Below are 125,232 nucleotides of genomic sequence, written 5' to 3' on the forward strand. Positions count from 1 at the left end.
TTAAATTAAAAATTGTATAAAAAAATTCAAATATAAATCCTAAATTAAGCATTTAATCTATGTAAAAAGTAATAAAATTTTTTATTATTTTATTTAAAAATAATAAATACACCTTCAATTAAATTTATGGTAATTTAAGTCTACTATTATCTTAAGTCAATGAATTGTTGTAATCGAAACTTTTGTGATCTTTCATTGACACTTATAAACGTTGACAAATATGACTTTTCATATAATGTTTTCACCATTCACAGGGCTATAGGTGTTCTCTTTCTACATCTCTCTAGAAACTTATCTTAAGTCTAGTATATCACCTTTATCCCTTCATTACTTTGGTCTTTTTCTAGATTTATCTTAAGAATGTGTTTGATATACAAGATTATAATAAGATATGATAAAATGATGATTAGATTAAATAATGTTATTCTATCTTTATTTGATTTGTACAAAAATTAGAATAAAATAATTTATTTATTGGTCAAAATTATCTTTCATTAAAGTTTATATAATTTAAATTATTAATGTAATTTTTAATAGTATAATAAAACATGTAAATTCAATTTAATGGATTAAAAATAATCATCTCCACTTTATCGCTATGTTTGGATAAATATTAATAAAGGAAAGGAAAGGAAAAGAAAGTTTTTTAAAAGAAAAGAAAGGATATATGTAACATTTGTTTGGATAATTAAAATTAATAAAGAAAAAGAAAGGAAAGGAATTCTAACAACCATTGTTTGGATAAATAGTGAAAAAGAAAAGAAATGATTCATTATAATAATTTTTTTCAATTATAACCTTTCATTGCTTGTGATTTTAAAGTACTTCTGAACCATAATATATTTGCTATCTTTTCTAGCCTTACAATAGTTGCTATATCAGTAGTTTTTAATCAAGTGAAACAAAATGTTTTACAAACATGCATTGATGGATTTGTTGGTCATTATCAAAATTTCAGCACATTATCACTTTGACGATATATTCATATAAAAGCTATTAAATATAAAAAATGCAATCACATAAAAACATTACATATGAGTGAATTATATGTCCTTTTTGCACCAAACAAGAAGTAATAACATATCATCATATAGTTGTTCAACATAAATTTATTTTACTAAAATAAAAAATAAATATTTCCATCCTAAGAAAAATAAAACTAATATTTACCAATTAAGTTTGTGTGAAAAGCATACTGATATGTTTATAATCATAGCCAAGTTAATTGTGTTTCAATGAAACATCTCCTAGAATTGCCGACATCTCAAACTATAATATATTACATATAAAAATAAAAAATTTTGAGTTAGTTTGACATCTCATAAACCTAAAAATTATGTCTATTCATTTTCAATTATTCATTAAAATCAAATCACAAAAAATTATAAAATATTTTTATATTAGAAGAGACATGTGAAACTTAATTGAAAAAAAAGATTACTTAAAAAAATTACTGGAAATTTGTGATGTGGTTAAGTTTTTTTTTTACTAGGCTTTTGATATTAATAAAAAGTTGGATATAATAGTCTTTTTACAAAAATAAAAATATTTTTAGCTTTCCTTTCCTTAGGTTTTCTCTCAAATTAGGGTATTAAAAAAGTGAAGATTATAGGGAAAACCAAGGGTTATTGAGTTTCTACCTCTTTCCTTTCCTTTAAATTGAAAGTTTATTCAAACAAAGGAAACGTTTTTTTGTTTCCATTACTTTCTTTTATTTTCCTTTCCTTTCGTTCCCTTCCCCTCAATCCAAACATACTGTAAGAGAATTGAATTATACTATACCAAGAGAATGATAATCCTCTTTATAATCATATCTCTTTTTTTAGATACAAATAAAACGTAATATAAAAATATTATCATTCTATCTAATCCATCATTTTATACATCAAATATGACGTAAGTCTACTATATCGCCTTATCCCTTTATTGCTTTAATTATATTGATGTTTCTGTCACCTAATATCTCAAACTCGCTTGAGCATCGTAAAGCACTTCTATTTAGAGCTCATCTAAACTCTCGTTCATCTATAGTTAGAGATATCTACATTGAAGAAGATCACTTCCATCACTATTTGAGACCCTATCTCACACGCTCCAAATGCATGTATTTGATTTACAATCTCCGCTCAAGGACCCTCCATATTAGTGAACATCCCAAGTTCACCTCCATAGCAAGAACCATCTAAAAGATCAAAGTGGAAAATAAAATACTTGAAAATAGTATAACTTAATAACCAGTCAGAGCAACAAAAAGCTATCAAGGTTTTAGAGAGAATGAAAATATGTCTTCGGGTTTGATAAATTGACGTTGGTTTTTTTATTTTTTTTATTTTTTTGTAATTTGGTACGCTTACAAGAGTAGTATAGATCAAAGCACAAATTTTGCAAGGGCATTAAAGTAACAAACCAAAAGTAACATTCCAACGGGAATATAACACAATACAAGAGAGGTGGGTTTAGAATGACCTCTATTCCCAAATTTCAAGTGTGCGCTACATCTTACTTTTCCAATTTTTAGGACAATTGCGAACATAATATTTTAAAGGTGTATTTAACATATAAAATTATGATAAAATAAAATAATATTATATTATGAATAAAATTATATTAACTCATTTTATTTTATTTTTGTTTGATATATGCAATAATTAAGATAGATAATTTTATTTATTGATCAAAATTATTTTTTTCAAGTTTATACAAAAAAAAAATTTATTAATATAACTTTTAAGGATATAATAAAGTATTTAAGTTCAACCTCATAAAATTTAAAAAAAAAAATCCTTTCCTTTGTGAGAGAATTAAATTATTTTTTGCTAATAAAATGATTAATTTTTTTTACAAATCTATCTCTTTTTTTGAATATAAACCAAATATGATATATAAGATAATTCACATTCTATTTTATCTATCATTTTATACATCAAAGAAATAATAAATGCCATGCAGCCATGTGAGATGTGACAAACCAAACATCATACAGTGTAAGATTCTATGAATGAAACGCCTTTAAATTTAGTCTGGACCTTTTTTTTTTTTTTTTTTTTTTTGAAAAGATACACAAACCCAAAGGTCAATGCGTTTTAGACAAAAAACGAAAACATTTTGTTGGATTAAAAACATGGGGTGAATACTAAACTCTACGTTACCCTACCTAGGGCTGTAAACGAGCCGAGCCGAGCCGAGTAGTGAGAGGCTCGAGCTCGAGCTCGACTCACAACTCGGGGCTCGATACTCGGCTCGAGCTCGATCGAGTTTTATTTTTCAAGCTCGAGCTCGATTCGTGATCGAATTCGAGCTACTCGAGCTCGCTCGATTAAGCTCGATTAATATGTAAAAATAAGCTCGATTCGTATACTCGACAAAAATTCGATTATTCATGCTCGAACTCGAACTCGAACTCGGACTCGAAATATTTTATTAATTAAAATAATAAAAATATATTTAAATATAAAAGCTCGATTAGGCTCGCGAGCTACTCGAGTCAGATATAATAATACTCGAATTCGGCTCGATCGATAAATCGAGCTACTCGAGCTCGAGCTCGACTCGACAATAATCGAACCGAATTCGAGTTTTTTTCGAATCGAACCCGAGTAGCTTGCGAGTACTAATGTATCATTTACACCCCTAACCCTACCTATATAACAAGTCATATAGTTGGAAAATTTTACTTTGACTGCTCACTGCTAATGACATACATCTAATTCTTGAAGTTCTTGAAAAGATAGGCATTCATCCCACCTAGATCTGTGGTAACTAGTATCTCGATTACAAAATAAATTACACAGTTGTAGGAAAGATCCATGAGAACAAAGGAAGAACAAGTCCATGGTAGCCTAGAATCTATTTCACGGCCACTTGGACGTCATAAATTTTAGCTCAAAAAGTCAAAGGATTATTCAAGGAAAGAGGAGCAGACTAAGCAAAAAGTAAAGGATATATTCAAACAACTAAGCAATGCTTGGTAAAATTAAAGGGCATGTTCAAACAAATCAAAGGGCACATCTTGAAGAAAGATAAATTTTTTTTCATTACATTACAGCAGAGTACATGTCCATGTGGACAGCACAGAAAACCAAACATATGGTTACATTATATTATTAACCAAAATTGCTAAACAAACAATAAGTTACTCATGCTTAATAACATTTATTAAACAATAAAATGGATCTCTTCAAAGCAGTAGTTCATGCTAAAATTAATCTAAGCATTATTCATGGAAAGAGAAGAAGACTATTGCAATGCCTCCAATATAATCTAATATAACAATTTCCCAAGGTAACCTAATGGCAGCTCTTTAGAGGGGCGGAACTGCTTCAGTGGCTAATACATAGAATACTTCTCACTTACACCAGGCCTGATGGTTTTATAAATTGCCATGACAATAGGAAGAATACCAGTGAGTGCCATCTGAAGCTGATCTGAGCTGCTTGTTCGAACCGTAATCTGTCCACTCATCTTATTGTTTATTCCTGCACGAACTGCTATTTTTGAACTCCGTCCAACAGAAAATTGAGACTGAAAATTGGCACCCAATGCCAAGTCCCCTCTCCATTTGACTAGAGACAAACCCAGAGAGGATTGATCCTGGCCGATTGGAAAATCTGCATCTTTGAGACGCACTTCTAGATTGGCTCCATATGCTGAATCACCTTGAGATCTAACAGTCCCAGTGCTACCAACCAACATCAGCCGCTTTCCAACAACAACATGATCCTCAAGTTTGAACCCGGTTGCAATATTCTCACCTAAAAATGTGACAGAAAATCCCACAGCTGCTTTGTTCTTTTTGAGATTTTTGAATTTGGTCTCCCCTCTAAAAATATAGGCTAATTGCTTTCCAACATTTTGGATGTCAAAGCCAGCCATGCTTGATCCATTTTCTCCATGCTTGGCAGAAACTGAAGAATCCAAATGAATGTTAAACTCCTTCTTATCCTTCGTGAGTTGCACAGCAACTGCAGTAGGAAACTGGCTGGCAATTGCTAGACTATGTTCAACATTAACGCCATCATACCCACAATCATGGTCCCAACCATGAGTGTCCAAAACAGGCCTCGCCAAGAACTGAGAAGTTGGTTCCAAGAACCGGTACCTGTAAGCTGGATTATCAGCATCAAATGAAGGTGGAAGGACCATATCAGGTAATGGAACTGGTAGAGCAGCAGGACCACCAGTTTCCTTATCAACATCTTCCCCGATGTAACCATAATCATCAACAGCAGGCTTTCCTTTCTTCTTCATCTCTCTCATTCTTCTCAACTCCTCCTTCCATTGCTTTTTCTGGAGGAGCTTCACCCGATAATCATACTCCTCAAAATATGCCTTCCTTTGCTCCTTGCTAAGCTTAGCAAGCTGTGCCTTCCTTAGAGGTTTGAAAGGTGGGAGCTGCTCATACTCATCCTCTTCTTCTTGATCAGAATCGGATAAATCAGCCATATCAATATCTGAGTCACCATTCTCACCACCACACTGATCAGCAGAGAGTTTAGGATGGCTACGAGACTGCAACAGCCAAGATAACAAGTATGGAAGAGGAGGAGAACGGACACGAAAACCAAAGAGCTTCCCATGGTCAAATGGATCAAGAGGTTTGGAGAGAGAACTTGCTTCAGATAAGACTTTCATAGAGTAGCATAACAGCAATAGCTGCGGTCTCCAAGCTTGACCATTAGGAAGCACCTTGAGACCATCCCTATTCTTTCTACATGAAGGATGATTTTCAACAAGAGTAACAGGATTCATCAAACTTGGATTCATCAGGCGCAGACCACCAACAGCCTGGCCAATTGACTGCTGAACAACATGGGAACGTTGGGCAACAAACGCCTCATAACTCAAAGGTGAGCCAGATGGTCCATCTGGAGGCGCAGAAGCCGCATGAGTCAAAGTAACTATGGCATTTTTCCAGATAGAGGAGCCAAGAGAATTAGTGATTGATCTTAACAATGGCAGATCATTAAGATCCCGAGTCTGTGTGTCCAGCCGGTCAACATAGAGTACAATATCAGGGGGACAGTTCTTTATTAATTTTTTTATAGAAGCTAGGACCTTGCAGTTGGCACCTTGCTCCATGGCTGAAGATTTCAAACCTGGGGTATCAATGACCTTGAGTTTAACACCATCTACTATTCCAGTAATCTCTTCCACAACTGCAGTGGCAGGTTCAAATGCATGAATTGAAGCCTTCTCCTCACCAAAGATTGAATTTATTGTAGCACTCTTGCCCACCCCAATCTTCCCAAGAACAAGTATGTTCATGGAGAAGCTTAAATCATCTTTACCCTCCGTTTCAAGTTCCAAAGCTTTCCTCTTTGCAGAATCAAGGCTAAACAGATGACCGGTTTGCCTCCCTGCTACAAACGCCAGCCTATATAAAACCTGTGCGGCTATAGAATCTTCTGGAGAATGTCCTAGCCTCTGAACAAGCCTCAAGAATTTGACTCTTATCAGCTGTAACTTTTCCAATTTTTTTTTATCTTCTTCACTCAAGTTATTGTTAGAGTCTTCCCCACTCATTACAACAGAAGGACTGAATAGGTTAGGCCGGTTCGATCGAGGTGCAGATTTTGCATTGTAGAGTGAAGATCCTAAACCTGCAGGTCGCTCAACAGAGAAAAGCCTGGACCCATCTTGAGAGGTTATAGGGGTATTACCTCCATCAGAGCCAGCACCAGTTGCTGCTTTCAAGAGGGCTGCCAAAGCAGCAGAATCAAATAACTCTTTCCCCTCCCCTTCTTTATCGGTGTCCCCTTCTTCATCTGAATCAATGACAATCTGACCATCAATTCTCTGAGAAAGATCATGAGAAGTATCAGCACCTGAGTGAGAACCAATGGCAGATCCTCGTTCTAGCTCCTCCAAGAACTGTTTAGCAGCTTCAGCTTTCTCAAAGATAATACCTTCAGTGTCTCCATCAGTATCTGAGCCTTCAATTTCACCACCATCGTCCTGATGGTGCTTCTCTTCTTCTTCATCTTCATCTTCAAAACTAATTTCTGCTTCAGAAACCGTAGTTTGTTCCACAGACTTCAGAGAATGAGATTCTTCTATTGCCATGGTTACCGATCTTCCGCTTTGGGAATCACTATCTAAACCCTTTGCTTCATGAGCTGCCATCATTTCTGTAGGTTGAGCAGAACGATCCGTTGTCTGAATTCCATTTCTAACCCCTCCATCTATTTTCTCAGCAGACACTTGTCCCAACAAATCTATACTAGCCTCCTCTCTGAGGTCATTTAGCTTGGTTCCCAAATCGTCTTTACCAAGCAGACCCCGACTAGAAGAATCAACTTTCCTCTGAGCATCAATTTCAGAAGTCTTTTCACAAGCCAAGACCTCAGCAGTTTCAATTGAATTGGTGGCAACAGGATCAATATGTTGTCCATCATCATGAAAAATCCGATTAAAGCCATTATTCAAGCTTCCATTCCCAGCAACTGGAACCACCTCCGTCCCCTTAATCTCAGATTTCTCACTGTCTGAAGGATCAGGTGTTGCATCAGCCGCCAATTTCTCTCCACCAGAAAATTTCAAATCCACCTTATAATCTATTGCTTCTGCAATCATAGAATCACCATGCGTAACTTCACCACCTAAAACCGAATTATTCTCAAACATCCCAATCCTACCTTCCTCTCTGCTTTCCATTGTTAAAACAGATTGGTCAGCACCACCTGTCGAGCCCATTTCCAGCTTGTCCTCCTTTTCTCCATAACCAACACCTTGAATATCAAGGTTTTTGATCCATCCTTCACCTCTAAATCCCTCTAAACCATTATCACCATCCCCAAGCAAGTCGTCTTTCAAAATCAGAGTTGAAGCATGAGAATGGACAAAAGGGGCATCGTTACCTTTTGCCGGAGAGGGAATTTCATCATCTGGGTCAGCCACAAGTGGCCTCTCGGGCACTGTTTCAAACTTCTCATCCTCACCACTCTCATTATCACTAGTTTTACCATTTTCATTAGCTTTCAAAGCATGTTGTTTTACGGAACTAGTTCCAAACTTAGAATCATAAGAAGAAGAAGAAGAAGAAGAAGAAGAACCTGGGTAGGTAGAGAGCGGCTGAGAGGAGATTTCCTGGGCAGAAAGCTCGGCGTCCATGGGAGGTAGGTTGTAAGAGATGGGAGAGAGAGAACTAGGGTTTTAGGAGAGGATAGGAATTTTGGGGTTTGGATTAATGGAATTCGTAATACCAACCAAGCAAGCTGTTAGTTACATTAGGAAGGGGAAAACGATAAGGTGGAAGCTGAGTTTTTGCAGCCGCACGCCGTGGTAAGGTGCCCTTGGACTTTTCCATGCTTTTTTTTTTTTTTGTCCATTTATTATTTTAAAAAAATCATTTCGCACATTTTCGATATAAATTTTATATTTAAAAAACGGAAGTAGATGATTGTCACAATTTTTTAAAATATATTAAAAAATTAATATAATTAAAAACACATATGAAAGTTTTTAAATATAATTTATAAAATTTAAAAACTTCATAAAAGTGATTTTTTATTTTTTTTAAATATTACTCTTTCATTTTCTTTTCATATCTTATTCTATTATTAAAATAAAATACAACTAAGGAATTCTGAAAACAAACTTTGTAAGTGATTTACTGTAAATTTTTTCATTGATACAATACAATTAAAATAGGAGAATATATTCAAACTTTAAAATTAATCCTCGATTAATGAAAAATAAATAATAATGACTTTAAAATAAACTTGGATTGGTAATGTTTTCTTTTTATTCGTACAAGTAAATCTATAATCAAACTTAAGTTTAGAATTTTTTTTTTCTCTCTTTTCGCTTTTCCCTCTCTATTTATTTTTGTTTTTAATATTTCTCATTTTTCCAAATATTTTTTCGAGTTTGAAGCCGATAATGCTTTCTTTGGTTCCGCTATTTTCTTTTTTTTTTTTCTTTTGGTTAGTTTAACTTTGAAAGATAACGTTGGGGATTGGATTTCTGAAAAACTTTGTTTGGTTCCGCTTTTCTTTTCTTTTTTCTTTTTTTTTTCTTTTTCTCTTGGTTTGGCTTTCAAATTACGTGTTCTGTTTTCCCTCTGTTATTCCTCATTCCCCATCTCAAATGTCTGGCCAAAAATTGTTTCTGCTCATCAGCTGAAGTTTAACCGGCTTAAGAAATCCAATCCTGAGATTACTGCAACACATTGTGACGTTTTTTTTTTTTATTTAGCCATGAAGAATTTGTGTATTTTGTTTGATACATTTTTATTTTGTCAGTCCAACTTGTTTTATCTAGATCTAATACAATGAATTCATGATAAGTTATTTTTTTTTATAATTTTTCAACAAATTCAAATTCAAATAATAATAAAAAAAAATCTTTTTTTAACATTTGAACCAATTATCTATTAATCACTGGGACAATTTTCATTACTATCAAAACTCTCTTGATAATAAGTTACAGTAAAATCTAACTTGACTCAAATTACTGTACTTAATTGGTTCAAAATCAAATTAAATTATAATACATAAAAGACTATTATTTGGATTTATATATTATCGGTCTATTTTCTAAATTGTATAAAATGAACTAAAATATCGTCATGTAATTTTTTATTTATAATATTATTTTGTTAATTATATAATAAATATGTGACAATCTTCTAATTTCATTAGTAAAATTTTAAAATTCTAATGACTGTGTATGAAATCAATTTTTGATAATAAAGTAGTTTATCACGAATTTGGATTACTTTAAAATAATTTAATTTTTAAATAAAAATTTAAATATCACACTGAATAATTTAATTTAATACAAAAAATCACATTAAGAATTTACATAAACTATAAAAGGCCAAGCGTGACATTATTATTTCCTTTTAATTGGTTCATAAATTATCTAAATTTAACTAAATAAATTTTTAAAAATTAATGGTAAAAAACTATTCCATAACAAAACTTAAAAACTATTTCCCAAAATATTTTAAATTTGGGTATAAATTTGTCATCATACTTATTTAAGTGGTACAATTATTTATTATTATTAGATTTATGTCCTCGTTTATCGAAGGAAATTTTTTAATATTGATAATTTTTTATTAAATTAATTTTAAAATAAAATTTTAAATTATATTATATTAAATAATTATTTATTTAACTAATTTTTTTATATATTTTAATATATGTATTAATATTAATATAATTACATTTTATTAATTATGAAAATTAATTATTTACAAATTATATAAACAAACATATTTGAAAAATAACTTTGTGGTATCATAAATTAATCTTAATTAAATGGTCTTTTATTCTAAACCAAATTTAATTAGTCAAATATTAAAAAATTTTGTATGAATTTTTCATCATTTTGGTAAAATTCCTAAAAAGTTTTTCTTACTTCAAGAATATTCAAGGAAACTATTCATTTTCTTGAAAATGCTCAATCATTGAATTGATGAAAATTTTTATGACATCATTTAAAAATTTTTCTTATACAATTTAATTAATTCTTTTTCATTTTTATAAAAACATGTAAATTTTTCATTGTTTTGGCAAAATTTAAAAATATCTTATTCTCTAAAATTTTATCTCAAGAATCACTCATTCATAATTTTCAAATTTTCATGGTCTGAAAAATTGGTTTTAATTTTAAATTTTATAAATTATTCATTATTCTATAATAGTTTAAAAATAATTTTTTTTAAAAAATTATACATTTGTAATTCGTCTAGACTTTATCATTGATTTTATCCCTAAAAGGATCCTAAAATTATTGGACATTTAATTATTTGATTATCTAATTTTTATTATTTTTATTTTATTTCAAAATAAATATTATTAAAAATTTTCTTTTAAATTCACCATCATTCTGATAAAATTTAAAAATTTTATTTTTCAATCCTACATTCATAATATTTTGAAATTTTATTGTTTGAAATATTTTTATCATATCATTTTATTTATTATTTTCATTAATCTTGTTTTTCCTTAAAATTTGTTAATTTTTATAATAAAATTGTTATTATGCAAAAGAGTTTAGTTTAACATTTAATTTAACAATTCTATTATTATTTTTCATTATTATCATTTAAATAAATATCACATACTCAAATAACTTTGAAATTTAACATGTATATATTAAATATAAAACGTAAATATAAATAAAGCAAAACAAAAAACATAAATAAATAAATAATTACCCAAAAAGACAAGTCAAATCGATCAATGGTTCAACAAGTCAGCTCAAACGGTTTGGACGATTTTCTAGTAGTCCAACCCGGTTCAATGGTGGTTTTCTAATGGTTTAACAGCTCAAGAATCTATTCAACAATTTAGAAGTCGGTCTAGCCAGATCTATTAATAGCTTATGATAAGGATTGGAGCCAAGTCAAATTCGGACCCACACATGAATCTTCTACCAAAACGACATTATATTTACCCCTTTTTTTTTAAAAAAAAATATAAAATCATAGTTTTTTTTCTAAAACATTTTACCCATTTTAACAAAAAAAAAATCATTATATCAAAAAACTCTTCCATTCCTTAGTTCTTGTCATCGGCTGTCATATTCCTTAAACTCATCTCAACCTCTTAAATACTGATCTGACTTTCATTTTTTCTAAAAATTTTTAGATTTTTCTAGATCTGAAGTTAAAGTCTCGGCTTCAAAATTAAAAATACCCTTATTTTCGCCGTTTCAATGGCCATTAGCTCTCATTATGTTCATCCCCTAGTCCAAAGCTCCCTACACATCGAGCCTCAAATCCTAATATAACACCCTAATATCGAAAACCCATCCCAAAACCTCACCTCACCTCTACTTTTATTTTTATTTTTTTTTGGCTTGGCTGGGTTCTCACTTCAGTAAAGACCATGTTTTTTTTTTTTTTTTTTTTTTTTTATAAAAAATTTTCTTTTTGGATTTTTGGTTGGTTTTAGGACTGTGAATTGGGTTTGCTGTTTGTGTAAAAAAAAAAAACGCTTTTTTATCTTTTATTAATTTGATTATTGATTTTGATGCATGCAAAGTTTGGATCTTGAGATATTTTATTTTATTATTTTTTGACAAGGAGAGAAAGAAATAAAAATATGATTATTGATTTTTTATTTATAAGATTCTCTGCAGGCAATAGGGGTGGTGGTGGTGGGAGTAATGATGATGATGGTGGTGGTTGTGGGAGTGGTGATGACGATAATGATGGTGATGGCAGTAGATGTAATGGTTGGTGGCCGGCAACGGCAACATTCGGGTGGTGTTTTGAATTGTGAATTGTCAATTGCGAAGAACACCCTAAACTTCTAAAAGATTTTCAACTTTTGTTCTAAAAAAAACATGTGTCACACAACTTAGCATAATTAAATATAATAATATTTAATAAAGCTGATGTGGTAATGAAGTATGCTGATTTGGCATTTGAAATAAAACAGTAAAAATGCTAATTTGGCAAGAAATTGAAGTAAATTGAGTATAGGGATAACATTTATATATAGATATAGATTAATCTTTCAATTAATGTCATTTTACAATCATATTTTTAATTTTTGAGTAAAATTGCAATAATACTTGTAATTTTGAAAATAATTAGAGAATATTTAATAAAATATTTCGTTAAAAACTATTTTACAATCCAAAAACAAATTTGAAAATGACATGACAGAAAAAAAAAGCAAAATTTCAAATTTCATTTTATATTTTATTTCTTTTTTATTGTATTTTCTTTTAAATATAATGCTAATCCAAAAATTTTAATATTTTATTTATTTATTTTCTTATCTTCACAATTTCAATCAGTTTAATTTCTACATTAGATTTACTTTTTTTGTAGTCACTTTAATTTGTAAGATAGGTTTTATATTTAATAATACTACTAGAAATGATGATTGACAAATTTACTTGTCAACGAGTTTACATGCACCAATCCCATACAAAAAATGATTGGTAAGTAGATGTTTTTATTACTATGTTTTAATACTTACTTGCATTTTTCTTTTTCGAAATATATAGAACTCTTAGATTCCAAATATGGGTGCGAATAGAGAATAAATGTATATGTAAAGTGCTTTGCATGAGACCTTTTATCAACAAACATCTAAATTAACTTTAACTACATTCTTTGAAAACAAAAACATTAGTGATTTGATTTTAGAAATGAATAATTATACATATTATTGTTTGTTTTCTAATATTTATTAGTTTTTGTTATGTGTGATAATTCTCAAAAAACTTTGCTTTTCTCAATATAGAGGAATTTGGCCTTAATTATTAAAATTTTCAAATATACTTGGCTTGATTTTCTCATTTATGTTGGTGAACTTGTATCACAGCTCTTACTTGCAAAATAGATGAAACACTATATTTACTGCATGCTATGAAATAAGATAAGCTTTAAGTACATTATTTAAACATTTAAAATCATTTTAAATAAATAAAATTTAGCTTAAAATTATATAAATTTTTAGGTACTTGAAAAATGATTGCACAAGATGAAAATAATGTAAATCGAAGAAAGTTAATTTAAAGTGATGAAACTTTTAGCTTTTATTTTAATATTTTATTGGTGTACTCAATATTATTATTTATAATATCTTTTGGATATTTTATTTTTTTCAGATATTATTTTTTATTTTTTGAAATTTCTAAATTTTTTAATAAAAAATTTTAATTTTATGATGTTTTGATATCTTAATTATATTATATGTATTTTACATATATCTTGAGCATATAAATGATGAAATAGATTTAATTTTTGTGTCTACACATATTTAAATAATTAAAGATAATTTGTGTATTACACAGGTAATAAACTAGTAACTTTGAAAAGAATATATATATATATATATATTTTTTTTGTTTTAACATTTGAACCAACTTTCCATTGATCATTAGAACGCTTTTTATTACAATCAAAACTCTCTTGATAATAAGTTATGGTAAAATTTAACTTGACTCAAATTACTCTGCTCAATTTATTTGAAATTAAATTAAATTATAATAAATAAAAAATTTTATTTGAATTTATGTATTATCATTGTATTTTTTAAATTGTATAAACTAAATTAAAATATTATCATGTAATCTTTTATTTATTATATTGTTTTATTAATTATCTAATAAATATGTGACAATCTTCTAATTTCATTAGTAAAATTTCAAAATTCTAATGACTCTGTATAAAATAATTTTTTTGTAGTAAAATAGTTTATCATGAATTTGAATTATTTAAAATAATTTAATCTTTAAATAAAAATTTAAATAACACTAAACAATTTTAGTACAAAAAATCACATTAAGAATTTACATAAACTATAAAAGGCCAATCGTGACATTATTATTACCTTTTAATTTGGTTCATAAATTATTAAAATTTAGTACTAAATAAATTATTAAAATTAATGGTAAAAAACTATTCCGTAAGAAAACTTAAAAACTATTTCCCAGAATATTTTAAACTTTGGTACAAATTTATCATTATACTTATTTTAGTGGTACAATTATTTATTACTATTAATCTTTCAATTAGTGTCATTTTACAATCATATATTTAATTTTTGAGTAAATTTGCAACCATATTTTTAATTTTGAAATAATTTGAGAATATTCAATAAAATATTTCGTTAAAAAACTATTTTACAATCCAAAAACAAATTAGAAAATGACATAACAGAAAAAAAAAAAAAGGCAAAAATTGAATTTGAATTTTATATTTTATTTTCTTTTCTTTTAAATATAATGCTAATCCATATTTTTTATGTTTTATTTATTTTCTTTTCTAGCCATCACATTTTCTCCTAAACGTAATGCCACATCATTTTTGCAATTGGTCTTAGCCTTTTTTTTTCTCCGTCATATCATTTTTAGAATTTTTTGTACTGATGAAAAATTTTCTAATGAAATATTCTCCAAAATGTTTACTAAATCTTGATTAAGTTTGTTCTAAGATTACAAGTACGATGATAAATTTACTCCAAAATTAAAAATATAACAATAAAAGTATACTAATGTATTAATTGTATGATTAATAAAAAGTTTAAATCACTCTTGTAAATAAATTAATAAATTTGTATATTATCCCCAAATTAACGAATGCAATCAATAAAATTTCACCCTATAAAAAGTGTTAAAGAGTAATTATAAATTTTTTTTTTTATATTTGAAGTTATCAAAATCTGATCTTTGATTATTAAAATTAAAAGTCTAACACTCTACCAATTTGATTGTTGGTAGAACAATTATAAATTTGATTCTTCATCTTTATATGTTATAAGAGTAAATTTGAACTTTATTTCTAAATATTTTTTTGTTAAAGAATACATTTTAAAGTTAAGTAGCGTATAGAGTAGAGCAAACCAGGAAAAATGGAATTCTCATAAAACAAGCTCTGGTATTATTAACAAAAGCAGCAGGTATTACACATGTTTGATTACGTTGTTAACAGTCAGGTAATGCTACATACCAACAACAGCAATCGCTAATTATCCATGTTCAAGACCATATAACTATTTTGTACATCTAAAGACGGAAAAAAATTAATATTGAAATAAAAAAAAAAAAAGACAAGCAATGCTGCTGAAAGTTCCAAATTTGGTTTTTCAAATCAACATTTGAAACCTCTACACACAATAAGCCACACTATGATGATCAACACAATAACAGCTCCTCCTACCATCAGTTTCATTTGGAGATTCTGCAGCCACATCTTCCGTCGCAGTTGCCGGCCTTGCCTCTGGAAGCTATCAGCCTATATACAAAACAAGCATCCGTGCCTTTTATATTATGAACTTACAGTTGTTCAATCAATTAGCAAATAGCACTAACCTGGAACTGTAAGTTTTCTGTTTTGTCCACCAGAAGTTCAATCTTCTCCCCACGATCCAAAACCTGCACAAAAAGAGAGAATTAATCATTTTAATTTGTTGACAATCAACTACAACATTTATTTTTAGTTTTCCCTTTTGATAATATGAGAAACAATATCAAACATTTTATGAAGGAACAAACAATACTAAAACCAAGTTAGCATCTTCTACAAAAATTCATAGCATAAAATCTTAGTAAAATCAGGCCCCCGTTCATTGCCTTGGGAAATGGACTTTTCAGTCAGAAGTTATCAGTTAAGTCCTTAAAAAAAAAAAAAAAGGGTCCAGAGTCCTCCAGCCACATAAAACACTTTTCTCTTCAAGAAGAATAAATGAGGATTAATGTCCCAAAAAGAAAGATGATTAGCACAGAGAGAGAGAGACGGAGAAAGCAAGTTCCAGCATCTTATCTATTCTAAGTATATGCAAGCCATATCCTATCTGGTTGTCCAGAAAACCAAGAAGCAAATTCAATAGACCATACCTTTAGCAATAGCAACCACATTTTCCATGCGTTAGTTTCGGGGAAATTAGTGAACCCTAATACCAAACATACATACATACATGAATATATGTATATAAATAAACATATATATATATATATATATATATATATATATGGAGACTCACTAGAACTTGGGCTACACATAAAGTGGTAGCCCATCGCCCTATGACATTCCACAAACCTCAATGCCCCCATCCCCATGATTCAAACCTCCAAGTTTAGGGTCTCAAGTTCTAACCATTAGTCACCATTAGAGACCAACTGGGCGTATGCTGAACCAAAACCAATATAGCTTAGGCCTATCTTTTTTCATTTTATAAGGGCTGACGACAAGATAATGTCACGCACCTAAATATGTGGCATCGCAGCATGATGGAAACTAAATCCAAAAATTTAGTTAAAAAACAAAACCCCAAAATTTTGGTTAAAGAAAGCCAAATGGTGGGTCTACTATGACATGTCTAGAATTCCATTCTTCTCTCTTAACCTTTTACCCTTACCTCCCTTCACTGTACCTTTTCACGCCTCACTTTTTTTGCCCTTTTTTTCCTCATATTTTCGCTCTTCTTTCTTCCTTGTTTCCCGTCTCTTTTATCTCCTCCTATTTTTCCTCTCCTTCTCTCTTTTGTATTGGCATCTGGGTGTATTTCATGTTTGACTTATGAATTTTGTCGTAGAAGTGGTTGTAATAGCAATTTTTCTATTTGATCTGTCTTCCAAGCAAGTATCCAGCATTTTCTATTTGAATCTTCTCTGGAGGAGACACCCAAATTTTCAGCACTGAAAAAGACAAGTATTCTGTAGCAACACCAATGCTGACAATTCATGTATAGTGCCCTAAATTGGCAATTAATCTGACAACAGTTATAAGCTAAATGCATAGAATGACAAACAGAATTAAAAAAAAAAAAAAATCTATTTGACTTCTAATCAATGCAAATGTCAATTGCTAGTGATAGATAATGGATATACGTAAATGAAGAGGTTTCACCTGTATCCCTAGATCATAGTCAAGTAAAAGTAATCTTGAAATTATATAACATTTCTAGAAATATAATTATATAAAATAAGAGTTCATTACACAATCAAGCAACTCAGAAACCTTAAATTCCTGCTGCATAAGTGTAGATTTTATCACGCTCTACAATGCAGATGTACAAACATCTAAAGGCAGCCAAACCCATCTTAAAACACTTGATCAGCAGATCAGCTATCTTGTCTAGAACTAGGGCTTCTGCCCTCATCTTCCAAAGTTTAACTAATCAAAGAAAGTAAAGGGGTATACAATAGCCTAAGAAAGATAAGAGTCCCAACATAAATTCCACTTCCAATAGTGTCAACCATCAAGGAAGTCAAAGATCTCATGTTGAGAAAAAATCTGAGCACCACTACAAAAAATAACACTCAATATGGTACACATACCAATTGTGGCTGTGGAACAAAAAACCCAGGTTCTATCTACTCTCTGTGTGACAACAATATGGTTTAAACACAATAAAATATAAAAAGAAATGGAGACTTCATTTATATATGTAAAATAAATTGAAAATCTAAAGCATGCCTCAAGCCCTTGTTTTTGTCATCTATTCACTATTGCAAACAAATATATTGGAACATGCCAAGTGAAGCAAAGATTAAGAAGTACTACTTCATTTGCACCAGCTATGTCGTGCTTGTCCTCCAATCCCTCCAACATAAGACCCTTAATTTTTTATACAAATTTATTCTTTAGAAGAAAAGAGGGGGCGGGGGGGCTTTCTCCTTTCATTTTTCTCCCTATAGTTAGTGCCCTTTAAATTCTCGAGATAATCCACATAAATATAGAACTTCATTGTCAATTATCAACTCAAAATATAACTAACACTGCTCCTAAGACTAAAAAAATTAAAATAGGTATCAACAAGATGATTCTATCAAGATAAACTAGGTGCACTTTATAATAGTTAATACTACCTATCACTTTCAAAGTATAAAAAGCCACAGCATTGATAATTAGTTAGAAACCAGAAGATGCTGAAGTAAGAATTCTAACAAATCAAATTTGCAGTTGAAAAGTCCACTGTTAGCTGGATAGAGGCATATAATACTTTGGTTCCACTTTTGCATCATCGAAAAGGCCATACATATGACTAGATATCAACATATGAAACATAAATGTCCAGAGAATATAAGATAAAATTTGAACACTCATAACATGACAACAGATAAAATGACTGCTGAGAAAACAAAATCAATTCCTAATATGTTCTTTCTCCTAAACTTGATAGTCAGCATGATCCAATATAGTTTTTCTTAGAGCCCCCTTTACTCTTTTTCTTGTAAAAATGTTTAAAAAGAAATCATATGCATACTAACACAATATTTCATGTTGAAGATTTATAACCAAGTACAATGATAACCATAGAAATCTATACAATAGCCATTGGAAAAAGAAGATTGTTATAAACCACTTGATCAATTTTTCCCACACTTATACCACTCTTCAAGGAAAGAAATACATACCTTCTCAATGTTATCCATCATAATCCCCTTGACCTCAGTTATTTGAGCTTTTAATTTCGAAAGCTTACTGATTTCTTCTGGATGGTTCATACAATATTGCATGTGCTCCTTAAGCCTTGGTCTGTCATACATAGCATGGAATTACATGCAAGTATTCATTCTACTAGAGGATACTAAAAGTTTACACTATCATGTATATAAAACATCAGAAGGTAATCAGACAAAATAACAATTTAACCTTGCCAAGCATATACGCACCCAAATTCTCTGTCAAGATTATATGCAACGCTAAATCGGTCTTCAAATAAGTCATCATCATCGTCATCATCAGCTAAAGGATGGGGACCCTCATTCCTTATTCTTGCACCATATCGCTGTTTAAAATCATCTTGCACTCGTTCGAGAAAAACAAAGGGCACACTCCTGCCAACGGTTTCATCTGCAACAACCAGAAATACTGCAAATGAAAACAAACATCGTCAACCACATATTTGGACATCAGAAATTTGATTGACATTAAGAAATCATGAGAAATAGTACCAAATCCATTGTCAACGAGGAAGTTAAATGTGTGCCCGTCACATGAATATGTGAACTTGCTGCTATTTGATGGCAGCTTCTGTAAACATTGAACAGCAATGGTACTAAAGTTCCCAGAATATGATGTGTGCTCTGCTAAAACAACAGTTCCTTTTGCAACAAAACTATAAATCAACCCTTTTTGACTCATTTCTCAGCTGGATATTCCGATTATCAAGATCCACAAAAGAAGCTAACAAGATCTGCAGAGCGACATTAACTTAGCAAAGCATTTACAAACATTACTACAAAATTTTGATTCTTTTCTTAAAAGGAAAGCAATTCCAAAAAAAAGAAAAGACAGTTTCTGTGAAGCTTAAGATGACTTTATAAAGATAAATGCAACTGAAGCTTAATGAATTCGCTGAGATTCCCAGCTACCATGAAAATCCATGACTGAACAAAAAGACATGTTAACTTTCCCTAAATTTTGATACTACCAATTCGTGCCAAAACATGGTAAGTGAAACAAAGAGCATATAACTATACAAGCCAAATTCAATTCCCAAAAAGGGAAAATAAAAAACCCTTTTCTCCAGCAGATCTTATCTTACTAAACTTAGAAGCGAATTTGAAGCCTTCAATAACTAAACTCTAATGATTAACTAAACTCCCAATAGAATCTAAAAGGGAAAAACAAAGAACCAAAGCTATGGATTTTTTTTTTTTTTACTGCAAATCTGTCTACTTTTACCCTAAATTGTACCCAAACAAATTAAGGACTCAAAATTAGAAATATTTGGTGGATCTACTGAAAGATTTTGATATTTTGGAAGAGAATATAAGATCGAAATTTAGCAAGAAATTAAAAAAATAATAATAAAGAATCTTAACCAAAAAATAAAAATCAAGCAAAAAGTGTATAGAAGAAAAAACCTGAACAAGTTCGGATGTAAATTGCTTCTTAGCTAGAAGGAGTTGGCGTGACGGGTTAAGCGACATGGACGAAGCTTCTCCTAATAAGATAATGAAAATGGAATGGTGGTTAGATTTATTTTTCACACGTGCAAAACCCGTCGGTTTTTACAACATCTGATTTTTTTTCCTTAAAAAATTAAAGTAACTTTTCGGTATTTAGTTTTCACGGGAAGCAGTGCGGTATAATATTAGGGATGTTAATAGTTGGGGTATGAGTAAGATGGAGTGTTATTTTTTTTATTTTTAGATTTTTAGATTATGTTTATTTTTATATTTATATTTAATTGATATTTTAAATTTATTTTTATTTTTATAAATATTTAATAGGTATAAATAATCCGCATATCTTTAACTTTTTTAAAAAATAAAAATTAATTTTTTTAATTTTTTTATTTTATCTTATATATTTAGGTAATTTATATATATATATTAATATATATTTTTTAATAAAATATATAATTCTAAGTAATCTAAAATAATAGTTTATATTATTTAATAAAAAATCTATTTATTAAATATATAAATATATATAAAATATGGATACATGACATGTGTTACATTATATTTCCTATTCTCATACCTAATAAAAATTAAATATTATATTAATCTCCATCTGCATACTTGTATTATCTATTATATATGAATAAGATCGATATCTTTATATATTGTGGAAAAAAAACCATAGCATTTTTGTTAGGGGTATTTTTAGGTTTAAAAGGTAAAATAATCTTTTTCTCTATTAAAGACTATCAATAGACAATCAAGAGTATTTTTTATTTTTGAATCGACTTGATATGTCTAACCAACATGAATCTACAATGCTATGTCAACTCTGTCATATCATTAGTTTACTCAATAGGCTCTCTCTAAATATTGAGTTGTCATCTTCATAATGGATGGTATGTTCATGTCATTCTAAAGCTTATGGCCTCACTCTCTATATATAAATAGGACCATATAGGTATTATTTCACGATCTTACTTTCCCTAAATTCTCCTTCGTCTTATACTCCTTTACTGATTTCTAATTAAGTGTCGAAGCACAAACATTGGAACCACTCTCAACTTTTGTTCTTAATCGTTTTTTTTTTTCTCCCTCCCTTTGATTTCAAGGTTTTACCCATCTAGCTCAACTTGGCACAAACAATTATATAAACTAATTATGAGCACATTGTTTTTTAATTAATTATGATAAATGGAAAATAATGATAATGGTGATGATAAAATTAATTATTATAATAGTAAGATTTGATATTATAGTAATAAGATTAAAATCAGTAATTAAATGTGTTTGGATACAAATATAAAGTGGTGATAATGTGAAATACAATGAGAAGAAAAATAGTTATTAAAAATATTAAATTAAAACTTATATATAATAAAATTTATAATAGATATTTGATATTTGTGAAATTAATAAATAATTAAAATTACTAAAATTATTTTCTATCAAATAATATTTTTGTTGTAAATTACAATTACTAAAATTTATTTGAAAACTTTTAAATGTAAAAATTAAAATGAAACAAAAACAAAAAAGGAAAAAAAGTAAAGTAATGTAATGTCAAGTAATTTATTTTAAGTTACTTATTTATTAAATATATTATTATATGTAATTATTTATTATATTAAATAATAAATAGTAAATAATTACAAAATTTTTAAATTTAAAAAATTGAAAAGTAAAATAACAAAATAATATAAAAAAAGAATGAAAGAGTTAACAAGAATAAAGAATTGAAAATATTTACTTAAAAAAAGAAAAATAACTTAACAAATAAACAATAAAAAATTTAAATTTATTTAGGCTAAATGTTTAATTTAGAATCTAATGATTGGATATTTTCTTAATTAAAGATATTATCTTTAAATTGATTTAATGTAGGATGAAACGTTTTCAGATTAATTTAAAACATGACATCGTTATTGCAATGTGACATACGCTCATTAAACTAGAGTGATGCTTTTTTTTTCTACTATAAAAGCTAAAAGAAAATTGTTTGTTTCATTTGTTTCTCTCTCTAATAGAGAGAGAAAGAGCATCATTCACTAAAAGTGGAACCAATGGAAACCAAGCTACCCAAATTTTGATCGTCACCACGGCGTTGGCCACCAATGGTTAGTCACCTTTCGACTTTAAAATTTTATCAGATATTATTCTTGATCTCTTCGCCTCAAATCCTTGCTTGGTTTTGCCCGAAACAGCTTCAAACTGCCCAAATTAGACCTAAAGTCATAACCAAAAACTTTAAAATATTCCAAATTTATGTTAAATTCCACCCACTCATTCCTTTCAAAATTTTCTTTAATGTTCTCATGTTAGATTTTCTTAGAAATCAACCAAACTCTCTAGATCTAGCCTTGAACTCATGGCTTTAACCTCCAAAAATAGCCTCTACTGCTACTCCAAACACCACCAACTTTTACCATGACCTTCTTTTTGGTTCGACCTCCATTCATTTTAAATTTTAGGCTTTGAAGCGCCCGTAGATCCTTTTAAAATTGAAAACCCCATTTTTTTTATGATTTTGGCATTATGTTCCCTTCTCCAAGGGATGTGATTTATTTATTTATTTTTTGGGTGCCATGGGTTTTGGTTTTAGTTTTAGTGAGAGAAAATGAAGAATTTAACAGTAAAATGGACTTAATGATGCATGTAAGTCACTACCATTAACTACCATTAAGTAATCCTGATTTGAACACATTAAAAAACATGTAGAAATCAAACTATTACATTAAGACAATCTTCTGCCTAATATTTGTTCTTTGCATTATGTAGTATATATTTTGTTAATGCGTGTAATGTCATATTCCCTGATCTCCAAATATGAGATGTTCGTGCAATTTGAAAATTCATCATCCTACTCTGAGTTTTTTCAATAATTGTCCCAATATATGAGAAATCTTTTATCAGTCGACTTTATCTTTTTTAGAATGCTCATATCTTTCTAGAATGATTCTCATACACCCCATATCTTGTGCATAAGCCAATGCACATACTTTGCTTCTGCTTTCACCATAAAGGAATTAAGAATATCATACAATCTTACTGAAGTAGCCCCTAAAATTGTACCATCAGAATCCCTTACTATCACCTTTGCACTCACCACTATTGTTGTTTATATCAAAAGCCCCATCAAAGTTCACTTTCACCAATTTAGTGATTGGACAAATCTGTAAGTATACAAGCTAGATAAGTAGTAAAAGTGACCTTTTAGTCAAATTGTTGATCCCACAGAGATTAGGTAAAATTTCCTAAGCTTAGTACTGGTTATCACTCTATTCTTGCTAAAGTTGGCTCAATCAAAGAATAAGCGTGGAGCTAGATTAACTAAAAAATTAAAATCAAACAAAATAACACACATGATGTTAGTAAAATATAAGTGTAAACAAAGTAAGTGAAAGAAAAACATTGAAAATTTCTCAAAACAATAAATGCATGAAAATTGCAACATCATTAAAATGAAAATACAACCAGTAAATTGCAAAAGAATTATCAAACAAATCTGTAACTAATCATGCAACGTTGGAATTAAATTCTAACTACTGTGATACATTAAAAGTGACATGAGCAATTTAAAGCTAGTAGTAACCTTAAACATCTCTCAAAGAAACCAATGAAAATTGAATCTGAATGGCCAAAAAAAATGTAAATGAATGATACAACTAGATGACAAATAACCAAATCGTAATTGCCTATGGAGTTGAATTGAAAACGGCCAACTATATCTAAGCTACATGTCTGCAAAAACAATTGATAATATTCTGGAATTTATTCAAATAGTGAGAGAACTACATGAAGTTGTGAATCATTGAACAAAATTTATCAAAGCCTAGAAACTAAGGTAAAACCAAAAAGAGCAGAAACTCTTGAAATTAAAATGTGGCTTACAATTTGCATCCTAAATGGAACAAGTTGACTTTAACTTAAACTAAATGAAGACCTAAGTGAAGAACTAATTGAAGAACTAAATGAAAATGTAATTTGTAGAAACAAACTTGAAGAAAAGAAAAAAAATGATTCAACTAATAAATCGAACCTACAATAGCAACATATTCTACTGGAACTGTATGAACTTACAAAAGGAAAAACTAATCTAATACCTTCTATTGAAAAAGAACTTGATATAAACTAAAACTATATAGATCTATGAATTAAATACCTAAATCAACAAGAAATTGCATGATTCAACAAAAATTCAGCTTAATGAACTTAACTTTAATACAAGTGCAGAATTTGGAAAAATAAGATATTATTAAAGAAAATTATCCAAATAGTAATTAAAAATATGAAATAAATTGCACAAAATGAATACAATCAAGGTAACTAATAAAACTAAAGATCTAAAGTGAAAAGAAACCAAATAGAACCCCAAAGATTAGAGAAGATCCATGCCAAAATCAATTTTTCATGTCTAGCTTGTAATGTCACCTACATCTAGCTGTGATTTCCAATTTTGATCTGGATTGATGTACTATGAATTTGAAGCTGTATTTCAATTATGTTTTAGCTCTATGGGTTAGGAAATTATGATAAAAACTTGAATAAAAAAAATATAGAGTTGATAAAGTTTTGATCCAAAAGTCATAGCAATGTGAGAGAAGATAGATTCAAAAAATGTTTGCATATCACTAAGAAAACAGGTAAAATAAACTTGAAAACAATTGCAAATATAAATTTTATTGCAAGATTCTTAAAGATCACTGAAAAACGCTTAAGAAACTGTAAATTTGCAACAAAATTCAAAGGAAAATACTAGAAAAAGAATGTTTGGAAACTAAGAAAATGTATAAAACTGAAAATGTAAATGCATAAAATAGAAAAGAAAAAAATCTAAACTTAAACTAACTCTCCTTAAATGGTTGGCCCTCTCCCCCTATTTATAGGTAGAGGGGAGGAGCACAAGGTCCTAAAAATTTCTAGAAAAATCTTTAGTTGGCTGTGTGCTTTTAGAGCCTTTTTCTTTTTGCTGCATTTAAGGCTTGCATAATGGTGCTTAGTTGTTTCTTCTTAGCAATCTTGCAAGTTGTTCTTTCACTTGGAATTGATGATTCAAGAAGTTAAAATAAGGACTAATCAAAGCTTTTTAAAATGCCATATCAGCCACTCTTGTTGGTGCTTTTGATCCTAGTTGACGCCTTGTAATTTTTGTGTTCACCCATACATGTCCATGCATCCATGTTCCTTGTGTCTTTCATTTTTTTTTTTTTTTGCAAAGATTTCAAACATCTTATGAATATATTTATTATACTTTTTACTAAAAAAAAAATTATGAAAATAACACTAAAAATTATGCAAGAAAAATCAAGAAAAAATCCCTCTATGTCAATGTTGCCAATTGACCCTAGTTTAGGCCATTTACACAAATTGTACCAAAAATTCCTCCAAATTGTGTAAAAATATCTAATATTCCTCACTTCCATTTTATACCTACACATGAGATTAATGTGTATTTAGAGCAACTTTACTAAAAATGCCAAAGAATAAGCCAAAATATGAAAAAAATTGCACTAAAAATAAGTATAAAAAAGTTAAAATTCAAGTACAATCAAATCCCCAAACTTAAGCTTTTGCATGTCCTCAAGCAAAACAAGATTGAGCAAAAATCATAGTATACTCTCAATGCTTCATTCAATATTAATGCCTCATGGATTGATCAATGATATAACTAAAGCAAATCATGAACAAGTGCTAATAAACAAGAATCTACCTAAGCTATGTTCATTCCTAACCATGGTTCCACAAGCAAGTAACACCTATCACATATCTTTGCATGAAATCTAGTAATGTTATGCAAAACATGAAACTTTAATAACAAGGATCAATAAAGTATGCTCATGTTCTATAAGTTTACTTATCACATCTCTTTCCACGAATGTAGATAAATACATGATTAATGGTCAATTAAGACTTTAATAAGCTTGTAATGTAAAGTTAGGGTCAATGTATGATAAAAGTCATTTAGGCTCAAGTACCCTAACAATGCATCACAAGTCTAAGATCATCCATCATAGAGCTTCCAAGGTAAGAAAGATAAGCTTAACTAAAGAATTACCCTTCAAACTTTGATTTTGCCCATTTTTCTTTCTTTTCTTATTTTCTTTGTTTTTTCACCATTTTATTGCTTTTGCTTTTTGTTTTTTTTTTTTTTGTATGCTAGGTTGATTTTTTCTTTTTTTTTCCATTATTTTACAAGTTACACCTTTCCTCGCTAATAACGCATAGCTTACAAATGGTGCATGAATGTCTTAAATGCATGTAGGATAAACGAACAAAAAGATAGGAAGTATCTAAACAAAGGCTTGGGCTTGTAATGTGGTTTCAAAATCAAGAAAAAGCATCATAAGACTCAAATGGGGTAACTATGAAAGAATTGTATCAAGGTTGGCTCGAAAGGCTCAAATGATCCAAAGATGGCCCATACCATTTCCCTAACCATGTGTCTTCTAGGATTTCACAGCGAGAGATACTCAAAACAAATTTTAAAATCCTAAAACACAACTTTAAAGATCAATGCAAAAATAATCTCATTCTCACATAATCAATACTAGAGAAAAAATGTAATTTAATGTTCAAAAGCTTCAACTAACAAATGAAAACTATATTCAAGAATTCATTAAACCTAAGCATCATCTCATATTTTACACAATATTTAATCTTTTCCTAAAATTATATTCATTCTCAATTATCTATCATTGGCTTTATGAAAAACTAATAAAAAAAAACATAATAATGACTCAAGCTACCCTATGTTAAGATATTTCAAAGCAAAACTTAAGGAAAATTCAAATTTTTTTTTAAATTTTGAGCAATTTTTTCATACATTAAAACTTAAACAACACATTGTCTTTAATATGTAAGTATCAAGAAATAAAGTACAAAAGTGAGGAACAAGAAAACTCCCTATCATCATAGAGGTATGGTGGCTGAATGCCTTATCCAAGCTTTGTTTAAAACTAGTGCTTCATCTTTTAAGCTCTTATTTCACCTACAAAACAAAAAAAAAAAAAAAAACACCTACAATAAGAAGAAACATCAATATGTACAAAGAAAATCATAATTGAATGAACAAAAGAACAAATATGTACAAATGATAAAAATTGAATGTGCAAAACAAAAAAAAAAATGCAAACACATATGTACACAATCATGCACAAAAAGAAATAACATGAAGAATAAAACTTAGGTTATCTCCCAAGAAGCACTTTTATTTAAAGTGAAAAGCTAGATTATCAAAAAAAACTTAACCTTATAGGTTTATAGTGATCACTTCATAATTGATTCTCAAATCTAACTGTTCTAAGACTTTTTTCTTAACCATCTCAAACAAACTAAAGTCTAATGATGGATCATGGAGGCAAGCAAGAGTAGCCATGAATTTCTTAAAAAAACCTTTAACCTCACACCTAAATAGACTAAGGTAAGTGGGTTTTGATTTTAAAATTCAGTCAATTAGTCTATCATCAATAGTAACCATATCATATCTTTCTTGTAACATATCCACACCTTCCATTCTAGAAGGACTATGATAGGTATGACTAAATTGAAACTACTTAAAAACCAATAAATCAACTAATAATGATATCCCATTAATAACATCTGGACCATCACCTTCCATCCTAATATGACTCTAATAAGCATAATCAAAATATAATGTCTTATAGTCCACTGAGTTTAGATCTGAAAGTCTAACCACTCTAGAGAGAGTATCATAATCATCTAAAGGCTTGCTACTAGAAGGTGATACAAATCAAAAAGTAGATACTATCAATATCTTACCATCATCCTCACTTAAATTTATATCTTTTACTTCATTGACTACAAAGGATTCCTTAAGGTGTGAAACTAGGTGCTCTAGGTGAAAAACATCGTGAATCACTTTACTAACTACCTCTATCCTCGAGCACTCATCAAAATCATCAAGAAATGGTAAAACTTTGAAAACATGAAAAGTGACCTTTCGATTTTAAACTCACATGATCAATTTTCCTTTTTGCACATCAATAAAAATCCTAGCAGTGGCTAAAAAAGATCTCCTTAGAATAATCAAAATTTCACGATCTTTTTTCATATCGAGTACTACAAAATCAGTAGGTAAAATGAATTTTTTTATCCTAATCAGGACATCTTCTATAATCCCTTTAGGGTATTTCATTGACTTATCGGCCAACTATAAAGTCATTGAGATAGGTTTAGCCTTTCCTATGGCTAATTTTTGCAAAATAGACCAAGGCATCAAGTTAATACTAGCACTTTGGTTACACAAGGCTCTATCAAAAGACATACTACCTATATCATATAGAATGGTAAAGCTATTAGGATCTTTAAGTTTCGTAAACAGTCTTCTTTGAATCACAGATGTGCATTCACTAGTAAGTGCAATTGTCTTATAATCTTTCAATCTTCTCTTTCCAAAGATATGTCGTTATGAATTTTGCATAGGTAGGTATATGCTCAAATGCATCTGTAAATAGGATATTAATGTGTAGCTTTTTAAATACCTTAAGAAATTTAGAAAATTATTTTCTTTCTTTCTGCTTTTCAAACCTTTAAGAGAAATGAATATAAAGCTTAGGCGGCTTAACTCCAAGAGAAGTAGGCCTAAATGAATTGGGTCAAGCACTATACGTAGGAGTCTGGGGTAATTGGGAATGTATAGGTACTATACCCTCATCTTTTTTCTTACCTTTCTCATCTTCTTGAATTAGGTCACTTATCATCATTAGAACCCTCATTTACCACATTCTGAGAACTTATATGGATCGATCACTACCTAATTACCTCTCACTCCTAAGTGTGATTACCTTGTAGTGCTTCTTCCCCTTCTTCCTAATAGTAACCTCTATGTTATTAGGTAAGGTAACTTGAGGTAGGGTACTCAAAAGGTTAGCTAATTGACCAATTTGGGTCTCTAAGTTTTTTATGAATGCAGACTAATTTTGAAACATAGTGTTCTTGATCTACGTGAATGAGGTCTGAGCCTTAATAAAAGAACCTAAAAGATCTTCAATGAGGTCTTGTTCTCATAGGATGGTATAGATAGATATGGAGGTATGTAATGCTGTGAAGGCTACTGTTATTGATAAGGTAACTATTGAAAGCCAGGTAGGTGAGGTGGTATAGTGTATTGAGGCTATTATGGTGCCTACATAGATTGGATAGATTGAATTAGGTTATTCCTCAAACTTGGGCTATATTTGGAAGCATAAGGATTATTAAGTTGCCTAGGGGGCAGTCCTAAATAATGGATACTCTTTGGGTGGGTGCTAAGACATAATTCCCTTGGGTGACCTATCTTGCATACCTCACACATAGTTAAGGAACTATAGGTATGAGTAAACCTAGAATGACTAGGACTTGGCTCTGAGGGTATAACCTTTCAATGTAAAGACTCTACAGATTTGGCTAGAGAATCTACCTTAGCACTAAGCGTTGTAAACTCATAAATCTTATACACCCTTAAAGTTTTCTTAAAATGCTGTATCTCATTAGACCACTGACAATTATTAGTTACCATATTCTTAATAAGCTCATAAGCTATGTTAAAAGTCTTACTCATCAAAGCACCTCCTGATGCAGCATCTAAGATAGTCTTAGTGTTAGGCACTAACCCATTATAAAAAATTTGGATCTTTAGCCATTTCATTTGTTCATAGTGTGGACACCACTTTAGGAGCTCCTTCTGTCTCTCTCATATCTCATACAAGGTCTTCGAGTCATGCTGGGAAAATGTAGTAATCTCATTCCTAAGCTTGGCCGTCTTGGCCAAAGGAAAAAAATTTAGTCATAAACTTTTACACTAAATCATCCCAAGTGGTGATGAAATCTGGTGGCATTGAGGCTAACCAGCTCTTGGTTCTATCTTTGAGGGAAAATGAAAATAATTTAAGCTTAATGGCATCCTCAGTAACACTATTTTGCTTAAATGTATCACAAATCTCCAAGAAATCCCAAAAGATGAGCATTAGGATCCTCATTCGAATAATTACTAAATTGCACCGACTGTTATATCATCTGGATGAGTGCAAGTTTAATTTCAAAATTGTTAGCTTGAATAGCTGGCTTCTTAATGCTAGGCTAAAAACTATAAAGATTAGGTACAGCATAATCCCTAAGAGCTTTAGTGTCTTACTTGGCCATGGTGATAATAAGATCCATTTGTCTTTTCTTTCTAATCCTTTTACGAGTAGCCTTAAGTTCAAGATCTAAAGTGATCAACTCATGATTTCTAACTGAGTGCATACATAGGCCACAAGAGCACTAAACCAAAAAAACACACTATAACTAAAAACCTAAGTATGTATGTTTAAGAAAAAAAATGATCAATAAAGGAACCTAGGATATGTACACCTAAAACCGAAGCTCTAGCATAAAGTATGTACACTAAAGAGAGCTAATCTATAGAAGAGTATGGTGAAGAATGATATTAACCTAAGACTCTTAAATCCTAATCTCTGATAATGGTGCCAAAAACTTGATTGGAAAAACTACAAGTATACAAGTCGAATAAGTAGTAAAAGTGACACTTTGATTGGAATTTTAATCCCATAGAGATTAGGTAAAAATTCCAGAGCTAAATATTGGTTATCATTCTACTCTTGCTAAAGTTGGCTCAATTAAAGAATAAGCATAGAATTAGACTAACTAAAAAAATTAAAATCAACTAAAACAACACACATGATTTTAGTAAAATATAAGCATGCAATATGGAAACAAAGTAAGTTAAAGAAAAATATTGAAATTTTCACAAAACAATAAATGCATGAAAATTGAAACATCATTAAAATGGAAATACAACCAGTAAATTGCAAAAAAATTATCTAAAAAATCTATAAGTAATATGCAAGGTTGGAAATTAAATTCTAATTATTATGATACATTAAAAGTGACATGAGCAATTTAAAGCCAGTTGTAACCTAAAAAATCTCTAAAAAAAACTAATGAAAACTCAATTTGAATGGCAAAAAAAAAGTGTAAATGAATGACATAACTAGATGACAAATAACCAAACCGTAACTACCTATGGAGTTGTATTGAAAATGGCATCACTATATTTAAGCTACTTGCTACAAAAACAATTACTAATGTTATAGAATTTATTCAAATAGTGAGAGAACTACATGAAGTTGTGAATCATTAAACAAAATTTATCAAAGACTAGAAACTAAGATAAAATCGAAAAGAGCAAAAAATATGAAAATTAAAATGTGGCTTATGGTTTGGATCCTAAATAAAACAAGTTGAGTTTCACTTAGACCAAATGAAGACCTAAATGAAGAACTAATTGAAGAACTAAATGAAAATGTAATTTACAAAAAAAAAAAAAAAACTTGAAGAAAAAATAGTAAATCAAACCTATAACAGCAATATATTTTATTGGAACTGTATGAACTTTTAAAAGAAAAATCTAATCTAATACCTTTTATCAAAAAAGAACTTCATCTAAACTAAAACTATATAGATCTATGAATTAATTATCTAAATCAACAAGAAAATTGCATGATTCAACCAAAAATTCAATTCAATGAATTGAACTTTAAAACAAGTGTAGAATCTAGAAAAACAGAATATTATCAAAGACAATTATCCAAATAGCAATTAAAAATATGAAATAAGTTGCATAAAATGACTATAAGCAAAGTAACTAATAGAACTAAAGATCTAAAGTGAAAAAAAACCAAACAAAGTGCCAAAGATGAGAGAAGATCCACGCCAAAGTCAATTCTTCACGTCTGGCCTACACTGTCACCTACATCCATTCATGACTTCCAATTTTGATCTAAATTGATGTGTGTGAATTTGAAGCTGGCTTTTAACTATGTTGTAGCTTTTTGGATTAGGAAACTTTAAAAAAGCCCTTGAACAAAAACAATGCAGATTTGATAAAGTTTTGGTCTAAAAACTACAACTATGTCAGAAAAGATAGGTTCAAAACTTGTTTGCATATCATTGAGAAAACAAGTTAAAGAGCTTAAAAACAATTGCAAATGTTTTTAAGCTAAAATTCTTAAAAATCATTGGAAAAAACTTACAAATGGTAAATTAGCAGTGAAATTCAATGAAAAATACTAGAAAAAGAGTGTTTGGAAACTAAGAAAAAGTAAAGAACTAGAAATGTAAATGCAGAAAATAGAAAAGAAAAAATCTAAACTTAAACTAATTCTGCTTAAATGGCTAGCCCTTCCCCCCCATTTATTGGCAGAGGGGAGGAGCCTAAGACTTTAAAAATTTCTAGAAAAATCTTCTGTTGGCTAGGCATTTCTAGAGCTTTTTTCTCTCTACTGCGTTTAAGGCTTGCGTATTGTTGCTTGGTTGTTTCTTTTTAATAGACTTGCAAATTGTTCTTTCATTTGGAATTGATGATTTAAGAAATCAAAATAAGGACCAATAAAAGCCTTTTAAAATGCCACATCAACCATTTTTTTTTTTGGTGTTTTTGATCCCAGTTGACACCTTGCAATTTTTGTGCTCACTTATACACATCCATTCATCCACATTCCTTGCACTTTCGTATTTTTTTTTTGCAAAGATTTCAAACATTTTATGAATATATTTATCATAGCTTTTACTAAAAAAAAAAAAAAACTATGAAAATAATACTAAAAATTATGCAAAAAAAAAAAAAACTCCTTCTTTGTCAATGTTGCCTATTGACACTAGTTTAGGCCATTTGCATAAATTGCACTAAAAATTCATCCAAATTGTATTTAAAATATCCAAAATTCTTCCATTCCATTATTTATACATATACATGAGATTTATTTGTATTTAGGAGCAATTTTGCCAAAAATACCAACAAATAAGCCAAAATATAAGTAAAATTGCAGTAAAAATGAGTATGAAAAAGTTAAAATTCAAGTGCAATCATCTAGCACTAGGCTTTCCCAAATTTATGGAACCAATATTTTAGTGCTATAATTAATCTAGGTTGATTGAAACTCATGCAAGTACTTTTTAGCAAAACTTTTTGTCTTATGTAGATTTCTTGCCTTCTTTTCATAGAGTACATGTTTCTTTCTCCCCATATAGCCCACTTAGTAGTCATGAACAAGGATAGTTTCTCTTTGCTAAAAGAGACAAATGCACTTCTTAACTAGTTAGTCATATCTACATTAGGTTGATTTGTCACTAGCTTAGGTATGACTGATCTCCACATGTTGCTTACATACACACAACCTTTGATTACATGGTAAATCATTTCTTTACCACATTTGCACTTGAAGCAAGTTTTGTCTACATCCACCTCTTTTCAATACAAATTTTTCATTATTGGGAGAATTCCATGAAGAGCTTGCCAAGTCATAATTTTCACCTTATTAGGAACCTTTGCCTTCTATATTCTTCACCGTATGAACTTGTTACAATCATTTGATATCTCCATAAGCTCAACATCTTCTTCTTTTCAAACAATAGCATGTATCCACTTTTCATTGAGTAAATTCTTTTATTATCATAATGCCATACCACTACATCAAAGGTGTCTAGCTTACTAATCAGTAAAGCATAAACAATCGATGCCTTTCTTTATGTAAAGTTGTCATAAATAAACTCCTTGCATCATTGTTTTGTGACAGGGTCTATAAGGTCACTAACTTTGCTATCCTTATCCAAGGTTAATTTGTTTGATTGGACGATAAAGGACTCAAAGTTGGGATCCATCTATCCTTTTAAATATTTATGTTTTGGCCATTTCCCACCTCTATTGCACCCTTTTCTCTAATATCGATTGAGCTCATCATATGCTTTACCAGATTTGTGATGGATTGTGTTTGATGCGAGCTTCCATAAAAGAATAATGTGAAAAATACTTTGCCTTAAGAATCTGATGGGCTAACGTATCACTCTTTGAGATTAGTTTTCATCATTACTTGCTTAGTAAAGCTTTGTTAAATTTTTCTATTTCTTTAAATCTGAGCCCTCATTTTGCTTTTGGTAAGCACATTGTCTGCCATTTAAACTAGTGCATCTTTCTTTCTTCTTTGCCTTGTTTCCACCAGTATTTGCCAATAATACTATTGGTGTCATTACATATTAGTAGCATAAACTGGTTCACTACATATGATGGAATTATTTAAAGAACTACTTTAATAACACCTCATTTTCTCCTTGTGACAGACATTTATTACTTAACCATGCAACATGGCTTTTATTCTCTCTTTGATGTCCTTGAAAGCCTTAGCTCGCTCTCATCCCACCATCGTATGCAGCCCAAGTTATTTTTGGATTTGCAATAGCTTGGACCCCTGACATTTTCTTCAACTCCTCTCTTTGCTGGCTGTTTGTGTTATTACTGAAATACAAAATTGATTTGTCAAAATTTATTTTCTGTCCTTAACCTTTTTTATATCGTTGTAGCATATGTCTCATCTTCTAGCCTTTCCTCTTGTTTGCCTTGGAAAAAAATAGGCTGTCATCTGTGAAAAATAAGTGAGTGACTAGGACTATTCCAACTATCTTGTGCTCCTTTAATTTGTTTGTCTCTTTTAGCTTTATCTAGCTACGTTCATAGACCTTTGCTGTATAACAAAAACAAATATGGGGACAACAGATCTCATTGTCTCAAACCTCTTTTAGGATAAAATTTATTAATAGTACAACCATTGGTATTAATAAAGTAAGAGATAGATTTTTTGCATCACATGATAAGTGAAATCCATTTTAGGCTAAAGCCTAATCGTTCTATAATTGAACTAAAAAAAAGGCCACTCAACTCTATCATAAACTTTACTCATATCCAATTTTAAAGCAAACAAACCATCCACCCCAATATTCTATTTCTTAAAGAGTTTAGTAGTTCGCAACAATTATGTTATTTGTTATAAGCCTACTGGTACAAATGCACTTTGGATTTCAATGATGCAGAAATGAAGAAATAATTTAAGCTTGTTTGCTAAGACTTTAGCAATTAACTTGTCGAGGACATTACATAGGTGATGGGTCTAAATTAAGTAATGCTTTTTGAGTCTTTAATCATAGGTGTGAAAACAATATTAGTATGATTAACCTCATCTAGTTCCTTTTCCCCATTCAGAAAAAATAAACAAAATTTAATCACATCACTGCCTACTATATGCCAGAATTTTTGATAGATCAACACAAGCATACAATTAAAACCTAGAGATTTAATAGGATGCATTTGTTTGAAGGCTATCAAAACCTCATTAACTTTGAGTTCTGTAAATAGGTGTTCGTTCATGTTATATGATACTCATCTTTCAATAGCCTCTAAAATTTCTTCAGTGTGATTGATCCTTGAGTTTGGAAAAGTTGTCTAAAGTAACAAATATCAATGCTTCGAATCTTATCTTCATTGTTATACCAAATCCCATTATCCCCCTCGAAACCTCTAATAGTATTAGTCCTTTCACTCTGGTTTACCTTAGTATGGAAAAATGATGTGTTCCTATACCCTTCTTGAAACCAATCAACACGAGACCTTTAGGCTCAAAATTTTCTTCTTGTTCTAATACTAAGTTTAGCTCTCCTCTTATTATTATGCATTTTCCCAAATTCTTGGCTCGACAGGAGCCTTTTAACATGATCGAGCTATTTTTTCAGTTCCTCAATCTTACTTCGTGTGCTCCTAAATGCCATTGTAATAACGTTTCATTCGTGCTTCCTAGCTTATTTACAAGCTGATCACTTGTATTTTCATTCCATGCTGTTCTCTTTTGGTTTATTTTCCTTCTTCTTACATTTTGTTTACCTTCAGTATTGAGTAAAATCAAGCTGTGATCTGAAATCAGCGTTGTAAAGAGACAAACCGAGTCTAACGAAAATAGTTCCCACTAGCTTTGGTTTGCTACTCCTCTGTCAAGTCTTTCCCTAATATTCTCACTGCTCTTATTTCCCTTTCCTAGGTGTACCATGCTTTGTTGAAACCAAGGTCTTAAAAGCCAGCATCAACCAAATCTCCCTGAAAAGCTTCCATCTAACTCTTCCGTTTAAAGCAATGCCTGAACTTTTCTTAAGTCCATAATATCTCCTTGAAGTCACCAATGTAAAGCCAATGTCTTGAGGCCTGTGTCGCCATATTTCATAGCAGATCCCACTATTCCTTTTCTTGCGCATTTTTGACTTCCCATAAACCCCTTTTAGCCTCCATGCTCTCATCGTTGTTCTTTCATCAACAACCATATTAATATGGTTCTTCGAAAAATTGAGTAACTAGAGCTTTATCTTTTCTTTCCATAACATCACTAGCCCACCACTTGCACCTTCTGAACTAACTCTAAACCATGAATCCATCCTACACTTTTTCTTTATCCTGTCTAACTTAATTACATGTAGTTTCGTTTCGCTAAGAAAAACTACATGGGGCTCTTTATTCATCACCAGTTGCTGTAGCGCCCGCACTGCTCGTGGGTTCCCAAGCCCACTGCAGTTCCAAGCTAAGCACTTCATTGGTCCCGACGGTGCTAGCTTTCAGCTCTCGTCGTTTGAGTAGTTACATCATTCCTACAACTTCTCACTTGAAACTCGATGGTTACTATCTTTGAACATGGTGCAACATCCCCTTTAGCATTCTTTCTCTTTCCCAGGTTGGTGGTTACATTACTAAGTTCCTTTTTTCTGCTTGAACTTGTTTTGTCCACCTACATCTAGCTTCTGTCCCTTGAGCTTTAGGTTCTAGAGAATTTTCCTTCGATGGTGATGTCTTTGGGACTCCACTTGTGTGCTGAAGTCCTACCTGTTTTTACACACCACTCATCTTTTTTTTTTCCACAGCAGCAGATTTGTCGGCCGTACTCACCATCCGCACGTAGTCAATATGGCTTGTACTGCTCACCATATTAAGAGTTATTTTTGTATCTTTTTTAGCCATTCCCATCTTTTTTAATCTCGTCTTTAATCCCGTAGAAGATATTTCGTCTATAACAGTATGATTTCTTTCCCCCTTATCTTTATCCAAATTATCGAAAGTTTCGCTTATCCCTTTTGTTATTGAAATGTTCGCCAGAGAACTCATTATGTGCTGCCTTTCTTCGCGCTCCTGAACTCTTCGCACTGCTCCGCCATTATCTGTGCTTCCGGCCACCATCACCTTGCTTACTTCTCAATCCGTACTGACTTGTGTTTGACTATTACCTTTACTCCAAGTTTCACGCATGCTTTGCTTCCTAAATTTTGAAGGGTTTTCACTGTAGTATCGAACCCCCTTTTTTTACAAGTGACTCCGGCAACCAATCTACGTATTATTTATCGTTTACAGATTCTATACATTCCTCATCCCCCTTGTTACAACCTGAATTTGTGTGTCCTATCAAACCGCAATCATGGTAAAAGGCTGGCAATCTCGTATTTTAGACTCCCTCTTAACTTTGTAGTTCTGCCCTTCGCTCTCAAAGATATAAATCTCCCCAGTGGTTTGTTTATGTCAATCTCCAGCCTGATCTACTGTAGAAAGCTACCCCATCTTGAATAGTCTTTGCTTGAATCAATCTCTATCAGTCTCCCAATCTTCTTTCTTATGCACTTTGCTATCTCCATATTAATCCATTTCAATGGAAGCCCATGAAACCTGATCCAGAAAATTACCTTATTGAAGATGTAGTCCAAAGCCCTCAGGTTGCCATCATTCTCCCTAAGCAGTAAGAGGTGATTATCAAAGGACCATGATGCTCTGTTCATCACTCTCATTTTATCTTTCTTTGTGCCAAACTTGATAAGAAATAGGTTTGCATCTAACACATTAATATGCACCTCTTTAACCACCCTCCATATCACCTTCAAAGTACCTATTATCGCCTCCCTATTGAACAGCCATTCAGTGAGAAGTCTGCCTAATAACCAATTGTCTTCCTCTTTAGCTTTTGGTTATTGTCCCAATCCAATATCCACACTTTCCTATTCCTCTTCTGTAAGGGTAAGACTACCCCAGATTTTCTCCAAATCTTGTACCATCTTAACTAAAAATCCAAGAGTGCCATTGGTTATTCGAGATCAACCTATTCCCTAAGGACCAGTTAAAGAAGAGATCCTGGAGGATGAAACTTACGTAGACAACTAGAACTTAACTCCTCCCACAGAGCTTGGACTCTGGGGAGATTCTCAAAAATTCTAGACAGGTGTTAGTTCATGGAAAACTTTAGTGATGAGCAGTTTTAGAACCATGAGTTTTTTAGTTTCAAATGCATGCATTTAATTTGATTTTTTACATTAATTTGTTAATTATTTATTTTTTTAATTAATGTATATATTTAATATATGCAAAACTGAAAAATTATCTATGGTATCATCAATTATAAAAAATTGTTAAAAAATTTTCAATTAGTATCTAACTATAGATAAAAGTAAGCTTTGAAATCGGCTCTATTTATTGAGGACTCCACTTTTGCACCACATTTTGTGTAACAATTGTGCAACAATTGGCTCTTCACTTATTTTTTAACCAAAAGAAGTGAGAAACTTTAAAAAAAAATTGGAGAGATAGAACAAAGAGGTTTTTGTGATCTATGACAAAGCGGCAACTATGAAAGCCTTAACCTTAAGCCAGAAAAAAAAAAAAGTCACCTATATCCTAAAATTACAAAATTAAAACAAAATTAACAACTATCATATGGGTGGTTTTAGAGAAAAGGAGAGCAATTGGTAAGGTGAGAAATTGAAAATTGAGAGAAAATAAGGATGTGTTTGGATTATGAAAATATAGTGTTTTTTCAATTTCATTTTCACATAAAATAGAAAATATGTTAGAAATTGTGATTGATTTAAAAGTAAAAAATATTTTTTAGAAAATAAAAATAAGTCAAAATTAGAGAAAAAAAAAGATGTTTCATTATTTCCAATGAAAACAATTTAGAAGAAGTGGAGAAATGAAAAACACGAGATTTAAAAAAAAAATTTAATCTATCTTACAAAAACTCATTACTAATATGTTGTAAAAATTTTGAGAATTAATATGTTGTAATTACTGTACCGCAAGCTTTTTGGGAAAAAAAAGCTTAATTCCATGAACTACCTATTTTGAGCAAGCACTTTATTTTGTGATATGGATTTTATACTGGAATTTTCTCCTTTATGTTTTCTTCTTTTGTAGACTTTCTGCCATGCGTGTAATTAATGTTATTCATTGGGAACCTACAAAGTCATGTTTAGCATGTTTGTTTTGCTCTGATTTATTCAGTTGATATGGTTGTATGTGACTAAATAGGCTCAGGTTAATTATTTTTCTGCTGCTTAATTTTGTTACTCAAATAGATATTGATTTACGCACTTGTTTTGCATAATTTCATAGATTTATTAATGTTTAACTTGTACTATAAATAGTAATTTAGATAGGAGGGAATGGTAAAAATGTCAATGACACAAATGATTGGCCAAAAGCAAAACGTAACATTTAAATGTAAGAAAAGTTATACCACCCTTACAATGCTTACAGACTTATATCAGTTGATCTTAAATTATATTTTTAACCTTAATTAACATGTCTTAATTTATTCTTATTATTTATTATTTTTGTTAATTTTAATATTTTAATATTAAAAATATTTATAAGTTTTCTCCAACACTTTGGTCGACTCCTTAAAAATATTTCTCACTGTAAGAGTATTTAAGTAACATGCCCATTTCCTAAAAGAGGCTCTGTTATCAGATTTATTAAATAGTTTATGAAAAAAAGATGCATATGAATAAAATGCATAATAATATACATAGTCAAATTAATAATAATAAAATACAAAAATCAAATACAAAATTTAAAGGAAGCATTTTAGCCTAAAAATTGTTTTTGTTTTCACTTTTACCTTTCCCATTTCTCTCGCTTCCCTCATTCTCTTTGATCTCTTTTTAAAACCTAGAAATTGGCATAAGAGTCTTCAAACCATGTCAAAAAATTCAATAAAAAATTCAACTTTGTTGGAAAATTGATCAAATACTTCAAATAAACCCAACAAATTCCAAAAATTTCAAAACAAATCATAGAAAAACCCATATTGTGATTTCTTCTTCCCCTTTTTTGTTTCCTAAATCTAAATCCTTTCAATTACAATTGATCCTAATATTTACTCCTTTTTTTTTTTTGCCAATGGTTAATTTCTTGTGCTTGATTGTTGATTGCATTTGTTTAAATAAGGAATTAATCCTAAGTCCACTAAAACAAGAACTCCAACAAATTTCTCCTACCACAATTTGGTTTTAAAAGTTTTACTTCAACCCTTATTCAAATTTTTCTCCAAAATAAACCAAAAAATATTTTTTAATTCTACTGAAAATTTGATTGGAACACAAGGTTTTCTTAATCCCTAAGACAATTCCAACTTCAATTTCATTCAAACCCAACCTTTTCCTTTTTGTAGTTTCAATCAAACTCTTTTTTTTTTTTTTTTTTAAAATGAATAAGAATCAAATTGCCCAAAAAATAAAATAGAAAATAAAATAATCTAACCTACAAAAATTTAATCTTAAAACACAAATTAACTTTAGACTAAATGAGGTGTCTACATTGCCCCTCTCTATGCACTTTCTATGAAATATTAATTGTGCAAAGACATAGGCAATCTTAATTTTTCAATCCTAATCTACAAATTCTTTTGAAAGGTCAACTTGTTTGAAAATTTAAAATGTTCCTCTAACCATAGTCTTAATAGCTTTAAAAGATTTAGAAGGCCTCTCTTAGTAGATGCTCAACAACTTTGAAAAATTTAAAAGGTTGCTCTAATTAGAGTGTTAATAACTTTGAAAATTTTAAAAGGTTTCTCTAATCAGATGCTCAACAACTTTAAAAAATTTAAAAAGCTCATCTCATTAGAGGTTCAACAACTTAGGAAATTTTAAGAATTTCCTTTCATCAAAGGCTTAATAACTTTAAAAAAGTTAAAAAGCTTGGCTTAACAACTTTGAAAATTTTAAAAAGCTCATTTCATTAGAGGCTTAACAACTTTTAAAAAATGTAAAAGGCTCCTTAACCAAGATTTACCATCTTTTCTTGAAATCATTTCCTTCATTCGAAGGTTAAAATCATATCTCTTTAAACTTTTCCTTAATTGAAGATCGAAATTCATCCTCATAAGATTTTCCTCTTACGAGGATCAAAATCTCATCAAAATGTCTTATCTTTGCAAAAATTTTTCCTCAATCGAGATTCAATTCCTTATTCATTCTTTCAGAAATTTTCTCCATCAGGAATCAAAACCTTATCTCTGAAATGTATTCTCCACCAATGATTTTTAATATCTTTTTTTGAAAAACTTATCATCAAGTAAAAACATTTCAAATTTTCATTAATCTTCACTCAAGATCCAAGATCATAACTCCTTATCAAATAAATGCCATAAATGTAATGCTTATGAATGTAACTCTAATTGTGGTAAAAAGGTTCTCTAGATCTTTTCTATGCCTTTTAACTTCTAATTCTTTCTTTTTCACCTTTTAGGCAATCATAACTGCCCTATGATCTCTAGTTAATCTAATCATCTAATCTCATCATTTATATTATTATTTTTCCAAAAGCCAAAATAGTGTTAAGTGTCAATGTCTTATTAGGCCTTTACTTTATTTCAATTTTCCTCTACCTTTGTCTCTATCATCATTTCAAAGTAATGCAGAGATCTTCCAAGTTATCATTCATTTATTCATTATCATGTTAATTTAATGACCAACGTAATGCCATTATCCATTTCTTCTAATCAATAAAGGATAAGAAAAGAAAAGTATGTGGAAATTAAATAAAAAAAATGCTTCTTATTGAAAGAAATGATAACAAATCTGGCAATGGATAGAAACAAGGCAATCAAGTTACAAAGGTAAATGTTTGAACATAGTTCCTTAAAAAAATCAATACCCATAAACAAATAAATCTAGGATTCTCTTTCAAAAGCCTATCCAATTAATGTTCTTAATCATTTGGAGCCATTAAACCACCATTGCCCTTGTATTTTGAGATTCCCAAATGATGCGACAATTTTTCCCATATCTAAAGTGTCCTTTCAAGTTTTCAACTTAGACATCTTTTTTTTAACTAAAATTGCCTTTTTCAAGTTTTTAATTTGAATCCACCTTTTCATTTTTTTTTTAATTTTTTTTCTTTTACTTGTAAAATACTTCTTCATAGTATCGAAATTTATCAAGTGAGGCATATTATCACAATCCATTTCTACTAAGATCAATGTCCCTTATAAAAAGGCTTTTTTCACCATATATGGACTTTCCCAATTCAATGTCCACTTTTTTCTATTATCATGCTAACTTGGAAGAATCCTCTTCAAAACTAACTCTCTTTCTTAGAAACTGTAGACACCCAATTTGGTCCAGGCCCGGATCAATTGGGCCTGGTCCAAATGGGTAAGCCCAATTTTGTTTTATATTTTTGTTATTTTTATTTTATATTTTATGTATATATTTTTCTTTATATCCTGTGTATTTATTATTTGTTTATTATTACTATTTATTAATATATATATTTTATTTTATTTTTCCTTTTTTATTTTATTTTATATGTATTTTTATTTATCTAATTATATATTTATTTATCTGTTATTATTATTTTTTATTTATCTTATAATATTATAATTAATTTATCTTATTATTATTTTTCTAATTATCTATTAAATTTTTTTTATCTGATTTTTGTTTTGGAAGGCTGTGATTGAATCCTGTTGTAGAATCCTACCGAAAATGAGGATTCAATCAGAATTCTCATTGGATTCAAAGATTGAATCCCCGTCCAAAAAGGAATAGGGATTGATCAGAAACTCTTCTGATCAATCCCTATAAAAGGGACTCTCTGGAACAGAAGCAGGGGGACAAAAAAAACAGTGAGTAAAAGCTACTGATTTAAGAGAAAAGGGGAGTGTAAAAAATTTTTGAAGGCTAAGAAAAGGTTTAGAAGTGTTCTGGGAATTAACAGAAATTTTTTAGCGATTTTTGGAGATTTTTTTCTGGGAATTTCTGGAAAAATTTCAGATTCCGGTTGAATTTTTCGATGAAAGTTACATTTTTCGACGACGATTTTGGCCAACTTTGAAGTTTTCGGTGAGCTGCCCAGTTTTTGACGAAAGATCCCAGAAATCAACCAACTTTTCAGTGAACTTCAGGCGAAAAACTCAGATTCTGACGAAAAAATCTAGAATCCGGTGAGCATTCAACCGGAGTTCTTCGACCTTTTAGAGAGAAGAGAGAGAGAGGGAAGAAGGTTTTTGTCGAAAAACAGAGAAAAGAGCCTTATATACCCTTCGAAAACGATGTCGTTTTTGCCTTAACTGACCTAGAGGATGCGTTCGTTTTATCAAGATCCGACCCGAGCATCGACCCACTTCCTGACCCGCGCCTGTCTCTCCTTTTCGAGCCGAGGTCCCAAGCTACTTCTCCGAGCCGTTTTCTCTTCCTTGAGCCAAGCCGTACTCCGAGTCGTTCCAGGTTTTTTTTTTTTTGAATTTATTTATTTATTTGTTTATTTGTTTTATTTATTTATTTATTTTATTTATTAGATTAAGTTTATTTAATATTCTTTTTATCTTTATTTTATTTTTATTTTTGTTTTACTTTTTTTTATTTTATTTTATTTTATTTTTATTTATTTTCACTTTTATTTTGTTTTATTATTCTATTTTCTTTAAATAAAAATAAAAAATATATATTTTTGGGGAAAAGTTGAAAGTATCAATTTTTCTTAAAAATAAATTTTCAAAAAAAAAAGTTTTTGAGGAAAAGTTGAAAGTATTAATTTTTCTTGAAAATCAAAGTTTCCAAAGAATATTTTTTGGTAAAAGTTAAAAGTATCAATTTTTCTTAAAAATAAATTTTCAAAAAAAGGGTTTTTGAGGAAAAGTTGAAAGTATCAATTTTCCTTAAAAATAAATTTTCAAAAAATCAACTTTTGAGGAAAAGTTGAAAGTATCAATTTTCCCTGCACAAAAAAAAAAACAATCATTCTTTTATTCCTTTTTATTTTTTTTATGTTAAATAATCCGACGACGAAGCCTCTGCAAGTGAAACAATAGTTTTTCTTGCATAATCTAGAGGTGAGGAAATTTTCTCAATTTTTTGCTAAAAGTATTAGAGTCAATTGAGAATAATTTCCAATAATTAATTACTCGGTAAAATTTTAAGGCTCATTGGATAACACAAATTTAAGCTGGTACCATCTTTTGATGGGTGTTGTGAAGATGCTATAACCTTCCTCACATGTAACCGAACTCCCGAACCCTGTTTTGGTTAGAAGACCTGAACCTATTCTTTTAGGGACCCTTGAACTTAGGTGTTCTCTAAAAGGACAGATTCTTTAGGTGACCAATCGCACCTAGATAAAAAAAATTGATGGCGACTCCCTAAAAGTCAATGTCTAACGATAGATCCCCGGATCTAGATATTATGACAGCTTGACGACTCCACTGGAGAATTTGAGAGTCAGGCCAGCAAATAATTTGTGTTATCCAAAAGCCTAATAAAATTGAACCTTATTGCATATATGTGTTATTATTCATTCATGTTTATTTACCTTGTTAATTATGTCATTCATATACATGTGCATAACATGAGCTTTACACCCGAGCTTCGTCCTTTTAGGAGGGAGTAAAGTACCTATTGCTTTCGTGAGGTCTAATGCCTCCGCAGTGACTAGCGAAATACTCCCACTTAAATTGAACATTTTCCACTTGTAGCCTGTAATGGGTGAGGATTAGGGTACCTTACTAGTCTGTGATGGACAAGGATGTAAGGAACAATTTGAGGACTTTTAGACTTTGACCTTAAAACCACATATAGTGAACCTTAAGAGTGTCTAAACCTAGGATAGAGCCCTTTCTACCTAATGATAGATATACCCTGAAATTAAGACACAAAAAGGGTGTTTATCTAATCATTTTAATTGTTTAACTTTGTGTATCATTTTCATTATCATATGTAACATTATGCATCAGCATCACTTTCATTTCATCCATGAAACTAACTATGTTGTTTGTCTGATTGTATGCATCTGCATTATTTCATGATCATGTTTTAACAAAATCATTTGCATTCATTTCATACTAGATTTCATTCAGAAAAATGTACATTTCATTCGTGCATCAAAGTATCATGCATAAAGCATAGCATAACATTTCTAATCATAAGTATGGTACTCAAGGTTCAAGGATAGTTCCATCTAGCGAGAACCATGCCCATCGATACAACATAAGATCCAGAGCAAGACAAATAGAGCAGAAAAATTCTCATAGATTTGAAAAGATAGAAAAAGCACAGGAAAAGATTGAAAGTGAGCTGAGCAAGATTCTGGAGGCTCTTAATAAGTTGAATAAGGGAAAAAAGGTTGAAGAAGATACAAGCCAACAAGTTCCCCCGCTACAAGAAGTGGTTAACCTTTTATATCTTCCAGGCTTTGGCCCACCTCAAGCCTGGTCTGCTCAAGAGGTCCCGTCACAACACTTCACATATCCAACATATCCTGGAATGCCATCAGCTTCCAACCCAGGACAGTATAATAGCTATGTAAATTTTATCTTCACTGAAAAGACAACAAAACCAATTCCTGATCTAGATGATTTAAAAAAGAAAGAGAAAGAAAAGATAAGAGTGAAAGTTCAGGAAAGCTCTAAGATTAGTATGCTAGAGCAAAGGTTACGGGCTGTGGAAGGATTTAGCTTTTATGGGTCAGTTGATGCTGCTGGGCTCTGCCTAGTCTCTGATGTGGTTATTCCTCATAAGTTTAAAGTACCAAAATTTGAAAAATATGATGGTACAAAGTACCCCAAAACTCACATCACAATGTATTACCAGAAGATGGCAGCTCATACTCATGATGAAAAACTCTTGATGCATGTCTTTCAGGATAACCTTACAGCCTCAGCGGCCAGGTGGTATGTTCAGCTGGACAGAACCCGCATTCGTTCTTGGAGCGATATGACACATGACTTTATCGATCGGTATCGACATATTATTGATTTGGCCCCTGATCGTTTGTCTTTACAAAATCTGGAGAAAAAGGCAAACGAGTCTTTTAAAGAGTATGCCCAGAGGTGAAGGGATATTGCTTCTCAAGTACAACCTCCTTTGACTGAGAAAAAAACTACAGTGTTATTTGTCAGCACTTTGAAGTCTCCCTATTATGAAAAGATGATAGGGAATGCAACAAAGAATTTCGCTGACATGGTAATCTCTGGAGAAATTATTGAAAGTGCCATAAAAAATGGCAAGTTGAAAGGAGGAGAAACCAAGAAGGCATCAGAAAAGAAAGAAGCTGAAGCTTAAGCTGTGAGCTTTGATAAACAACAATTCAGGGGTTATCAATCCTATCCATCCCAAGGTTACTCTCCATACTATCCTGTTGTGAATAATACCTCATCCTACCCATACTAGCTAGCTCCAAAACCACCTTATTCATCCACATACCGATCAATTTTTAGCCCTCAAGATCTTACATATGGCCTTAACATTCAAGCTCCTGTAAGAACTCAAATTTGCCCTATTAACCCAGCAAGTGGTTCACGAGAACAACAGACTACTCGAGAAAAACCTGTATTTGATCCAATCCTTATGACTTATACAGAGTTATATCAAGAATTCTATAATAGCCATTTGATTACCCCTAGCCATGTGGAGCCGCTTAAACCACCCTATCCAAAGTGGTATGATCCTACAGCCTACTGCGACTACCACTATGAAATTACTGGTCATTCTACTAAAAATTGTACTGCTTTAAAGCATAAGGTGCAACGGTTGATCAATGATGAAATGGTAAGTTTTGATCAAGGGAAAGCAACAACACCTAATGTTAGCGTTCTGAGTGAAAGTCAAGAACAGAAAGGGTCCAGAGAGTCACAATGAATTGAGGGACAAGATGTCAATAGAGATTCTTCACCTGATCGCATAGGGGGATAATTTTTAAGAATGGAGATAAGGTTGGTTGAAGGTTTTTTTTGTCATTTTAAGATTTTTTTTTGAGTAATGTTAGATTTCTTTTTTGCAATATGACTTCACTTGTTATCATCTTAATAAAGGCAAGTTAATGCATTTCATTACATTTTTTTCTTTCATTTGACCATTACTCCCTGTTCTGTTACCTTTCATAACTTTATACTCTCATTCTTAAATTTCAGATGATGAATATTTAGACAATGATAACAATAATTCTGAGATTTAATTTTGAGAACTCATCCACATTATTATGAGGAGATGATTTGAGCAAAAAAAAAAAAAGGTAAGCCATTACCAGAGGTGAAAGAGATATATCTTGAAGATATGTAATCTTTTATACAGGATCATGAGCTTTATTCAATAGATGATGTTCAAGACAAGTATTCACAATTGAGATGAAAAATGGTCATCTTTCTTTTACCATTCGAAAAATCATTTATTGTTACCCCTTTGAGCCTATTATGATTTATTTTTCGGAGGAACCCCAACCAAGGATCACCTTCTACACTGGGGGATAATTTTTGAAAAAATCACAAAAGGTCTCAAAAATAAAAAAAAAAAGAAAAAGAAAAAAATGCCACACATGACTTGGGGTAAAGTAATGAGAATCCTTTATGTGAGGAAAGAAAAAGTAGTGAAACGATGTGGGGAAAAATGTCAAGTTGTATCAAATGATCCTTTGGTTTTGAACCTTTTTAATACATGTTTCGAGCCTATTATATCCATTTTTTTATGACCCTTCACCTTGGCCTACATTACAACCTTGAAAAGTCCATTTGGATCAAGTGTGAATACTCAACTTGAATGATCACATGTTAAGCAAAGGTATGCTCATGATGAAGCAATGGAATCATGCTACATTGCTCTAAAGTTTGATGTATGAAAGATATCAACAATGGATGAAAAATGAGAAAAAAAAAATGATGAAAAAAAAGAGAAAAAAAGGAAAAAAAAAAAAAGAAAGAAGGAAAAAAATGAGAAAATGAAAAAAGAGATTCAAATTGAAAACCTGAAAGGGTGATTTTGGTAGAAAAAAAAGATCCAGGTCAAATGGCTCGCATGAATGAAAGATCAAAGACATCTGAAGATCTCTCAAAGATTGGGGTAAAGTTTGCCAAGTCAAGATGATTTCAACAGTAAATGGAATGAGTTTTTGAAAAAGAATCCTAGATTAATGTTGAGAATTGTCTGAATATTTATTATTTGGATATACCATTCATCCCTATGACATGTATCCAATTTATTTCCTTTCCCATTTGTTTTGTACTAAAATAGTTCTTCATTGATTATCTTTACCATAATTCACCTTGTGTTATCTTATTGTTACACCCCTAGAATGAATTGAGAAAATGCTTGATTGCATTATATTTGTCAAGATTTAAAATGATAATGAATGAATGAATATGTGCTTAAAAGAGTCTTGCATTCATTTGAAAAGAAATCTAAGATGATGGTGGTAACAAAATGAAAAAATGGTAGAAACCTAAAAGAGATGATTTGGAAGGATATATGATGTGACCAAATGGAGAATATGATGGGGCAAATCTTGAAAAACGGTATAACCAAGTGATGAGTACAAGGATGAATTGGTCGATATGACTTGCAAGTTGTGATTGAATGATGAAAACAATCAGTGGACAAAGTTTGTTTTGGAATGGTTAAACACCTATGAGTAATGACCCAGTAATGGTGGATGAAACTTGTTTTGATATTTATTAATGCTGAGAAGTCCATTGAATGATGGTCAAGTGATGATCGATTGATGAAACTTATTCCAAAGTATTGAGAAATTGAACAAGGGAGAATGTGAGATGGTAGGGTCTTGAGGATTATATTCCACAATTATTTAGGATTTCATGACATTATTGACATTCGCATTACATGCATCATGGTGGCATTGTCGCTTGAATAGTACATGCACATAATTTGATGAATTAAATGATTAGGACATTGAATTTGGGAAGAGATTTCTTACAGGAAGAATGTGAGTGAAAAAGACAATTGAGAGCTACACTGGTTCGATCTTAAGAGAGCAGTGTAATTGAATCTTTGAAGAATCAAAAGGCTTGACGCCCAAGAAAAAAAAAGCTTGAGAAACTTGAGTACCATACATTGAATAGGAATTAATTGGCCAACATTTGCATAGCATTCATTGAAATTCATATGCATTGCATAGCATACACTACTTTCAGGAAAGTATAGTGTATAAATTCAAGAAGCAGGGGTGTTCCAAGATCTCACATAGAGAAGATAGATGTGAAGACATTTTCAAAATTGAAAAAAAAAGGCTTGTCAGGTAAGTTCTTAATCCTTGAAATAGGATGTCTTTTGGACATGATTGTCAAGGAGCAATTTACTTTCAAAAGTCGTGGTGCCTCTGTTTAGAGGAGTAATTTACTTTTCAAAGTCGTGGTGCCTCTGTTTAAATGAGTAATTTACTTTTCCAAAGTCGTGGTGCCTCTGTTTAGAGGAGCAATTTACTTTTCCAAAGTCGTGGTGCCTCTGTTTAGAGGAGCAATTTACTTTCTAAAGTCATGGTGCCTCTGTTTAGAGGAGCAATTTACTTTTCAAAGTTGTGGTGCCTTTGTTTAGAGGAGCAATTTATTTTCCAAAGTCATTGAGCCTCTGATTAGAGGAGCCATTTATGTTTCTCAAAGTCGTTGAGCCTCTGCTTAGACGAGCTTTGGTAAAAAAAACAAAAAAACAAAAAAAAAACAAAAAAAACAAAAAAAAATAAAAAAAATGAAAATTTTGAGTTGAGTCTTGATTGGGTGTCTACGTCTTTGTGCAATTTCTGTTTCACAGAAAATGTGCAAAGAGGGGCAGCTGTAGACACCCAATTTGGTCCAGGCCCGGATCAATTGGGCCTGGTCTAAATGGGTAAGCCCAATTTTGTTTTATATTTTTGGTATTTTTATTTTATATTTTATGTATATATTTTCCTTTATATCCTGTGTAGTTATTATTTGTTTATTATTACTATTTATTAATATATATTTTTTTCTTTTTCATTTTATTTTATATGTATTTTTATTTATCTAATTATATATTTATTTATCTGTTATTATTATTTTTTTATTTATCTTATAATATTATTGTTGATTTATCTTATTATTATTTTTTTAATTATCTATTAAATTTTTTTATCTGATTTTTATTTTGTAAGGCTGTGATTGAATCCTGTTGTAGAATCCTACCGAAAATGAGGATTCAATTAGGATTCAAAGATTGAATCCTCGTCCAAAAAGCAATAGAGATTGATAAGAAACTCTTCTGATCAATCCCTATAAAAGGGACTCTCTGGAACAGAAGCGGGGGGGACAGAAAAATAGTGAGCAAAAGCTACTGATTTGAGAGAAAAAGAGGCGTGTAGAAAATTTTTGGAGGCTAAGAAAAGGTTTAGAAGTGTTCTGGGAATTAGCAAAAATTTTTTGGAGATTTTTTTCTGGGAATTTCTGGAAAAATTTCAGATTCTGGTTGAATTTTTCGACGAAAGTTGCATTTTTCGGTGACAATTCCGGCCAACTTTGAAGTTTCTGGCGAACTACCCAGTTTTCGACGAAGGATCCCAGAAATCGACCAACTTTTCGATGAACTTCCGACGAAAAACCCAGATTCCTACGAAAAAATCCAGAATCCAATGAACATTCAACCGGAGTTCTTCGATCTTTTAGAGAGAAGCGAGAGGAAAAAAGAAAAAGAGAGAGAGAGGGGAGAAGGTTTCTACCGAAAAACAGAGGGAAGAGCCTTATATACCCTCCCAAAACGATGTTGTTTTTGCCTTAGGTGACCTAGAGGATCCGCGCGTTTTACCGAGATCTGACTCGACCCGAGCGTCGACCTGCTTCCTGACCCACTCGTGTCCCCCCCTCAGAGCCGATAGCCGAGCCGAGGTCTCAAGCCGCTTCTCCAAGCTGAGGTCTCAAGCCGCTTCTCCGAGCCGTTTTCTCTTCCTTGAGTCGAGCCGAGCCGAGCCTACTCCGAGCTGCTCCAGGTTTTTTTTTTTGAATTTATTTATTTATTTGTTTATTTGTTTTTATTTGTTTTATTTATTAGATTAGGTTTATTTAATATTCTTTTTATCTTTATTTTATTTTTAATTTTTTTTTACTTTTCTTTATTTTATTTTATTTTTTATTTTTATTTATTTTCACTTTTATTTTGTTTTATTATTTTATTTTCTTTAAATAAAAATAAAAAAAATATTTTTGGGGAAAAGTTGAAAGTATCAATTTTCCTAAAAAAAAAAATTTTCAAAAAAAGGGTTTTTGAGGAAAAGTTGAAAGTATGAATTTTCCTTAAAAATCAAAGTTTCCAAAGAATATTTTTGAAAAAAGTTGAAAGTATCAATTTTCTTTGAAAATAAAAGTTTCAAAAGAATATTTTTTGGGGAAAAGTTGAAAGTATCAATTTTCCTGAAAAACAAATTTTCAAAAAAATATTTTTGGGGAAAAGTTGAAAGTATCAATTTTCCTTAAAAATAAATTTTTGAGGAAAAGTTGAAAGTATCAATTTTCCCTGCACAAAAAAAAAATCATTATTTTATTCCTTTTTATTTTTTTTTATGTTAAATAATCCAACGACGGAGCCTCTGTAAGTGAAACAATAGTTTTTCTTGCATACTCTTGAGGTGAGAGAATTTTCTCAATTTTTTGCTAAAAGTATTAGAGTCAATTGAAAATAATTTCCAATAATTAATTACTCGGTAAAATTTTAAGGCTCATTGGATAACACAAATTTAAGTTGGTACCATCTTTTGATGGGCGTTGTGAGGGTGCCATAACCTTCCTCACACGTAATCGAACTCCCGAACCCTGTTCTAGTTAGAAGACCTGAACCTATTCTTTTAGGGACCCTTAAACTTCGGTGTTCTCTGAAAGGACAGATTCTTTAGGTGGCCAATCGCACCTAGATAAAAAAGATTGGTGGTGACTCCCTAAAAGTCAATATCTAGCGATAGATCCCCGGATCTAGACGTTATGACAGAAACGACAAAGATAAGCCTTTTTATTATAAGCTTTCATTTGATACAGTTGATCATGGCAAAATGCTATAAGCCTCTTCTCCTTAATGAAGTTTAGTTGTTTATAGCGATCTCAAACCCATTTTGCTTATTTTAATCTAATTTCCCTTAGAATTCTTAAAGAAAGAATCTCAACTTTAATAGGTAAAACAGCTTCTATCCCATAAACCAATGAGAATGGGGTAGCCTTACTAATGAACTGAGGTTTTATAAGCATACAAAGAAAAAGGTAAATTGTTATGCCAGACTTTATAAGTAACAGTCATTTTTTCCAAAATCCATTTCATATTTTTATTTGTAGCCTTCACTGCCCCCATTCATCTTTGGGTGATATGGTGTCGAATTGTGATACTTAATTTTAAACTAAGCTCAAATTTCTTACATCATCTTACTATTTAGATTCTTAGCATTATAAAAAATGATCTTTTATGGGAGTCTATATCTACAAATGATTTTTTTTATAAACTTGTAGACTACTAATTGTATCACACTAGCGTATGATGCAACCTCCACCTATTTTGTGAAATAGTCAATCACTACAAAAATGAACCTATACCTATTTGAAGTTTTCAAAGTAATAAGTCCAATGACATCCATGCCCTATATAGAAAATGGTTATAGAGGTGCCAAAATATGCAAAGGATTTGGCGGTGTGTGAATTTTATTAGCTTAGATTTGACATTTATGACATTTTCTTACATAGTCAATGTAATAATTTTCTATGGTCAACCATGATAGCTTGCCCTCATAATCTATCTACCTATCATATGACCGTTAGCATGAGCTCCACAAATCCCATTATGACCTCTTCAAAGATTTTCTTCACTTTAACAACATTCATACATCTCAAAAGTAGTTGGTCTAAGCTTCTTTTGTAAAGAATTTTTCCATCAAGGAAGAATCCCATAACCATCCTTCTAATAATCCATTTATCATTCCCAAATGCATGCTTAGGGTAACTTTTATTCTTAATATATTGCAAGATATCACGATACCATGATCTCTCATCAATTTTTTAATATGCTGGTGAATCTTTCACATCTAGTTTGATGGGTTGAATTTTAGTATTGACATTTAACTTGATCATAGCAGCCAAAGTAGCTAAAGCATCGGTAATCTAATTTTCTTCTTTAGGCAAACGTTAAAATTGAATTTCTTTAAACTGCTTGATCAAATTAGAAATGTACTTACGATGCTATACCAACTTTGAATCCCTTGTTTCCTATTCCCCTTACAACTGATAGATAACTAAGGCAGATATCTAAAAACTTCTAAAACCTTAATTTTTCTCTCAATTATTGCTTGCAAACCCATAACAGAAGCTTCATCCTTAGCAATATTATTTGTGTAATTGAAATTCAATCTTGCAGTGATTGGGTAATAATGCCCTTATAGAGATATTATAACTACCCCAATTTGATACGTTAAAGCATTTGAAGTTCATGAAAGTACATTTTTCATGACTTTTCAATAGGCTTTTTCTCATCAACTTGAAAAATATTAAATAGATCATCATTAGGAAAATCAAGCTTTATTGGTAGATAATCAATAGTAGCACTTTTTGCCAAGAACTCAGCTATTGCATTATTAATTGTTTCTTGAGTTACATATATTATATCATACTAAAAAAACATCACTTGCCATCTTGTAATCCTTTTGGATAATGACAGCTTCTTGTAGATGTACTTGAGAGGATCTAGTTTTGCTATGAGTCAAGTAGTATGGTATAAAATGTACTGCCTAATTCTACAAGTTGTTCAAGCTAGTGCACAACACATCTTTTCTAGTCATAAATACTTGGACTCATAGTCATTAAACTTCTTACTCAAACAATAGATAGCTTGTCCTTTTTTGTTGGTTTCGTTTTATTGCCCCAACATGCATTCCATTGAATTATCGTATATTGTAAAATATAAAATGAATGGCCTTCTTGTAACAAGTGGAATTGGCATGAATAGATTTGACAAGTATTCTTTTACTTTGTTAAAAGCTTTTTGGCATTCATCATTCTACTCATTATGATTATTCACACAAAAAAGCTAGAAAATATGATCACATTTGTGAGTGAATTGAGAGATAAAATGGGAAATGTAATTCAATCTCACAAAAAATCCTCGTACTTCTTTCTATGTGTGAGAAGGGGACAAATTCTAGATGGTAAGTATTTTGTCAGGATCAACTTCAATTTCTCTTTCCCTAACCAAAATGCCTAGCAACTTTTTTGATTTGTCACCAAAAGTGTACTTAGCTAGATTCAACTTAAGTTGAAACTTTCACAGTTTTTTGAATAGGTTTTTTGAGATTGACAACATAGTCCTTTACTTCATGAGATTTCACAATCATATCATCCACACATACTTCTATTTCTTTATATATCATTTTATGAAAAGAGTTACCATTGCTTTTTGATATGTTACTCCTGCATTTTCAACCCAAATGGCATAACCTTGTAGTAGAATATGCCCCAAATTGTTATAAATGTGATTTTTTTTCTCATGCCAACCTTGGCCTTCTTCATTTGATTGTATCCAAAAAAATTATCTATGAACAAGAACATGGAATGTCTTGTAGTATTATTAATAAGAGTATCAATATAAGGTAATGGAAAGTTATCTTTTGGGCTTACCTTATTCAGATCTTGATAGCCAACACACATTCAAACTTTTCTATCCTTTTCAAAAATTGAAATAATATTAGCCACCCATTCAGGATATTTGGTCATTTTTAAAAAACTTGCATCAGATTGCTTTTTCACCATGTCCTTAATTTTGAACAACATTTTTGGCTTCATACAACTCAACTTTTGTTGTAGTGGTTTACATTCTAGCTTCAAAGGTAATATGTGCTTTACAATTTCAGTATTAAGCCTTGGCATATCTTGATTTAGCCATGCAAATGCATCTATATTTTCACAAGGTAATCCCTCTAATTTTTGCCTATCAGTTGAAGGAAGTGAAATGCCAATTTTAATTTCTTTTATGTTTTTAAAATCTCCCAATATTAGCAATCCCTCTAATCTTTCTTGTTCTATTAATCTTAATAAATTAGGAGGTAAGGTATAGTCAACCAAGTCATCTTTATTATCAAGTTCATCAATTTGAACTGGATTTTCAAAATCAAATCTTGGATTATTACCATCATTATCTTCATTACTTGGAAACTTGAAAATGAGTAAAATTAGTGGTATATTGACAAAGTGTATTAGTATGGAAGAAGTTGAAATGAAATTGAAAGAAGAAATTGAATGAAAATGCATCATTTCTGATCTTTTATTAACATGATAAATAATAAATAGCCCATAAATAAAAGATTTCCCTAATGCCATATGGTGTAGATAATTAAGGGTTTAATTCGCTACATTACTTTTTAGAAGATTCAAGGATAACTGGTAGCACTATCATTTTCTAGTTCTTTAATTCCCATACTAGAGAACATGGATACACTAATTGATCTTCATTCTGATCCCTAGTTACGTCTTTATCTATCATCTAAATAGAAAGGTCAGTGAAAATGTTTTTCATACTCATTATAAACTTATCAACATCAACTTTTGGCATGTTAGGATGGATAAATCTTCCTAATAAGAAAGTATCATAAAAGTAAGGGATATCCAACTTTTTTTACTTTTGTTCACATCCGTCAAGGCTAACCATTATTTGCTCTCTTTTAGCTTCCATCACCTTTTTCTTATTCAACCTTGTTAGCTTGTATCCTAATCCAAAATTTTCTTTGTTATTAGTTATCGTTGATGGTTTCTTAATCCTTTAAAGATCTTTTCTAAGCTTACCCCAAGACACTAGCTTTTTTTGATAATTTGTATAACAACCATTCTAGTAGTTGCAAACAATTAAGGAGAATACAATTTAGATCCTTCACCCACATAAGCAACATTAACTAGCTCAAAGGCTCTATATGAGCATTCACTAACCTTATCTGTAGTCTCTACATATGGGCTAGTAATTAGCTTAGTGACAAGTAAATCATCTTCACCATATACACACATAAAATAATTATTTACAATAAACTCGACCTTTTGGTATAGTAAGGATGGCACAACACCTACCATGTGAATCTATGGTCTTCTCAACAGACCACTATATGATGAGGAGATAGCCATCACTTGGAATTTGATATCAAAGGTACAAGAAATAATTTGCAATGGGATCTCAATTTCTCTTACCACTATTTTTCAAGCTTTATTGAAAGTTGTACTACCATTTGGTTGGTTTTTATGTAAGAGATGTCAACTGGCAATCTAACTAATATTGACATAGGCATAACATGATTGAAGAGCCATTATCAATGAAAACTTTTTTCATAGTGTGACTATTACACTTAGTGGTGATGTGAAGTGCCTTAGTACTTCTTCTACCTTCTGGAGGAATCTCATCATCGTTAAAGTCTATATAATTTGCAACCACCAAATTTCCAACCAAGTGATCGACATCTTCAATAAATAAATTATAAGATACATAAGTTTGATTTAAAACCTTGAGTAAGGCATTACGATTGGGCTTTGAACTCCATAATAGTGATAACATTGATGTTCTGGCTAGCATTTTATTAAGTTGCTCAACTACATTATATTCACTATGCTTAATTAGCTTGAAAAATTCACAAGCCTCATTCTTTGAGACAGGCTTTTGATACATTACCATAGGAACTGGTACAAGATTATTCTTTCCTCTTTTGCTTTTTCTTTTCTAACTTCTTTTAACATTTAAAAGTATAACATCTTTTACTTCATATCATGCCCTTCACAGCAATTATGTTTGCAATGTTTAACTTGACTTTTTCATTTTGTTTACCTCAAACTACAACATCACAGTCATACTTTTATCGAAACCCTTATCATTCATGTAAGGGAGAGGAAGAGGCACATGTGATTGCTTATTTTTGCAATGTCTACCATTAGACATATTTAATCAAGTAATAAAGTGAAAAGTATCAGAGTATCATTCCATAAGGATTATAGAATTGATTGTTGGGTGGATTTAAATACCAAAGGTGACAATCTAAGCTCTTATATCTAAATGAATAAAAACTTAGAGTGATTTGCAAAACAGAGAATGAAAGCAATAAAGCAAGATTATAGGCCTAAATCTTACTTAACCAACAATCACCTAGTAAGTAATAAGATTATGGCCAAAACTAAATCTAAAAGATTGAACACTTGAAAATAATAGAGATTAAGATTGTTGAAAGTTGTAAACAATAAAACCAAAAAGAATGAAAGCATAAAAGAAAGATTAGGGCAAAGTGCATGTAAACCAAAATTTAGAATGCAGAAGCAACAATGGTCAAAACTTGAAATCAATAAAGAAAAACTAAGACCAAATTTTGCAAAGAAAGAAAGCTTTGTAAAAAACTAGATTTTGAATGCAACAATACTTTGATTAAAGCAAAGAGTTGAGAAAACTTGTATTGGTAAATCTATCACCTAAGCCAATTACAAGAAACTATAAGAAAACAAAGAGAAAATAGGAGAAGAACAGAGAAGAATGGTGTGTGGGTTGATTGAATGACAAGAGAGCTACCCTATTTATAGTGAATGGTTTAGCCATAGGGGGATAGGGATTACAAAAGTTATTTTCCTATTCAAATTCTAAGAGATAGTGTTATTTTCATCTTTAAAAGAGGCATGGCTAAATAGGCCTCTTGGTTTTGAAGTGTCTTGGCCGAACATGCTTCTTTGAGATTCATCTTGGTTGATCATTTTGTTTTGCATATCTTAATCTTGCTTCATGATTCATTAGAATTTTACTATTTTCATGCTATTTTTAGTGTAATTTATCTTATATTTTGGCTTGTTCCTTTAGATTTTTGGCAAAAATACTCATAAATGCACAATTATTCCATGTGTAGGTAAAAATAAAGAAAATAAGGAATTTTAGACAATTTGGATATATTTCGAAGGATTTATGGTGGAAGAGACTAGTGAAGGCCACAATTAGTGTGACTGAGCTTTAATGCTTATTAAGGGAGTTTTTTTGATCTTTTTTTCTATGATTTTTTTAAAATTATTCTAGTGATTTTAATGAACATATGCTCACTAAATGGTTTGAAGTTTACAGCAAAATTGAAGAATATGAAGCATGCAAGTGGTGACAAAAATGAAAAAGACTAGTGAAGGTGCAAGTTTGCTGTGACTACATGTAGCACTTGCATTTGGCATCGCAATTTGACATTCAAAGGAGGTTGTTAAGAGCTACTGACTTGGCATTTTGGAGGACCCTCATTGGCCATAATTTTGACCTTTGGGAATGTAAAAATTTAAGAGAAGAAGGCTTGGAGAGAAGGAAGAACTGAAAGGAGCCAAAAAAGAATGCATCAGCCATGAAGGAAGAAATAACTTTAGGCTAGGATTTTTTTTATTTAAAATTTTCCCTTTACTTGTCTGCATTTACATTTTCTTTCTAGCTAAATAGTTTTAATTTTAGTTTTCTTGATTAAATCTTGTTGCAATTTTAAGTTTCTTGCACTCTTTTTCAATGTTCTTTAAGATTAGAATTAGATTTTAATTCATGTTTAGTTCATTACATTTTATTTTACCTATTGTTTTTGCATTTTATTTTACTTAGTTTATATGTTGCAATTTTACACCAAACTATACTTGTGTTACATGCTTTGTTTGATTTTATTTTTCTTAGGTTGCTTAATTTTCATGCTTATTCTTTGATTGAGCCAACTTTAGAAGGGTATGGGGAAAATAGATACATAGTCTAGGAATATCTTTACCTATTTTTCAAGGAAATGATATCTTGACCAAAAGGTCATTATTATTACTTGTATGATCTGTGCACTTACAGATTTGCCCAATCACTTCATCAATGCATTCGACTAAGGCTTAGATTCTAAGACAATATGGTTTCTTTTTATCCAGACTCTTGGAATGTAGCTTGCAAAAGTCCTTCCTTTATCACAACTCTTTAAAGGATGAACACAAGAGTCATTCTTGTATACAAACACCTTTGGCCAGATATGATGTCATAACGTCTAGATCCAGGGATCTATCGCTAGACATTGACTTTTAGGGAGTCGTCACCAATCTTTTTTTATCCAGGTATGATTGGCCACCTAAAGAATCTGTCCTTTAAGGGAACACCTAACTTTAAGGGTCCCTAAAAGAATAGGTTCAGGTCTACTAACCAGAACAGGGTTCGAGAGTTCGGTTACGTGCGAGGAAGGTTATAGCACCCTTACAACACCCATCAAAAGATGGTACAAGCTTAAATTTGTGTTATCCAATGAGCCTTAAAATTTTACCGAGTAATTAATTATTGGAAATTATTCTCAATTGACTCTAATACTTTTAGCAAAAAATTGAGAAAATTCCCTCACCTCAAGAGTATGCAAGAAAAACTACTGTTTTATTTGCAGAGGCTCTGTCGTCGGATTATTTAACATAAAAAAAATAAAAAGGAATAAAAGAATGATTGTTTTTTTTGCGCAGGGAAAATTAATACTTTCAACTTTTCCCAAAAATATTCTTTTGAAACTTTAATTTCGAGAAAAATTGATACTTTCAACTTTTCCTCAAAAATTTATTTTTTTGAAAATTTATTAAGGAAAATTGATACTTTCAACTTTTTCCCAAAAATATTTTTTGAAAAATTTATTTTTAAGGAAAATTGATACTTTCAACTTTTCCTTAAAAATATTTTTTGGAAACCTTGATTTTCAAGGAAAATTGATACTTTCAACTTTTCCTCAAAAACCCTTTTTTGAAAATTTATTTTTAAGAAAAATTGATACTTTTAACTTTTCCCCAAAAATATTCTTTGGAAACTTTGATTTTCAAGGAAAATTGATACTTTTAACTTTTCCTCAAAAACCTTTTTTTTGAAAATTTATTTTTAAGGAAAATTGATACTTTCAACTTTTCCCCAAAAATATTTTTTTTTATTTTTATTTAAAGAAAATAGAATAATAAAACAAAATAAAAGTGAAAATAAATAAAAAAATAAAATAAAATAAAGAAAAGTAAAAAAAAAATAAAAATAAAATAAAGATAAAAAGAATATTAAATAAACCTAATCTAATAAATAAAAAAATAAATAAAAAAACAAATAAATAAATAAATTAAAAAAAAAACTTGGAGCGGCTCGGAGTACAGCTCGGCTCGGCTCGACTCAAGGAAGAGAAAACGGCTTGGAGAAGCAGGTTGGGATCTCGGCTCGGCTCGACTATCGGCTCGGAGGGGAGAGACACGCGTGGGTCAGGAAACGAGTCGACGCTCGGGTCGGGTTGGATCTCGGCAAAACGCGCGAATCTTCTAGGTCACTTAAGGCAAAAATGACGTTGTTTTGAGAGGGTATATAAGGCTCTTCCCTCTGTTTTTCGGTAGAAACCTTCTTTCCTCTCTCTCTTCTTCTTTTTTCCTCTCGCTTCTCTCTAAAAGGCCGAAGAACTCCGGTTGAATGTTCACCTGATTTTGGATTTTTTCGTCGAAAGTTGGGTTTTTCACCGGAAGTTCACCGAAAAGTTCGTCAGTTTCTGGGATCCTTCGTCGAAAACTGGGCAGCTCATCGAAAACTTCAAAGTTGGCCGGAATCGTTGCCAAAAAATGTAACTTTCGTCGAAAAATTCAACCAGAATCTAGAATTTTTCCAAAAATTCCTAGAAAAAAATCTCCAAAAATCTCCAAAAAATTTTTGCTAATTCCCAGAACACTTCTAAACCTTTTCTTAGCCTTCAAAAATTTTCTACACGCCCATTTTCTCTCAAATCAATAGCTTTTGCTCACTATTTTTTCTGTCCCCCTGCTTCTGTTCCAGAGAGTCCCTTTTATAGGGATTGATCAGAAGAGTTTATGATCAATCCTTATTCCTTTTTGGATGGGGATTCAATCTTTGAATCCTATCTAGATTCTGATTGAATCCTCATTTTTGGTAGGATTCTTCAACAGGATTCAATCACAGCCTTCCAAAATAAAAATCAGATAAAAAAAATTTAATAGATAATTAGAAAAATAATAATAAGATAAATCAACAATAATATTATAAGATAAATAAAAAAATAATAATAACAGATAAATAAATATATAATTAGATAAATAAAAATACATATAAAATAAAATGAAAAAGAAAAAAAATATATTAATAAATAGTAATAATAAACAAATAATAAATACACAGGATATAAAGGAAAATATATACATAAACTATAAAATAAAAATAACAAAAATATAAAACAAAATTGGGCTTACCCATTTGGATCAGGCCCAATTGATCCGGGCCTGGACCAAATTGGGTGTCTACAGCTGCCCCTCTTTGCACATTTTCTGTGAAATAGAAATTGCGCAAAGACGTAGACACCCAATCAAGACTTAACTCAACATTTTCATTTTTTTTGTTTTTTTGATTTTTTAACCAAAGCTCCTCTAAGCAAAGGCTAAACGACTTTGAGAAATATAAATGGCTCTTTTAATCAGAGGCTCATTGACTTTGAAAAATAAATTGCTCCTCTAAACAGAGGCACCACGACTTTTGAAAAGTAAATTGCTCCTCTAAACAGAGGCACCACGACTTTGGGAAAGTAAATTGCTCCTCTAAACAGAGGCACCACGACTTTGAAAAAGTAAATTGCTCCTCTAAACCACGACTTTGAGAAAGTAAATTGCTCATTGACAATCATGTCCAAAGGAGTTGAAAGTTGTGTTTGAAGGAATTTTAGGAGATTATGCCCCAAGGTCTTGTAAATCAACCCTGATACCAAAAGACATCCTATTTCAAGGATTAGGAACTTACCTGACAAGTTTCTTCTCAAATTTGCAAAATATCTTCATATTTGTTTTCTCTATGTGGGATCTTGGAACACCTCTGCTTCTTGAATTTATACATTATATTTTCCTGAAAGTAGTGTATGCTATGCAATGCATCTGAATTTCAATGCATGCTATGCAAATGTTGGCCAATTAATTCCTATTCAATGTATGGTACTCAAGTTTCTCAAGCTTTTTTCTCGGGCATCAAGCCTTTTGATTCTTCAAAGATCCAATTACACTGCTCTTCTAAGATCGAACCAGTGTAGCTCTCAATTATCTTTTCCACTCACATTCTTCCTTGTTTAGTTTCTCAATACTTTGGAATAAGCTTCATTAATCGATCATCACTTGACCATCATTCAATGAATTTCTCAGCACTAACAAATTTCAAAATAAGTTTCATCCACCATCACTAGGTCATTACTCATAGGTGTCTCAACATTAACCATTCCAAAACAAACTTTGTCCACTGATTGTTCTCATCATTCAATCATAACTTGCAAGTCATATCGACCAATTCATCCTTGTACTCATCACTTGGTTTACCACTTTTCAAGAATTGCCCCATTATATTCTCCATTTAATCACATCATATATCTTTCCAAATCATCTCTTTTAGGTTTCTACCATTTCTTCATTTTGTTACCACCATCATCTTAGATTTCTTTTCAAATGAATGCAAGATTCTTTTAAACACATATTCATTCATTCATTATTATTTCAAATCTTAACAAATACAATGCAATCAAGCATTTTCTCAATTCATTCTAGGGGTGAAACAATAAGAGAACACAAGGTGAATTATGGTAAAGATAATAAATGAAGATCTATTTTGGTACAAAACAAATGAGAAAGGAAATAAATTGGATACATATCATTGGGATGGATGGTATGTCCAAATGATGAAGATTCAGACAATTCTCAACATTAATCTAGGATTTTTTTTCAAAAACTCATTCCATTTATTGTTGGAGTCATTTTGAACTTGACGAACTTTGCCCCAGTCTTTGAGGGGTCTTCGGATGTCCTGGATCTTTTTCTACCAAAATCACCCTTTCAGGTTTTCAATTTGAATATCCTTTTTTTTTTCTCATTTTTTCATTCTTTTTTTTTTCATCATCTTTTTTTTTTCTCATTTTTCATCCATTGTTGATATCTTCCATACATCCAACTTTAGAGCAATGTAGCATGATTCCATTGCTTCATCATGAGCATACCTTCGCTCAACATGTGATCATTCAAGTTGAGTATTCACACTTGATCCAAATGGACTTTTTAAGGTTGTAATGTAGGCCAAGGTGAGGGGTCATAAAAGAAATGGATATAATAGGCTCAAAATATTTATTAAAAGGGTTTAAAACCAAGGATCATTTGATGTAACTTGGCATTTTGCTCCACATCATTTCACTACTTTTTTTTTCTCACACAAAGGATTCTCATTATTTTGCCTTAAATCATGCGTGGCATTTATTTTTCTTTTGCTTTTCTTTCTCTTTCCATCTTTGAGTCCTGTTGTGGTTTTTTTTTTCAAAAATTACCCTCTAGTGTAGATGGTGATCCTTGGTTGGGGTTCTTCAGAAAAAGAAATCATAATAGGCTTAAAGGGGTAATAATAAATGGTTTTTCGAATGGTAAAAGAAAGATGGTCATTTTTCATCTCAATTGTGAATACTTTTCTTGAACATCTTCTATTGAACAAAGCTCATGATCCTGTATAAAAGATTACATATCTTCAAGACATATCTCTTTCACCTCTGGTAATGGCTTACCTTTTTTTTCTGCTCAAATCATCTCCTCATATTAATATGGATGAGTTCTCAGAATTAAATCCCAGAATTATTGTTATCATTGTCTAAATATTCATCATCCAAAATTGAGAATGGGAGTATAAAGTTATGAAAGGTAACAAAACATAGAGTAATGGTCAAGAGAAAAATGTAATGAAATGTATTAACTTGCCTTTATTAAGATGATAACAAGTGAAATTGTATTGCAAAAAGAAATCTAACAATTACTCGAAAAAAAATCCTAAAATGACAAAAGAAACCTTCAACCAGCCTTATCTTCATTCTTTAAAATTATCCCCCTATGCGATCAGGTGAAGAATCTCTATTGACATCTTGCCCCTCAATTCATTGTGACTCTCCGGACCCTTTCTGTTCTTGACTTTCACTCAAAACACTAACATTAGGTGTTGTTGCTTTCCCTTGATCAAAACTTACCATTCCATCATTGATCAACCGTTGCACCTTATGCTTTAAAGCAGTGCAATTTTCAGTAAAATGACCAGTAATTCCATAGTGGTAGTCGCAGTGGGCAGTAAGATCATACTACTTTGGATAGGGTGGTTTAAGCGGCTCCACATGGCTGGGGGCAATCAAATGGCTATTATAGAGTTCTCGATATAACTCTGTATAAGTCATAGGGATTGGATCAAATACAGGTTTTTCTCAAGTAGTCCGTTGTTCTCGTGAACTACTTGCTGGGTTAATAGGGCGAATTTGAGTTCTTGCAGGAGCTTGAATGTTAAGGCTATATGTAAGATCTTGAGGGCTAAAAATTGATCAGTATGTGGATGAATAAAGTGGTTGTGGAGCTAGCTGGTATGGGTAGGATGAGGCATTATTCACAGCAGGATAATATAGAGGGTAACTTTGGGATGGATAGGGTTGATAACCCCTGAATTGTTGTTTATCAAAGCTCACAACTTGAGCTTCAGCTTCTTTCTTTTCTGATGCCTTCTTGGTTTCTCCTCCTTTCAACTTGCCATTTTTTATGGCACTTTCAATAATTTCTCTAGAGATTACCATGTCAGCGAAATTCTTTGTTGCATTCCCTATCATCTTTTCATAATAGGGAGACTTCAAAGTGCTGACAAATAACACTGTAATTTTTTTCTCAGTCAAAAGAGGTTGTACTTGAGAAGCAACATCCCTCCACCTCTGGGTATACTCTTTAAAAGACTCGTTTGCCTTTTTCTTTAGATTCTGTAAAGACAAATGATCAGGGGCCAAATCGATAATATGTCGATACTGATCGATGAAGTCATGTGCCATATCACTCCAAGAGTGAATGCAGATTCTGTCCAGCTGAACATACCACCTGGGCGCTGAGCCTGTAAGGCTATCCTGAAAGACATGCATCAAGAGTTTTTCATCATGAGCATGAGCTGCCATCTTCCGGTAATACATTGTGATGTGAGTTTTGGGGCATTTTGTACCATCATATTTTTTAAATTTTGGTACTTTGAACTTATAGGGAATAACCACATCAGGAACTAGGTAGAGCCCAGCAGTATCAACTGACCCATAAAAGCTAAATCCTTCCACAACCCGTAACTTTTGCTCTAGTATACTAATCTTGGAGCTTTTCTGAACTTCCACTCTTATCTTTTCTTTCTCCTTTTCCTTTAAATCATCTAGATCAGGAATTGGTTCTGCTGTCTTTTCAGTGAAGATAGGATTTATATAGCTATTATACTGTCCTGGGTTGAAAGCTGATGGCATTCCAAGATATGTTAGATATGTGAAGTGTTATGGCAGGACCTCTTGAGCAGATTGAGCTTGAAGTGGGCCAAAGCCTGGTCAGCCACTTCTTGTAGTGGGGGAACTTGTTGGCTTGTATCTTCTTCAACTTCTTTTCCCTTATTCAGTCTATTAAGAGCATCCAGAATCTTACTTAACTCACTTTCAATCTTTTCCTGTGCTTTTTCTATCTTTTCAAATCTGTGAGAATTTTCTTGCTCCATTCGTCTGGCTCTGGATCTTGTGTTGTATCGATGGGCAGGGTTCTTACTAGATGGTGCTATCCTTGAACCTTTAGCATCACAATTATGATTAAAAATGTTATGCTATGCTTTATGTATGATGCTTTGATGCACGGATGAAATATACATTTTTCTGAATGAAATCTAAATGGATGCAAATGATTGTGTTAAAACATGATTATGAAAGTAATGCAGATGCATACAATCAGACAAATAACATAGTTAGTTCCATGGATGAAATGAAAGTGATGCTGATGCATAATGTTACATATGATAATGAAAATGATGCATAAAGTTAAACAATTAAAATGATTAGATAAACACCCTTTTTGTGTCCTAATTTCAGGGTATATCTATCATGGGGTAGAAAGGGCTCTATCTTAGGGTTAGGCACTTCTAAGGTTCACTATATACGATTTTAAGGTCAAAGTCTAAAGGTCTTCAAATTGCTCCTTACATCCTTGTCCATTACAGACTAGTAAGGCACCCTAATCCTCACCCATTACAAGCTACAAGTGGAAAAGGTTTAATTTGAGCGAGAGTATTTCGCTAGCCACTGCGGAGGCATTAGACCTCACGAAAGCAATAGGTACTTTACTCCTTCCTAGAGGGACGGAGCTCGGGTGTAGAGCTCATGTTATGCACATGCATATGAATGACATAATTAACAAAGCAAATAAACATGAATGAATAATAACACATATATACAAAAAAGTTTAATTTTATTAGGCTTTTGGATAACAGATTATTTGCTGGCCGACTCTCAAAGTCCCCAGTGGAGTCGCCAAGCTATCATAACGTCTAGATCCGAGGATCTATCGCTAGACATTGACTTTTAGGGAGTCGCCACTAATCTTTTTTATCCAGGTGTGATTAGCCACCTAAAGAACCTGTCCTTTGAGGGAACACCTAAGTTTAAGGGTCCCTAAAAGAATAGGTTTAGGTCTACTAACCAGAACAGGGTTCGGGAGTTTGGTTACGTGCGAGGAAGGTTATAGCACCCTCACAACGCCCATCAAAAGATGGTACCAGCTTAAATTTGTGTTATCTAATGAGCCTTAAAATTTTATCGAGTAATTAATTATTGAAAATTATTCTCAATTGACTCTAATACTTTTAGCAAAAAATTGAAAAAATTCCTTCACCTCAAGAGTATGCAAGAAAAACTATTGTTTCACTTGCAGAGGCTTCGTCGTCGGATTATTTAACATAAAAAAAAATAAAAAGGAATAAAAGAATGATTATTTTTTTGTGCAGGGAAAATTGATTCTTTCAACTTTTCCCAAAAATATTCTTTTAAAACTTTAATTTCGAGGAAAATTGATACTTTCAACTTTTCCTCAAAAATTTATTTTTTTGAAAATTTATTAAGGAAAATTGATACTTTCAACTTTTCCTCAAAGACCCTTTTTTGAAAATTTGTTTTTACCTTAAATTGATACTTAAGGAAAATTGATACTTTCAACTTTTCCCTAAAAATATTCTTTGGAAACTTTGATTTTCAAGGAAAATTGATACTTTCAACTTTTTCTCAAAAACCTTTTTTTTGAAAATTTATTTTTAAGAAAAATTGATACTTTCAACTTTTCCCCAAAAATATTTTTTTTTGTTTTTATTTAAAGCAAATAGAATAATAAAACAAAATAAAAGTGAAAATAAATAAAAATAAAAAAATAAAATAAAATAAAGAAAAGTAAAACAAAAATAAAAATAAAATAAAGATAAAAAGAATATTAAATAAACCTAATCTAATAAATAAAAAAAATAAATAAATAAACAAATAAATAAATAAATTGAAAAAAAAAATTGGAGCGACTCGGAGTATGGCTCGGCTCAGCTCAAGGAAGAGAAAACTGCTCGGAGAAGCAGCTTGGGATCTCGGCTCGGCTCGACTATCGGCTTGGAGGGGGGGAGACACGCGCGGGTCAGGAAGCGGGTCGACGCTCAGGTCGGGTCGGATCTCGGCAAAATCCGCGGATCCTCTGGGTCACTTAAGGCAAAAACGACGTTGTTTTGGGAGGGTATATAAGGCTCTTCCCTCTGTTTTTCGGTAGAAACCTTTTCCCCTCTCTCTCTTCTTCTTTTTTCCTCTCATTTCTCTCTAAAAGGCCGAAGAACTCTGGTTGAATGTTCATCGGATTCTAGATTTTTTCACCAGAAGTTGGGTTTTACGCCAAAAGTTCACTGAAAAGTTGGTCGATTTTTGGGATCTTTCGTCGAAAACTGGGTAGCTCACCGAAAACTTCAAAGTTGGCCAGAATCGTCGTCGAAAAATGCAACTTTCGTCGAAAAATTCAACCGGAATCTAGAATTTTTCCAGAAATTCTCAGAAAAAAATCTCCAAAAATCTTCAAAAAATTTCTGCTAATTGCCAAAACACTTCTAAACCTTTTCTTAGCCTTCAAAAATTTTTTACATGCCCCTTTTCTCTCAAATCAGTAGTTTTTGCTCATTGTTTTTTCTGTCCCCCCTGCTTCTATTCCAGATAGTCCATTTTATAGGGATTGATCAGAAGAGTTTCTGATCAATCCTTATTCCTTTTTGGACGGGAATTCAATCTTTGAATCCAATCTGAATTCTGATTGAATCCCCATTTTCGGTAAGATTCTTCAACAGGATTCAATCATAGCCTTCCAAAATAAAAATCAAATAAAAAAAATTTAATAGATAATTAGAAAAATAATAATAAGATAAAATCAACAATAATATTATAAGATAAATAAAAAATAATAATAACAGATAAATAAATATATAATTAGATAAATAAAAATACATATAAAATAAAATGAAAAAGAAAAAAAAAGGAAAAAAAAATAAAAATATATATATTAATAAATAGTAATAATAAACAAATAATAAATACATAGGATATAAAGGAAAATATATACATAAAATATAAAATAAAAATAAAATAAAAAATAACAAAAATATAAAACAAAATTGGGCTTACCCATTTGGACTAGGCCCAATTGATCTGGGCCTGGACCAAATTGGGTGTCTACATATGATAGTGTCATTGTATGCTTGAAATTGCATAAAATCCTCTTAGATGTTGATTTAGCTGAATGTCATTGGGAAATAGGATATGTAAACTTTATCTCTTGGCAAAATGGTAGTAGTGTAGGGCTAATAGGGTTTCGGTCACCATCTCCATTGTATGGTCAAAATTACAACTTGAATGCTTGCATGCATGGATTGCATAAACATCACATTCCATGGTCTTAACACTAGAAATCACAAAAACAACCTTACCAATATCTAATTCCATCAAATTTTAAAACTTTGTACCTATTTTAACATGTAAAATCACTATAAATTTAGGTGCTATCATAGCCCCACACTTAAGTTTTTGCATGTCTTCAAGCAAAATTCTTAAATCAACAAAACTAAACATCATTATATAAACTCATAAAGTCAAAATTTCATAAACTTTCATTCATGTTCTATCACAAAATACAAAGTTAATTATAAACATAGATTCACAAGAAATTCCTTCAAAAAACAAGCTTTCAATATCTTATAATCTCCATACATATGAACTTACTCCATCTTCAATTCATACACATAACTTAAGCAAAAAGAATGTAAAACATTTCATCATATTTCAACTTAAAGATAGAAAAAAACTTCATATATTAACTTTTCCTTTCCCTTTTCATTAATGGTAAACTTACATATTTAACTAAAGATCACAAGGTCTTTCAAGCTTGTAATGTAAGGCTTGGGTTAAGGTAGGAAAAAAGAAAATTTTTAGGCTCAATAATCCTTAACTTACTTTTTTGAAATTCTCTTGGACTCATGATTTTGAAAATTTGAGAACTTTTAAAACTTTTTCAAGACTCTGAGGCATCACTTTATTTCAACATTTTTTTTACTAAGTCATTTTAAGTTTTATTAAGGTTTGCCTTTCTTTTCTTTTGCTTTTATCGGTTTTTTTTTTCCTTTTTTACATTCCTTATGCCTTTGTTCCTTCCAAATAAATGATAATGTCTAAAACATGCAAGCACATTGGGTTAGGTAATAATAAAAAAGGGATAATATTTAAACAAAAGGCTTTTGGCTTATTATTGTGCTAAAATAATCAAAGAAAAGGATAATTTATAAAAGGCTCAAAATTAAGGGTATTAGGGAAGCATAATTAAATGTGGGCTTGAAAAATACTCAAATGGTCTAAAAAAATGCCTAGATAATTTCTTAAGTCAAATACAATCTAGGATTTTACCTCGTGGGTTGAATATGGGAATTCTAAAGCAATATTCATTTCTTCAAATCTACATGTAACTCAACATCTCACAAAATTCTTTACAAGAATTACTACATTTCATAGAAAGAGAATAAAGACATATGCCTAAAAGCCATATCCAAAGAAAAACTTATTTAAGAATTTATTCCATTGCTTCACCATAGTCATAACTATCCTTATATCATACTCAAGTTAATCTTGAAAAGTTCATGCAAATTAACTAAGCCTGCATAATAATGAAATCTAGTATGCTAATTTAGTTGCAAAAATTTTCCAAAAACCAAATAAATTCAAAAAGCATGTTTAGAAAGCTTTTTTTGCCCCACACTTACTTTAAAAAATAAAACAAATTTATTAAGTATCTAGGAAAAATAATACTCCCTCAAAATTTTGCTTGAAGGCCAAATCATCTTTTGTATAAGGCATCTCCTTGCATTCCTTTAATCCTTACAAAACTCAAAAACACAAAAATGAATCAAAGCATACTTGTCCTAATAAAGAAAACAAAAATAATTAAAGTAAACTTGACCATCCCTAAATTTGTTGCTTCAGTTAAATGCATAACGTTTTCAAATTATTTTATAGCTACCCCTTGATAAATCTTCAATCGATGTTTATTGACCTTAAAAGATCGCTTGTCTTCCACACCCATGACTTTCATGGCTTTATAAGGAAAAACTTGAGTCATGACAAAAGGTCCACTCCATCTTGATTTCAATCTACCCAAAAACAATTTAAATCATGAATCAAATAGCAATACTTTTTGACCAAGCTCAAAGTTCTTTTCCATGATCATTTTATCATACCATTTCTTCAATTTTTCTTTATAAAGCTTGGCATTTCCATAAGCTCACAATCTAAATTCATCCAACTCATTTAATTGTAGCATCCTCTTTTTACCATCCAACTTCTTATCAAGGTTCATATTCTTTATGGCCTAATGAGCCTAATGTTCCAACTCTACAGGTAGATGACAAGCTTTCGCATAGACTAGTTGGTATGGAGACATAGCTAAAGGAATTTGAATGTGGTTCTATATGCCCATAAAAAATTATTTAATTTAGCATCCTAAGCTTTTTTAGATAGATTAACAATTTTTTGAAGAATCCTTTTAATCTTCCTATTGGAAACTTCAGCTGGGCCATTAGTTTGCAGGTGGTATGCAGTAGCTATCCTATGGGTCACTCTGTATTTAGCTTATAGTTTTCAAAAATTTTATTATAGAAATGGGTGCTTTTATCACTTATGATGGCCTTAGGTATATCAAACCTTAAGAAAATATTTTTCTTTAAAAATCTAAGTACCACCTTAGCATCATTAGAAGGTAAGGCTATTGCTTCAACCCATTTAGAGACATAATCTACTGCTAGCAAAATATAAATGTTCTTATAGCATAAGATGAAAGGCCCATAAAATGTGGCATTTCATGTCTCTTGGTTACATTCCTTACCTTTTGGCATCATCACAATGTGTGACAAATCCATATGCATCTTTAAATAGGGTAGGCCAATAGAAACCACATTGTAATACTATTGCTGTCGTATTTTCCCTTTCATAATGACCTTCATATTCAAAGAATGGCATTGTTGTAGGATGTTTTCCACCTCTTCCTTTGGGACATATCTTTTCAGTACTTGGTATTTACATTGCTTAAACAGAAAAAAAAGGTCATCCCATATATAGTATTTAACATAATGCAAAATTTTTTTCTTTTATTGATAATTCAAATGAGGTGGAAGGACATTACCTATAAGGTAGTTTACCAAGTTAGCATACTAAAGTGGTTTTGCAATGATGAAAAGTTACTCATCCAGAAAGAACTTTTGAATAGTTTTCTTATCAACAACTTCTCTTTTTATCCTTAACAAGTGATTTGCCACATAGTTTTCACAACATTTTTTTTTCTAATTCCTAAATCAAACTTTTATAACAGTAAGACCCATTTAATCAGTCTTGGCTTTGCATCTTTCTTTGTGATCAAGTATTTAACAGCAATATGATTTGGATACACAATCACTTTAGTTCATAGCAAGCAAGATCTAAACTTTTCCAAAGCAAAGACTATAGCGAGCAACTTCTTTTTCATTGTGGTGTAATTAAGTTGTGCATCATTGAGGGTTTTACTTGCATAGTAAATAGGGTGAAAGCTCTTGTCTTTCCTTTGTTCTAATATAGCTCTTATTGAAAAATCATTTGCATGACACATTAGCTTAAATGGTTGATTCCAATTAGGCCATGATAGGATGGGTGCCATGACTAACTTTCTCTTTAAGGCTTGAAAGGCTAGTATGCAGTCTTAATCGAATTCAAACTTGGCATCTTTCTTCAATAGCTTGCATAAGGGCTTAGAGATTTTAGAGAAATCATAGAGGAACCTCATATATAAGCAAACATACCCCAGAAAACTCTTAATCTCTTTAATTGAAGTAGGTAAGGGTAATTTTTCAATGATGTTGATTTTTGCCCGATCAACTTTTATCCCTTTTGTAGATACCTTGTATAATTCCTTCTTCTATCATGAAGTGACACCTTTTCTAAATAAGCACCAAATTAATTTTTTTTTCATTTTTATAGTACCTTAGATAAGTTAGCAATGTGTAAGTTGTAATAATCACCAAAAACTACGAAGTCATCCATAAATACCTCCAAGATATCTTCTACCATGTCTGAAAAAATAACCATCATACATAGTTGGAATATGGTTAGGGTGTTGCAAAAATTGAAAGGCATCATTCTAAAAGAGCAAATGTGCCATATATACAAGTGAAAGTTGTCTTTTCTTAGTTTTACAGAGCTACGACTATTTGATTGTACCTAGAGTGTCCATCAACTAAACAATAGTATTCATGACCGACCAACCTATCCAACATTAGGTCTATAAAAGGCAATGGAAAATAATCTTTGTAAGTTGCTTTGTTCAATATCCTATAATCCATCTAATAACAGTTTGAGTTGGAATCAATTCATTATGCTCATTAGTGACTATTGTTATTCTTTTTTTTTTAAATACACTTGAACTAGACTTACCCATGAACTTTCGACATAGGATAAGTGATCCCGTCATCTAACCACTTGATAATTTCCTTTTTTACTACGTTCTTTATGGTAAGATTTAGAACCTTTTTTTGTTCAATCGTTGCATTGTGGTCATCTTTTAACCAGATTCTATGCATACATATGGTGGGGCTAATATTTTTTGACACTGCTAACAATTTATCCTTTCACTCTTTACTTAGGGCTATAGAGATGATGACCAAAATAGTGGATGCTTTGCAAAGGAATGCATATCTAAGGTGAGATGGTAAAGGCTTTAATTACAATGTTGGGGGTTTCTCAATAGATGGTTTAAGACTTTGAACAATCGATGATTCCATCTTGAAATTTTTTTCTTGGTTTAGAGCACATTGTTATGAGTTTGGCTTCTTTAAAATTTTCTAGTTTTCACCTTTTTAAAGGACTTTGTGTTGAATGTCTCCTCTTGATCATGCACCCCCTTAATGTCAGTTCCCTTTTTTGTATTCCAATATGGCCTTTTCAGTTTTCAAAAAGGGTTTTCCTAATATAACTGGCACTTTGATGTTTTCTTTCATGTCTAAAACTATGAAATCAGTAGGGAACATCAGTTTGCCTACTCATACTATCAAATCTTTTACTATGCCCTTAAGATGTCTAAGGGACCCATTGGCTAGTTGGATAATTATCATGGTTAGTTCAAGATCTCTTGTACCAATTTTCCTAAAAATAGATAAAGGCATTACATTAACACTTGCACCAATATCACATAAATCTTTTTCAAAATATTGATTGCCAGTAGTGTAAGGGATAGTAATATTCCTTAGATTTCTGAGTTTCGACGGTATTCCTTTTTGCAAAATAGTACTATATTCTTAAGCTACTGCCACTATTTCATAGTTCTCCCATTATCTCTTATTAGACAAAATCCCTTTTAGAAATTTGGCATACTTAAGCATATTCTCTATGACCTTAGTAAAGGGAATGGTGTTTTATAGGTTTTCAAAGATTTCAACAAACCTTGCAGATTGTCTTTTTTTTTTTTTTTGTCGCTAAAATCTTTGTGGGAATGAGATTGCTAGGTTGGTCAATTTTGGAGGAATTCCTTCTGAAGAAGGCTCATTTTTTTTACCATTATCCACTATCATCTTTTTTTTTTTCTGGTTTTTTGAAAGGCACTTTTCGAGTAACAGGCTACTCTGCTAAAGTCTTTCCACTTTTCAAACTTATTGCTACCAATTTTTATTAATTTAAAAGATTTTCAGCTAATTAGGTGATTTGTAGTTCTAGATTCTTAATGGTGTTAGCTTGATCTTGTAATATGGCTTTTTAGGACCTTTTTTTTAAAGAATGGGTGACTCTTCATAGCTTGGTTGATGTTGAACAAATTGTATTGTTTTTGTCCTAAATAGACATTTATCATTAAAGTGCGATTCATTACAAATATCATAGGAAACAAAAGGATTTTGAATTGCATAGATAGGGTTAGTTTGGGATGGGGCTCCTAAAGTTTCTATTTTCTTGGTTAAAGTTGCCAACTGTGAATTTATGAAAGCAAATGTGTCTAACTCATAAATACCAACAAATATTTTATGTTCGTATCTTTCCATACCCTATTTGTAATTATAGGTGGCTATCTTCTCAATCAATTCATGGGTCTCTTCAGCAGTTTTTCTCATAATAACTCCTCTAATAGCTTAATCTAAAGTGGTTCTTATGGATGGAGTAAAACCATGTAGAAGATCTGAATTTGCAGCCATTGGGGAAGACCATGGTGCCAACACTTACTCAATAGCTCTTTAAATCTTTCCCACGCGTCATAAAGATTTTCTCCATCTACTTGCATAAAAGTAGTGATTTCATTCCTCAACTTGGCAGTCTTGGTAGGTGGAAAAAACTTCGTAAGAAACTTTTGCACTAAATCCTCCAAGTTGTAATTGATTCAGACGGTAATGAAAATAGCCAACTTTTTGCCTAGTACTTGAAAGAAAAAGGAAAAAGTGTTAGTCATATTGCATCATCTGAAACACTATTGTACTTAAAAGTATAACATAATTCTAAAAAATTAGATAAGTGCAAGTTAGGATAATCGCTTGGTAAACCTCCAAATTATACATAAGTTTGGGCCATTTAAATTATTGAAGGGTTTATCTCAAAGTTGTTTGCTTGAATGGTTGGCCTTCATATGGATGGTTGGAAACCATCAGCATTACCTACTGCATAATCCCTCAATGTTCTTGTCCTTCATTGTTTGCATTCGCCATTGGTGTTGGTGCAAGTGGTGCTAATTACTCTTTTCTTCATCGTCTAAAAGTTCTTTCAATCTCTTAATCAATAGGAGTTAGTTCATCAATTTTAGATTTTGCGTATACAAACAAGAAAAGGTTAGAGCAAATAAAAGAAAATGAAAATAAACATTTAGATTATAAAAGAGTAGAGAATCCTTATTGATATTGAATCGAACATTGTTATAATCCTCAGTAATGGTGTTAAAAAAGTTGATTGCTTATTTTTGCAATGTCTGCAAGTGCACAGATCGAATCAAGTAATAAAGGAATAAGTATCAGAGTATCATCCTATAAGGATTATAGAATTGATTGTTGGCTGGATTCAAGTACCAAAGGTGATAATGTAAGTTTTTATATCTAAATGAATAAAAACTTAGGGTGATTTGCAAAACAAATAATGAAAGCAATAAAGAAATATTAGAGGCCTAAATCTTACTTAATCAACAATCACCTGGCAAGCAGTAGGATTGCGACTGAAACTAAATCTAAAAGATTGAACACTTAAAAATAATATAGAATAAGATTGTCGAAAGTTTTAAACAATAAAACCAATGAGAGTGAAAGCATAAAAGAAAGATTAAGGCAGAGTGCATGTACATCAAAATTTAGAATGCAAAAATAACAATGGCCAAAACTTGGAATCATTAAAGAAATAGTAAGATCGAATTTTGTAAAGAAAGAAAGCTTTGTAAAAAACTAGATTTTGAATGTAAGAATATTATGATTAAAAAAAGAGTTTAGAAAAAAACTTGTATTGGAAAATCTATCACCTAAGCCAATTACATGAAACTACAAGATTTGCCAATACAAGTTGTTTTTTTAACACTTAGATAACTTGCATCTTGAATGCTTGCATGCATGGATTGCATGAAAATCACATTTCATGGTCTTAAACCCTATAAGTCACAAAAATAGCATTGATAGTACCAAAATCCATCAAAATTTAAAAATTTGCACCTATTTTAACATGTAAAATCACTATAAATTTAGGTGCTATCAACATGAAAGTTTACAACTGGCTTCTGAGTAGGGTTTTCTACCACTGGACCAATCTTGTTTTCATAAAACATGGTCACTGGCTTTAGGATCAAAGCTGAAGTCATGTTTAATACGGATTCATTAATCACAATTCCAATGCAATCATCTCTCCACTCTTCATAAAACTCTATCTGAAAGGAATCTATTAACTTTTGCAACTCATGTTGAAATTGATAACAATTCTTGATAGAATGTCCCATAACTCCCATGTGATACTTGCAGACCTGACTTGAATCATATTTTCCATAGTAGGTTTGTGGGTTTATAGGTCAAAGCATATTAGCTTTTAACAAAGCATCACAAACTTGAGCTAAAGGCATTTTAACTTCATCCACTCTTTGCTTAAAATAACAAGCTTTGTCGTCACTCAAGGCATTAATGGCTTCCCTAATATGGTTTGGCAATGAGTTTCCACTGACACTAGGCACTCTTTTTTTCTTTAAAACTAACCAATCCAACTTTGATCTGGCTTTGTACCTTGTATTTCAAGGCAGTGTAGTTTGGAATATAATGGCCAGCACTACCATAGTGATAATCACATCAGGCATTAAGGTCATACTATTTGGGATAGGATGGTTTCAAAGGTTCCAAGTGGACAGGTGCTATCAAGTGGCATTTTTCCAATTGTGGGTACAATCCCATGCAATTCCATGTAGGACATGGGAATTGAATCAAAGGTATCCTCTTGGGTTCCTCGAGATCCTTTCAAGCCACTTATCTGGTTGGGTCTTGAAACTAGTCTAGGGGAGGGTGGGTTGGTAAGATTAGGAGTGTATGCAGATGGTTAGAAATGGGTTGAAAAGATTATTGTGGCATGTATTGGTAAGGATATGGGATAGATGCTATAGTGTTTATAGCAAGATAAGGTGTTTGATATATCAGTTAAGGATAGAAAAAAAAGTTTCTAAGTTACTGCCCATCATAACTTACAACATAAACTTTATTTTTTTTTCTTGGGTGCACCACCTTTCCTTGCATTGGTTGTTTCTCCCCCATCAAGCTTGCCATGGTTAATGGCATTTTCTATTATCTCCCTAGAAATCATCAATGTCAGTAAAATTTTGGATAGCATTACCAATCTTTCTTTCATAGTATAGGGCTTTCAAGGTACTGACAAATAGGATGATGGTTTTTCTCTCAATAAGAGATGGTTGAACTTGAGTAGCAACATTTCTCTATTTCTAGCATATTCTTTAAAGCTTTTAGTAGCTTTTTTTTCTATGTTTTATAAGTGCATCCAATCAAGGGCCAAGTATATGATATGGCAATATTGAGTAATAAATGCCCTACCTAATTCTTTCCATGATTGGATGTGAGTTTTATTAAGTTAGACATGCCATCTAACAACAAAACCTATTAGGCTATCTTAAAACACATGAAACATGAGCTTCTCATCACGAGTATGTGTAGCCATCTTACGGCAATACAAGGTGACATGAGTTATAAGACACTTAGTCCCATTGTATTTTTCTAATTTAAAGACCTTAAATTTAGGTAGGATCACCATATCAGGCATCAGACATAATTCAAACACATCTATAGACCCATAAAAGTCCATCTTTTCAATAGCATGGAGTCTTTCTTTTATTAGATATATCTTTTAAGAGGATGAGTCTTTTACTGCCTCAAAGGCATTTATTTTCAATTTTTCCTATTCTTTAAGATCATCCAAATCATGAACTTGAACAAGATCAAATACCTTTCCATCAAAAGTAGGATTAGTGTAAGCTTGGAATGTTTCTTGGGGAACTGCAGATGGCATTCTTGGATATGCCTAAAGAAAAGGAAGTTGTTGTCATTATGCCCTTTAAGATGTTTAGGCCTGGTTGGGCTATACCTAAGAGGATAGAAGGGGTCCACAACATCTTAAGATAGGTGATCTTGCAAAACAGGTGCTTTCTCTATAGCTTTTCTTTTATTTATTTTACTATGCATCTCTATAATCTTTTCAAACTCCCCCTTGATTTCTATTTGGGCTTTCTCAACCTTCTCAATTTGGCTAACCTATTTCTTCTCCATAAACTTTGCTTAAGTGTAAGTGTTATAATGATGGCAAGCAGGCTACTCAGAATTCTATAACAATTAAGCTATCCTTGAACCTCTATTGCCATAATTTCAAGAATTAGGATGCTACATTTTTATGTAAAAAAGCTTGCAAAATTTTCCCAACACCTTGGAGAATAGAATCATCCTAACACTTTGGAAAAGTTTTTTTCGCATGTGAATGTATGAATGTATGAATACATTCATTTGAGTATTTTCCACTTAACAATCATTAACATAAGACTCTCAATTTGAAATTTTTTAAGAAATTCAATGTAACATCCATGAAAATGATCGAACAACAAAGTTTCATTACCAAATTACATTAATAGAAACCTAATAACACTTAATAAAATTTCCTAGTTACATTTATGAAAAGTTCTTAAGGTTTTTGGTTTTCAAATAAATGCCTTGATTTGTTGAAGTTGATCTTGTATCTTTTTAAAAAAGTTTAATAGAAGCTATCCATACATTCCAACTATCTTTAAAATATGACATTTTCTTCCATTTTTGTTGCCTTGTAGGTAGCTTTACTGATTTGATCGAATAGGTGCATCAAATGTTCTTGCTTCTCTAATATGCCTTCTTCTGTTATTCACCTTTATCTTTGAATCTAGCATACACTTGGAGTTGCTTGAACTCTTCAATAAGTTCTGCTCAAGCCCTTTGTTGAGTGTGTAATTGATTTTTCAAGGTTGTAATAGTAACTAAAAGTGAGTCATTATGCTATTTGATCGCAAGGTTCTTATCTTTCCATTTTTGTAGCTTTAGCTGCAACTTTTGGTTTTCTTTCTGAGGTATTTAAGGTCAGAGATAACGAATGAAGGCATCTCATCTAAATCTATAAAGCTTTCTTTTCACAAGTCATGATCTTAACCAAACTTTTGAATCTTTTCATCTCACTTTTTCATATTGTTTTGCAACACCTTTATCTCATTCTGAAGCTTCTTGTTTTCTCTCTAGATCATCTTTTTTTTTTTTTCTGAAGCTTTCATTTAGCAATTTTCAGTTTTATCAATAGATCTAGAGGTGCCACATTGGGTGGGGAACTTCAATCTCATTCTCAAATAATCACAATATCTTTTCCTCACCTAATACACCACACAGTATATTTTAAGAAAGTCTCATTTATGCATCTTCCTATTTTCCCCCTATTGGTTTGTTTTCATGCTTTAACAATCTTAGTTCTTTTCATTGAAGCATCAGTCTCTGTATAAGAAAGGTCAAATCCATTGAGCCCTAATGTTGTTAGAATAAATTGTTCATAACCAAACTTCCTCTGCATCATAATGGAAGAATAACTAATTACTCCTTAAAGGCCTAGAAAAGGAAACCAAACCTATCCTCACAACCATATAGCATTGACCCATAGGGCATCCATGCTATTTTCCACAATACTTCTTGGCTTATGAGCTTACATAGAAATGAAACACATTTTTCCTTGAATTTTTGTTCAGGCTAGAGGTTTTCATAGAATACTTTGATAGGAATAATGAAAGCTAAGAATGGCTTACAAAATTTGCCACTATTGCACTCTAGGTGACTTTTGGCCTAAATAACAAATAATTGTACACGTCTAGTGAAATGTCATTTTCTATTTAGTTGATAATAATTTAAGGATCTTAGTGTTTCTACCAATATTGCAGAAGATGGATTGACATAGTACTTAATTTGTTCAAAGAAGTCTACTATCGCAACAAGGATGTATCCAATAACTCTTGGGAATATTACCAACCCATAAAAACCTAAGGCCATCAATTTCGTACCCTTTTCACCATTAAGGGGCTTGTACATGGAATCTTTCAAAACACTCTAAGGGATGGATTTACCTTCCCTTTTTTTTTCACATAACCATCAATGGTTTGTACCCTCTCCCTAATCATATGAATGAGCTACTTACGATACCTATTTTTCTTTTTTTTCCAATACACCTTGTCAGAATTTTGATAATCAAAGTGAAGTAAAATTGAACATTCCTCGATTTTTGATACCATGTCAACTTCATTAAATGTGAAGCATCTATATGAATGATCCTAAAACTGCATCAAGACTTTAATAAGTTGTTGATCCATAGCTACCTGAAGAGGTAATGCTAGATTTCCATATTTCTTTTGGAAAACTTTTTTCTATATGCAATCCCATCGTTTCCAAATAATAGCAAGGTCTATTAGATTGTTTTGCTTGAGATCAAGGTGAACTCTTTCTGGAATAATAAAAGTGTAAGTAGCTAGTAGGCAATCACCTTTCTTGCATTAAGTTTCTTATAATCTGACTTTCAAGTTGGCAAGAGATTCATTTGGCAGAATGATAGACTCAAATTGCTTTAGGTAGTTCATTGATGTAAGTGAGAATTCTTTGTTAAGAACTGTTTTGTGGAAATTACTCATTATGACATTTAATGATGCAAATGCATGTAAAAAAAACCAAAAATAATCAAATGAAATAACTGTAACAAAAATCAATAAATGTTAAGGTGTTCCTTCTTATGTGTTAATTTAGGTTTTTTTAGACAATGGGTGTGCATGGCTCTATCTTATGGCTAGCTTTTTAAGCTTTTCTATATGCAAGGGTTTGGATGTCTTGACAATCTAAAGGTTCCTAAACCGCTCCTCACATCATCATCCATTATAAACTAGAAGGCACCCTAATCCTCATTCATGACAGGTTTTAAACAGAAAGGTTTCAATTTAGGTAAGAGTCTTTCGCTAGCTCTTGCGAAGGTTATCACCTTACGAAAGTGTAGTTACTTGCTCTTTCCTAGAAGAAAACAAAGCTTTGGTAGAGAGTTTATGTATGAAATGCACGTATAGTGCATGTGAAGGAATAAAAAAATAATTTAACAAACTTTCCTTTGAAGACAAATAGATAAAAACAAAAAGAATAAATAAATAAATAAATTAGTAAACATGAAAGAATAGCAAAATTAATTAAATTAAAACCATAAAAAAGGCTTAAATACTATAAGATTAAGTACTCCTCAACTCTTTAAGTCCCCAATGGAGTCACCAAACTGTCATATTGTGTAGTTATGAGAACTAACTCATTAGACACAACACATAGAGTCACCATCAATATTTTTTATTTAGGTGTGATTGGTCACCTAAGTGAATCTATCCCATCTAAGATTATCCTAAGCTTGTCTAAAGTTCCCTAAAAAATTGGGTTTTGATTTTTTAAGCAGAATTAGGTTTAGGAGTTCAGTTACATGTAAGAAAAGTTATAGCACCCTTATAATGCCTATAAATTGGTACTAATTAATCTTAAATTATCCTTTTAACCTTAATTAACATGATCCTAATTTATTATTTTTATTTATTATTTATGTTAATTTTAATATTTAAATATTAAAAATATATTTAGGTTTTCTCAAACACTTTGGTCAACTCCCTAAAAAATATTTCTCACTTCAAAAGTAATCAAGTAGCACACCTGTTTATTTGAAAAGGCTTTGTTATCGGATTTATTAAATAGTTTATGAAAACATATGCATATAAATAAAAAACATAATAATATACATAGTCAAATTCATAATAACAAAATACAATAATCAAATACAAAATTTAATATATATATATCACAATTTATCCAATAATTAATTATGCTAGAAAATCAGATCATCACAATTTATTCCCAATTTTAATTTTTCTCAAATTGGAGATAAATAAAAATTTTTATATTGAGACTAATTTCTAATTTAGAAATTAATTTTCCTAATAAAATTACTTACTTGTAACTTTTTTAGAATTTTTTCATTGGATGAAGTTCTAATTATTCCTATTATTTTACAAATTAAATTTTGCAAATTAAATAAACAAATATATAAAAAATGCTTTTAATATTAATACAAATAAATAACTTAATTAAAATAAATTAACAAAAAAAATCAAAATAATAAAAGGAAAAGAGAAAAAGAAATCAAAACAGAAAAAAAAAAAAAGAGAAATCATGCAAAACATCAAGTCATACCTCAAGTCAATGCATAGGTCCAATTGATCAGGCGTGAGTTTTATAAATCATTTTTAACATTGAAATGGAATCATTTAAGGGAAGTATATAAGCCTAAAAATCTTTTTTTTTCTTTCACTTTTCCCTTTCCCTTTTCTCTCTTTTTCCTTTTTCTTTCTGGTCTCTCTCTAAAACCCAAAAATTGGCATCGAAATCTTCAAACCGCATCGAAAAATTCAATCGAAAATTCAACTTCATTGGAATATTGATTGGAAACTTCAACTAAACCTAGAAAATTCCAAATTTTTCAAAAAAAAAAAATCCCAATGAAACCCATATTTTGATTTCTTCTTTTCCTTTTTTGTTTTCCTAATCTAAATCCCTTAAATCATAATTGATCCTAAAATCAAACTAAAGAATTTACCCAAACAAAGAAAAGAAATACTACCAGAAAATTTTTTATGTTTTTTTATTCCGATTGTTGATTTCTTGGCTATTTAAATAAGGAATTAATCCTAAGTCCACTAAAACAAGAACTCCAACAATTTTCTCTTACCATAATTTGGTTTTAAAAGTTTTACTTCAACCCCTATTCAAGTTTTTCTCCAAAATATGCCAAAAAATATTATTTTAATTCTCTTAAAATTGTGATTGGAACATGGGGTTTTCTTAATCCCCAAGACAATTCCAACTTCAATTTTGTCGAAACCTAGTCTCTTCCCTTTTGTAGCTTCGATCAAACTCTTGGTTTTAAGAGTTTTACTTCAACCCCTATTCAAGTTTTTCTCCAAAATATGCCAAAAAATATTATTTTAATTCTCCAAACTCTTGGAACATGGGGTTTTCTTAATCCCCAAGATAATTCCAACTTTAATTTTATCGAAACCTACCCTTCTTCTTTTTGCAGCTTCGATCAAACTCTCTCTCTTTTTTTTTTTGAAATTCATAAGAATCAAATTACCCAAAAATAAAATAAAAGATAAAATAATCTGATCTACAAAAATTTAATCTTAAAACACAAATTAACCCTAAACTAAATAGGGTGTCTCCAATAATCTTACTTAATCTTAATGTTTTTTAATTATCAATAATTATCTTTAATTTTTATGTGATGTAATAATATTCTAACATTATAGTGTGGAATGTACAAAGTATGTTATTAGCTCAAGTGTAGTTAACAATCAAAAGGGGGTGAATTGGTTTGTCTCCAATTTTTTTCAAAAATTGAATTTTAGTTAAAATGAATGGAAAATTAAAATTAATATAAACTTTAATGAAACTTTGATGATACAAATGACAATTAATGAACTTGAAACAAAAATAAACAATAATGAAAATAAAAGGAATAGGGATAGAAAAATCAAACCAAGAATTTATAGAGGTTTGGTCATTTTCCAAAGATACCTCTGTCTTCTCCGTTAGCTATCCTAGGCAAGAATAATTCACTATATCTTAAAGATTTACAAATATCCTTTCTAAGGCTAAGAGTATAATCTCACAAAAACCCTTAATGGTTTTCCTAAGTTCTTTACAAAATCACTTAAAGGGTTACACTCCAGTTGAACTCACAATCTCAAATGAGATAGGTTAGTTTTTGCAAACTAGTTAACCTAAAAAATGTTAGGTGTTTGCCAAATAAATACTAGAAGAGATTAAATGGATACAAATGGATATTTAATACAAGGATAAAGAATTTAAGTTTTAAACACTTGATTTTTCTTGAATTGCTTGAAGAAATTCAATGAATACTCTTTTGATGTTGTCTCTTAGCTTTTAATGGTGTTGGTAAACTCCCTTTGATAGTTAAAATTTGTTTGGAGCCTTTGGAATTGAGTTGGTGAAAAAAATAGTTGTTATTTCTTGAAAAACTAGTTGTTAGAGGCTACCAAGACTTAAAGGATTGATCAGGCCGATTAGGGATTGATCAAGTGATAAATTTCTTTCAAATTTTGATCGTTGCAAGCTAATGGATCTATACATTTTGATGGGGGATCGACTGGATCATAATGATTCTAAATTCAAGGTAATTCTAGATTAATAGTGCAGTTGACTACCTTAAATTAAATTCTTTTTTGTATTACACTTACTAATTTGATCATATCTTAAGTTATATAACGCCAAATCAAGATTCGTTTGAAGATTTAAAAACTAGACTTAAGTGGCTTTCTATCATATAAAATTCATCATCTAAATCATTTTATAAAAATTATAGTGAATTTTCAAATCTACCCCCTATACAGTTATTAGACAACCTGCATAGTCTTTAAAAAAAATTAAATTTTTCTTAAATGATTCAAATTTTAATTTTGTTTGATCCATCAGAAAGTAGACAAAAATATCTTTCCAACCATATATCATTTAGATATTAAAAAATTTTTAAATAAATACTGATAAAATATGTAGATTCATGGACCTATCGCTAGATATTGACTTTAGAGTCACCACCAATCATTTTTGTTCAGTTGTGATTGGTTACTTGACAAAATTTGTCTTATTTAAAGAAGAGTCCCAAGATTAACTTAGGTATCTTTAAATAGTAAATTTTAGTCTATGAAAAGGTTTGTGAGTGTGGTTGCATATGAAGAGGGTTATAGCACCCTCACAGTGCCCATCTAAAGGATAATACCAATTTGATTTCAAATTATCCAAGTTTTAAAATATTCTTATAATTTTACCAAATCATTTAATTATTGGAAACTAATCCTAACTTTGCTCCAATAGTTTGGTAGCAATTGAAGATAGTTTTTTCACCTCAAGAGTATTTATGAAGACTAATGTCCCATTTTGAAAAGGCTCCGTCGTCAGGTTTATTAATATATCTTTTATTCAAGAAAATAATTAGTAAAATCTTCTAATAGTTTAGTAAGATTTACTTTGTTGCAGATCTCTTAATAGTTTGGTGAGATTTCCTTGTAAATTTATTTTTAAAAAATGTATTAAATCTTTCAATAGTTTGGTAAGATTTAATTTAAGAAGCAAATCCTCCAATAGTTTCGTTGGATCAAAACAAAATATTTTATTAGTAATAATTTTTTTTTTATAAAACTTGATTTATGAGATTCTCCGATAGTTTGATAAAATTCATCCAAAATTTAAATTCATGAACAATCCTCCAATAGTTTGATAAGATTCATGAATTTATTTTAGAAACAGTTTTTTGGTTATTATTTTTAAGTAAATAAATAAATAAAATAACATTCATAAAGGCATTTTAAAAAATAAATAATAGAATTTTCAATTTAAAGTAATGAGCAAAAAATAATTAAAGATGAAAATAATAATAATAAGTAAAATAAAAAATCTAAAAATAAAATGAAAATAAAATAGAAAAAGTAAAATAAAATTAAAACAAAACAAAACAAAATAAAATAAAAGGAAAACCTACGATCGAGTCGGGCTTGAAGCATGGATCTTCACGTGGGTCACTAGGTTCACGTAAGAACTTCAAACATCAACAAAAAAATTCATCTTAAACCTAGAAAACCCTAGAAAAGTTTCCAGATTCTTGAAAACCTAATAGAAAACCCCAATAAAAATCTCAGAAACTAAACAAAATATGAAATCAAACTCAAAAATTAAAACCCAAACTTAAGAAACCCAAAAGCAAATAAAATCAAACTCAAAATGAAATAAAATCATAGAACCCAAAGAAAAAAAAATTTAAAATTTGCTTGAATGATTCCTTCTAAAATTAAAAAAATAGAAAACTAAGATCCCAAGAAATGTTTTTTCCTTTGTATGTGGTTTCTATTTATTTATAGGGATTGAATCCCTTTAATTTTGGAAAATAAATCAATTTGATTATGATTTGATTATGATTTTGTAATTTGTGATTAATTGTATGATTTTATTTAATTTTGCAATGATTGCATGAATTAAGCCTAAAAATTCATCCATAATCAACTTTGAGATCAAATCCTTAATTCCCAATTTTTTGATTTCCCTTCTTTTTCTTTTACTTTTTTCTAAACAATAAAATTAATATCAAATCAAATTAAAATTAAAATTAAAAAATTTCTATTAGGCCCAAAGTTTCACAATTGGGCCCAACCTACAATCGAATGTTTGTTTTTTATGCCAGATAAACTCTTGGATAGAATTGGGTGTTTACAACTACCTCTCTTTGCATAGTTTCTATTGAACAAGAATTGCACAAAAATATAGACAACCATTATGTTCAGTTTAACTCAAGGATCCTCTAAATAGAGGCATGCAAATTTTTTTAAAATGAATCAAGAAATGAGTTCTTCTAAAATTAAGGCTAAACAACTTTAAAATAAGAAATGGCCTTCTCTATTCAGAGGCTAAACAACTTTAAAATAAGAAATGGACTTCTCTATATTGAGGCTAAACAATTTTAAAATAGGAAATGGGCTCCTCTAAATAGAGCTAAAATGACTTTAAAATAAGAAATGGGCTCTTCTAAATGGAGGCAAAAGGACTTTAAAATAAGAAATGGGCTCCTCTAAATAGAGGCAAAATGACTTTAATCAAAATGACTTTAAAATAAGTGACTGGCACTGAACTACAAGTCAGAAAAATAAATGACCTGAACTAAGCTGAAGTTGAAAATGATTAAGTCTGAGTCTAAATTGGGATATGAGATCAAAAGATCCATAAGTTTTCAAGGATTATGCCCGAGGGTCTTACAGATTATCTTCGGATGTCTTTAAGAAAAAGATCCTTTAAAATAAAGGCCTTCACAATTTTAAAAATTTTAAAAATGTTTTCTTTGTCCATTTTGTTCGAGTCTAGAAAAATTTGAAACTTTTAACTCGAAATCCAAAGATTAACTATTTGCAAATTCAAAGGTTCGTCACAAAACTTCAAAGATTCATAAGGTTTCATAACAAAAATTGAAAGATTCTAAGACTCCATGATTCGAAAAAAAAAATTATAATGATTCCGCATAGATTTAAGCTTTGCAAAGTTTTCATATTCAGAAGAATTCCAAGTTTTGCAAAGATTTTATATTCGTAAGATTCCAAGTTTCGCAAGGATTTCAATGCACAAAAGATTTCAAGTTTCATAAAAGTTCCATATTTGCAAAGATTTAGAATCACAAGAATAGAAGATTTGCAAGGTTTTTGATTCGAAAGAATGGAAGACTAGAAAGAGATTTAGTTTCATAAGAATTTTCATATTCGTAAGAAATTCAGTTTCCCAAGAATTGTAAGTTCACAAGAACTCAAAGATTTGTAAGAATCCGTAAAAGTTTCACAAACTATAAGTCACAAATAAGATTCAAAGATTTGGATAAAAATATTTTTGTTGATGATTCACATCCAAAACTTAAAGCTTTATATTTTAAAAAATTTAGGGATTCACATCAAAGATTTCAAGGTTCATAGCTAAAATTCAAAGATTGTCATTCGAAAGATTTCAAGGTTTCACATTTAAATTTTCAAAGATTCTCATTTAAGAAATTTTAGGGTTTTGCATCTAAAATTTAAAGATTCTAAATCGAAAAGCTTCTTTAAACAAAGGCTCTATAACTTTTTTTAAAAAATTTCCTTGTTAAAAATAAATCTCATCATGAAAGATTTTCCTTATTCAAAGATTCAAAAGTAAAAAAATTTTCTCTAATCAAAGTTAGATTTGTATGCAATAAAATGTCACTACAAATGTCTTCTACATATTGCAAACATAACAATCTAGAGTCTCACTAAATGATGCAAATGCCTATCATAAACAATGATGCAAATGTCATACTGTGATTCAAATGTTCTCTACATGATGCAGATGCATGCCACAACCATGATGCAAATGCATGCCCCAACCCTGATGCAAATGTGATACAATGTAAACACAATGTCTGTAATGCAAATATCACTAAATAAATGCCATGAAATTCCAATTGTGGTAACAAGATTCTCAAGACTCTATCATCTCATATATTCCTTTGTAGCTTCTCAGTATTAACAATTTTAGAACAAATTTTGTCAACTGATTATATCATTTCCTCATCTAGTCATAACTCATAGGTTATGTTGACCAACCTATCATTTGTAGTCATCACTAGGTCACTTCATTTGCCCTTTTCAACTCATCTTCATTGGCTTCTTTCACTTTTTTCATTTTAGATTTCTTTCTAAAGAATGGAAAAATTTTTTACGAGCATTGTCATTCATTCATTTATTATCATTCTAATTTATGATAAACATGATACATTTTTTCAATTCATTTAGAGGACGTACATTAGGTAAAGAATAAAAAAAATGGTTCTTCATTATGGAAAAAAGTACGGTCAAGAACAATTCAAAAATAAATGAAAGCAAAATGTTGTGACTATGTAAATAGGATATCAACATCCAGAATAATGATTGTTTAAATAATTTTGAACTCCAATTTAGAATTTTTTTTCAAAAACACATTCCATCAATATCCTCAATCTTTGAACCAATCATTGTCCTTATTCTTGGGATCCTCAGATAAAGCTATTTTTCCAACTTTTCATTTTCACTTAAACCACCTTTTTTGGGTTTTCAATTTAAGTCTTCTTTTTTCTTTTATTTATTTATTTATTTTTTGCACATCTCCTCTTTATCTTTTTTATTTCTCTTAAACCTCAATCCATTAGTAACACTTGGATCAAAATCTCAAACAATCCAATGGTAACCTGTCTTAGGTCAATTCATGATTCTCTAATTCGAGTATTCACATTCAATCAAAATGAACTTTTAAGGGATATAACATTGGCTAGGGTGAAGGGTTATGAAAGAAATGGACAAAATAGGCCCAAATTGTATTTAAAGTGTTATCAATCCAAGGATCATTTCTATTATATAGAGCACCTTGACATTTTGCCCTATCAATTTCTCCTTCATTTTTTTTTTTCCTTTTCATAATTTTTCAAGAAAAATTTTAGCACAAAAAGACTTTGCCCCTGAAATCACTAAGGATAAACAAACTTATCAAACTTTGCCCTAGTATGGGGGTCATCCTTGATTAGAGTTCCTAAAAAAAAATTTTAGAAGGATCAAACAAGGTAGCAAAGGATAATTTTACTCTTTTTTGTGAAGGATAAAAGAAAGATAGCCATTTCTTATCTCGAACATGAATACTCTTAATGAAGAACATTTATTGATCAAGAGTAGACTTGTGAATGAACAATTGCAAAGATCATATGTTGCATCATTTTTAAAATTCTTCATTAGATTTATCTTCTTTTTATTCAGCGGTCTCAATGAATCAACAATCTCCATCTATCAATCAGATTATTATGAATGATGTTTTCAAAATCAAATCTTAAATTATTGTTATGACTATCTAAATATTCATTATTTAGAATCAAAGAATGGATATAAGAAAAGATATGAGAAGGTAAAAGTTCATAATGGTGATTCACACAAAAAAGAAATGTCATGAAAATGTATCAAATCTATCATTTTTATTAAAATGATGAAAATAAGATAAAATTTAAGTACATAAAAAAGATTCATATTCTTAAGAAATCTTAAGATGGTAAGTAGTTTAAATCAGCTTTCCCAAAATCATGCCCCTAGGTGATTGACAAAGAATCTTTATTGACATTTAGTTTCCTTGACTCGTTGAAGCTCACCGAGCCTACTTGGATCAAACTTTGTACCTTGTGCTTGAAAGCAAGGCATGTTTCTATAGAGTGACCTATATTTCCATTATGGTAGTCACATGTGGCATTAACATTGTACCATTTAGGATAGAGTGGTTTCAACGGCTCCAAAAAGACTAGGGATACCAAGTCATTCTTGACCAATTCTGAAAATAGCTTAATATAGGGTGTAAGGATAGGATCAATATGAGTTCTTTCTTGGTTGCCCTTAGATTTTCCCAAACTACTCACTTGATTGTAATGCCTCAAAAACTAGCATATTGACAAAACTAAGCCCATATGTAAGTGTTTGAAAGGTTGGTTGATAAGGACCTAGAGTGATATTGTTCATGGTTGGGCAATAAGTCTAGTAAAGGACTTGTGCAATATTATTGGCTACCGAGTAGTAAGCAAGATTAACATATGGTCGATATGGAGCATAACTTTTGAATTGTTGCCCTTCAAAACTCATCGCTTAGGTTTCAACTTATTCTTTCTTAGGCATCCCACCTTTCTTGATATTACTAACATTTCCTTCCTCAAGCTTGCCACTCTTAATGGCATTTTCAATAATCTCCCCTAAGATGACCATGTCAGTAAATTTTTTTGTTATGTCCCTATCATTTTCTCATAATAACATGCTTTGAGGGTGCTAACAAACAATATTGTCATTTTTTTTCTTGATTAGAGGAGGTTGAACTTGAACAACTATATCTCTCCATTATTGGGCATATTTTTTAAAGAACTTTGTTGCCTTCTTCTCGATGCTTTGTAAAAAAAGATGATCAAGAGCCATATCAATAATATGGCAATATTGATTGATAAATGCTCGATCAAGCTTAGTCTAAGAGCGATGCAAGTTTGATCTAGCTGAATATACCATTTTGCAACTGAGCCAGTAAGGTTGTCTTAAAACACATACATTAATAACTTATCATTACTGGTGTAGGTAGCTATTTTTCGATAGTATATGGTGATATGAGTTATCAAACACTTAATACCATTGTACTTTTCAAACTTTAAAACTTTGAACTTAGACAGCATTACAACATCTGGGACCAAGTAGAGGCTGGCTACATCCATAGAGCTATAAAAGTTTATACCTTCAACTACTCATAGTCTCTCCTCTAGCAAGTTCATCTTATTTTCAAACCTAGAGTCTTCTAAACTTTCAATCGCTTTCAATTCTAACTTTTCATTCTCTTTAAGGTTATCTAAGTTAGGGATCAAGATTGACTCTATTGCTTTTTTAGTGAAGATAGGATTAGCAAAACTATGAAATTGCCCATGAGTTAGTACAGATGGCCTTCTTATATAAGTGTACCTTACAAAAAATATGAATTGCTATGGTGATGTACCTTAAGTGGATTGGGCTTGAAATGGGCTATAACCAAAAAGATATAGAGGGTCAATAACATCTTGTAATGGATGGTCTTTAGGTTTTTCCCTTTCCTCTGTAATCTTCGCTTTGTTCAGCTTACTTAGTTCTTCCAAAATTTTGCTTAACTCCCTTTTGAGCTCTTTTTGGGCCCTCTCAAACTCCTTAATACAGCTTACATTACCTTGCTCCATTCTTATAGCTTGAGCTTGAGTGTGATACTGGTGGTGAATTGGTCAAGTTATCCTTGAACCTTGCTATACCACAATTAGGGTGCACATTTAGAGTGATATTTATAGAACCATCCAATTATGCATGAGATTGAATACAAAAATGAATGAATGCAATAAGAAGGATTTAATAATGTGAATGCATATATATACAATAAAAGAAAAGGGTTAGTAAGCATGATATGTACAAAGAATAATATAATATATAAAAAATAGCGTAAAGGTTTAGTATGAAAATAATATCTATAAAGAAAAATATATAAATTTACAAGTAAACATCCCATCATATGCCCTATTTAGGGATTTCCAACATAATGGAAGGCATGGCTTTAACTTAGATTCAAACATTTAGGGTTTATTTACATGCTAGGTCTGAAAGTTTGACACTCTAAGGGTTCTCAAACTATTCCTCACATCATTGTCCATCATAAACTAGTAAGGCACCATATCTTTACCCATTATAGGCTACAAGCAAAAAGGGTTCAATTTGAATGGAAGTTTTTCGCTAGCTTATATAGAAACATGAAATCTCACAAAGGTGTAGATACTTTACTTCTTCTTAAGGGATAGAACTCAGGTGTAGAGCTCATGTTATGCATGGGCATGTGAATGATAGATATGTAAAATGAATAAATAAATAAATAAAATATAAACAAGGAAAAAATCTTAAATTTATTAGGCTTGGATAACAAAAAATCATTTATTGGCTTGACTCTTGATATCCTTAAGCGAAGTTGTCAAACTATCATAATGAGTAGATCTGTGGACCTATCGCTAGACATAAACTTAAGGAGTTGCCACTAATATTTTTCGTAAAGGTGTGATTGGCCACTGACAAAATCTGTCATATTTAAAGAAGAGTCTCAAGATTGACATAGGTATCTTTAAATAGTAAATTCTAGTCCATAAAACCAAATTTTAGGTTCAAGAGTGCGGTTACACGTGAGGAAGGTTATAATACCCTCACAACGCCCATCTAAAAGATGATACCAGTTTAATTTCAAATTATCCAAGCCTTAAAATATTCTTATAATTTTATCAAATCATTTAATTATTAGAAACTAATCCTAAATTTGCTCCAATAGTTTGGTAGTAATTTAAGATAATTTTCTCACCTCATGAGTATTCATCGAGACTAGTGTCTCACTTTAAAGAGACTCCATCATCGGGTTCATTAATATATTTTTCATGCAAAAAAATAATTAATAAAATATTTCAATAGTTTGGTAACATTTAATTTAAAATGTAAATCCTTCAATAGTTTAGTAGGATCAAAACAAAATATTTTATTATTAATAATTTTTATAAAAATTGATTTATGAGATTCTCTAATAGTTTGGTAGAATTCATAAAAAATTTAAATTCATGAAAAATTCTCCAATAGCTTAGTAGGCTTCATGAATTTATTTTAGAAACATTTTTTTGTTATTATTTTTAAATAAATAAATAAATAAACTGAAATTCATAAAGGCATTTAAAAATATATATAATAAAATTTTCAATTTAAAGCAATGAGTAAAATAATAATTAAAGATGAAAATAATAATAATAAGTAAAATAAAAAAAATCTAAAAATGAAATGAAAAAAATTAAAAAAAAGTAAAATAAAATAAAATCAAAACAAAAAACAAGATGAAAAAAAAATGAAAATCTATGATCGGGTTCGGCTTGAAGTGCAGATTTTCACGCGAGTCGCTGGGTTCATGCAAAAACTTCAAACTTCAACTAGAAAGTTTATCCTAAGCCCAAAAAAAACCCAAAAAAAATTTCAGATTCTTAAAAACTCAACAAAAATCCTTGAATCAAAAGCTCACAGAAAATTCTAAGAAAAATCTCACAAACTAAATAGAATATTAAATCAAACTCAAAAATTAAAACCCAAATTCAAAAAACCTAAAAGCAAATTAAATCAAACTCAAAACAAAATCAAATCACATAATCCAAACGAAAAAAATCTCAGAATTTACTTGAATGATTTTTCCCCAAAATTAAGAAAAAAAACTGAGATCCTTAGAATTTTTTTTCTTTTGTGTGTGGTTTTTGTTTATTTATATGGATTAAATCTGTTTAATTTTGGAATATAAATCAAATTGATTATGATTTTAATGTAATTTTGCAATATGTGATTAATTTTATGATTTTATTTGATTTTGTAATGATTGCATGAATTACGCGCAAAGATTCATCCATAATCAACTTTGAGATCAGATTTCCAATTCCCTATTTTCTGATTTCCCTTCATTCTTTTTTGAATTTGTTTTTTAAAACAATAAAATTAAAATTAAAATTAAAAAATTCATGTTAGGCCCAAAGTTTCATAATCGGGCACAACCTATGATTGAATGTTCGTTTTTAGATGCCAAAGAAACTCTTGAACAGAATAGAGTGTCTACAAATACAAAAAATAAATCAAAATCAATGTTAGAAAACTTTATTCTTACAAACAATTTTCTCTAGTTAATTCATTTCTAAAAATCAATATTGTCAAAATTATGTGGAGTCCAAGATAAATAAGTTCACCTTAAAAATAATAATTGGACTTTCATTTAAGCTCAAATAAATAATCATTAAAGAGTAGTTTGGCTTGAAAAATACAAAAACAAAAAGAAATGTTTATTTAAACTTTGAGAAACATTTTAAAAATAATTGTCAATATTAAAAAATTGTTTTTTTTTTTTTTTAGATAAACATTATGACCAATCTTTTAAAATATTTTTCCAAGATATTTTTCAAATCAAATTATTATTTTGAAAGACATAATATTTGTTTAATATCGAACATAATATATCTTAAAAACCATGTACTAAATAAACATCTTTCAAAATGTAAAATCTTTTTACAAAATATTTTTCATTTAAATTATAAATTTGGAAGACATATTGTTTATTTGGTACCAAAACTAATATAATTTGAGAACATGTATTAAATAAGTGTTTTTCATAATCTTGATAAAGCTTATTTAGCTAATGCTTTTTCATTTCAAAATAAGTATCAATTTAAGGTTAATAATCTCTCTTTTTTTTTATATGGCAAAACTTAAAGGTAAATTTGTTTGATGAAAAACTTGCCTTGAAACATTTAAAAATTGAAAACCATTTTGAAAAACCCCCTTTAAGCAATGCATATTTCCTATCAAAACTCTCTTTCAACTAATGCATTTCTTATTCAATTCCAACACCCATCATCCAACATATATGTCAAAGCAAGTATATATTAAGCACACACACACACACAAATGCACACATATATATATCAAAGCATGGATTTTTTTTAAGCACCTATTAGCATATATGAAAGCAAATTTGTCCATAAAAAATTTCTTCTATTTTTTGTCATAGCAAAAAAGAGATCAACCCAAGGCGTTGGACAATATTCAAGAACAAATAGTTTTGAGCAAATATTTCCAATTAAGAGTGTACTAAATTCGTGTATTCAAGCATAATAAACACAATGAAGTTTAAATACATGTATTCTAGCACAAGAGCATAAACATCTCAATGTATCCAATTTTAGCAATTTAGCATAATAATCTCAAATTTATTACATGAAACTTATGAGCAAAAAGATAAAAAAATGATATGCATATTACTCACAAGTTATGCTTTTATAAAATGTGTTTAGAATTTAAAGCATTAACATCATTTAATAATTTATTCAAGCGCATATATTCAAACTCCTACTAAATATTAATGAAATGTTGGCACATATATAAACCATTTTAATTCAAGCAAAATTCTATTATAAGATTTTTCTTCTTTTTCAAAAGAAAATGAGTGATCAATTTAAGTTACACACAATTTTTACAAGAAAGGTACAATCTACATCTCGGATATGCACATATTTCATAATAAACACATGTACCCATTAAAATTAAAAATTTTTTTAGTAATTTTGTCCAGCTTTCAAATATCACACATATTCCAAACATATGTGTTAGCTCAAAGGATTGAATAAACCAAGAGGCGGTGGATTGGTTAATTATAAATTTTAACAAATTGAATACCAATTAACACAATAATCACAAATATCAATTTTCAAGTAAGAAAATGCAAAATATAAGCATAATAAAAATAGCTTGGAAAGTAAAAAGGTTGAGCTGAAATATCAAACACCAGTATTTATAAAGGTACGATCCTTCCTCAAGGCACCTATGTTTTCTCCCTTAGCCTCATTTGCCAAAGAGTTCAATCTACTGTCAAGATGTTGAATGTTACAACCTAGCTCTTCTAAAGCACTATAAAATCAACACTCATACCTCTTAAAGGTTATCTTTCCCCTTAAGTTCATAATCTAACAATACAAATCTTGAAGTGTTTTTGCAAACTTAAAGACCTACATAAGGTTAGGTGTTTGGTAATTTGAAGTGCAAAATGAATGCTATGAAAGATATCAAGAGAAAAATGAGTACAACATTGGATTTTCTACACTTTTCACACAACAAAATGCTCTTTAATGCTTGAAAAAGATGGAGGATGGAAGCAATAAATTTTATTGGCTCTTGATTAGCTTGTAATCTGGTGGGAGACTTTTTTTTATATGTAGAAAGATGAAGAAAGCTATTGGTTTCATCTAATGCTTAGAGCCTCTACAAAAAGCCTCTGCAAAAACAAGAAAAATGTGACCATCCAAGCTTGTTCGGGCCAAAGCAATCAATCCTTTTTTGGAGGGGATCAATTGGTTTTGGACTTTCAAGCCAAAACAATTCAAATCATTTCCAGAACTAATTGATCTTGTAAGGTACGAGATCGATTGGTTTTCAACTTTTTAAAATAATTTTACTTTTTGGATAAAAATATGATCAATCCATATAAGGAGGAGATCGATCTTGTTTTGAAACCCTCAAACCAGTCAATCTTGTATGGTTAGGGGTCAATTAGTTTTTGTAATTTAGAACAAGAAAGCTTTTTGGTAAAAAAATAGATTGATCCCATGCAAGAGAGGGTTGATCCATTGCTTGAATGAATCGATCTTGTCCTTGAGGGGATCAATCCCTTCTTTCCATTTTTATAGAATAAGTTTGTAAGCTTAGAAGTTCATAATCATGGATGGGCATACCAATCTTGATCTCCTTCACTTAATTTGTACCTTTATGAGTGATTACTAATAAGTCCCATATTTGCTTAGCATTATCACAAAAAGAGACTTTTATTTTCTTAAAATGAGTTCCATGAAAGATATCAAGAGAAAAATGAGTACAATATTGAATTTTCTACGCTTTTCACACAATAAGATGCTCTTTAATGCTTGAAGAAGATGAATGATGGAAGCAATAAATTTTCTTAGCTCTTGATTAGCTTGTAATTTAGTGGGAGACCTCTTTTTATATGTAAAAGGTGAAAATAGTCATTGGTTTCATTTAATGCTTGGAGCCTTTGCAAATAACAAGAAAAATGTGACTGTTCGAACTTGTCAGAACCAAATCAATAGATCCTTTTTTAGAAAGGATTGGTTGGTTGTGGCCTTTCAAGTTAAAACAATTCAAATCATTTCCAGAACCAATTGATCCTGTATGGTAGGGGATCAATTGGTTTTTGCAATTTTAGAACGAGAAAGCTTTATAGGTAAAAAACAAATTGATCTTATACAATAGGGGATTGATCCATTACTTAAGCTGATTGATTCTATCCTTTAAAGGATCAATCCCTTCTTTCTATTTTTATAGAATACTTATTTAAGCTTGGAAAGAAAAAAAAAAATTTCTACAAAAGTATTTTTCACGTGATAAAAGGCTAGAAAATCATTTTTTAAGTTCAAAGTAATTTATTTCAATTTTAACAATGTTTGTTTTGTCATTTCAAAATAAACATCAATTCAAGGCTAACAATATGAAAGATTCAATCAAAATTTTTAAAAAGATAAAAACAATCTTTCATAAGCATACCTTATCCAAATAAATTCTCAACAAGAATCATAGCTCATATGTATATAATAAGACATAAGTACTAATGAGCGATGAGGTTGAATCATTATGTCATACTAGCATATATAAGCATTTAAGAATAATTCAAAAGTATATTTCAAACAAAATCATAAAGTATATGCAAATATATTTCAAATCATATAGAGCAATATAACTAATTCAAAAAGATTCAATCATTTAGGCACAATTTGGTACATACTATCTTAATAGTCTTAATCAATGAACATGTATATAAATTCCAAATTATGAGTTCATAATATATGAGAAAAAAATCTTTAAAGTTCAAGAAATTGTTGCATCAAAATTTTTAACTCATAGGCATGTTCAAAGATTTATCTTAAGCTAATATTCATGCATTAAAAGCCATTAATCCAATCAAGGACTAGATATGAATATCAATTAAAATGCATTCATCAATCCAAGCTATTAACAATGTTAAAACAAATTCTATATCAAGTAGTTTGGTGTCTAATTTGTGTGGAAGTGTTAACATATTCTAGCACTAAATCACATTTTTGCACATGATCTCCAATGAAAGGTATTTAAAGCATTAGAATTTATAACAATTTACCTCCATCTTATCAAGCTTATTTGATGTGCCTAATTATCATTTTTCAAGTGCAAATCATTAAAGGCAAAAGAAAATATGTTTATTAAGCACAAATTGTCAATAAGTATTGTATCAATACATATTAGACATTATAAGTTAACTCAAGCTATGTGACATATATCATATTAGACTTTAAATATCATAAAGGTGGCACTAAAGCTAAAATTCTCATAAAATGTGCAAACATTAATCCTTTTAGGTCATATAGAAATAATAATCTCAAGAAAGACATTCAACATTCAAGTATATTTAATAAGCTTTTACCATAAAAGAATAAATATGTCAACACAAAAATGGAGACCATAATCAATATTGACTTAAATTAAAAAAGATAAGCACCATAAGTAAAGCAATTACTTAAGTCAAGTGTAAAACATATGAACTTTAGGCATAATGATAACTCTATGAAATAGAATTTTTTCTAGTGATTAATTAAGTGATATTTTGCTTAGTTCTTAAGTGAAATAATGTTCTTTTTACTCCTAATTTGCTTAATTTATTGTTCTGTAGGAAATGTTGAAGAAAAAATTGAATCTTAATAAATTTTGAAGAATCCTGGAGATTCATGAACATTCTTGAATGATTATTCATATATTTGAATGAATTTTTGATGGTTCTTGATTTGTTCTATTGATTCTTAGAGTTCTTGGAAAATCTTGAAGTGAAAATGTAAGAATTTGTGCAAGATATGAATGCCATACCTCAAGATTTAAGAATGGTTGAATCTTGATGAAAATTTCATGAAAGTCATGCAACAATGAAGAAAATACAATTACGGCTATAGATTTAAATTTTTTTCTCATTGGCTAAGAAAGATGACTTAAAGTATAATTTGGCATGATGACTTGGTAATTTAATCCAAATTGAAAAAGTCCAAACAACCCTTACTTTTCCTACATTGACTTTAAATTCCTACTTTTACTTAGATTTTACTTATTCCTACTTCTAGTAAGACATGCATGAGATTTAAAATGACTCCTAAAGGGGGGCAGCATACTAAGGAGATTTAAGTTGAAAATTCAACTCTTTTCTTTAAAAAGACTTCAACTAGAAGTCCAACACCAAAAATCTTACTCTTTAACTTAAAAAAAGTTTTCAAGAAGTACAAAACCTACTCTAACTTGAAGAGCCCATTCTAGAAAGTTGCCTAAGGTTCAAATCAATATAGAAATTTTTTTTTCTTGAAAAACCCTAGTTGCCACCTTTTCTTGCATTATTTATAGAGAGTACATTCAAAAAACTATCAAAATTACATGTAACAATGCTACCAAGAAGAGATCAACCAAACACACATTTCTTCTACCAAAGAAAGCAAGTCATACCATTTTTCTTTTATTCTAGAAGTCCATGTCAGCTTTTCTTTATCTCTTTAAGTGCCACATCATAAAAAAAGTGTGAAAAATTGTAAAGATTTATTCAAGTCAACAAAGCGCAAGACAAGTCAACATTTAATCATCCAAAGATTTGGTCTACATACATTACAAAAAGCCAAGACAAATTAGCATAATAAATATTCAAGTTAAGAATACTTTTGCATTCAGGAATCCAAGCTTAATCTAACCTAATCACTTTATGTTTTCTTGTTCTATAAATAACTAGCTTTATGTAAAGGTAAAAAGTATGATGAGGGTGACATACTAATCTTTAGTTTATTATCTTTCTTTTTGTTTTCTTTTAAAGTTTTGTTGTTCTTAAAGCTTTTTTTTATTGCAATTTAAGCTTATCTTTAGTTTTCTCAACAATTTTAAGTTTTAGTTTTCAAGTTTAAGTTTCTATTCTTTCTTTTTGAGTTACAATTTCAACTCAACACTTCATAAGTTCATGCAATTTCACATTCATGCTCATTAACTTCATACCATTCATATTTTGTTTGCTCTTTAGTTTGAGGGTTGCAAATTTAATTGGTTAAGTTTAAGTTGAGTACATGTTCTTAATATTAATTTGATTTGATTTGAAGTTTTATTGTTGTTCCTAGCCTAAATCACCTTAAATTGATTAGTTTGCATGCTTTAGGTTTCAATTAGGTTAGTTTAGGTTTAATTTGATAATTTAAGTATGTGTTGCATGATAATTAGCATAATTGGTGTCGATTTTAAGTTTTAAGTGAAATTAAACAAAATTCTTAGTAGTTGCATGTTTTAGGTTACCCAAGTTTAATTCACTTGTACTTGGTGCGATTTTTGTTCTATTGCTTAAGTTAGTGCTCTTTTATGTTAGGCTTAGTTAATTGCATGATTTCAGCTTAATAGAAAAAATATCCTTCACCTATTATCTCCTATTCTTCTTTCTTATAAGCCATAGCTTAATTAAACATTTCCAATTTGCCATTGAATATTTAGGGCTTTTCTAGTGACTATATATTTTTTTTATCTTCTTTATTTGGAAATCGGTTTGATTTGCTTCACCTATACAAGTTTCTACCAATTCTTCTTTTATTCATCAAAGCTTCTCTTAATTTTTGTCGAGATTACTACCTTAGCCTTGTCCTATTCTATCATTTGTATAATGGGGTTCATCATTTATTGATAGAATTTTTGGAATTTTTCTTTCTTATAATTGGAAGAAAAAATTAAAATGACTATTCAAAACTACACCTATACCTTTTAGAAAAAAAATTCATGTTTTAGGAATTACTCAAGTTTAATTCACTTATACTTGACGCGATTTCTATTCTATTGCTTAAGTTAGTGCTCTTGCATGTTAGATTTAGTTAATTGCATGATTTCAACTTAACAGAGTTATAGTTGCAATTGGTTTAATTTAATTATTCTAGTTGCATGACTGATTTTGGTTTATTTTGTTAGATTTGCATGTTTACTTGTTTAATTAGTTTGCTTACTTAATTACTTAACATATTCGGTTATTATTTTCTTTTTTTTTTTTTAAATTAAAGCATATAGCTGCAAAGTAGGTTGCTAATTCAAATTGTTTAGCATAAAACCATGTTTAATTCATAATTAGATTCAATCATATCTCATTTATTACGTGCTATTTAGTTTTATTTTGCTTAATTAGTTTCAATTTAGATTAATTTAAGTTGTTTGCATCTTAACTCACGTAATTACTTGGTGTTGCATTAGTTTAGAGTTAATTTCTATTGATTTCCTATTATTGTATGTTTTTAAGTTTAATTGTATTATTTAAGTTTAGTTTTGATTAGTTTGTTTAGTAATTGTGTCTTTATTTTAATTCTTCCAAATATAAAAAAATGCAAGATAATTTCAATACTTATTTTACAATTCCCATTGGACCAATCCTTACTAACTCTATATTCTTGTTTTGATTCTATTCACTTGCAAATTCTCAATCACATAAGTTTCAAAGTCAAGCTAAACAAAGTAATCATATAAGCATACTTGACAAAGACAATAGGTGAAGTAAGAATCAATATATATTTCATTAAGCTCAAGAAGTTCATTATACATAAATTTAAAGGTATAAGCTAAAGACTTAATCTTGAATAAATATTTAAGCACAAGAATAATGTATATTTCAAGACTATTTCCATGATCAAGAATTTTATTTGTCAAACTTTCATCAAGAATGATTTTATACCATATAATCACATTATGAGTTAAAAGACAGTAGCAATAAACAATAAGTTTGAAAATTTATAAATTTCAAGCATTAAAGCAAAATTCCTATTTAAAAAAATCATTAGCACCAAAATAGCATTTTAAAAAATGATCAAATAAATATCCACAATGCATACCTTTTATCCTAAAAGGCTAAGATAAAATGTACAAGTTTAATTCATATAAAAGAATATTCAAAATAGAAATTTTATGAAAAATTAAAATCAAAAGGTGAAACATATATCAATAGACATGGAACTTGTGATTCTATCCATAAAAGTGTGGTTTGTGATGCCAAATCCAAGAATTGATGTTTGTAGCTAAAAAATAAAACTTGGAATATGTTAAAAATGTCATTGTACACTTATGAGAACATAAACTATTGATCGAAACAATTTTGAACCAATTTAGCATATATATTTCAAATATTCTAATTATGTCCCTTTTTGAAATCAAAAGTGATAAATAGTTTGGACAAAACTTATGCATTAAAACCACTTCCAACAAGTTTGAAATATGCAAATAGACTTGTAAAAAACAATGATATTCATCAAATTCCTATGCTTCAAGATTTGAAGGGTCCAAATCCCATTTATGCAGTGAATAGTGCCTAAACCACACATGAAAGATCAAATACTAATTTTCATTCAATTGGCAATGAGACAAGTATATAACCATATTTCAGCATTCAGCAAACTTATCCAACTTGAAAAACATGTTCATATGAGCAAATTTTATAAGCAAGCACTTTAAGCTTTAAATTGGTGTAGTAACATATAGCATTAAAGTGGTGCAAAGTCCATTAAAAAAATCTTTATAATATCAAATTCACTCAAGCAAGTTCTTTTAAACAAAATCAAATAGGATAAATTAATTAAGGTTTTATATATCCAAGACTTTGAATTTTAGCACCTTTCAACTTATTTTTACTTGGAAAAAGTCTCAAAAAACATCAAATATTGTTAAGCATAGTCTCAAAAAACATCAAATATTGTTAAGCATACTTTTAACCATCTAGAACCATTTGAGCAAGTTTCTAATGATAAAACATAGTTGTTCAAGTAGTCATTTAACCTTAGAAACAAATAAATTAAAAAGTCAACTTTTAAACCCCCATAGATGTGCAAATATGTTAAAATGTATTTTAAGCTCATTAAACCATTTACAAAAGTTTTAGATCACAATTGAATTTGTCCAAATGGTTTTTATGCCCATATAAGTTAAAAAGGAAGTTTGATCTTTTAAGCTCTAAGAAGTTTTTAAAAACTTGCATTTAATACTTCAAAAATTAAAACCATTGCAAGTTATCAATTTTCTTTATTACAACAAGTTTAAATCATTGGACTCAAGATAGTCATATTCATTTTGCACTTCAAAACTTATTAAAACAAAATTTGACACTTTAAAGCTTAATTTTTTGAAAAATGATTTTCGAAATAAAAAGAATTCAAGTCTCAAAATCATTAAGCTTTGTATGCTCCCCTTAAGTTGTGCATAAATAAAATTCAATCAAACAAGTATAAAGCTCAATTGCATGTACCAAGTATATCAAACATATATCACTAATATCAAGACTTTAAGTCAAGGTCATGCTTATGCTAATGCTCAGAAATTAAAGTATAAATATAATTCAAGAATCATGTAAGCACCAATACCTGTAATAATATAGATCCATAAACCTATCGGCAGAAAATGAGTCGTCACCTATCTCTTTTGGTCTAGGTGCAATCAACCACCTAACTAAATCTTTTCCATTTTAAAGAAATGTCTCAAGCTTGACTTAGGTATCATTAAAAGGTTGACTTAGGTATCATTAAAAGGTAGATTCATTTCTACGAAACTATGACCAAGTCCAAGAGTACAATTAAATGTGAGAAAGGTTATAGCACCTTTACATTGCCTACCTAAAGGATGATACCAGCATGATTATAGAGATTGTTATTTATAATGCTTTTAATGATACTATCATCAGAGATTCAAAATTTAACTTTGTAAAAAAAACTCTTTATTTCCAAAAATATCCTCCAATATGTTGGTAAGATTTTCTATCAAAAATTATCCTTTAATTAGTTGGTAGGATTTTATGAAAATTATTTCTTTTCTAAAAATTAATTTTTATTTTAAAATCATAAGGTTTTCCAGTATATTGGTAAAACCTTATCTCAAAAATCAAATTGCCTTTCAATATGTTAGTAAGGCTTTATTGAAAACTATTTTTTAAAAACTTTTTTTTTATAAATAAATTAATAAGGTTTTCCAATTTGTTGGTAAAACCTTATTTTAAAATCAAATTGTCTTCTAATATGTTAATAAGGCTTTTTGTTTAAAAAATTTGAATCTTCCAATATGTTAGTAAGATTCTTTTTATTTAAACATTTATTTTAAGAAAATTTGAACTCTCAAATATGTTGGTAAGGTTTTTTAATTTTATTTAAAAAAAATTTTTTCCTCTTTTTTCTTTTTTTTTTTAAATATTTAGAAATAAATAAATATATAAATTGTCAAATAAATAAAACAATCAAATAGATAAATATACAATTATGATAAAATATAAAGATAAATAAAACTTAAGAAAAAGATTAGTAAAAAGTAAATACCAAAGATTGAGCTACAATTAATTCCATAGCACGTGGGTCTTTGTAATTATGTTTTTTCTCAACTCCTTTTTTCAACACAACACTCCCAAAAGAAAATCTTCATTATCTAAATCCAAAACATCAAAAAAAGATTATAAAAACACTCTTAACTTTTTTGCTTTTTTTTTTTACTTTTTCTCTCTTAATTTTTTTTTTATTGATTCTTGATTGTTTCTAATTGATTTTAATAGACTCTTTTTATAGGCCTTGAATCCCAATTACAACAGGAAAATGAGTTTTCTTGGTTTGAATCTCCTAATCAACTTCAACCTTAGATTTTTAATCTAAATTCACCTCTTAAACCAATTCCTTTTTCCAGTCTTTTTTCAATTATAATACTTTCAATTCAATAACCTAATTAGAATTAAACCTTCTTCAAGTTGTAACAAAACAATTCTTGCCCCTTTTTTATTTTTTTAAATAATAATAATAACTCTAAACTAAATACAATACCAAAAATTAAAAAAAAATTCAAAACCTAAACTTAAAATATAAATTGACCCTGAACTAAATGGGTTGTCTACAATACCAATTTCGCAAAGCATGATATCATCAATATCAAACATTCATAAACAAAATCATGCTCCAAAATATGTTCTCTAAATTAAAGCATAAATGTCTCAATAATGTACAAAATAAATTTCACTAACTATGAGAATATATTTATATTAAGATCATCAAGCACTCAATATAAAAAACAATAACATATCCAATTTAGCCTCATACTTCCATAAGACTATGCAATTTCTAACATGTATCATATAAAATCATACTTGTATAATCAACATATATCAATTAAATTCAAGAAATGATAGATAATATATAAAGCATATATAATTCAAAAAGGATAGGCAAACAAATTCAAATTCAAATTCACTTGAAATGACTGTTTGGCATAAAGGTTATCCATATTCCGTTATGTGTTTAGAGTATCCAATATTAAAAAGCACATTGTAACTTCTTGCTCTAGCACACTTGCAAAAGATTGGATTTTAGTACCCAAGCTGCTTTCGATCCTTGAGGGTTAGTCACTATAACTCATGTTTCCTTAAGAATCCATACTTACTTAATTCTAAATGAAGCCTTTCTTCTAATAGAACAAGTGGATATAATACGACCATGAAAGTTACAATAATTACATTTATTCATTTTAGCATGTGGTAGGTTAATGAAAACGTCGTGCTTTTCATTTATCAATTTCTCAAATTTCATTCTCAAACCTAAATTAATTTTTTTCTTGTATTTTGTTTTTCCTTTAGCAAGCTTTAAAATAAGTTTTCAATTTCTTCCTTTGTTTTCTGAAATAATATTTTATCTTTATAAAAAATTCATTTTTTACATTCAATTTTGAAATCATTTTCTTGTATGTCAAACTCGTTAACTCAAATTTAATAGCTAACTTATCAAAAACATCTTGCAATTCATCAAAAGTATAAGAGTTTGAATCACAAAATGAGGAATTTACCTTAGGCTCTTCAAGAGCTATGAATCATGAAACATTTTGGTTTGAAGAGTAGCTTGCACTTGATTCCTCTTTTTTTCTTGTTTCCTTGTTTCCTTATATATTTCTTCAAGCTTATCTCATATACCTTCGAACATAGAGCATATTGAAATATTGTTGAAATCCTTATCTTTCATGGCATAATATAGCACGTTCATAGCCTTGCAATTTGCTTAGTTAAGCTTCAAGTGAATTCATTGCATTCTTCATCGTATGTTGAAACATCAAGACCTTTGTTAAAAATCATCCATGCTTTCATGTCATGAACATAATAAAAATTTTCATTCTTGTCTTTTATTAAATGTATTTTAAACTTTCAATCATAGGAGTCTTCATGATGGATTGCCCTTCACCAAATATTAATAAAAAACTTGAGCCATAGGATCACTTTTAAGTTATTAGACCTACAAAAAATAGAGTCCAAGCTCTCATAACAATTGCTAACTCAAGTGTAGATAATAATTTAAGAAGAAATGAATTGGATTGTCTCCAATTCTTTTTCCAAAATTGAATTTCAATTAAATTCAATGAAAACTTAAAATCAATGTAATCATTAATGAAACTTTGATGAACTAAACAACAATTAATGTACTTGAAACAAATATAAACAACAAGTTAAATAAAAGGAGTAAGGATAAAAAAATCAAACATAAGAATCTATAAAGGTACATATGTCCTCTACTTTAGCTATCTTAGCAAACAACAATCCACTATACGTTAAAAACTTATAAATAGACTTTCGAAGGCTAAGAGTACAATCACTCAAAAACTTTTAATGGTTTTCCTATGTTCCTCACAAAATTACTTAAAAGTTACTCTCCTTTTAAACTCATAATCTAAAAAAGGATAAGTTATAAGTTGGCTTTTACAAACTAGATAACCTCACAAAGATTCACTATAGGGGTTTATGTCTTTAGTGACATTTTTTTAGGTTTAGTGGCACTTATAAATGCCATTAAAATATTTGTGGCATTTGCCAAAAACACTACTAAGAGTGTTAGCTATACCCGTATTACAAAAAATAGTGGCATTTTATACGAAACGCCACTAATTTAATAGCGTTTGTAAAAGACAATCGCTACTAACTTAGTGGCGCTAGTATTAGAAAAATGTCACTAATTTAGAGGCATTTGTATCATAAAACGCCACTTTATTTAGCAATGATTTTCCTAAATTAGATGTGTTTGTATTAGAAAATGTCACTAAATTAGGGCTGTTTGTATAGAAAAACGTCGCCAAATTAGTGGCATTTGTAAAGGAAAATGCCATTAAATTTAGTGGCGTTTTATGCTACAAGTTCCCTAAAATTTAATGGCGTTTGTAGCGTAAAATGCCACTAAATTTCGAATTTAACGATGTTTTTTAACACAAATGCAGCAAAATTAAGAAATTTACTTTTTTAAAAAATTTACTTTTTATATTTATTATTATCATTAAATAAAAATGTTAAAAGAAATAAAAACGAACTTAAATTCATAAACTAAATATTATAAATACATAATTTGTTCAAATATGCATGTAACACAAAGTTTAATAATACATGCAATAACATTCAAATTATTTTAATACATTAATCCAAAAATTTAAAATGTATGAAATTAATGATTGCATAGATATTGAATACTACCATTTGATGAAGGATTTTTTCTACCCTGGTCATTAGTGTGCTTAAGAACCTACTGAATAATATCATACAAGTTTTAACAGTTAATAATAAGCTATTTTTTATATTAAAAAATATAATTAGTTACTAAATATAATATCTGAGTTGGTGGACCACCTAGATTAGTTCCTGAAAATTATTGTTACACAAAATTCATAAGAGTATCGAATCGATAATGCAACTGCTAAATTTTGCATGCTCTTGGCCTATTCTAACATGTTTTTCTTCAATTTTAGCATGCTCATGTTCTCTCTCTGCTTCCATTTGCTAGAAAACGTTGTTGCATAGTTAGTAACTCCTCTCTCAATATGAAAATATCTCGCAAAGACTGACTTGTTGAGAATGTAAATTGCTGAGAGCTACATCCATAGTAGCTAGATGGTGTTGGACCCAATCCAAGGCCTCGGACTCGTCCATGTCTTTCTTTTCTAGTGACTTCTACGAAATTCTGATTTTCCAATTCTTGTATGTTAACAGAATCATCAGATGCTACTTTAATCTTACCAGCCATTTTTTTTTTCATTTTTTCCTATAAATTAATCAAATAAAACTATCAAGTTTAATGATTAATTCATAATATGTTTAGATAGTAAATATTTACTTTTGTATAGAACATATGTAACAAATTACCATAATTTCTTGTATTTTGACATTCAGGTAAGATTCGTCTTTTTTTGTGTGGGATAATCGAAAAAGTTTCACATGTCTAATTTTTTCGTCCATCTCAATCTCCTATATAAAAACATATGTTATTGTTAAATACATATCAATTGCAAACTTATTAATGCATATCATGCCTGTCAATTAAGTTAAAAAATTTGAATAAGTTTAATACCATGTATTTAATCTATCTAAATTGTTAAAACAGAAATATAACTATAAAACTATATTTTTGCCTTTTAATAGCACAAAAGTTTTAAACAAACATAAACAATAAAAGATTTGGGCCTTTCACACATATCAGTCAAGGAAACCAATTTCAATCATTCGAAAAAGTTTAATATCATGTATTGAAGTCATCTAAATTGTTAAAATAGTTTAATAATAGCAAATTTGTATTTTTACCTTTTAACAGTAAAAATAGTCCTAAATAGACATAAACAACAACTTTGTCACACATATCAACTGTAGAAACCAAGTTCAATCATTCATATAAGTTTAATATCATGTATTGAAGCTATCCAAACTGTTAAAACAGAACAATAACATCAAATTTGCATTTTGCCTTTTAATGGCATAAAATGTCCTAAACAGATGTAAACATTAGCTTTTTCACATATATCAACTATGGAAACCAATTTCAATTATTCTGACAAGTTTAATGTCATGTATTGAAGCTATGCAGACTATTAAAATAGAACAATAACAACAAATTTGCATGTTTGCCTTTTAACAGCACAAAAAGTCTTAAACAGACGTAAACGATAACTTTTTCACATATATCAACTGTGAAAACCAAGCTCAATCATTCAGACAAGTTTAATATCATGTATTAGAGCTATCAAAACTGTTAAAATAGAACATTTTGTCCAAAATTGTATATTTACCTATTAATGGCACAAAGTGTCCTAAATAGATGTAAACAATAACTTTTTCATACATATCAACTTTGGAAAGTAAGTTCAATAATTTGGATAAGTTTAATATCATGTATTGAAACTATCAAAATTATTAAAACATAACAATAACTGTAAATTTGCATTATTACCTTGTAACGGTACAAAAAGTTGTAAATAGACATAAATTGTAAATTACGATACATATATCAACAATGGAAACCAAGTTTATTCATTCAAATAAGTTTAATATGATAAACCTACTATTTCTTTTTGCTTTCTTGCAAAACTTTTTGATCCACTTGTGTGGCTATACTTCTGTTGCTTTTTGCTACCATTCTCGATTTGTTCTCTTTCTTGTCATAAAAATTAATTGCGTATATGGTAGAAATATAAATATTACCAACTTAAATCATAAAAAACCTTTATTATTAAAACTAATGTTAAAAGTTATGAATTAGCACCTCTCCTTTTCTTGAGAACCAAAATCTAACTAATTGTTCATATACCACCTAATCACATTAAAGGGTACATTTTCCATTGTGGCCTTTACAGTAGTATTCTGATTGGAATACTTTTTCTTCAAATTATGCTTATAGTCTTTCCATTTCTTTCCCAATGACTTAAGCACAAATGAAGTTGGTATTTCAAGTACAAATCTTGACTGTAAAAAAAGAAAAGTTTTAATCAATAAACCAAATTTAAAATAATTAATTTTTTATATGCAATTAATTATACTAACACTCAATAAAGTTTAAAGCATCAGCCTTAACTTTAGTTGAAACTTTATGCCATGTTTCATAATGAATAGGCAATTTCATTCCATTACGGGTAATCATGCCTAGAAATCCAACCAACAGTTAAGACTTTTCACCAATTGGTTGCCTATCAGAGTTTGCAGACACTACAATACATTCATTCAAAGATAGTGCAAACAATTCCTTTAAAGTTGTCCAGCTTTTAGTCCTTTATTGACATTGTTATCAACTGCACAAAATAAAAAATCAATTTGTAAATTACCAATACTTTAATCATTATAATCAAAATCTAAATAAGGGGTTTATGATACCTGTATTCAAATTAAAAGCAGAATCAATTAACGGGATACTATCTAAACCCACATCTCTTATATTTTCAGATTTAATATCAGTTGAAGGGTTAGAAGTGACTGAGTTTAAAACCGACAGTACGTACCCATAGCCAAGATCAACTGATGCCACAGGCAGTTCTGAACTAATATCTTTTATATGTATTCTTTACAATCTACTCCTCCGTATTGTAGTTTAACTGCATCATAAAAGCGAATATATAAAAAAACATATGTAAAGAACATATATAAAGACATTGAGAAGTTAAGAAATCATAACCAACGATATATAAAGAACATATCAATTTAATTAAATTAAAATATAATGTATGACTTATAATACAATAATTGAAATAAAAGCAAATGCTACATAAATTACATACAAGCATTTATTACATTATGTTTTAAACACTCGAATTATAAAATATGGATGATCTATCATGGTTCATAAATATTTTCATTAACATCTTTGCGGACCTACTGAGAAGAGGTATTAGAGATATTTTCATCCAAGTTTTGTTTAGCAAAAGAAAAACATTCAGTTCCATGTTTAACATCATCTTTGGTATCTGACCCCATATTAAATAAAAAAGAACAAGAAACAAATCCAATTCTTTAGGGTCTTCAGAATAAAAAACTTGTTTGACTTGAGAGGAAAAAACATAAGGTTTATTGATGAGTTGTTGTCCGATGTGAATTAATCGAGAAAAATTCACAATTATAAATCCAAATTGATCTTTCTTAATACCTCTCGCACTATTTACATCAACTCAATCACACCAAAATAAGATAACTTTCCACCTACCATAATAATCTAACTCAATGATGTCATTAATCATGCCATATGCTTAACATTTCCCTCTAAAGGGTTTGTGTCCCTAGCACTAACATAGCTAGTAGTTAATGAGGTAACAACAAATGAGGTAACAACAACTCTTGAATTTTTTGTACTTCTAAATCGCTCACGGGATTTAGTGTGAAATCTAAATCCATTAATAATGAAACCTTTGTATCATTTCACAATCCTGTTCAGGCCTTATGAAAGACACTTCACCTCTTCACTAATAAGCCTTTCACTCTAAACCTATAAAAGGTGGAATAAATATATATTTGTTATTAATTTTATTTATACCCTAAGCATTCTATGTACGTTTCTCATAATGGAAAGTATGGGATTACTTATAGTTGCTCTTAACCATTCATGAAAGTTTTCGATGAACAACTTAGCAAGCTCTCGAGGGTTTGATTGTCGATAATGTGCACGAGCTCTCAAATTATTTCTATACTTACTACAAAGCATCAAGATAAAGTATTAACAATAAGAAAAATACAATAATCTATGCCTAATGGAATGAATAATTTCCTTGCAAGAAAACTTATGTGCAAAATGATTCAATTGAATCATGATGAAAAAGAACATACCAATGTGCATGTGCCCAAGATTTATCATCTAACTCCACCATTTCAGCTTTGCTTATTGGTTGTCCAAAACTTTCAAAAAGATAATTGTAGACAAAGTCAGTACGTCATATAACAACATTTCTCGATGGTCTATTAAATCTCATTTTAACATATTCCAAATAGCGAGAACAAAATGCCATACACTCTTCTACTAAATATCCTTCAACAATAGAACCTTCCAAATAATGTTGCGACAATAAGACTTTAATCTCTCCAAAAACCAAAGGCATAAAACATTTGTCATATAACTTTTTAACTAGAGTGATATGATCAATACTAACAACCTAATCAAACTATTAACAAATAATACATTTCGATAAGATACATCCATCGATAATAACCTAGTCCACTAACTTTTGCTTCATATGGAAGGTGAATAACCAAATGCATCATAATAGTGAAGAAGTTTGGAGGGAAAATTTTTTCTAAATGGCATAAAGTAATATGGCTTGATCTTGAAGTTTGTCAAACTCTTCCATATTCAGAACTTTCTCATAGAGAGCTTTAAATATGTTACTCAATTCAATTACCACTGAAGTGACTTGCTTTGACATTGATGAACATAAAGTAAATGGAAGTAACTCTTGCATCATAATGTGATAATCATGTGACTTCAATGAAAAAAGTTTTCGCTTCTTTAGATTCACACATCTCGATATATTTGACACGTAACCATCCAAAACTTTTACATCTTTCAAAACCTTACAAAATACATCTTTCTCAGCTTTAGAAATCCCAAAATAGGTAGGACGCAATTGATATTTTCCATTAGGAAACAACTTTGGATGAAGGTTAGGGTGAATCTCCATATCAACTAGATTAAGCTGACTCTTTAAGTCATCCTTTGATCTTTTATTCACATTGAGAATTGTTTCAATAAAATTTTCCTAAACATTATTTTCTATGTGCATCACATCAAGGTTATGACGTAATAAATTATATTCCCAATAAGGCAACTTAAAAAATATACTTCTTTTTTTTCACAACTTAGACTTATTGGGGTCATCCTCTTTATCTTCCTTCTCATCACTTTGAACATCAACATCACCAACTTGAGTATAATTATCACCAACTTGAATAATAGAATGCCAGAAACCTTCAAAGATCTCCCTTACTCTTTTCCTTGATTGATTCATTTTTTCATATGTGAAATTGATATCTTTTAACTTTGACAAGATATTAGACCCACTAATTGGTAAAGGCGATCTTCTCAACTCTTTAGTTCCATCAAAGAGATATTTTTGAAATCTAAATCGATGATTATCTTCTAACCATCGATGATGTCCTATATAACTAAACTTTTTACCATTATGTAACCACTTTGAACATGTCTGTACAGCACATGGACAAGCATAACGACCTTTTGTGTTCCAACTAGATAAATTCACATAAGCAAAAAAATTATTGATAGTCCATAATAAAGCAGCATGTATATTGAAGTTTTTTTTTTATGCATCATACGTCTCGACTCCTTCCTATAATTACTTTAACTCTTTAATAAAAATGTTGTAAATAGATGTCTATATCATTACCTGAACCTTTTTTTGGAGAATTATCATAGACAAGATAAATGACTATTGCTTTATGGCGATCCATGATTGCAAATTGTATAGAATCAATACAACTTACCAAGTACTATAAGAAGTACTTATCATTTTGAACAGGTTGAATCCATTATATACTAGTCCAAGCATAACATTTTGAGGATCAGAAGCAAAGTCTGAAACCTAAAATAAAATGATATCCATGCCAAAGAATCTACAAGATGCGTCAATAATCCATCATCCATCCACTTGTCATGATGCCACTTCACAAAGTCTGCAGTTTTTGAAGACATGAAGAGCCATTGAAGTCTTGGTATTAATTGAAAATACTATAAAACCTTTACAGGCTTATTTTTTACATTGACCTCATCATCATCCTCATTCAACCTTTCATCGAGATTTTTTTCCACCTAATGAGAATTACCACACAAATGATAAGATTCTTGATTTTTTCTATCACCCTAATACAACATGCAATCATTGGGATAACTATGAGTTTTCTCATATCCAAGACCTAAATCCTTGATCATCTTTTTTGAATCCTTACAAGATTCAAGGATTTTTTCAAAAGGAAACATTTCTTTCATAAACTCCAATAATAAAGTCAAAGAGTTTCCCGTCCATCCACATAAGCATTTCAAGTGAAAAATATGCACACAAAAAGATAACCTTGAATGCTTAGATTTCTCATAAAGTTCTTCATTCATATCCTTAGGCAACCTATAAAACTTTGATGCTTCTCTACTAGGTTGTTGGTCACCTACACCTTTCCATGTTCACCAAATTCATTCATTTCAACATTTGACTCAATAAATCCATTATTTTAGGGAAATAAATGATGAAAATGTTGGACATGAATGTTAAAAGCATCTCGCAACATGCCTTCAATGTCATATTGTCTAATAGGATCATGTTGGTGTTGGGAAGCCCTTGATGTTGAAGGAACTCTAGGCAAGACCTTGGCGGTATAGACTCTCCATGAAAATACCAATTAACATATCCTGAGACAAATCCAATACAAATTAAATGTTCCAAAACAACTTCATGCATTTGCCATTCGATATTAGCACACTTCAAACATGGGCATAATATCATATTATCTTCACTTGTATTCTCAAATGCAAAATTAAAAAAATTTTCCACTCCATCTTGGTACTCTTGACTTAATCTTAACTTTTGCATCCAACTCCTATCCAATTAGTACTTGCTACATCATCATAACAAAATTATATATATAAATTATATGAAAATGAACCTGTCAAATACTTAATTATACTATGTATTAAACTAAAAATAATAATAAGATCAGTACTTATAGAAGACCAGAATAACAAAGCAGTTATGCACACTATGACAATATCAATCGAAGGATCTTCTTATAATACATGAACGATTTCTAAGTTTATTCAACCATAGGTATGAAGCACCATAAAAAGTTACCTTAGCAACTTTATTCAGGTTATCCTTGACAATTTGTAATAGATGGGAAAGGTCACCATCCCATTTATAAATTTCCAACTCCTTGCTGTCAAGTATTTTCTCAGCTACATGATATAATGTGTTCCAAATGGATATCTGAGGAAGATGGGTTTTGGAGAGAAATTTTATACTAAAAATTATAATGAAAATTACAAAAGCTGAAATAATAGTAGAATAAAGTAAATGCTAGAGTAAATAATGAAACAATAGTAAAAATAGGGTTCCAAAAGACAAAGTTCAAATAGTAAAAGCTGAAAGAAAGGGAAAGTAAATTGTAATTGGTATGGAAAGAGAAATAGTAGATTAATGAAGCTAAAGTTTGAAGTTGGTGATTCAACACGCTAAGTGTAGGGACAATTTTAGTAGAGTTTGTAAGACATACGCCTATAAATGTAAGAAATATAGGCATTTTCAACAAACAAACACCACTAACTTTTAATGTTTTGAGTTGGAGTTTTAAGAAATTACATTTAACATTATTTAAAATTATAAAATGATTTAAGGGGTGTATGATTCCAATTTCTATGAGGAACAAAGCCTTCAGTAAATAATCTTCTAAGATTTTTTTAGGGGATTATTGAAGGCGTTGCCTTTAATAATCCCTTTAAATTTTGATGAAGAGATTATTGAAGGCGTTTTTTACTAAAAATGCCTCCAATAATTCCCTCCAATTTTGGACGAGGGATTATTGAAGGCATTTTTTACAAAAAAAAATACCTTCAATAATTTTTTTAAAAAAATTGAAGGGTTTTACTGAAGGCATTTTTAGTCAAAAACCCCTTCAATTTTTTAAAAAAGATTATTGAAGGCATTTTTTTGTAGAAAATGCCTTCAATAATTCATCCAATTTTTTATCAGGGGATTATTGAAGGTATATTTTACAAAAAAATACCTTCAATAATCGCCTGCAATATTTTATCAGGGGATTATTGAAGGCATTTTTTACAGAAAACACCTTCAATAATCCTCTAAAATTTTTTATAAAAAATTATTGAAATTGTATTTTGAAGAAAACGCATTTAATAATCCCCTTTAATATTTTATAAGGGGATTATTGAAGGCATTTTTTGCAAAAACATACCTTCAATAAACCCTTGAAATTTTTTATAGGAAATTATTGAAGGCGTATTTTGAAAAAAATGCCTTTAATAATCCCTTTAAATTTTTTTAAAAAATTATTCAAGGTAATTTTGCATAAAATGTCTTCAATAATCCTCTTATATTTTGACGAGAAGATTATTGAAGGTGTTTTTTACTAAAAATACCTTTAATAATCCCCTTAAATTTTTTAAATGAATTTATTGAAGGTGTTCTTTTACAAAAAACTCTTTCAATAATCCTCTCCAAATTTTAATAATCCCTTAAAAAAAATTTTAAAAAATTATTAAAGGCATTTTTTGTAGATAATGCCTTTAATAATCTTTTTAAATTTTTTATCAGAGGATTATTAATTGCATTTTTAGTTACAAATGCCTTTAAAAATCAAGAAAATTATTAAGATGTTTTTTATAGAGAACGCCTTGAATAATCCCTTCCAATTTTTATCAAGGGATTATTGAAGACATTTTTTTTGTAGAAAATGCCTTCAATAATTTATCCAATTTTTTATCAGGGGATTATTGAAGGCATTTTTTACAAAAAATACCTTCAATAATCCCCTAAAATTTTTTATGAGAAATTATTGAAGTTGCATTTTGAAGAAAATGCCTTTAATAATCCCCTCTAATATTTTATAAGAGGATTATTGAAGGCATTTTTTGCAAAAAAACACCTTCAATAATCCCTTGAAATTTTTTATAGGAAATTATTGAAGGCGTATTTTGAAAAAAATACCTTTAATAATCCCTTTAAATTTTTTTAAAAAATTATTCAAGGTAATTTTGCATAAAATGTATTTAATAATCCTCTTATATTTTGACGAGAAGATTATTGAAGGTGTTTTTTACTAAAAATGCCTTTAATAATCCCCTTAAATTTTTTAAAGGAATTTATTGAAGGTGTTTTTTTACAAAAAATGCTTTCAATAATCCTCTCTAAATTTTAATAATCCCTTAAAAAAAATTTTAAAAAATTATTAAAGGTATTTTTTATAGATAACGCCTTTAATAATCTCCTTAAATTTTTTATCAAAGGATTATTGAAGGCATTTTTAGTCACAAATGCCTTTAAAAATCAAGAAAATTATTAAGATGTTGTTTATAGAGAACGCCTTCAATAATCCCTTCCAATTTTTATCAAGGGATTATTGAGGGCATTTTTTTGTAGAAAACACCTTCAATAATCCCTTCCAATTTTTTATTAGGGGATTATTGAAGATGTTTGTAGAAAGCACCTCCAATAATCCCCTCCAATTTTTTATTAGGGGATTATTTAAGGTATTTTTTTTTTGTAAAACCCTTTCACTGATCATTTTTTATATTCATTCTCGTCTTGCACTTTGGAATGCCAAACTACTATTATAGAGAACGATTAAAAGCTGCATTGCAACCAAACCAAAACCGTTTAAAAAATATAGTTTGCCTTTAGGTTTCTTTATCTCTCTCGTTGCTGAACTCTCATTGTTGCCAACCTTCAACAACTCAACACCGCGCACCTCTCTGTTTATTAGTTTGTCCTTATTTTATTTGTTTTTTGTATTATTTATATTCTTTGATATAGGTATTTTTTTCATTCCTTACTATATATATAAATATATATTATTTTTATTCATTCTACCATCACCTTAGTTGTCTAAGCATCTTTTATCGCATGTATGGTTTTTATGTGTAGTTTGGTTTAAATATTGTGGTTTGCTAAATGGTATTGTGGAATTTGTGTCTATTTTTTACTCATCATTTGTTTTGTATGAAACTCTTATTTAAGGTTGGAATCACAGTATGGCTTGTAATCGTAAAATATTATGGGTTTAAGGATGATTTATATATTGGTTGTTTTTTATTACATACTGTGAGAAATTTAGATAGACATTTTGGTGTATTTCATATAATTATAATAAAAATTATAGGTATTATGAAATTCGAACAACATATTTCTCCTATTACTGAACATGAAAAAGACACACCTATAGGCCAAAAAAGAAAAGCAAAGGGACGAAATAAACAAATTAAAGTGACTGACACCAAAATTCACGTCACCTTCAATCAAAATGGACAATCTGTGTCTGATGGAGCTGCCAAGTTGGCTACTCATATTGGAGTGGTCATCCGTAGTACCATTTCAATTACGTACCATAATTGGCGATGAGTTTCTGATAATTTAGAGGATTGTATATGGGAGTCGGTTGTGGTATGTTTATTGAACTATTTCATAAAATTTGTTAAATGGTCATTTAATTGAAAATCACTATGTTCATACTAATTGTGTTAAATTTTTTAAGAACGGTTCAACGTCCCAATTGAGTGTAAAAAGCTTATGTTACAATCGGCTAGGAAAGCATTCAGAGATTTAAAAGCAAATTAACAACCCAATATGTTTTACCACTCGCTGATTAGGGTGATGTATTGGTTGTTCCACCTACATCCTATGTGAATGTTATAAGTTATGCTAATTGGATAACTTTTGTTCGAGATCGGCTATCAGAAGATTTCTCGGTATACATACTCATTACAAAAAATTGTTTATAAGATTTTTTGTAATATATTCGATGTCTTAATATGTGATTTATGTAATTTCTTTCTTTTTTTAGAAAATCAAAAAACAAAGAAAGAACATTCGAGCCAAACAAGTATATCACCATCAGACAGCAAAAAAGGGTTATGCAAATGTCAAGTATGAGCTTGTAAGTATTCACACACTTATTTTATACTTATAATAGAATATTTATGAATATTTATGAATATTCGTTTAATAGATTCTGATTCTTATATTGCAATAATTTATTAAGAATTAGCTAGCTTTAACACTGAAATTTCTAGATGAAATGTGTGGAAACAAGGACATCTGTGAAAAGATGGATTGTTTGCAAATGAAGCAATTGAAGAAATGGCTAAAAAGATTATATGTATAACTGCTCATTATATCACATATGATTGGCTTTGTGCTTGTATGCATGACTATATACTAGCTTGTATAGATTTGTTGTTACGACCCATCTTATTATTATCTTTTAGGATGATTATTCTATTAAAGTTAAATCCAGTGAACTGGCAACCCCCTACGGTGAAGATCCCTTATCTTTAGCATTAGGTGTGAAAGAAGTACATGGTCAAGTTCATAGGATTGGTAAAATTGTGTTGCCATCAAAGTTTTTCAGTAATCAACCTAAACCCCTCAAATGATGAATGCATAATATGAAGTAATCATTGAGTAACAATAGCAAAGACTTGATGAGCAAGAGCAACGCCTAAATGAGCAACAGCAATGACTCATAGCTTTGGAGGTGATGTTGGTAGCAATGCAGCTAGCATGCCTGTAGGCTAGTTAGATAGCATCATCTACCTAGGACAAGCTTCTGTTGCAACTCAAGCAAGAAACACAACCCCCGATACCAACCATGAAGTATGATATTATTGAGTCACTTAATATTTATTTGTTTATTATATTTGTTGATTTGTTTTTATTACTTATATTTCATTATATATTGTAGTAAGATGTTGAGACTCAGAGTACGACCCTTGCTCAGGCTGCCATTGATGAGTTATCTAATTATTCACTTAATCATTTATCCAAGGGAAACTGCATTAACATTAAGTTTGAGGATCGGTTATTTGATTAACCATTAGTTTCTTATGTTGGTGAGGATAAGGTTAAGGAATTTTGTAACCTGGATGAAATATCAGTTGCTAATATTATTGCTTATATGAGGTTAGCTTATAAATATAAATATACAAAGTTAATATGTATTAATCTGTATTACGGTGTATTACTAACTAGTATTGTTGATTGTTATCATGCAGCTTACTATATAGAGAGGTCAAGGTAAGACAAATAACCCATAGATTCAGATTCATTGACTCAAATTTCATTAGTCAGTAGAGTGACACAATCATTTTTCATGCTCGTCATGTGAATCAATGCATGAAATAATGGGTTAATTGTTATTTGCTCTCGTATAATGCTACGTAAGCTATATTCAAACAAATAATTATTCCAACCCTACTCAAATATGAGATGATGCCTAACTTGAGTATATCATTCTTATTATTTTACAGTCATCATTGGTAGCTTATTATGATTGATACCAATTCCTTTACACCATACTTATTTAATTCTGCTCAACCAACGGCAATGCCTAACCCCGATATTAAAAATTTTATAAAGAGGTATTACATGTTATTATATTATCTTCTATTTTTTCATAATTACTTTTATTTTTGTATTAAGTATTTTTTTTCTTTTCAATTTAGGCTAATATCTGCATTTGATATGAAATCAAAGATAAATTAGGTGTCATTATCGGTAAATGTGAAATTTATTCTTTTATATTGAGTTTTTTTAGATAAATGTTTTCTAAACCCACTCAATATATTTTTCAGGTACCTCGTCAACTAGGATATACTGAATATGGATATTATGTCCTTCATTTTATGAGGGAGATAGTTTTATATGATTTTATGATCACACCATTCAAGGTTAGCATTAATTTCATAAAATCGTTATATCTTCAAAAAAAAAAAGCTAAATTATATTCTCATTTATTAACATTTACTTTTGATATTTTTAGTGGAAGAGTAAAGAAAGCTTCATGATATACGAACTTGATGAAGTCCATAAAGAGTGGTGTGAGTATGTATTATCGTTTGTTAAACCTTGAGGTTTGAGATTGTTGGTTGGGTGTAAATATATGCATTTCATTTGTTATAATATATTTAACATGCCATGTTGAATGGATAATTTAAGTTTCTAGATTATAAATATTGGTTTAATATTATTGGTATATATTTGTTTTATATCAATTGGTAGCATATATGAATACACATATATTGAGTTCCTTTATATTTGAGAAAAGTATATTTATATGGCAATGTTATCAGTTTTAAATTTGGATGTGAGGTCAATTTATTGAAATGCTACAATGTTTGTAATGTAAATTCTAAAATGTAATTCGTAGTATCATATATATATAAACCAAATGTTTTATAGGCATAAACCAACAACTGACTTCAAATGTTTTTTGGGCATGAACCAACAAGTAACTTCACATATATAATTAAATCAACTGTTCTTTTATGGGATTAATGACGGCATTTTTAACCAAAAAATACCTTGAATAATCCATTACAAAATGTGGAATGGGGTTATTGAAGGTGTTTCTAGCTAAAAACACCTTCAATAATCCAAGATAAAAATTTATTAAGTAGATTATTGAAGATGTTTTCGGCCAAAAATGCCTTTAATAATCCTTTCAAAAAAATTTTCTATGGATTATTAAAGGCCTTTTTTTCCCAAAAATGCCTTCAATATTCTTTTTCCAAAATTTTTTGAATGGATTATTAAAGGCATTTTTGGCTAGAAAATGCCTTGAATAATCCCTTACAAATACCCCATTCAAAAACCCAAAAAAAGCTAAAGAGAGGGATTGAACCTATGACCTTATTGTTAATAGCTGTATAATCTAATCGACAGAGTTACTTCAATTTTATTACCCCTTTAAATTTTGACAAGGATATTTATTGAAGGTGTTTTTCACAGAAAATGCCTTCAATAATCACTTTCATTTTTTATGAGGGGATATTGAAAGCGTTGTCCGCCAAAAATGTTGTCAATATTCATTGACAATTTTTTAGGAGAATTATTGAAGGCGTTTCTAGCAGAAAATACCTTCAATAATCGCCTTCATTTTTTTAGAGGATTATTCAAGGCATTGTCTACCAAAAATGCCTTCAATAATCCCCTGTCCATTTTTATGAGGGGATTATTCAAGAAAATGCCTTAAATAATCACTCAAAATTTGTAAAGATGATTATTCAAGGTGTTTAAGTTGATAAACACCGCTAATTTTTATCTTTAATGGCATTTATAAGTACAAATGCCGCTATTTGAATATTTAGTGGTGTTTTGATAAAAAAATACCTTAAGTTTTATAAAAACACGAAAACTAGTGGCGTTTTTAAGTGAAATACTATTAAAAAACTGCCACAAAAGAGGAATGTCATCAAAATGCATCAAATCTGTCACTTTTATTAAAATGATAAAAAAAAAAAGATAAAATTCAAGTACATAAAAGAGATCTATATTTTAAAGAAATCCTAAGATGATAAGTAGTTTAAATCAACCTTCTAAAAATCATGCCCCTAGGTGATTGACAAAGAGTCTTTATTAACATTTAGTTTTTCTAACTCGTTAAAGCTCACCGAGCCTACTAAGATCAAACTTTGCAACTTGTGCTTGAAAATAGGGCATGTTCCTATAGAGTGACCCACATTTTCATTATGGTAGTCACATGTGGCATTAACATTGTAGCATTTGGGATAAGGAGGTTTCAATGGCTCTAAAAGGACTAGGGATACCAAGTTATTCTTGACCAATTTTGAAAATAGCTCAATATAGGGTATAGGGTTAGGATCAATATAAGCTCTCTCTTGGTTGCCCCTAGATCTTCCCAAGCTACTTGCTTGATTGTAATGCCTCAAAAACTGACGTATTGACAAAACTAGGCCTATATGTAGGTGTTTGAAAGGTTGGTTAATAAGGACCTAAAGTGATGTTGTTCATGGTTGGGCAATAAGGCTAGTAAAGGACTTGAACAATATTATTGGCTACCGAGTAGTAAGCAGGATTAACATATGGTTGATATAGAGCATAACTTTTGAATTGTTGCCCTTCAAACTCACTGCTTAGGTTTCACCTTATTCTTTCTAAGGCACCCCACCTTTCTTGATATTGTTGTCCTTTCTTTCCTCAAGCTTGCCACTCTTGATGGCATTTTCAATAATCTCCACTAACGTGACCATGTCAGCAAAGTTCGTTGTTGTGTTCCCTATCATCTTTTCATAATAAGGTGCTTTAAGGGTGCTAACAAACAATACTGTCATTTTTTCTCAATTAGAGGAGGTTAAACTCGAACAGCTATATCCCTCAATTATTAGGCATATTCTTTGAAGGACTCTATTCCTTTTTTCTCCAAGCTTTGTAAAAAAAGACAATCAAGAGCCAAATCAATGATGTGGTAATATTGATTGATAAATGCCCGAGCAAGCTCAGCCCCAAAGTGGATGCAAGTTTGATCTAGCTGAACGTACCACCTTACAGTTAAGTCAGTAAGGTTGTCTTAAAACACATGCATTAATAACTTTTCATTACTGGTGTAGGTAACCATTTTTCGATAGTAGATGGTGATATGAGTTATCGAACACTTAATACCATTATACTTCTCGAACTCTAAAACTTTGAACTTGGATAGCATTACAACATCTGGGACTCAGTAGAGGCCGACTGCATCCATGGAGCCATACAAGTTTATACCTTCAATGGCTCGTAGTTTTTTCTCTAGCAAGTTCATCTTATTTTCAAACCTAGAGTCTTTTAAACTTTCAACTGCCTTCAATTCTAGCTTTTCATTCTCCTTGAGGTCATCTAAGTTAGGGACCAAGATTGACTCTACTACCTTTTTAGTGAAGATAGGATTAGTAAAACTATAAAATTGCCTATGAGTTGGTATAGATGGCCTTCTTATGTAAGTGTACCTTACAAAAAATATGAGCTACTATAGTGATGTACCTTGAATGGATTAGGCCTAATATGGGCTATAGCTAGAAAGATACATAGGGTTAATAACATACTATAATTGATGGTCTTTAGATCTAGCCTCTTCTTCTGCAATCTTCCCTTTGTTCACCTTACTTAGTTCTTCCAAAATTTTGCTCAACTCCCCTTTGATCTCTTTTTGGGCCCTTTCCAACTCCTCAATATAGCTTGCATTGCCTTGCTCTATTCTTATGGCTTAAGCTCGAGTGTGATACTGGTGGTGAATTGGTCAAGTTATCCTTAAACCTTGCTATACCAAAATTAGGGTGCACATTTAGAGTGATGTTTATGGAACCATCCAATTATGCATGAGATTGAGTGAAAAAATGAATGAATGCAATAAGAAAGATTTAATGATGTGAATGCATGTTTATACAATAAAAGGAAAGGGTTAGTAAACATGATATGTACAAAGAATAACATGATATACAAAAAAAATAGTGTAAAAGGTTAGTATGAAAATAATATATACAAAGCAAAATATATAAATTTACAAGCAAAGTAAACATCCCATCATATGCCCTGTTTAGGGATTTCCAACATAAGGGAAGCCATGGCTTTAACTTGATTCAAACATTTAGGGTTTATTTACATGCTAGGTCTAAAAGTTTGACACTCTAAGGGTTCTCAAACTATTCCTCATATTATTGTCCATCATAGACTAATAAGGCACCCTATCCTTACCCATTGTAGGCTATAAGCTGAAAGGGTTCAATTTGAGTAGGAGTTTTTCACTAGCCCATGCAAAAACATGAAATCTCACAAAGGCATAGATATTTTACCTCCTCCTACGAGACAGAACTCAGGTGTAGAGCTCATGTTATGCATGTGTATGTGAATGACAGATATATAAAATAAATAAATAAAATACAAATAAGAAAAAAAATCTTAAATTTATTAGGCTTGGATAACAAAAATCATTTACTAGCCTGACTCTCGATATCCCTAGTGAAGTCACCAAACTATTATAATGGGTAGATCCATTGACCTATTGCTAGGCATAAACTTTAGGAGTCACCACCAATATTTTCCCTTAAGGTGTGATTGACCACCGACAAAATCTATCCAATTTAAAGAGGAGTCCCAAGATTGACTTAAATATCTTTAAATAATAGATTCTAGTCCATGAAACAAAATTTTAGGTTCGAGAGTGCAGTTATACGTAAGAAAGGTTACAGCAACCTTACAACGCCCATCCAAAGGATGATACCAATTTGACTTCAAATTATCCAAGCCTTAAAATATTCTTATAATTTTACCAAATCATTTAATTATTAGAAACTAATCGTAAATTTGCTCCAATAGTTTGGTAGTCATTTAAGATAATTTTCTCACCTCAAGAATATTCATGAAGACTAATGTCTCACTTTAAAGAACTTCGTCATCAAGTTCATTAATATATTTTTTATTCAAGAAAATAATTAATAAAATCTTTCAATAGTTTGCTAAAATTTAATTTAAGATGCAAATCCTCGAATAATTTGGTAGGATCAAAACAAAATATTTTATTAATAATAATTTTTATAAAAATTGATTTATGAGATTCCCCAATAGTTTGGTAGAATTCATAAAAAATTTAAATTCATGAAAAATCCTCCAATAGCTTATGGTATTCAAAAATTTATTTTAGAAACATTTTTTGTTATTATTTTTAAATAAATAAATAAATAAAATAAAATTCATAATGGCATTTTAAAAAATATATAATAAAATTTTTAATTTAAAGTAATGAGTAAAATAATAAGTAAAGATGAAAATAATAATAATAAGTAAAATAAAAAAAATCTAAAAATCAAATGAAAATCAAATAAAAAAAGTAAAATCAAATCAAATCAAAACAAAAAATAGGATGAAAGAAAAAAAAAACAAGGAAAACTTGCGATTGGGTTGAGCTTAAAGTGCGAATCTTCACGTGAGTCATTAGATTTATGCAAAAACTTTAAACTTTAACCAAAAAGTTCATCCTAAACCCAAAAAAATCCAAAAAGATTTCTAGATTCTTGAAAAAAAAAATCTAATTTGCTTGAATGGTCTA

The 125,232-nt window shown here is 30.2% G+C and overlaps 1 protein-coding gene, 1 long non-coding RNA gene, 1 other non-coding gene and 1 pseudogene across 4 annotated transcripts; 2 read left to right on the forward strand and 2 right to left on the reverse strand.

The window, feature by feature from the left end:
- Positions 1–4,009: 4,009 nt before the first annotated feature.
- Positions 4,010–8,346, reverse strand: LOC111310407 (translocase of chloroplast 159, chloroplastic pseudogene; annotated as a pseudogene). Its single transcript, XR_016330392.1, has one exon. The product of XR_016330392.1 is annotated as a translocase of chloroplast 159, chloroplastic pseudogene (transcript).
- A 6,983-nt stretch (positions 8,347–15,329) lies between these two features.
- Positions 15,330–20,425, reverse strand: LOC111310408 (vesicle-associated membrane protein 727). The gene is made up of 6 exons (XM_022909846.2): positions 20,287–20,425; positions 19,372–19,613; positions 19,090–19,288; positions 18,832–18,952; positions 15,784–15,846; positions 15,330–15,706 (listed from the first exon to the last, which is right to left on the reverse strand). Exons 2-6 carry the CDS (start codon positions 19,559–19,561, stop codon positions 15,563–15,565), a joined length of 717 nt encoding a protein of 238 aa, XP_022765581.1. The 5' UTR covers positions 19,562–19,613; positions 20,287–20,425; the 3' UTR covers positions 15,330–15,562.
- Positions 20,426–22,310: 1,885 nt separating this feature from the next.
- LOC111310409 (uncharacterized) lies at positions 22,311–120,377 on the forward strand. Its single transcript, XR_016330394.1, has 5 exons — positions 22,311–22,445; positions 118,198–118,290; positions 119,663–119,773; positions 119,987–120,082; positions 120,175–120,377. It is a non-coding gene; the product is annotated as an uncharacterized LOC111310409 (long non-coding RNA).
- On the forward strand, positions 74,755–74,861 carry LOC149513436 (small nucleolar RNA R71). Its single transcript, XR_016330554.1, has one exon. It is a non-coding gene; the product is annotated as a small nucleolar RNA R71 (small nucleolar RNA).
- Positions 120,378–125,232: the final 4,855 nt, after the last annotated feature.

This window comes from Durio zibethinus, chromosome 19, assembly GCF_047325235.1.
Source record: "Durio zibethinus cultivar Kanyao isolate XHJ-2024 chromosome 19, ASM4732523v1, whole genome shotgun sequence".
Classification (NCBI taxonomy): Eukaryota; Viridiplantae; Streptophyta; class Magnoliopsida; order Malvales; family Malvaceae; genus Durio; species Durio zibethinus.

Bases quoted from the DNA above. Each gene is read 5' to 3' on its own strand.
- LOC111310408 (XM_022909846.2), bottom strand. From the start codon at position 19,561: ATGAGTCAAAAAGGGTTGATTTATAGTTTTGTTGCAAAAGGAACTGTT. The intron at 19,289-19,371 runs GTACTATTTCTC...TTTCATTTGCAG, and splicing joins CCTCGTTGACAATGGATTTG to TATTTCTGGTTGTTGCAGAT. The intron at 15,707-15,783 runs GTTAGTGCTATT...TTTTGTATATAG, and splicing joins CAGAAAACTTACAGTTCCAG to GCTGATAGCTTCCAGAGGCA.